General features: G+C 45.9%; 1 protein-coding gene across 3 annotated transcripts; it reads right to left on the bottom strand.

The window, feature by feature from the left end:
* Positions 1–38,852: 38,852 nt before the first annotated feature.
* Positions 38,853–105,017, bottom strand: LOC122930711 (interferon-induced GTP-binding protein Mx2-like). Of its 3 annotated transcripts, XM_044284273.1 has the most exons (17): positions 104,791–105,017; positions 90,275–90,424; positions 90,026–90,199; positions 89,167–89,204; positions 88,765–88,896; positions 88,175–88,370; positions 85,782–85,919; positions 85,005–85,159; positions 83,550–83,688; positions 82,718–82,916; positions 65,030–65,108; positions 62,106–62,228; positions 60,992–61,133; positions 60,449–60,607; positions 51,873–51,949; positions 48,751–48,999; positions 38,853–39,361 (listed from the first exon to the last, which is right to left on the bottom strand). In XM_044284273.1, exons 2-17 carry the CDS (start codon positions 90,414–90,416, stop codon positions 39,131–39,133), a joined length of 2,373 nt encoding a protein of 790 aa, XP_044140208.1. In that variant the 5' UTR covers positions 90,417–90,424; positions 104,791–105,017; the 3' UTR covers positions 38,853–39,130. The 3 variants fall into 3 exon arrangements, with proteins under 3 accessions (XP_044140208.1, XP_044140206.1, XP_044140209.1); XM_044284271.1 differs by having other exon boundaries at positions 90,026–90,424; XM_044284274.1 differs by lacking the exon at positions 88,765–88,896 and having other exon boundaries at positions 90,026–90,424; positions 104,791–105,011.
* Between the last annotated feature and the right edge of the window lie 11,106 nt (positions 105,018–116,123).

Raw genomic sequence — 116,123 nt, 5'->3', positions numbered from 1 at the left:
AAAACAGAAGTTACTCCATGTGCATTTCGTTTCCGTATGTCCGTATTTCCGTTCCGCAAATAAATAGAACATGTCCTATTATTGTCCACATCACGGACAAGGATAGTACTGTTCCGTGCCGCAAAAGAAACAGAATGCATACGGACGTCATCCGTATTTTCTGCGGATCAATTTTTTGCGGACCGCAAAATACATACTGTCGTGTGCATGAGGCCTTAGGCTGGGCAATTTTGCTAAACAAAACCCCTAAACCCCTCTAGATTACTTTCTATTTAAGGATGATTATCGATTTTTCTAAATTATTTTTTATTTAGTTTTTTTTGGTGATAACTTTTATTTGTAGTTTTTAGGGACACCATTTTGGCTTAATATAACTAATTGTTTAACTTTTATTAATTTAAAGGGGACCTGTCATATTGAACATGGTCTCTGAGATGCAGGCAGCAGGTTATAGAGCAGGAGGAGCTGAGCAGATTGATATAGTTCTACAGGAAAATAATCAGTAAAACCTGTAATTTATACATTTATATTCCTGCTCATTCAGGGCTTTGAAGTCCAGGAGGCGGTCCTATCAGTGACTGACAGCGGTCCCTCTATCAGGAGGAGATCCTATCCATGACTGACAGCCTTCCCTCTATGAGGAGGAGGTCCTATCAGTGACTGACAGCCTTCCCTCTATGAGGAGGCGATCCTATCAGTGATTGACAGCCTTCCCTCTATGAGGAGGAGGTCCTATCAGTGACTGACAGCCTTCCCTCTATGAGGAGGAGATCCTATCAGTGACTGACAGCCTTCCCTCTAAGAGAAGGCGGTCCTATCAGTGATTGACAGCCTTCCCTCTATGAGGAGGAGGTCCTATCAGTGATTGACAGCCTTCCCTCTATGAGGAGGAGATCCTATCAGTGACTAACAGCCTTCCCTCTATGAGGAGGAGATCCTATCAGTGACTGACAGTCTTCCCTCTATGAGGAGGAGGTCCTATCAGTGACTGACAGCCTTCCCCCTATGAGGAAGAGATCCTATCAGTGACTGACAGTCTTCCCTCTATGAGGAGGAGATCCTATCAGTGATTGACAGCCTTCCCTCTATGAGGAGGCGATCCTATCAGTGATTGACAGCCTTCCCTTTAAGAGGAGGAGGTCCTATCAGTGACTGACAGCCTTCCCTCTATGAGGAGGCGATCCTATCAGTGATTGACAGCTTTCCCTCTATGAGGAGGAGGTCCTATCAGTGACTGACAGCTGTCCCTCTATGAGGAGGCGATCCTATCAGTGACTGACAGCGGTCCCTCTATGAGGAGGTGGTCCTATCAGTTACTGACAGCTATCCCTCTATGAGGAGGAGATCCTATCAGTGACTGACAGCCTTCCCTCTATGAGGAGGAGATCCTATCAGTGACTGACAGCCTTCCCTCTATAAAGGAGGAGATCCTATCAGTGATTGACAGCTGTCCCTCTATGAGGAGGAGATCCTTTCAGTGACTGACAGATGTCCCTCTATGAGGAGGAGATCCTATCAGTGATTGACAGTGGTGTGCTTCCCCTTACTTATCGGAAAATCCGTATATCAAAAAAGAGGTATAGAGACAGCACATCCTTTTTGTGGAATTTATTCCACATGCAACGTTTCATGCTTGACAAATGCTCTATAGCCGAAACGTTGCATCTGGAATAAATTCCACAAAAAGGACGTGCTGTCTCCATACCTCTTTTTTGTTATACCGCTGTATTGCTGTCCTCAGAATAGCGTGGTGGGGCACAGGAACCAATGGTTCCTGGCCCCCACTGTTCACTCTCATAGACCACAGGTCACTAGGTGGTCACAATGCGGGCAACTCAGGCATCAGACCAGAAGATGCCTGTGGCCTACTTCTCAGACTGAAACAAGGAGCAAAAGTCAGGTAAGTATTTTGTTGTTGTTGTTTTTTTTCTCTTTTGGGGCAATACAGGGTCACTACAAGGGACATTATTACAACTGGGAAAACCACAGGAGGACATTTTAAGTACTGGTGCAATGCAAGGAGGCATTATAACTACTGGGGGCACTACAAGGGGACTATATAACTACTTAGGGCATTATAACTACTAGGTATACTACAGGGGGGAATTTTAAGTACTGGGACATTACAGGGGGCAATATAACTACTGGTGGCACTACAGAGAGGTGATGTAACTACTTGGGGCATTATAGATACTGGGACACTACAGGGGGCATTATAACTACTGGTGAAACTACAGGGGGCATTATAACTGCTGGGAACACCACAGTAGGGAAATTTTAAATACTGATGCAATGCAAGGAGGCATTATAACTACTGGGGGCACTACAAGGGGACCATATAACTACTTGGGGCATTATAACTACTGGGTATACTACAGGGGGGAATTTTAAGTACTGGGACAATACAGGGGGCATTATAACTACTGGTGGCACTGTTGATATAACTACTTGGGACATTATAGCTTCTGGGACACTACAGGGGGCATTATAACTACTGGGGGCACTACAGGGGGGCAAAATGGTGAGGTATTATAACTACTTGGGACACTACAGAGAGATGCTAAAACTATTGGGGTACTACAAGGTGGCATTATAAGTACTGGGGGCATTAATACTAGTAGGGACACAACAGGGGGACATTATAAGCTAGGTCCCAACTGCCTTGCATCCAGCAGGACAGTCCCGACCTTCAAGCTGTGTCCCGTTGTCCCGGGCAGTCTCTGGTGAGCTCTGTTCTCTCCTGTCACTGTGCATTGCAGCCGGTTATTTTCCTACCCGGCGAACTGAGCATGCTCAGTACAAGTGAAGTCCCCACCCACATGTAAAGTTCCCGCCCATTCTCCCCACCCATTATATTTTCCTACTGCTACTGTTCCCGATCTGCTGGATTCATTGTGTCTCCTGCAGTCACATTCAACAATTTAAAACCAGTAGGAACTTACATGTGACTGCAGGAGACACAATGAATCCAGCAGATCGGGAACAGTAGCAGTAGAAAAATATAATGGGTGGGGACTTCACTTGTACTGAGCATGCTCAGTTCAGGGGTAGGAAAATATCTGAGGTAGGAAAAAATCTCAGAACACCGGCATCAGCAGGTCAAGCTCAGCAAGTGAACAGATGTCTTCTGTACTAGGATAATAAGCTCCTGCTCTCCTCCACAGCAGTGACCTTGCATGTACTAGGCAGGGGTCGGCACTATGAGTGTCTGGAGACCATGACTAGGTATTGGGGGAGCGGACAGGGCCCAGCTTGGCTCAGGATCAGTGAAGGACCTGTGTGCGGTGTAGGTGCAGAGAGATGATGGAGTAGCAGTCACGGAACATGCAGAGGTCGGAGGAGGTCAGGCGGGTTGTGAGGGTGCCAGCCTCTCCTCCCTATAACACACCCTGTAAAATCAACATAATCGGCATCATGTCTCTGTTATATTCATTTATTCGTCACCGTATATTAGTGCAGAGACACTTTGGGAGTTAAATCTATGCAGTTATATAGTGACCCACTGCGATTGATAGTAACAGAGAAATGGCACTGATTTACTCATGTATTCATTTATTTATATTGACTTCACCATCGGTGAGATTGTACACTAGAAAAGTATACATACTTCCCAACCGTCCCCGATTCAGCGGGACAGTCTTGGATTTCCGTGGCTGTTCCGTGGTCCCAGAATGGCTGGGGCAGGTCTTGCTCTCAAGAGCGCTGAGGCGAGAGGTGATGATGATTCCTGGGTCCCTGTCCTCTAGTGCTCAGCAGGCACAATGGAATCGCTTTATAGCACCTGCTCTATATACCAAGGGAACTGGGCTAGGTGTTACTTTTTTTTTTTTATCTTATTAAAAATACAGGGGCCAGCACTACTGTGTGGGGGCACTAAAGAGGCATTCTTCTGTGTGGGGGAACTACGGGAGCATCACTACTGTGTAGGGTCATCAAGGTGGGATTATATTGCGTGGTGGCACTAAGGGCACAGGGTGGGATTGGAGCGTGTATAGATAGACATTGGGTACAGTTAGAGGCGTGGCTTAGTGGCAAAAACATTTGGGGCGGTGTGCTGCATGCGCCTCTAACAATGTCCCTCCCTGGGCTTTTTCAAAGTTGAGAGGTATGTATAAGTACTGGGGCACTACAGGGGGACATTATAAGTACTAAGGCAATATAAGAAAGCATTATAACTACTGTGGACACTACAGTGAGACATTAAAAGTACTGAGGCAATACCAGGGGCATTAATACCAGTAGCAGCACTACTGGGGACATTATAAGTACAGGGGCAGTATGAAGGGCATTATAACTACTGGGGGACAATACACTGGAGGCTCTACATGGAGGGGCCTTATTTCTAACTGGGCGCACTTTTGGGCCTTAGTACTACTAGGGGCACTTTAGGGGGCCTTATGACTACTGGGGCACTTTAGGGGACCTTATTAATACTGCACTATGGGGCATTATCACTACTGAGAGTTTTGTGGGGGCATTATTATTATTATTACTGGGCACGATATGGAGCACTATTACTAATGGGGCACTCTCAGGGAGCATCGTCACTGTAGGGGCACTATTACTAATCAGGTGACTCTGGGACATAATTCTAATTGGTGGGACTTTTGGAAGCACTGTTAGTATGTGGTGAACTATTTGTATGTTATTTCATCAGTATAGTGTTGGGGGTATTGAGGAGCACAGTGGGCACTATATTGGGGATAGCAGCAGGATGACACTTTTGGGGCACCAGGAGGGGGAGTATGATGGAAAAGTTAGGGAAATACGATGTCTGTGTGTCAAAATCTTGAGGGACGAGACATGCCTGAAAGAAATCATCATGGTGGTCTGCTCCCAATGGGGAAGATGAACGTTTACATAAGAGGAGGCTTCACTGGATCTAATAGGTACTGTGGGGGGTTAGCTCTTCTCCGGGGGTCATTCACACAAGTATCTTCGCCAGACACCATATTTAAGGCCCAAACATCGCTTTTATTTGGCACCTGAGCAAAACAAACATAACACAAAACAAACACCTGCCCGGCTGGGCTCTAACTAAACATATGGTAGAATCCCTGACTCACCTATATAGTGCTGTTCAGACACAGTGTCAGGTCCGGCTTTCTCAGCCAAGCGTATACCAGCCCCCCAGGCTGTGTAACACTGTCAGTCCAGGCTATGTCCTAGCCTCGTGGTTTCTCAGCCTAGCCCGGCTGGAACCACACACCCAGAGCCTCACCCGGCCTCTGTTTGCAACCATGCCCCTCGACTGACAGTCTGGGGTGGGCTTTTACTCCCCAGTAATGATCCTAGGTGATTACACCTGGGGATCCCTCATGCTAGAAAAACCTGCCCTGGAATGGGAATGGTGGATTGGCAGCTCCCTCTACCAACCTAGCTCCCAATCCAAGTAAAATCCAGCCCTTAAATACTAAACAAAATAGCTCCAGCACCTATGCCTTGCTGAAGCCAGCACCACTCTGGAACTTTACTTAATTATCTCACCCAGTTGAGGAACCTGGGTGAGATATACCCCTCTTCCGGGATCCTTAATTACTTTAGAGTTCACATCACCACAGTACTTAGTGGTATATTCTCCTGTATGTTTGGTAGTGCTGAATATTATTTGGTAGTCCATCTAAATATGCCAGTAGCACTGGGACAGGAAGGTGGTGGAGGTTGGATTGGGGTGGTCTCAAAAACATATTCACATTCACTACACAGTAAGTGGGCCTGTCTGTTTTAAAATGCCAGGGTTGAATTTCAGTCCCTGTTCAGCACTGTATTTGTTGTGGGATGTGGGGTACACAAGACTTACTAATTAATATTTACATTTATTTGGGGGGAAGAATGTTAACAATTCCTTAATCTTTTGCATTTTTCATCTTTTTACATTGATCATGGGGTGGCGTAAATAACATTATCTTTATTATACTGGTTTTGGTGACCCCAGCACAATACAGTAGATGTGTGCGGGGTTATAAAAAAATATATATATTTTTTTTTTACTTATATTTGTTTTTTTAATTCTCACTACAGGTTACAGCTTTTATAATGCACTGTGGTACCTTTGTGTTTACCATTGCAGCTGTGAGGGTTGAGACTCCATGTTGTGCCTTGTACAGCCATTTTATGTTATAAGCCTTAAAAACCTTTGTGTGTAGAATCTGTGAATTTTTCTGTGTGAGACTACCGTGACTTCAAGGTCGCTCCTAGCTAGTAGCCCCTCTAGTTTTGTACCTTAAAGTAATTTGTACAATTATTAAAAGGACAAGTCCATGACGGACACCCACATTTAAGATTAAGTGGATGCTTCAGGTGTATAGCCAAGAAATGCTTATTTCAGATTAAGAGTTATGATGTAAATGATTAATTATGTCTCCCACTTTGGAAATGATCCAGAAATTTGCCTTATAACCTCTGCTTTCTGTCAATAAAGTTTTGAGAAACTTGGTACATGGCATTGAGCGTGTGTATCAGTTATTCTCTCTGAATACTCATATAATTAACTAATTAGGAGTCCACCGCTCATCCACCATTGGGGATTTTGCCCCAACAGAAACTTGGCGCCCAAATTGGGGCACGACTAAGTCCTTCCTGCTGAGACCTCCAACACCTGGACATGCTGCACCAGGACAAACAAATGAAAATCAGCGCTGACATAAGAGCTTTTTCTTCCAAGTAGTCCATACTTCCCTGTCTGGCATTTGTCTTGTTCGAGGGTCCGGCAGAGTATAAGGCAACTTTACAGTCCTGCCTAATTTATGTTTAAGAATCTGTGACCCTGATAAAGGACTAGCAGATAAGCGCATGAGTGGTGGATGGATTCAAACCAGGATTTTAGCTGGGAATTGCTTGGGATTGTTCTGGGAGTAACTGTCTACGTATTTGTCATTGTTTATTGTGTGTGTAGAATCTGGCAGGAAGCTAGGGGAAGGGCCCAGAAGCCCAGAGAGGCTTTGGCTTTAACACAGTAGGTACACCTGGAAGGACAGGGTGGGGAAGCCACTGTGGGAGAAAATAGAAGTCTAAGATTCCCCCTAGTAAGCACAGATTCAAGAATAGACAATAAGTAATCAGAACAGTGTTCCCGAAGAGTATGAGACAGCTAAACAACTGATAGGAAAGACAGGTGGCAAAGATGCATTAAAGAAAGCTGACAAAGTGTTGGAAAAAGCAGGTAAGAAGCATGGAAACCTCAATTTAGAGGTTTGGGAATAGTTCAAGCACACCCACAATGGGTGGATTAAGGATCATGCATGTGAAGATGTAATAAGCATCTCGATTAAGGTAGCAAGAGAGATAGAAAACGAAGGTTGGAAGCCACAATTTTTCAGGGGAAAGTTGTACTTCAAACCCCCTGAAGAGGAAACTCTGCCACCGTATAATCCTCCAAGGGCGCATGCCTCTCCAACGGCCCCTGCGGGAATCAGAATCTAGATTGGACTGAAACCTGTAGAGCATGTGGTGTCCCTAGATACAGTACTGGATTATAACCAGTGCTATTGAGAACAGGGATGATACCACAGGTCCCTCAGGCACCCTCCGCCGATGAAGCTGGTGGTGGAGATGGCCAACAGGCAGCACTACCTCCTCAGGCTCCCCATTATTTTCAACAGCACCTTGTACAGTATGTTCCATGGAGTCCTAAGGACCAACTGGGACTGCTGTCAAGGATACCTGACCCACTGACGCGATCCATGCCCATATCCCGAATGTTACAACAGATACAGGCCACTTACAGAGCAACATGAGCAGACTTAAATGACTTTGTAGCCCTGAAGTTAGGGGAGGCACAGTATAACCCGGTTAAGAATACCCTAGAGGGCAACAGAGTGAAAAATTACCCAAATGTGGCCTGGAGGGATTGGGAGAAGACAGAACCGTCAGAGACAGAGTACTGTAGGACTTTTTACAGATTGGCCAGGACAAAGGAAGATGAGAGTTCACGGAGCCTGAAGGACATAGTGCAGGAGGCTACAGTTGTGTTCAAAATTATTCAACCCCCACTGAAATTGAGTGTTTTGGCCAGTTTGACATTGATTTTGATAATTTCAGTCATCTTGTTTACAATTAAATCAAAGAGGCACTTGTAAGTCAGACAAATATAACATAACATTTATAATGAAATAACCACAAATGTATTTTCTGTGCTCACATCATTATCAGTTTTATTCAACCCCCAAATGACATTCAACCTTAATACTTAGTACAACATCCTTTTCCCGTTATAACAGCTTTTAAACATGAAGCATAGCTTGACACAAGTGTCTTGCAGCGATCTACGGGTATCTTCGCCTATTCTTCATGGGCAAAAGCCTCCAGTTCAGTCACATTCTTAGGCTTGCGCACTGCAACTGCTTTCTTTAAGTCCCACCAGAGGTTCTCAATTGGATTTAAGTCTGGTGACTGCGATGGCCACTTCAAAATGTTCCAGCCTTTAATCTGCAACCATGCTCTAGTGGACTTGGAGGTATGCTTGGGATCATTGTCCTGTATAAAGGTCCAACGTCTCCCAAGCCTCAGGTTTGTGACGGACTGCATCACATTTTCATCCAATATCTCCTGGTACTGAAGAGAATTCATGGTACCTTGCACACGCTGAAGCTTCCCTGTACCTGTAGAAGCAAAACAGCCCCAAAGCATGATTGACCCCCCGCCATGCTTCACAGTAGGCAAGGTGTTCTTTTCTTCATAGGCCTTGTTCTTCCTCCTCCAAACATAGCATTGATCCATGGGCCCAAACAGTTCTAATTTTGTTTCATCAGTCCACATAACACTATCCCAAAACTTTTGTGGTTTGTCCACATGACTTTTGGCATACTGCAGTCGACTCTTCTTATTCTTTGGAGACAGCAAGGGGGTGCGCCTGGGAGTTCTGGCATGGAGGCCTTCATTACGCAGTGTGCACCTTATTGTCTGAGCTGAAACTTCAGTACCCACATCTGACAAATCTTTTTTCAGTTCCTCAGCAGTCACACAGGGACTTTTCTCCACTTTGCGCTTCAGGTAGCGCACAGCAGTCGAAGTCATCATCTTCTTTCTGCCACGACCAGGTAGCGTTTCAACAGTGCCCTTTGCCTTGAATTTGCGAATGATGCTTCCTATGGTGTCTCTTGGTATGTTTAACATCTTTGCAATCTTCTTATAGCCATTGCCCTTCCTGTGAAGAGAAATCGCCTCTTCTCTTGTCTTCCTGGACCATTCTCTTGACTTCACCATGTTTGTAAACACACCAGTAAATGTCCAGAAGGAGCTGAGTATCACACTCCTTTTAAATCTGCCTAATTGGTGCTTTTTATGCTTGATTGCTGCTCTTTGACATCCACAGGTGTTTTCAATACCTGATCAAAAACACTTGAATGAACCTCTGTTCTTAAGAGTGGTAGTCTTTAAGGGGTTGAATAATTGTGTCAATGAAGAAATCAAAAAAAACATTTAATACTGTATTACAAAAACAATTGATGTCATTTTAGTTGCATTTGGTTCTTTAAAAAGTCCTTGTAAGATTTCATTCTGAACACAATTACAAATGTACACTAAATTCCCTAAAACCCTTTACAGCATCGGGGGTTGAATAATTTTGAACACAACTGTAAAGAGGATGTAGTTGTCACGGACGGTGTACAGGAAACAAGACAAAGCAACATGCATATATGACTGAGTGGATCCAAAGCTAAGGAACCAAAAGGGAGACCCCTGCACAAGACCTGAGACTTTCCCTGGCTGCTCAGCCTATGCAAAGATCCGAAAGGTGGAAGGTTGCATATCCACGTACCTCGACTATATAACCCCTGAACACCCTACAATAGTGAGGGGACACGACCACTGGCTCCCTACACCAGACACGGAGGGAGTCAGGGTCACCTGGGATCCAGCAAACAGAAAATAACAGATAAATGTTCTGCACTTAACTTTGTAGCAGACTGGAAAACAAGATCAGCATGCACACACACTCCAGGAAGAAGTATAAGCCGCCCAGTAATGCACCATGGGGAGGAATTTAAAGGGAAGCAATCAGTCCAACTCCATGACAGCTGAGAGAGGCTAACGAGATGAGGAACTGAACAGCACAACAAAGAGAACTCAAGGAGGAGGTTCTGAAAGGCCTCTGTCAGAGCTTCTCAGCTGTCTGGTTGTGACAGTACCCCTCCCTCTACGAGTGGACTCCGGACACTCAGAGCCCACCTTCTCAGGATGGGACCTATGGAAAGCCCTGATGAGACGAGAGGCCTTAATGTCCGTCACTGGGACCCACATCCTCTCCTCAGGACCATAACCCTCCCAATGAACAAGGTACTGAAGAGAACCGCGGACAAGACGAGAATCCACAATCCTAGAGACCTGAAATTCAAGATTCCCATCAACCATAATCGGAGGAGGAGGCAAAGGCGAGGGTACAATGGGTTGAACATAAGGTTTCAGTAAGGACTTATGAAAAACATTATGGATCTTCCAAGTCTGAGGAAGATCAAGACGGTAGGCAACAGGATTGATGACAGACAGGATTTTGTAAGGCCCAATAAACCTAGGACCCAACTTCCAGGAGGGAACCTTCAATTTGATATTCTTGGTAGACAACCACACCAGATCACCAACATTCAGGTCCGGACCAAGCACACGTCTCTTATCTGCCACACGCTTATATCTCTCACTCATGCTCTTTAGATTATCCTGAATCTTTTGCCAAATAGATGACAAAGACGAGGAGAATCTGTCCTCATCGGGTAAACCAGAAGACCCCTCTCCCGAGAAAGTCCCAAACTGCGGATGAAACCCATATGCACCAAAAAATGGTGACTTATCAGAGGACTCCTGATGACGGTTATTTAAAGCAAACTCAGCAAGGGACAAAAAAGAACACCAATCCTCTTGATTCTCCGCCACAAAACAGCGCAGATATGTCTCCAGATTCTTATTGACGCGCTCTGTCTGGCCATTCGACTGCGGGTGGAAAGCAGAAGAGAATGACAACCGAACCCCCAAGCGAGAACAGAAAGCCTTCCAGAATCTGGAAACAAACTGTGTGCCCCTATCAGAGACTATGTCTGAAGGAATACCGTGCAATTTGACAATGTGATCAATAAATGCCTGCGCCAGCGTCTTAGCATTGGGTAAACCAGGAAAAGGGATGAAATGCACCATTTTGCTAAAACGGTCCACCACCACCAGAATCACAGTCTTCCCCGAGGAACGAGGCAGGTCCGTTATAAAGTCCATGGACAGATGTGTCCAAGGACGGGAAGGAATGGGTAAGGGAAGGAGAGGACCTGATGGCCGTGAATGAGGGACTTTAGCACGAGCGCAAGTCTCGCAGGCTGCCACAAAACCCTCAACCGACTTACGAAGCGCAGGCCACCAGAATCTCTAAGCGATGAGATCCAGTGTGGCTCTTGCCCCCGGGTGCCCAGCAAGGACCGTATCGTGGTGTTCCTTAAAAATCTTGTGTCTTAAAGCGAGAGGCACAAACAACCTCCCAGGAGGACAAAGATCAGGAGCCTCTGACTAGGCTGCCTGCACCTCTGCCTCCAATTCAGAAAAAAGAGCAGAGACCACCACACCTTCAGCCAAAATGGGACCCGGGTCTTCAAAATTCCCGCCTCCCGGAAAACAACGTGACAGGGCATCTGCCTTCACATTCTTAACTCCAGGGCGGAACGTGACAACAAAATTAAACCTAGAAAAGAACAAAGACCATCTGGCCTGTCTCGGGTTCAGACGCTTGGCTGACTCCAAGTAGGCCAGATTTTTATGGTCAGTAAATACGGTAATAGGGTGTCTGGCTCCCTCTAGCCAATGGCGCCATTCCTCAAAAGCCAACTTGATGGCCAACAATTCCCTATCTCCCACATCGTAATTTCTCTCCGCGGAGGAGAGTTTTTTCGAGAAAAAGGCACACGGTCGCTATTTGGCAGGAGAGGAACCCTGAGACAAGACCGCCCCCACACCCACCTCAGAAGCATCAACCTCAACTATGAAGGGTAAAGAAATATCAGGTTGCACCAAGATGGGAGCGGAAGCAAAACTCTCCTTGATATTAGAAAAAGCCTTACGCGCCTCTACTGACCAAGAAGAAAAATCTACCCCCTTTCTGGTCATATCAGTGAGTGGTTTAACAATAGAGGAATAATTCAAAATAAACTTCCTGTAATCATTGGCAAAGCCCAAAAACCGCATCAGTGCCTTCTGATTCTCAGGAAGCTCCCACTCAAGCACAGCGCGGACCTTCTCGGGGTCCATGCGAAAACCAGAAGCGGAGAGAAGAAACCCCAGAAATTGAATTTCTGGAACCGCAAACACACATTTTTCCAATTTCGCATTTAATAATTTATTCTCCCGCAGGATGAGCAAGACCTGACGTAAATGTTCCTTATGAGTTTTGAAATCAGGAGAAAAAATCAAAATGTCATCCAAATACACTAATACAAATTTTCCCATCAAATGATAAAAAATGCTGTTCACGAAATGCTGAAAAATGGCTGGGGCATTCATCAAACCAAAAGGCATAACCAAATTCTCAAAATGGCCCTCAGGGGTATTGAAGGCCGTCTTCCATTCGTCTCCTTCTCTGACCCTGACCAGATTGTATGCCCCTCTTAGATCTAATTTGGAAAAGACTTTAGCCCCAACAACCTGGTTAAACAGGTCCGGGATCAGAGGAAGCGGATAAGGGTCACGAATAGTGATACTGTTCAGCTCCCTGAAATCCAGACAAGGTCTTAAAGAACCATCTTTTTTCTTAACAAAGAAAAAACCAGCGGCAACAGGTGACTTCGAGGGTCGTATGTGTCCTTTTCTCAGACTCTCAGAGATATAAGCACGCATAGCGATCCTCTCAGGTTGGGAAAGATTGTATAAACGAGATTTAGGCAGTTTGGCGCCTGGGATGAGATTAATAGGGCAATCGTACTCCCTGTGCGGGGGCAAATCCTGAACTCCACTCTCAGAGAAGACATCCGAAAATTCAGAGAGAAAAGATGGTACAGTCTTAGTAGCAACCTCAGAAACAGATGTCGTGAGGCAATTCTCTCTGCAAAAGTCACTCCAACCATTTATTTGCCTCGCTTGCCAATCAATGGTGGGGTTATGTTTAGTGAGCCAGGGTAGCCCCAACACTAGAGGAGTAGGCAAACCGCTAAGGACGAAACATGACACATCCTCAACATGAGCATCACTCACAATTAAACGGATATTGTGAACTATGCCCTTTAATGATTTCTGAGAAAGTGGAGCGGAATCAATAGCAAAAACAGGAATATCCTTTCCCAAAGTGCGCACCTGGAAACCATGAGTTATCGCAAATTGATTATCAATGAGATTGACCGCTGCTCCACTATCCACAAAAATCTCACAAAAAATGTTCTTGCTCTCTAGCGCCACCAGGACAAAACGGGAACTACAAGCAAACCTTAAATTTCCGCCTCAACCCTGCCAATAGTAACAGACGGAACATTTTTAAAAGATTTTTTCCTGTTTGTTTCTTTATTACTCCCAGAAAACTGCCTGAATCTCCTAGAGGGACAAATATTTGCCAAATGATTTATACCTCCTGTGGGGGTTTGCTCTGGTAGGCAGATGGTAGCGGTGGCAGTATAGAGGCTCAGGAGACAGGCTTTGTGTCCAAACCGTGCTCTTTTATTCACTCCAGTGCATCACATCAAAACTGTGCAATTCAACACAACAGCAATGTCCATAAACCCCACCTCCCACAAAGGATCCCCAAACGCTGCAGGCGTCTTGGTGCCTGTTCACACAGTCTCTCACATCCGTGGTCAGTACTACACCTTGTCATGGGGTGGGTTTGTCCAAGTTCATGCAAGTTAGACAGGCCACGTGTCGGCCTGGACAAGGGATTGGCTCCGGCCACAGGATCCCTTCTTTTGGTCCTTCGCTGAGCCTGCAGCAATTGGGCAGTCCTTGGTAGACAAGCGGACTACAGCGCTCAGCCCGACCGAGCGATCAGCCTCCCATACAGCTTCCTGCAGTGAGACAGGAGACCACACTTCATCAGCAGCCCCACAGTCAGTGAGCATCAAACCTATATTCACAGCCCTGGGTGTAGCAGGCAGACCACACCCAGCAAGCATAGTGAAGGATTAACTCCTTCCCTACCCAACTAAGGCCAGAGATAACCAACCTGCCAGGATCAGTGTAGACTGACACCAACAACTGAAACCCGTCCACCCGTGGTGGTCCGTGGGGAACAGACACCCACCCTGCTCTTACTCCACCAGGGCCACGACCCCCGGTGGTACGTATCTTCCATCCACTACCACTCCAGACATTCTCTTACATATCCCCCCCTTTGTTCCCCCCTGAAGGCTTGACGACCCTGTTCAATCCTATCAGGGTGAACACACATATAGCAGTGTACCCGGGACAGGGCATCAGCGTTCCCTTGCAGACGACCTGCCCTGTGCTCAACCCTGAATTTAAAATTCTGGAGGGATAAGAACCATCTGGTGACCCGAGCGCTCCCCTCCTTAGCCTGGCTCATCCACCGGAGAGGGGAGTGGTCAGTCACCAAACGGAACCTTCTCCCCAACAGGTAATACCTGAGAGATTCAAGTGCCCACTTGATGGCGAGGCATTCTCTTTCTACCACGCTGTAACGGGTTTCCGCTGGGGTGAGCTTGCGGCTCAGGAAACCAACGGGGTGTTCTTCACCATTGATTTCCTGGGAGAGTACCGCCCCGAGGCCTACTCCAGAGGCGTCCGTCTGGACTATAAACTCCCGTCCGAAGTCGGGCGTCACCAGAACTGGGGACCCACATAGGGCCGACTTCAAACGGGAGAACGCCTCTTCCGCCTGCTCATCCCAGCGAACCATTACCGACTTCCTACCTTTCAGGAGTCCTGTCAACGGGGCAGCTATAGTGGCGAAATGTGGGATGAACCGCATATAATACCCTACCATCCCTAAAAATGACCGCAGTTGCCTGGTCGTAAGGGGTGTAGGCCAATTTCGGATCGCCTCAATCTTATTTATTTGGGGCTTAACGACTCCGCGTCCAATGACATAACCCAAATACCACGCTTCCTCCAGGCCCACTGAGCACTTTTTTGGGTTGGCGGTCAATCCTGCCTTCCTGAGCGAGTCTATCACTGCTTGAACCTTCGACAAGTGACTTTCCCAGTCCTGGCTAAATATGATTATATCATCTAAATATGCTGAGGCATACCGGAGATGTGGTCTGAGGACGATATCCATCAGCCGTTGAAACGTGGCTGGAGCACCGTGCAACCCAAAGGGCAACACTCTATAATGGAACAGCCCCTCCGGCGTGACAAAGGCGGTCTTCTCTTTTGCCGTCTCTGTTAAAGGTACCTGCCAGTACCCTTTTGTGAGATCTATCACCGAGAAATACCTGGCTTTACCCATTCGCTCTATTAACTCATCTACTCGCGGCATGGGATAGGCATCAAACTTTGAAATCTCGTTTAGTTTCCGGAAATCATTACAAAAACGTAACGATCCGTCGGGCTTTGGGATAAGAACGATCGGGCTAGCCCACTCGCTTCTAGACTCCTCAATGACCCCTAACTTCAGCATAAACTTTACTTCCTCTGAAATGGCTTGTCGCCGAGCCTCCGGTACCCGGTACGGTCGTAAACGGACCTTTTCCTGGGGCTCGGTGACAATGTCATGTTGGACGAGATTGGTACGTCCCGGAAGGTCAGAGAACACGTCTTTATTCCTGCTAATGAACGCCTTCACTTCTTGAGTCTGCTTAGTCGACAAACCGCTACCTATCTTTACTGCAGGGGTGTCCTCTGGTACCACTGTAGGGCCGGGGACGTTCTCTGCAGCCAAGACAAAGCGCGGGTCATCCCCAAGGAGACTTTCTCTATCTTTCCAGGCTTTAAGTAAATTAACGTGGTACACCTGCTCAGGCTTCCGCCTTCCTGGCTGGTATACCCTGTAATTCACGGGGCCTAACTTCTCTCTTATCTCATATGGTCCTTGCCACCTGGCCAGGAATTTGCTGTCTACGGTGGGCACTAGTACTAACACTCGGTCGCCCGGGTTAAACGTCCTTACCTGGGTGGCTCGGTTGTACACGCGGCTCTGGGCCAGCTGTGCCGCTTCCATATGTTCACGGACTATGGGCAGAACTGTTCCTATCCGGTCCTGCATCTTCTCAATGTGCTCGACTATGCTTTTGTGAGGGGTAGGCTGTTGCTCCCATGCCTCTTTAGCGATATCCAACAGGCCTCGGGGATGCCTACCATATAACAGCTCAAACGGTGAGAACCCCGTGGACGCCTGGGGCACTTCTCGCACCGCAAATAACACATAGGGCAGCAAGAGGTCCCAGTCCTTTCCATCTTTTGCCACCGCTCTCTTGAGCATGGACTTTAGGGTCTTATTAAAGCGTTCCACCAGCCCGTCAGTTTGGGGGTGATAGACGGAAGTACGCAAGTGCTTAATATTTAATATTTTGCAGAGCTCCCTCATCACTTTGGACATGAAAGGGGTCCCTTGGTCCGTCAATATCTCCTTTGGGATCCCCACCCGGGAGAACATCCCCATCAGCTCCTTGGCTATCAGCTTGGCTGACGTGTGGCGCAGGGGTATCGCCTCAGGGTAGCGAGTAGCGTAGTCTACTATAACCAGGATATGTTGGTGGCCTCTGGCTGACTTGTTAATGGGGCCTACCAGGTCCATTGCGACCCTTTCGAAAGGTACTTCAATAATGGGCATGGGCACCAGGGGACTACGATAATGAGGCTGGGGGCTGGTCTTCTGACACTCTGGACAGGACTGGCAAAACCTCCTGACTTCCTCATATATCCCCGGCCAATAGAAACGCTGCAGTATACGTTCCTGAGTTTTCTGGACCCCCAGATGTCCTCCTAACACATGAGTATGCGCTAGGTCTAATACCATGCGGCGGTATGGCTGGGGTACCACCAACTGTTCTATTACCTCTTGCCGGACTTTGTCGACCCGGTACAGTAGGTCCTGGTTACAGGCCAGGTGGGGAAATTCCGAGTCGGCTCCCGGGTGCTGAGCCACTCCATTGATGACAGTCACCCCTTCTCTGGCCCGTGACAATGTAGGATCCTGGAGCTGGGCGGTCCCGAATGTGTCTCGGGATACTTCTAGTTCTGGAACAGATGGGGCTGTCACCGGCTCACCAGCCAAACCTTCTAGGTACAAGCTATCGGGTTGACACTCTTCCTCCTTATTGGTGACCCCTACAGCTGGTAGCCCCTCTTCAGGATCAACGGGCACCGGCTCTGCACCCCGTCCCTCCCAGAGAGACCAAAACAGGGGACAATCCCTACCTAGGATGGCAGCATAAGGGATTTGTCGCCCCACCCCAACCACCTGCTGTATCTCCCTTCCGAGGGTAGACAAGGTCACACAGGTTGTAGGATATTCTCGCTGGTCCCCATGAATGCACACAATCCTGATGGTTTGCTTGCCTGGGCCGCGACTGGCCACCAGGGACTCGTGCACGAGGGTCACTAAGCTCCCCGAGTCTAGAAATGCCTTAACTGGGTGTCCATTAATAGAGATGGCACACAACGGAGGTGTATCAGTGGATAGCAGTGAAGCAGCAACATACACCGGCTGGCCGAAAAAGGAGGACCGGCGTGCGAACCCGCAGTCCATGGGCTCTGCCGCCCTCGGGCAGTTGGCAGCAATGTGTCCCAGGCCCTGACAGTGCCAACATCTAATCCCCGGGGCCTCTCGTCTCCCCAGGTTTGGCCTCCCAGGAGTGGAAATCACCTCCCCCCCCTTAAGCGGTTGAGCCCCCTTCTCAGGTCCCCTTTGTGGCAGGGAGAGTGAACGCGGCTTTTGCAGGAAGGCAGACTCTCGGACCAAGTCCTGGGTTGCCATGTATCTCTCGACTAGGCCAACAACTTGATCCAGGGTGCCTGGATCACCTTGTCCCACCCAGCGCTGTATTGCTCTTGGGAGGGTACGCACCAAACGATCCACCACCACACGTTCCACCATCTGAGAGGGGCTCAATGTCTCAGGCTGCAGCCATTTTTTTACGAGGTGTAACAGGTCATAGGCCTGGGACCGAGCAGGCCGGGACTCTGAGAAAGCCCACTGGTAGACTCGATGTGCACGCACATAGGTATTAACCCCAAGACGAGCCAACACCTCCCCCTTCAGCCTCTCATAGCTCTTGGCTTCCTCCTGACTGAGGTCGAAGTAGGCCTTTTGTGCGTCACCCACTAAAAATGGCGCCACTACTTCGGCCCACTGTTCTGCCGGTAACCTTTCCTGTTCCGCAGTGCGTTCGAAGACCATCAGGAACGCCTCGATATCATCCTCGGGGCCCATCTTTCTTAACGCTGAGCGTACCTTATCCCGGGCAGCAGGTAGGATTGCGGTCCCCCCCGGGACAGCTTGTTGTTGTAACACACGCATGGACTCCTGCATAGTCGCCAGTTGCTGGGCCAGTAGACTATTCAACTGCCGCTGGTCTCTCAGGGCTTCCTCATGTCTCCGAGTAGCCTCCTCATTACTTTGCACCAAGTGTCTAATAGCCTCCTCCATCTTATCTGGAGCCACAAAACTTGCTGGCTTAATATATGACATACAGTCCAAACAGCACAATTTTCAGCCTCACTGCCGTTTGCCCGCTGAAGCCACCAATTGTGGGGGTTTGCTCTGGTAGGCAGATGGTAGCGGTGGCAGTATAGAGGCTCAGGAGACAGGCTTTGTGTCCAAACCGTGCTCTTTTATTCACTCCAGTGCATCACATAAAAACTGTGCAATTCAACACAACAGCAATGTCCATAAACCCCACCTCCCACAAAGGATCCCCAAACGCTGCAGGCGTCTTGGTGCCTGTTCACACAGTCTCTCACATCCGTGGTCAGTACTACACCTTGTCATGGGGTGGGTTTGTCCAAGTTCATGCAAGTTAGACAGGCCACGTGTCGGCCTGGACAAGGGATTGGCTCCGGCCACAGGATCCCTTCTTTTGGTCCTTCGCTGAGCCTGCAGCAATTGGGCAGTCCTTGGTAGACAAGCGGACTACAGCGCTCAGCCCGACCGAGCGATCAGCCTCCCATACAGCTTCCTGCAGTGAGACAGGAGACCACACTTCATCAGCAGCCCCACAGTCAGTGAGCATCAAACCTATATTCACAGCCCTGGGTGTAGCAGGCAGACCACACCCAGCAAGCATAGTGAAGGATTAACTCCTTCCCTACCCAACTAAGGCCAGAGATAACCAACCTGCCAGGATCAGTGTAGACTGACACCAACAACTGAAACCCGTCCACCCGTGGTGGTCCGTGGGGAACAGACACCCACCCTGCTCTTACTCCACCAGGGCCACGACCCCCGGTGGTACGTATCTTCCATCCACTACCACTCCAGACATTCTCTTACACTCCACAACAAAAACAAACCCTCCCATGCGAGCTGAATCTTCTATTGTCAGAAGCAATCAACCCCAGCTGCATGGGCTCCTGCTCAGAAGGGGCTGACAGCGACTGAGACCCCTGCACACAGAATGGGACCGCTGCACTGTCCTGGGACTGAGTATGACAGGAAGGGGACATCTCTCCTCTCTCTCTAAGACGCCTGTCAATACGAACGGCCTGAGACATAGCAGAGTCCAAAGAAATAGGCCTCTCATGAAAGGCAAATGCATCTTTTAATCCCTCTGAAAGACCATGGCAAAATTGACTTCGGAGTGCAGCATCATTCCAACCAGTATCAACTGCCCATCTCCGAAATTCTGAGCAGTATATTTCTGCGGATTGTTTACCCTGGCATAATAGACTTAGTCTAGACTCAGCCAGAGCAATACGATCATCCACTGAACGGAGAGGCCGTGCCCCCTCCGGCAGCGAAAAGGTCCAGGACTGAGCGTTACCCCTGAGCAGCGATATAATGATCCCCACCCTCCGTTCCTCATCACCAGAGGAATGGGGAAGAAGGTGAAAATGGAGTTTGCAAGCCTCTCTAAAACGCACAAAATTCTCACTACCCCCGGAGAACGTATCCGGGAGCGAGATCTTATGCTCAGAACAAACTCCATGAACGCAAGCTGAACCGGTCACTTGAAGCTGAGAAAAAGTCTTACGGAGATCAGCTACCTCCAATGAAAGACCCTGGAAGCGTTCAGCCAAAAGTGAAACCGGATCCATGCTTGAGACGGTTTTGGCGGCTTATAATGTCACGGACGGTGTACAGGAAACAAGACAAAGCAACATGCATATATGACTGAGTGGATCCAAAGCTAAGGAACCAAAAGGGAGACCCCTGCACAAGACCTGAGACTTTCCCTGGCTGCTCAGCCTATGCAAAGATCCGAAAGGTTGCATATCCACGTACCTCGACTATATAACCCCTGAACACCCTACAATAGTGAGGGGACACGACCACCGGCTCCCTACACCAGACACGGAGGGAGTCAGGGTCACCTGGGATCCAGCAAACAGAAAATAACAGATAAATGTTCTGCACTTAACTTTGTAGCAGACTGGAAAACAAGATCAGCATGCACACACACTCCAGGAAGAAGTATAAGCCGCCCAGTAATGCACCATGGGGAGGAATTTAAAGGGAAGCAATCAGTCCAACTACATGACAGCTGAGAGAGGCTAACGAGATGAGGAACAGAACAGCACAACAAAGAGAACTCAAGGAGGAGGTTCTGAAAGGCCTCTGTCAGAGCTTCTCAGCTGTCTGGTTGTGACAGTAGTCTCCTTTGAATCAAGACTAAGAACTGTCCGGACTGACAGGGGGTGAGATGTCACGGGACAAATTGGAGAAAAACTTCTCACGTCTGCCTTCAAAGAAGGACTTAATTTAGGATTTTGGGTGTTACAGTGCCTTGTGAGCCAAACCCAAATCCTGGGATTGGACTGAGACAGACCATGGGGACCATACCAAGTGAAAGAGGGAGTAGAAAAGAGACAGTAGAGATGTATGCAGCTGGACTGTGGATGAATATAGGATGTGATTCAAATGGATAATTGACTGTGGAAACATGCTCAGTGTAGCGCAGAGGAAGTATTATGCCTTGCCTGTCCGTGTATCTGTGTGACCTGTTGCCTGGTGAATATGTCCCAGAACCCGTAGGAACTCTGTTTGCTGAGATAGAGAGCATATGGAGACGGAAAGCTGAGTATGAAGAGTGAGACAGGCGAGAATGCAGGGGCTGCTTGCTGCGGGGAGTGACGTCACGGCATTGGAATGTGTAATAGCGAGAACACTGTCAGCATTTTAAGAGAAAATAACAAGGCAATGTATGTAAGGTACTTAGTGTGAGTGTATGGAGCTCCAGAAAATGTGATTTGTTAATAAGTTCAAAGACTTGTGTGTGTGTTAATGTATGGGAAATATTTATTTGTCTGTGTGAGCAAAATCAGCTTTACTGATGGAATCATAAAAAAAAACCACAGGGAGGTGTGTGCTCTGGTTTTAGGTAAAAAAGGAGTGAAATTATTCTATTATGGATATTATTAAAAAAAAAATTAAAATTATGAACAGACATAGGGAAACTCAATATGTCTCCGGTTTCTGTGTATCTTAAGTCAGGATTGAAGCAGTAGCCCCTCCGTACCCCCCCTCCCCCTCAGTCATGCCCAGGAGAGAGCAGTGGCCAGTCAAATTGATGCTTTTCTCCAGCCTTGGGTATTCCAAAGCATGATAAGGAATTTAACATGTTCTGTTTAGAAATGCAGGGTCACAGTACTGCTGTGCTTACTCAGAAGCATGGTGAACGTCAACGCCCAGTGGCATAATTCTCAACTAGATTAGATCCTGTTGTTCGAGGTGCCCCCTCCTGTGTCAGGGCAGTCATGGCAGTGCAGGCAATGATTGAAAAAGCCTCAGAAGTAGTGTTGGACTACCCGGTGATTGTGCAAACTCCCCAAGACATACAGGGCATTCTCACACAGGTGCAACCAAAACATATTTCTGTGGCTAGACAACTCAGACTCCAATGTACCCTCCTCATGGCAGACAATATTTATTTCACAAGGTGTACTACTCTGAATCCTGCTACTTTGTTACTAATTACAGATCCAGAAATGGGGGAGGGTAGCACAGGTAGCCTCTTGTCTGATTTAGCTAAAAATGATCCTCATGATTGTACACAGTGGATGCAACAAGAAACTTCTGGATTTTCTCATGTGCATAAAAAGCCTCTTGATAACCCTGATGTTGAGTATTTTGTAGATGGAAGCAGGTTTATGGGCGAAGATGGCCGGTTCCACACTGGATATGCAGTGGTCACACAGCATGAGGTAGCCGTTGCTGAACCACTCCCTCCACACATGTCTGAGTGAGTTGAAGGCACTCACTCAGGTGTGTAAAATGGCAGAAGGGAAGAAGGTGAACATCTACACGGACTCCAGGTATGATTTTGGTATTGCACATGACTATGGACCCATATGGCAGGCTAGAGACTGTTTGACTTCTGCAGGTCAGCCCATTAAAAACAAAGACTCTGTGCTGTAACCAATGAACTCTTTACTGTTGCCAGAAGAAATTGCTATTGTGAAAGTAAAGGCTCACACAAGGTGTACCATGGCAGAGGTAAAAAGCGATGACAGAGCTGATAAGGCAGCCAAGCTAGCTGTGCTCCGGCTATTGAGTGCTGATGCCACCCTGGTAAGAGCCTTAAAACCTGTGAATATATCCAAAGACATTCTGATAAAATTGTCTGAGCAGGCCCCACCTGAAGAAAAAGAACTATGGACTAAACAAGGGGCTGGGCCAGATGACCAAGGACTATGGAGAAACAAAGACAGAATCTGCCCTCCACGCCCTCTGTACCCGGTTATGGCTCAGGAGGCCCATGGGCCTACACATCTGTCAAAGGATGCCATGGTAAGTGGTGTGGTAAATGAAGGGTGGATTGCTCCAGGGTTCTCTACAGTTGCAGCTGTTTTGTGCAAGGGTGTATGGTCTGTGCATTTAATAACTCCGGCCAAGTGGTGAAGACTCCAAGCAAGCACACCCCTAGGCCACTTTACCCGTTTCAGAGACTGCAGATAGACTACATACAACTACCAAAGGTAGAAGTGCATGAGTTTGTTCTTGTGTGGGTTGATCTCTTTTCAGGGTGGCCGGAAGCGTATCCCGTGTCTAAGGCAAATGCAAAGAACACCGCAAAGAAACTGGTCAGTGAACGGATATGCAGGTATGGTGTTCCTGAAGTTATTGAGTCAGACATAGGTTCCCACTTTACAGGTGAAGTGATGAGAGAGGTTATGCAAGCATTAGGGGTGACCCAAGCCTTCCATACAGCTTACTATTCCCAGCAGTGGCCGAGTTGAGCACCTGAATGGTACATTGAAACTGAAAATACAGAAGGCCATGCGGGAGACCCAGAGGCCCTGGACAGAGTGTTTGCCTCTAGCCTTATATTCCATGAGATCCACTCCAAACAAGAAGACAGGGTTATCCCCATTCGAGGTATTGTTTGGCAGTGCCCCAAGGCTAGGATTGTATTTTCCTCAACAGTTGCAGTTGATAGTATGGTCAGTTACATGAAGGCCCTTACTGAAAGGTTAGTTCACACTCATAAACAAGTGTTTGCTTCCATTCCAAACCCTGATTCAGTAGAGGGTACTCACATTCTTGAACCTGGAGATTGGATGGTGATAATGAGGCATGTGAGAAAAACCCTTGAGCCCAGATTTGATGGTCCCTTCGAAGTTTTTGCTGAAAACTGCAACCTCTGTAAAGGTGGAAGGAAAGCCTAACTGGATTCACGCCTCACATTGTAAGAAAGTGCCTAACCCTAAGGATAAGGATTCTTGTACTGCTAACCCTGGACCTGAACATTCACGCTCTTAATGGGAACCTGAAAAGTGACTGGGACAATGCCCTTATTAGGTATCATCAGGTTATGTTGAAAAACATGACAAATGCGGACAATTATAAAAACTGTTAGTCCTGTGAGTTCAAAGACTATGCCTTATCTGGCCATTCCGGTACCGTGGTCAGTATTAGTTAACATGAACTGCAAAGACTTCTTATCGATCAGGAGGTCAGGAGATGATAGCCTTAACCTTAAAGGGGTTCTGAACTTTGTTTAAACTGATTATCTATGCTCTGGATAGATCATCAGCATCTGACCGGTGGGGGTCCGACACCCGGGACACCCGCCGATCAGCTGTTTGAGAAGGCAGTGGCGCTCCAGCAGCGCCGCTGCCTTCTCACTGTTTACCGCTGGCCCAGTGACGTCACGACTAGTATCAACTAGCGTGGGCAGGGCTAAGCTCCATCCAAGTGAACAGAGCTTAGCCCTGCCCATGCTAGTTGATACTAGTCGTGACTTCACTCGGCCAGCGGTAAAAAGTGAGAAGGCTGCAGCGCTGCTGGAGCGCCGCTGCCTTCTCAAACAGCTGATCGGCGGGGATCCCGGGTGTCAGCCCCCCCCCCCCCCCGATCAGAAGCTGATGATCCATCCAGAGGATAGATCATCAGTTAAAACTAACTGCAGAACCCCTTTAATTCTACAGCAGGTCCCCTCCCTATCACAGGGTGGGTTGAGGCCCCTGGTGGCAAGCAATATTACTGCCCTAAAAAATAGAACTGTTTGAGTATGGGCATAGTAAAAGGGATAATACAGATTTTGTTGATTGTTGCACTCATTTACATTGTAATTAAGCTCACATTGATGTGCTTGAATAAAATGTGTAACAGGGATAAAAACAGGAGAGATTATGAGACATGTTGAGATGATTCCTCACGCAGATACAGATATGCAGAATCTGGGAAAACCAGCAGCAAGAGGAACGTTCAGCTGAAGTATGTGTATCTGTCACTCACGATGAGTGAATATCTAAAAATGGGGGAATTATGAGGGTTGAGACTCCGTGTTGTGCATTGTACAGCCATTTTATGTTATAAGCCTTAAAAACCTTTGTGTGTAGAATCTGTGAATTTCTCTGTGTGAGACTACAGTGACTTCAAGGTCGCTCCTAGTGTAGTGTCCCACTAGGTAGGGGTGGGCACTACACAAGGGTCAATTGGGTCACATGTTACTCCTACTCCCAGGGGACAGTGGCATTATGTTTAACTATGCATTTTAATGTATTTTCTATGTGTTTTGATATGTATTGTTCCCCTGTGATATGTATAGCAGGCCTATTAGGGTGTAGTGTAGCATCCCAGACACTAGAGGGAGATAGGGAGCCCCTAGTATAAATGTTCAGGCCCAGACAGGGAGGGGTTAGGTCATAGTCAGGAGTCTGTGGAGACAGAAGTGAGAAGGCACCAGCCAGAGATATGCTGAGGGCCTCCTCCTGACATGCAGCTAGATAGTCCAGGCTTCTAGTTGCCACCAGGAGGCTAGTGAAGGATTCCAGCCTGCCTGAAGTTTTCCTGAGTCCAGCTTAGCTCAGAAGAGTCACCCCAGTAGAAGAGATGTGCCTCCTGGGAGAAACCTGCAGTACCCTCAATCCAAGCAGAGCCAGTGTATCCAGCTAGACGCAAGTAAGCTGAAGGGTAGTGTTGAGCGCGAATATTCGAATTGCGAATTTTTTTCTCGAATATCGCAATATCGAGATTTCGCGAATATTTAGAATATCGTTCTATACGCGAAATCGAATATTCTTTTTATTTTTTTATTTTTTATTATTATATTTTTTTCTTTTCTACTTCCCTAAAGTTGTTCTTACCTGTCCTTTGGATTCCTGGCTTCCTGGCTGCTCCAGTCAGTGGCGTTTTCAACTTACTGCTATATTCCATATTAGCTAAATTACAATCTAATCTATATGTGTATTTTACGAAATTTCGCAATAGTCGAAATTGCGATGCGAGTAATATAACACAAAATAATCGCATGAAGATTTCAACTTAGCACTGCTATATTCCATATTCTAGCCTAGTGTGGAATATAGCAGTGCTAAGTTAGCACTGCTATATTCCATATTAGGCTAGAATATGGAATATAGCAGTGCTAAGTTGAAATCTTCATGCGATTATTTTGTGTTATATTACTCGCATCGCAATTTCGACTTTTGCAAATGTTCTTAATATTGCTCTAACTTCGTCTTTTAGAATATTCGTAAAAGTTAGAGCAATATTACGAAATTTCGTAAAATACACATAGATTGTATTTAAGCTAATATACTGCTATAGTAATATTTTTTAATAGTGTACATATTTTACAAAACTTAAGTTCAGAAGAGGCAAAAAAAAAATAGAGGAAAAAAAAGGGATTATAGCACTATATTAGCTAAATTACAATCTATGTGTGTATTTTACGAAATTTCGTAATATTGCTCTAACTTCTTCTTTTAGAATATTCGTAATATTCTAAGAGACGAAGTTAGAGCAATATTACGAAATTTCGTAAAATACACAAATTAGCCTAGCCATAGTCAATTAGCATAGGAACGTTGCCTTATACTATCAAGATAAATAATCGCAATACGCGAAAAATAAATCGCATATTATTCGCGATAATTGGAATAATTGCGAATATTCGATTTCGACAAATATAACACGAATATTCATTCGAATATTCGCGAAATATCGCGAAATCGAATATGGCACCTCCCGCTCATCACTACTGAAGGGCAGAAGGATTACAAATATAGAGCAAGGATAAATACGGGAATAAGATTATTTGCCAAGGATAAAAGCCAGCATTTGGGCGCCCGGGCCTTGGGAGAGAAAACCAGACAGGAGTTCTAGGAACAGTGTACACTAGGAGAAGGTACAGCCTGGTCTGAGTGTATATTATTATTGCCCTCCGAGTATCTTGAAAGATTATACCTGCCAGTATTGAAATTAGCCTGCTTGTGAAGCACTTGATGTAAGGGACTGTATTACCATCATATTGTACAAAGTTGGACTGTTCCAAGTAAAGCAAAGTTTGGTTCACTATACCATCTGTGTACCTCACTTATTACAACTAGAAATCGGTGTGCCACCGTTACAGGCACTGGCGTCACGATCCTTAAAGGGACCTTGCTCCAGGCACTTAAAACACCTGCAACATCCAGGGCACCTCATCCACCATCAGGCCTGGTCCCTACATACAGAGTGTGCCCCAGAGGAACTTTGTGTCAGCCTCTCCTTCACTGCCGCATGCCTGCCCAGGGTTCTCCTACAGAACAGTGAGTAACCCTCGATTGCCCAAAACCGTGACCTCACTTCGCAATACCCTGCAGGTCTGGCGTGCTGCATAAATTGGCGTCACGAACAGGATACGATCATTCCTGCGCCATTGTTGGAATATAAAAACTGTGTGCCATTATATGCCTATAAAGGGACTAAGCCCTAACTGTTTATTCAAAATTGCTGGATCAAAGAACTCTAATAATTGCGGTGTGAAGAACTGTATATTGCATGGACTGTTTCGCTGTTTATTCAGCCACCGCTTGCTGTCAGTGAATAGACAGCGTTATGCTTCAAAAGATGCGCACCCGTGAGTAGGCCTGCTTGGCCATAATACTGCGTCATTTTTGTTAAGGGACCCATATATCTGGATTTAACCCATTCAGGACAGGAGTCCTTTGTTTTGGTCCCATGTTGCCTGCTGCAAGTTTATCCACGGCTCAGTGGTAGTGGTGGGCCACTGAAATTACAAATTGCTACAGGGCCATATTGTTTACAGGACCTCCTGCCTGCTGTTTTAAAGAACTAAAGCCAAGTTGTGCTTATTTTTGTTTTGCACCTTTAACCCTTTTAACCCCCTTTTCAGGTTGATTAAGGGAAATTGCAGCACTTATTTTATATGCCATTTTAAATAATGTGGACTTTTATGTGCTGTGACTTTTATATGCAACTTATACTTCAAGGAAATGTGCCCAGAGATGACTCTAATGTATGTGGGCCTCTGAGATGCTGCTCTATATTTATGGCTCTTCAGGTATATATATCACTGGCTTTTACAAAGGAAACCTGGGTACGGACTCATTTTTATTCTTTGAGCCTCCAAGAACTTATTTGGTTCTGCATTTTCTATGGGACTACTGTGTTTTATTATGGACAATTGCAATTAAACTTTTATTATGGACTATCCTGGTATCCTTGATACGCTGCACCAGGTCAGCGCCCCCTGTTCCCTTGTATTATCATGAGAGAAGAGAACGACGCCCCTTTTCACCGGACTTGTTCCTTAGCCAGCGGAACTGCCTGATATATATATATATATATATATATATATATATTTGCAAATGTAGATGTATATTCCTGCTTTGAAATATTTTTCTCTTTCAGGTGCAGTCTCCAGCTCGGCAGGGCCCCTTTTATGTTGTGCTGAGGACGGGCAACGTTGTAGCATGGGGGTATGTAGTGTCCCACTAGGTAGGAGTGGGCACTACACAAGGGTCAATTGGGTCACGTGTTACTCCTACTCCTAAGGGACAGTGGCATTATATTTAACTATGCATTTTAATGTATTTTCTATGTGTTTTGATATGTATTGTTCCCCTGTGACATGTATAGCAGGCCTATTGGGGTGTAGTGTAGCATCCTAGACACTAGAGGGAGATAGGGAGCCCCTAGTATAAATGTTCAGGCCCAGACAGGAGTCTGTGGAGACAGAAGTGAGAAGGCACCAGCCAGAGATATGCTGAGGGCCTCCTCCTGACATGCAGCTAGACAGTCCAGGCTTCTAGTTGCCACCAGGAGGCTAGTGAAGGATTCCAGCCTGCCTGAAGTTTTCCTGAGTCCAGCTTAGCTCAGAAGAATCAACCCTGCAGGTCTGGCAAGCTGCACTAGCTAGTAGCCGCCCCAGTTTTGTACCTTAAAGGAATTTGTACAATTATTAAAAGGACAAGTCCGTGACGAACACCCACGTTTAAGATTAAGGGTACGCTTCAGGTGTATTGCCAAGAAATGCTTATTTCAGATTGTGAGTTATGATGTAAATGCTTAACCTCTTAAGGACACAGGGCGTACAGGCCAGGCGGAGCCAGGGAACCCCCATGCCAGGGACCTTGTGGCCCACACTAGTATGAGCCGCCCTGGGGCTCGTACTAGTTTTCCGGCCCACCAGATAAGTCCACCTGAGCCCCCTACCGGTTAACTTGCCTGGTGTACCCCAGAGGATTTTGAGCCCGTGATTCCTGACTTTGTTGGCCAACCAGGAATCCAGATTCCCACACTGAGCTTCACTGAATATGACTTTTTTAGTTTTTTTTTCAGTGACCACTTTGTGAATCTGGTGGTGGAGCAAATTAACTTGTTCGCCCAACAGTTCATTGCTCAACACCCGGGCTCCTTTTTGGCTAGGTCCAGTGGATGGACTCCGGTCAGTGCAGCCGAGATGAGGACGTTTTGGGGCCTCGTGCTGCATATGGGCCTAGTAAAAAAAAACTGTGTCATGCAGTACTGGAGTGGGGACATCCTCTACTAGACCCCACTCTACTGTATGGCCATGACACATTCCCGTTTTGAGGCCATTCGGAAATGCATGCATTATCCAGATAATGCAGCATATCCCCCCGAGGTGATCCTGCCTATGACCGCCTGTACAAAATCATCGATCACTTCGGGGCCAAATTTTTGAAGGCCTATGTACCTGGAAGGGAGGTCGCTGTTGATGAGTCTCTCATTGCTTTCAAGGGGAGACTCATTTTCAGACAGTATGTTCCCTCTAAGCGGGCGAGGTATGGCATGAAGCTGTACAAACTTTGTGAGAGTACTTCAGGGTATACTTACTAGTTTCGTGTGTACAAGGGGTGATATTACGGTATTGAACTCCCAGAATGTCCCCCCACTCTGGGTGTTAGCGGGAAACTTGTGTAGGACCTTATGCACCCACTGCTAGAAAAGGGTTACCACCTGTATGTGGATAACTTTAATACCAGTATCCCCTTGTTCCAGTCCCTCGCCGCCAGATCCACGTCCGCTTGTGGGACCGTGTGGAAAAATCAACGCGGCCTCCCTACCCACCCCCTCCAGGTACCTTTCCCCAGGGGTGAGACCCGTGCCCTTACCAGTGGAAACCTGCTGCTGGTCAGATATAATGACAAGAGGGATGTCCTTGTACTGTCCACAATTCATGGTAACGGCATCACCCCGGTCCCTGTGTGAGTTACCGCGGCAATGGTCCTGAAGCCCGATTGTATCGAGGACTACAATCGGTATATGGGAGGAGTTGATCTCTCTGATCAAGCCATATAACGCCATGCGCAAAACCTGGGCATGGTACAAAAAAGTTGCAGTCTACTTGGTACAGGTTGCCTTGTACAACTCTTTTGTGCTATCCCGCTGCGCTGGCAACACAGGGACATTCCTCCAGTTCTATGAGGCAGTCCTCAAGGACCTGATCTTTTCTGACCGGGAAAGAGCAGGTCGGAGTACCTCAGGAACTGGAGGCGCCCGGATCGTCCCTGGCCAACACTTCCCCTCCCCCCCCATACTGGAAAGAAGTGACGGTCCTAAAAATAGTGGAAAGTGTGTCACAGGAGGGGGATACGGAAGGACACCACCACTCACCCTGGGTTCAGACCTGAGCATTCGGGATGGAGCGCTCTGTATGCGCGATTGTACGGGCGTTTGCAATCGCGCATACAGAAACAAGCGAACGCCCATTGTCGCGCGTCCCCGCTGAAGTCTATGTACGGGAACGCGCGACAAGACGCCCCAAAGAAGCTCCTGTACTTCTTGGGGCGTCGGGCGTTTTACAGCGCGATCGTACGCGCTGTAAAACGCTCAGGTGAGAACCATTCCCATAGGGAATCATTGGTTCTTGCCTGTTGAGCGTTTTACAGCACTTAGGAACGTGCTGTAAAACGCTCAGGTCTGAACCCAGCCTGAGTGTGACACGTGCTCCGATCATCCGGGCCTCTGCATTGACGGTTGCTTCAGGGAGTACCACACTTCCATGGAGTGCTAAATTTATAATCCCCTTCCCCAATTTTAATTCTATTTGGCCACAGACAATCACCCAGAAAATAAACAAAAAACTATTGCTCTCAGACTTTGGAGACACTAAAACAATTTTATTTATTTTTTAATAATATTTTGTAAAACTAAAATAAATAAAAAAAGTATACATATTAGGCATCGCCGCATCCGTAGAAACCTGAACTATAAAAATACCACATGACCTAACCCCACAGATGAACACAGTCAAGAAAATAAAATAAAAACGGTGTAAAAAAAGCTATTTTCTTGTCACCTACATCACAAAAAGTGTAATAGCAAGCGATCAAAAAGTCATATGCACCCCCAAAATAGTGCTATTAAAACCATCCTCTCATCCCGCAAAAATTGAGCACCTACTTAAGACAATATGCTAAAAACTAAATAAAAACTGACTCCCAAACTATGGAGATACTAAAATGTATTTTTTTTTTGTTTAAAAAAGGATATTATAGTGTAAAACCTAAATAAATTTTAAAAAGTAGACATATTAGGTATTGCCGCGTCCGTAAGAATCTGCTCTATAAAAATAACACATGACCTAATCCCTCAAATGAACACAGTAAAAAAATATATAAAAACGGTGTCAAACCAGCAATTTTTGGCCAAATTTTCCATTTTAATCAATTTTTTCTGTAAACAAAGCAAGGGTTAACAGTCAAACAAATACTATATTTATTGCCCTGATACTGTAGTTTACAGAAACATCCCATATGTGGTAGTAAAATGCTGTATGGCCAAACGGCAGGGCGCACAAGGAAAGGAACACCATACGGTTTTTGGAAGGCAGATTTTGCTGGACTGTTTTTTTGACACCATGTCCCATTTGAAGCCCCCCGATGCACCCCTAGAGTACAAACTCCATAAAAGTGACCCCATATAAGAAACTAAACCCCTCAAGGTATTCAAAACTGATTTTACAAACTTTGTTAACCCTTTAGGTGTTCCACTAGAGTTATTGGCAAATGGAGATGAGATTTCAGAATTTAAATTTTTTGGCAAATTTTCCATTTGAATCCATTTTTTCCAGTAACAAAGCAAGGGTTAACAGCCAAACAAAACTCAATATTTATCGCCCTGATTCTGTAGTTTATAAAAATGCCCCATATGTGGTCGTAAACTACTGTTCGGGCACATGGCAGGGCGCAGAAGTAAAGGAACACCATATGGTTTCTGGAAGGCAGATTTTTTGTAACCTTGCCTCACAAAAATGTAATATAAAGCAACCAAAAATCATATGTACCCTAAAAATAGTCCCAACAAAACTGTCAACTTATCCTGTAGTTTCCAAAATGGGGTCACTTTTTTGGAGTTTCTACTCTAGGGGTGCATCAGGGGGGCTTCAAATGGGACATGGTGTAAATAGACCATTCCTTCAAAATCTGCCCTCCAAAAACCATATAGCATTCCTTTCCTTCTGCACCTTGCTGTGTGCCCATACAGTAGTTTACAACCACATATGGATTGTTTTTATAAACTACAGAATCAGGGCAATAAATATTGAGTTTTGTTTGGCTGTTAACCCTTGCTTTGTTACTGGAAAAAATGGATTCAAATTTGCCCAAAAATTGAAATTCTGAAATGTTATCTCCATTTGCCAATAACTCTTGTGGAACACCTAAAGGGTTAACAAAGTTAGTAAAAATCAGTTTTGAATACCTTGAGTGGTGTAGTTTCCAAAATGGAGTCACTTTTATGGAGTTTCTACTCTAGGGGTGCATCAGGGGGGCTTCAAATGGGACATGGTGTAAATAAACCAGTCCATCAAAATCTGCCTTCCAGGAACTATATGGTGTTCCTTTACTTTTGTGCCCTGCCGTGTGCCCGAACAGTAGTTTACGACCACATATGGGTGTTTTTATAAACTACAGAATCAGGGCAATAAATATTGAGTTTTGTTTGGCTGTTAACCCTTGCTTTGTTACTGGAAAAAATGGATTCAAATGGAAAATTTGCCAACAAATGTAAATTCTGAAACGTTATCTCCATTTGCCAATAACTCTTGTGGAACACCTAAAGGGTTAACAGAGTATGTAAAATCCGTTTTAAATACCTTGAGGGGTGTAGTTTCTAAAATTAGGTCATTTTTGGGTGGTTTCTATTATGTAAGCCTCACAAAGTGACTTCAGACCTGAACTGGTCCTTAAAAAGTGGGTTTTTGAAAATTTCAGAAAAATTTCAAGATTTGCTTCTAAACTTCTAAGCCTTGTAACGTCCCCAAAAAATAAAATAGCATTCCCAAAATGATCCAAACATGAAGTAGACATATAGGAAATGTAAATTAATAACTATTTTGGGAGGTATTACTATGTATTATAGAAATAGAGAAATTGAAACTTGGAAATTTGCAAATTTTTCCAAATATTTGGTAAATTTGTTTTTTTTTTATAAATAAAAATGATTTATTTTTTTACTCCATTTTACTAATGTCATAAAGTACAATATGTGACGAAAAAAACAATCTCAGAATGGCCTGGATAAGTAAAAGCATTTTAAAGTTATTCACACATAAAGTGACACTGGTCAGATTTGTAAAAAATGGCCTGGTCCTTAAGGGGTTAATTATGTCTCCCACTTTGGAAATGATCCAGAAATTTGCCTTATAATCTCTGCTTTCTTTCAATAAAGTTTAGAGAAACTTGGTACATGGCATTGAGAGTGTGTATCAGTTATTCTCTCTGAGTACTCATATACAGGTCCTTCTAAAAAAAATTTGCATGTTGTGATAAAGTTAATTATTTTCTGTAATTTACTGATAAACATTACACTTTCATATATTTTAGATTCATTACACACAATTGAAGTAGTTCAAGCCTTTTATTGTTTTAATATTGATGATTTTGGCATACAGCTCATGAAAACCCCAAATTCCTATCTCAAAAAATTAGCATATCATGAAAAGGTTCTCTAAACGAGCTATTAACCTAATCATCTGAATCAACTAATTAACTCTAAACACCTGCAAAATATTCCTGAGGCTTTTAAAAACTCCCAGCCTGGTTCATTACTCAAAACCGCAATCATGGGTAAGACTGCCGACCTGACTGCTGTCCAGAAGGCCATCATTGACACCTCAAGCAAGAGGGTAAGACACAGAAATAAATTTCTGAACGAATAGGCTGTTCCCAGAATGCTGTATCAAGGCACCTCAGTGGGAAGTCTGTGGGAAGGAAAAAGTGTGGCAGAAAACACTGCACAACGAGAAGAGGTGACCGGACCCTGAGGAAGATTGTGGAGAAGGACCGATTCCAGACCTTGGGGGACCTGCGGAAGCAGTGGACTGAGTCTGGAGTAGAAACATCCAGAGCCACCGTGTACAGGCGTGTGCAGGAAATGGGCTACAGGTGCCGCATTCCCCAGAAACAGCGGCAGAAGCGCCTGACCTGGGCTACAGAGAAGCAGCACTGGACTGTTGCTCAGTGGTCCAAAGTACTTTTTTTGGATGAAAGCAAATTTTGCATGTCATTCGGAAATCAAGGTGCCAGAGTCTGGGGAGAGGGAAATGCCAAAATGCCTGAAGTCCAGTGTCAAGTACCCACAGTCAGTGATGGTCTGGGGTGCCATGTCAGCTGCTGGTGTTGGTCCACTCTGTTTTATCAAGGGCAGGGTCAATGCAGCTAGCTATCAGGAGATTTTGGAGCACTTCATGCTTCCATCTGCTGAAAAGCTTTATGGAGATGAAGATGTCATTTTTCAGCACGACCTGGCACCTGCTCACAGCGCCAAAACCACTGGTAAATGGTTTACTGACCATGGTATTACTGGGCTCAATTCGCCTGCCAACTCTCCTGACCTGAACCCCATAGAGAATCTGTGGGATATTGGGAAGAGAAAGTTGAGAGACACAAGACCCAACACTCTGGATGAGCTTAAGGCCGCTATCGAAGCCTCCTGGGCCTCCATAACACCTCAGCAGCGCCACAGGCTGATTGCCTCCATGCCACGCCGCATTGAAGCAGTCATTTCTGCAAAAGGATTCCCGACCAAGTATTGAGTGCAGAACTGAACATAATTATTTGAAGGTTGACTTTTTTTGAATTAAAAACACTTTTCTTTTATTGGTCGGATGAAATATGCTAATTTTTTTAGATAGGAATTTTGGGTTTTCATGAGCTGTATGCCAAAATCATCAATATTAAAACAATAAAAGGCTTGAACTACTTCAGTTGTGTGTAATGAATCTAAAATATATGAAAGTCTAATGTTTATCAGTATATTACAGAAAATAATGAACTTTATCACAATATGCTAATTTTTTTAGAAGGACCTGTAATTAACTAATTAGGAGTCCCATGATTGTATTTGAGCTGATTGATATATAGTTTTGTGGGAATAGATTTAGTAAAACCTGTAAGTTATACATTTATATCTCTGCTTTTTCTACCCCCCTGTGAACAGCTATCTGTACAGGAGGGAGGGATTATCAGTGATTGATAGCATGGTGTGTATAAGTTTGCATATAGACACGTACAGTGACCATGCCGGGCCCCTTCAGAGAGTTCCTCAAACATGTATAATATGAGGCAAGTAAGGGGGGAAGGGGTTTGGTGCAGAGGCAAGGGTGGGGGGGGGGGCGCTCAGTGCGCACTTACACACCCGGCAGTTTCATGTCACTGCCGGGCTGTTGTTTCCATAGCGAAGCAGGGAGTGTTCTCTGTTCCCTGCTTCACTGTTCTTGTGAGCACTCCCCCTGCTGGCCACACATTGCGCTGCTGTCTGTGGGAGGAGCGATGAAGGATCGGGAATTTTGCAGACCGCACATCGCCGGCGCTAGTAGAATATGCCTATTCTTGTCCGCAATAGGGCATATTTTAATTTTTTCGGGAACGGAAATGCGGACCCAGATGTGCGGCCCTGATCCGGAAATGCAGACCCACACTTCTGGGTCCGCATTTCCGTTCCCGAAAAAATTAAAACATGCCCTATTGCGGACAAGAATAGGCATATTCTATTAGCGCCGGCGATGTGCGGTCCTCAAAATGCGGAACGCACATTGCCGGTGTCCGTGTTTTGCGGATCCGCAAAACACACACGGATGTGTGAATGGACCATTTTCCTGATGACGCACTCCCACACTCACATCGCACTGCTGGCTGTGCTGGAGGCCGATTCCCGGTCCTTCATCGCTCCTCCCACAGACAGCAGCGCAATGTGTGGCCAGCAGGGGGAGCGCTCACAAGAACAGTGAAGCAGGGAACAGAGAACACTCCCTTCTTTGCTATGGAAACAGCAGCCCGGCAGTGACATGAAACTGCCGGGTGTGTAAGTGCGCACCGAGCGCCCCCTCCACCCTTGCCTCTGCACCAACCCCCCCCCCCCTTCCCCATAGAAATAAATGGGTCTGCAATTCCGTTCCGCAAAATGCGGAATGGAATTGCAGATGTGTGAATGGAGCAAAAAAAGTAAGTGTGTGGTTTTTTTTTGTTTTTTTTTTATAACGCTGCAGACTGGGGGAAACAACTACTGTAAGGGGACTGTGGGCACATATCGGGCATAACTACTGTGAGGGGGTACATAATCTGGCATAACCACTGTGAGACGTCACACATCTGGGCATATCTACTGCGAGGCACATCATCTAGCATAACTACTGTGAAGAGGCACACGATCTGGTAGAACTGCTGTGAGGGGGCACATAATCTGACATAACTACTGTGAGGGGCAAATATCTGGGCATATCTACTGTGAGGGGCACATATCTGGGCATAACCACTGTGAGGGGGCACATATCTGGGCATATATACTGTGAGGGAGGCACATATCTGGGCATAACTACTGTGAGGAGGCACACAATCTGGAATAACTACCGTTAGGGGGCACATATCTGGGCATATCTACAGTCAGGGGCACATAATCTGGGGACTGAGAGGCATAAGGGCTGATATTGGGGGCTGATGAGAGGCATGGGGCTCTCATCTGAGGTCTGATTGGGGGTAATTGACACTGGGGTCTGAGCTGAGGTCTGATTTGAGGTCTTATTGGGGTCTTATTCACATTGGGGGTCTGATTGGGGCTGTCAGCTGAGGTCTGATTAACATTGGGGGTCTGATTGGTGGTCTGACTTGAGATGTAATGACATTTTTTTTTTCTTATTGTTCCCCTCTAAAACCTAGGTGCATCTTATAGGTCTCCTGAACTGCAGAGCGGTGCCCACTTCCAGCCCTGAGCCCAGCTGCCCAGAGCACTGATCCTGAGCCGCTGGAGTCTTCATAACTGTAAGTATTTACAGTAATTCACTGTAATCTATATTATACTGTATATATTACTTGTTTTATGTGAGTGCTGGGTTGTTGGAGAAGGTGTGGGGGAGTGGTAAAGAGAAATTTTGTACCAAGTGTAGGTGATGTGGGCGGCGTAATATGTAGGTGGGGCTGTGTGTGGGTGTGATTTTAGGGTAGACGGGACACAGGGGCCCCATAATCTCCTATTGCCCGGGGGCCCCATGAGTTGTCAGTCCGCCCCTGGCTGTCAGTCAATGGTAACACCTCCCTCCTGTACCAATTGTTGTTCGGGAAATAAAAAAAGCAAAGATATAAAGGTATAAATTACAGGTTCTACTGAACCTTTTTCCACAAACTATATATGGATCTGCTAAGCTCCTCCTGCTCTATAACATGGTGCTTTCAGATTACATTGCAAAACCAGTATATTTCCAACCCACCCCTTTTTTGTAACCCACTTCTATCTTTCTCCACTCTATCGGCCAACAGCAATCTCACTCCTTGGATTAAGGTTGGTGGGGACCTCCATCTCCCTCTGAGACCACATCTGAATGCCTATTGAAGCGATGTACAGAGGAGGTGGTCATGTACAAGTGTGGCCTCCTGCACTGAAGTCTACACCAATTATGGAAAAAGCTGAGCCAATGACTCTCTTAGACTTCACAGAGCCACAAAAATATGTCATCAACTCTTCATTGCTGGATAGGATAAATGGATGGCCATTTGGGAAAATGGAAGGTGGATGCCCTAGGTGGAGGCCTGTACATCATGTGTACTCCATATAATCAGGCCTTGCCTTGGACAGTCCCATTCTTCACAAAAAAAAGCCTTTTTCTTGCCCACCCTGATACAGTCTGAAGACCCATCTTACTCAATGGTCTGAAGGGGAATTGTCCCCAATACAGCATTCACACCACAGCTGCTAGAAGTATTCGATAGTGGACACCAACATTTCCTTTCAAGTAGAGTTCACAGCCTTTCAGATAACTTTAATGTCCCACCAGTAGACTAATGGAGTAGTGGGGACAACCTGCCTTTTCAGTTTGAGAATGGTTGATATAGCAGACCGGGGAGTGTTCTTGGAAGTAGTTCCAAATATTTTTGGTTGTTATATCTAAAAGTGCAAGTAAGGTCTTCAAAGGGATTTTCTCATCAAGATTACCCCATTCATTTGTTTAGAGCCAATGGGCTGTTTTAAAACCAACTTAACACAACCTTATATTGAAAGAATCATTTGAATGGACAACACGTAATACCATATTTCTCCTGGAGTGGCCACTGCAGAGGAAACGTTTCACTGGCAGCATATTTTCCAACTTGCTGGGACGGCTTAAAGGGACATTCCGGTTCTTACCAGTTATCCACAGGAGAGTGACAACTATTCGATCAGTGTGGAGGGTCTAACTGCTGGGACCCCCATGGATCATGAGAATGGGGACCCTGTACGGTCCCCTAAAATGAACTGATAGCCAGTATGAGCATGCGTACCACCGCTCCATTCTTCTCTTTGGGACTTGTAGAAATAGCTAGCGCTTGTACTAGGCTATCTCCGGCAGTCCCATAGAAATTAACGGAGCAGCAGTGTTCATGCTCGACCTGCTTATCCGTTGATTTCTGGTAGCCCCGACCATTGGAGGTCCCAGGAGTAGGACCCTCAGTGATCTAATAGGGGGATAACTTGTTACCACTAGGAATATCCCTTTAATTTAAAAAAGGGGTGTCATGGTCAGCCCACTTCTTGCATATGGCTTCTCACTTTACTGTTTCATCTGATCATAACTAGTGCTCGAGAGGTGTAAGAATTAGACAAGACTCATGCATGAAGAAGGTGGGGGAAACTTTTTTTAATTTCACAATACATACACACAAATATATATACTGCATGCCTGGGATAAACATATGCCGATCCTTAGAAAAAAACTAAAAAGGAAAGAGTATTTTGGCAGACAAGATTGACTTCTATGTAATAAATATACCAATGGCAATCGCCCACAAGAAGAAGCCCCTCACTCATAGTTCTTCTGACCTGGAGCGCCTCACTGATGGTTCTGCTCCTTCTGACAACACATAAATAATGTTGGGGTAAAGGGTTTAATGACTAACATGGAAATTTGGCTAATGTCTGTTGGGCCTCACGGAGGCGTTTGATCTGCTCTCTTAAACTCTTCCGCTCTTTGGACAGGTCGTCTTTCTCCACTAGTAACACATTGAGGCTATCTTTCTCCTGGAGTAGGAGCAGCATTTGGGCCTGCAGCTTGTCAGCAAACTCGTGGAGCATGTAGTGCAGGACGATCAGAGGGATCTGGTTTGACAAACGAGTGGTCGTGTTCTAGGGTCAAAAGAAACACAGAAAGCTGAATGTTAATGGACAGATCTACTCATACCATACGTGACTACTAAACAGAAGTACATAGGAAAAGACGTGATGTCATCAACACAACTGACGAATCTTTATATTACTGTACATAGGAGGCAGTATTATAGTAGTTATATTCTTGTACATAGGAGGCAGTATTATAGTAGTTATATTCTTGTACATAGGAGCAGTATTATAGTAGTTATATTCTTGTAAATAGGAGGCAGTATTATAGTAGTTATATTCTTGTACATAGGAGCAGTATTATAGTAGTTATATTCTTGTACATAGGAGGCAGTATTATAGTAGTTATATTCTTTTACATAGGAGGCAGTATTATAGTAGTTATATTCTTGTACATAGGAGCAGTATTATAGTAGTTATATTCTTGTACATAGGAGCAGGATTATAGTAGTTATATTCTTGTACATAGGAGCAGGATTATAGTAGTTATATTCTTGTACATAGGATCAGTATTATAGTAGTTATATTCTTGTACATAGGAGCAGTATTATAGTAGTTATATTCTTGTACATAGGAGCAGTATTATAGTAGTTATATTCTTGTACATAGGCAGTATATAGTAGTTATATTCTTGTACATAGGAGCAGTATTATAGTAGTTATATTCTTGTACATAGGAGCAGTATTATAGTAGTTATATTCTTGTACATAGGAGCAGTATTATAGTAGTTATATTCTTGTACATAGGAGCAGTATTATAGTAGTTATATTCTTGTACATAGGAGCAGTATTATAGTAGTTATATTCTTGTACATAGGAGCAGTATTATAGTAGTTATATTCTTGTACATAGGAGCAGTATTAGTAGTTATATTCTTGTACATAGGAGCAGTATTATAGTAGTTATATTCTTGTACATAGGAGCAGTATTATAGTAGTATATTTTGTACATAGGAGCAGTATTATAGTAGTTATATTCTTGTACATAGGAGCAGTATTATAGTAGTTATATTCTTGTACATAGGAGCAGTATTATAGTAGTATATTCTTGTACATAGGAGCAGTATTATAGTATTTATTCTTGTACATAGGAGCAGTATTATAGTAGTTATATTCTTGTACATAGGAGCAGTATTATAGTAGTTATATTCTTGTACATAGGAGCAGTATTATAGTAGTTATATTCTTGTACATAGGAGCAGTATTATAGTAGTTATATTCTTGTACATAGGAGCAGTATTATAGTAGTTATATTCTTGTACATAGGAGCAGTATTATAGTAGTTATATTCTTGTACATAGGAGCAGTATTATAGTAGTTATATTCTTGTACATAGGAGCAGTATTAGTAGTTATATTCTTGTACATAGGAGCAGTATTATAGTAGTTATATTCTTGTACATAGGAGCAGTATTATAGTAGTTTATTCTTGTACATAGGAGCAGTATTATAGTAGTTATATTCTTGTACATAGGAGCAGTATATAGTTATATTCTTGTACATAGGAGCAGTATTATAGTAGTTATATTCTTGTACATAGGAGCAGTATTATAGTAGTTATATTCTTGTACATCGGAGCAGTATGATAGCAGTTATATCCTTTGTACATAGGAGCAGTATTATAGTAGTTACTGTATATTATTGTACATAGGCGGGCAGTATTATAGAGTAGTTATGTTCTTGTACATAGGAGCAGTATATAGTAGTTATATTTGATTGTACATAGGAGCAGTATTATAGTAGTTACTGTATATTATGTACATAGGAGGCAGTATTATAGTATTTATGTTCTTGTACATCGGAGCCGTATTATAGTACGGTAGTTATATTCTTGTACTAGGAGCAGTATTATAGTAGTTATATTCTTGTACATAGGATCAGTATATAGTAGTTATATTCTTGTACATAGGAGCAGTATATAGTAGTTATATTCTTGTACATAGGAAGCAGTATTATAGTAGTTATATTCTTGTACATAGGAGGCAGTAATATAGTAGTTATGTTCTTGTACATAGGAGCAGTATTATAGTAGTTGTGTTCTTGTACATAGGAGCAGTATTATAGTAGTTATATTCTTGTACATAGGAGCAGTATTATAGTAGTTATATCCTTGTACATAGGAGCAGTATTATAGTAGTTACTGTATATTATTGTACATAGGAGGCAGTATTATAGTAGTTATGTTCTTGTACATAGGAGCAGTATTATAGTAGTTATATTCTTGTACATAGGAGCAGTATTATAGTAGTTACTGTATATTATTGTACATAGGAGGCAGTATTATAGTATTTATGTTCTTGTACATCGGAGCCGTATTATAGTACGGTAGTTATATTCTTGTACATAGGAGCAGTATTATAGTAGTTATATTCTTGTACATAGGAGCAGTATTATAGTAGTTATATTCTTGTACATAGAAGCAGTATTATAGTAGTTACTGTATATTATTGTACATAGGAGGCAGTATTATAATAGTTATATTCTTGTACATAGGAGCAGTATTATAGTAGTTACTGTATATTCTTGTACATAGGAGCAGTATTATAGTAGTTATATTCTTAACCAAATCTCTTTTTATTGGTCATGTCGCAAATAGTCACAGGTAGAGTGATACATGGTACATTTTTCAGCATAAAGGATATATTCTTATAAGCATAATATATGATGGATCATATTAATCATATAAAACATTATGCATAGCAAGATGTCAAGTGATGATATCATCTCCAACCAGACTGATATCCAGTATCATAATCAACAAAAGAAAAACTAGACAAAATTATTGAGAAAGGGAGGGTTGGGAGAAGAGGAGGGGATGCGGAAAAAGGGGGGGGGGGAGTTTCTGCTCTAGTTGTCAGGGTATCTAAAGTTCCTCCAGGGAAGCCACGTTTTGAAGTACTTCATGCGAGAGTGTGACTCCCAGTGGGCCAGCTCCTCAAACATATATAGCTGGTCTACTCTTTCCATCCATCCAGAGATGGTAGAAGAAAGGGTCTGTCTCCATAACAGGGGAATTTGTAATCGGGCAGCTGTAATGAGTATAGTTGGCAGATCTGACTTGGCCGGGGTGAGTGATGCATTAGGACACCAGAGTAGAATCAGTTTTTGATCCAGAACGATGGAGGTGGAGCAAATTCTGTTTAGTAAATGCTCCACCTGGCTCCAGAAAGGACGTATGTTCGTACAGTTCCACCAGATATGTAAGATAGAGACGACGCCCGCCCCGCACCTCCAGCAGACCTCCGGAATCTCCGGGTTGAGTTTATGAAGGAACTCAGGTGTTTTATACCAGCGAGTGAGCAATTTGTACGAGTTCTCCTGAATTTTAATACAACGGCTGAAGCCATGTGAGTGGGTCAATATGAAGGCTTTTTCTGGGTTTGACAGTTTAATGGATAGCTCTTTTTCCCAAGAACTCAGGAAATGTGGTTCGGAATGGGTAGACGATAGTAGTTCCTTATACATCATGGAGAAAGGTCTGCTGGAGGGCCGCGCGGACCTCAGCCTTCGCTCCAACCAAGTAGGCGAGGCAAAGTGAGAGGTCTGCAGTTGCAGGTGTTTTATGTCCCTTTTAAAGCTAAGGAGATATAGAAACGCCGCAGAGTTGACTCTAGGCAATTTAAGAACCCCATCCCAATCTAGTACCTCCTCTAGTGTCATCACATCTTGCAGGGTGTGTCTCTTGAGCAGGGCCCAGACTCCCGTGGCGTCCTGAACTGAGGGGTGAATAAAGGACTGTAATAGGTGTAATGGGAGCTCGGGACTGGGGAAAGTAAGTGTCCTGGAGTTATATAACATAGACCAGATGAGGAGTACCCCTCTCCAAAGCAGAGGTAATTTGGAGGCTGTGGGGGAACATGGGCGGATACCCCACATGATCAGTTTCTCACGGTTAGTAAATAATGTCTGTTCCAAATGGGAGCAAATATTCCCAGGGCGCTCTGAGAGAAGGTTCATGCCCCTACACATAAGATTGGCCTTGTAGTACGCATGTACATCAGGCAGCCCGAATCCCCCAAACCTCTTCTCCCTAGTCAGAATGGTGTAGGCCACTCTAGGGGACCGGCCTCTCCAAAGAAAGAGGGACATCATACGGCGGACCTCTATGAAAAACGACTGTGGGACCCAAATTGGTAATGTCTGTATAAGGTACAGGAACTTGGAGACTATGTATGTTTTTAAATAATTCTTCCTTCCTATCCAGGAGATAAATGGCATTTTCAGTTATTAAAGCTGTGTTTTGACAGATTGCAGTAAAGGAAGGTAGTTGGAGGAAAACAACTCTTTGGCGTCAGCCGTCACACGTATACCAAGGAATGGTATATATTTTGAGGCCCATTTTAAAGGGGTGGTGTCTTTAAGAAATTGCACTATGTTTGCAGGGCAGGATACATTAAAGGAAACCTGTCACCATGATTTAGCGCATAGAGCTGGGGACATGGGCTGCTAGATGGCCACTAGCACATCTGCAGTACCCAGGTCCCATAGCTCTCTGCGCTTTTATGGTGTTAAAATACCGTTTTTAGTGATATGCAAATTACCTCCTATGTGTCCTGTAGCCGGAGATGAGTCCAGCGGAAGGGAGCCCAGCACCGCCCCGCGTCCGCCGAATCTCCTCCTTGCCTGCTGACGTCATAGAGCTGCAGTGCCGAAATCTCGCGATGCGCGAGCTAGCGCATGCGTAGTTCGTTCCCTGTGCTGATTCCAGTACAGGGAATGAACATGATGCCGAGACTGCGCATGCGCTAGCTCGCGCATCGCGAGATTTCGGCAATGCAGCTCTATGACGTCAGCAGGCAAGGAGGAGATTCGGCGGACGCGGGGCGGTGCTGGGCTCCCTTCCGCTGGACTCATCTCCGGCTACAGGACACATAGGAGGTAATTTGCATATCACTAAAAACGGTATTTTAACACCATAAAAGCGCAGAGAGCTATGGGACCTGGGTACTGCAGATGTGCTAGTGGCCATCTAGCAGCCCATGTCCCCAGCTCTATGCGCTAAATCATGGTGACAGGTTCCCTTTAAGGGCCATGGACTTGGAATAGTTTATCTTAAAATTGGAAACAAAGCCAAAGTCTTCAAAAATAGTGAGTAGTTTGTGGAAAGATGCTTTAGGGTTCGAAGTCACCACCAGGAGATCATCCGCAAAGGCAGCCGTTAGATGCCTTTGGGAACCTACGGTAATGCCCTCAATCTCAGATGATTGGCGAATTTTGCTCAACAAGTTCTCCATTACCAGGACAAAAAGGGTCGGGGAGAGTGGGCATCCCTGGCGCGTGCCATTGGTGATGTCAAATGCTGGGGAGAGGGTCCCGTTGACTTTGACCCTGGCAGAGGGGGCTAGATACAGTGAGAAAACGGCCGCAATAAATTGTTCTGGTATTCCAAACTTCGACAACGTTTTGGACATAAAAGACCAACTCACCCTGTCGAAAGCTTTTTCTGCGTCAGTACTCAGTAATGCTACTGGCACTGAATTATTCTGTGCCCAAGACATCAGGTGCAATAGACGTATGGTGTTCTCACTGCCCCGTCTGCCAGGGACAAACCCAACTTGCTCGCCATAAATTATATCAGGGAGCACCAGTTGAAGGCGTTGGGCCAAGATCTTCGCCAACCACTTGACATCCACATTTAATAAGGAAATGGGGCGATAACTGCCGCATTCAAGGGGATCTTTATTTTCCTTGGTAAGGATGGTTACATGGGCCATTAAGGATTGTGGAGGTAGTGACCCTCCAGTTAGTAAATAGTTGCAGAGAGACTTAAAGTGCGGCAGCAGAGTTTCCTTGAAGGTCTTATAATATGAGATGTTCAGACCGTCGGGGCCGGGGCTCTTTCCCGAAGGTATTGAGGATAGTACTTTTAGTATCTCCGCGTCCGTGATTGGCTATCAGTTCTGGAGTTGCTTGATTCAGGGGCGGTAAATTGTATAGATTGGAGTAAAAGGTGCAAAACACCTTCGCTATGTCAGGTGTGGCTTTACGTTGTAAATGGCGGGGATAAAGGAATCTATCTGCTGTTGTTTACAAAGTGCTGTCATCAATTTATTCCCCCGGTCCCCGTGGGCATGAGCTTTAAATTTAGAGCGAAACAGCAATTTGGCGGAAGTAGCATTCAGAAGGTTTTTTAGGTCATTTCTGGCTTCGTACAGCTCTGCGGCCACCTGGGAGGTCTGGGATTGCTTGTGGGTGAGCTCAAGAGCCGTGATGCGGGACATTAACAGGTTCTGGGTATGAGAACGCTTCTTCTTGACATGAGAGCCAAGAGCAATCAGTTCGCCCTTTATCACGGCCTGGTGCGTCTCCCAGATGATGGGGATAGATGGAGGAGAGGAACCAGACGTGTTTATATAAAAAAACTCGGACAGTGAAGCTGATAGTCTAGAGACATTATGAGGGTCCTGGATAAGAGTGTCATTCAGTCGCCATGTCCAATCTTTCTTTGGGAGGCCGGTAAGTGAGAGAGTTAGGAAAATTGGGGCATGGTCTGAAAGTACAATACTCCCAATTTTAGCATTAGAGACTAATGGGGCATTGGCAGATGAGAGGAATAGGTAGTCAAGCCTGTTATATGAAGCCTTTGCATGAGAATAAAATGTGTAATCCCTTCCCGAGGGGTTCAATGTGCGCCAGACATCTAATACATCTAATTTTTTCAGAGAAACCTTAAGACGTCTCAGAAGCCTGTGCGTAATAGACAACCGGCCTGAGGAGGAGTCTAAAGATGGCTCCAGGGCCACATTAAAATCCCTAGAATAAGCATTCCCTCTTTAAAGGAGATCAACTGTCTAAGGGTCTGAATGAGCCAAGGGATCTGGCCCCTGTTGGGGGCGTATATATTCACCAGTGTAACAGAGGTGTCAGCAATAAGGCCTTTGATAAATAAAAAGCGCCACTCAGGATCTACGGAAGTCGCGCTATGTTTAAACGGAAGACTTTTCTGCACTGCAATACTGACCCCTTTGCTAGCTGATGAATGGGTACTATGATACCATTGGGTGAACCTCGTGGTTGGTAATTTTAGAATCTTTCCAGTTTTAAAATGTGTTTCTTGAAAGTAAGCATAGAAGTTTTATCTTTTTGAAAAAGTGATAATACCTGAGATCTTTTACATGGCTCGTTCAGACCCTGGACATTCAGTGAGGATACAACAAAGGTAGTCATGGTGACCAATCATAGAATGGAGAAAAGAGCATAAACCTCTGGAAGGATACATTCCTATAGCATATGACAAACTCCAACAGAGCAGATAGGGAGGACAAACGGGGAAAGGATAATCGGACAGATAAGGCAGGACAACAATAGGAAGGGAAGATAGAAGAGGAACAAATGAATGTTAGATGGCAACAAACATTCTAGAACACAATTGAAAAGTCCCATAAGACACCTGATGCATATAGAATCCTTTTTCATCGGGGGGGGGCTTCCATGGGACAACTGAGAGCCACTTAGAGGCTTTCAGAGGGGGGGTGAACATCACAATGTGAAGAACCGGTTTAACCCATGGTCTTGACCAACTGGGGTGGGATAACGGTGCAAATACAAAAGTCCGAACCAGGACAATACAACGGAGACTTGTGAGGGCAGCAGCAGCACTCTTTCATTTAGCAAGGTCCCCACAAACCTCAGGGGTTTTAAAGCTCAGTACATAAACATCTCCATTCATGTATGTAATAAGATTTTGGAGAAATAGGCACAAAGTCAGTAGCCTGAGGCACAGATACAACTACTGTGCATTATAAGGGAGAGAATCCCTGTTGAGGCAGCAAAGTTCATGATTTGAATCCACATCCTTCAGGTGTTATGCCGGTCTTTTTTGGCTCTTTCGGCTTTTCCTGTGGATACATCAAGCCAGGCATCCACTCTTGGTGGGGCAGGTAAGGGGTCCCCCTGATCTGCGGGGATCCAAGAGGGATTTCCCAGATGGATTTCAAGTCCGCCGGCGTGCGAACCGTGAATTGCAGGCCATTTTTCAAGATGGCTAGGCCAAAGGGGTACAGCCACCTAAATGGAGTAGCAGATGATTTCAAAGCGTCCAGTAATGGATGGAGAATACGCCGCTTTGCTAATGTAGTGGGCGCCAAATCCTGGAAGAACAGGAGAGGGGAATCTTCGTACCTCAGATAGTCAGCTTCTCTGCTGGTTCTCAAGAGGTCGGCCATGTCCACGAAACTAAGAAGACCACAAATCACATCACGCGGCGGGTCTGAGGGCTTTGGCTTCGGTCGCAATACGCGATGGATGCGCTCCACAACCACTGCGGCTGCCCTGTCTTGGCCTAGTAGCTGAGAGAAGATTTCAGCCGCCACCTTGGGTCTCTGCTGCGATGGATTCAGGTAGGCCTCTAATCCGCAGGTTTCGGCACCTACTCCGATTCTCCTGATCCTCTATTCGGAGGAGGGCATCATTGATCAGGTCCCGATGAGCTTGTAGGGCCTGGCAGGTTTTCCCTTCGTGCTGAAGGATGGCATCTTGGGAATTTTCAAGCGCAATTACTCTATGGCCTAAACCACGGAGATCGTCCTTAATGTCCTCCAGATCCCTCTTCAGAGGGGCTAAAGCGGTGTCCAGAAGTTCTTCGAGGACCTCTTTAGATAAATTTGAGCGGCTCCGAGGGAGTCTGCATTCCGAGGCCTCCGATGCGCTTCCAGAAGGATCTTCAGCGTCTGACGGTTGTGGTGCGCGCGGCGCCAACTTGGAGACTTCAATGGGGCGTGATTTCGCCTGCCTTTTAAGGTACTACTCCATATCTGGTTGTTTGGAGCGGGCAGGTGTCAGCTCCAGATGATCCTTAGTTTGATCCTTGCCAGTTTCCCCCATTGGTGAGCGATTTGATAGCTTATAAAGGGGTTAAATCACCAGTGTGAGTGAGGAGCTCAGGAAGCTGCTACCATTCAGCTTCACGGTCAGGCTCCGCCCCCTAGTAGTTATATTCTTGTACATAGGATCAGTATTATAGTAGTTATATTCTTGTACATAGGAGCAGTATTATAGTAGTTATATTCTTGTACATAGGAGCTGTATTATAGTAGTTATATTCCAGTACATAGATGCAGTATTATAGTAGTTATATTCTTGTACATAGGATCAGTATTATAGTAGTTATATTCTTGTACATAGGAGCAGTAATATAGTAGTTATATTCTTGTACATAGGAGCAGTATTATAGCAGTTATATTCTTGTACATAGGAGGCAGTATTATAGTAGTTATATTATTGTACATAGGAGTAATATTATAGTAGTTATATTCTTGTACATAGGAGGCAGTATTATAGTAATTATATTCTTGTACATAGGAGGCAGTATTATAGTAATTATATTCTCTTACATTTCTAACAAAATATAATCTTTTTTTAGGCTTTTATTTTATTTACGTAAACCTTTATCTCTAACTAACCTTGAAATACGCCTGGATGTGTTGAGACATTTCCTGAACAGACAGCTGTATCTGTGTTGCGGATTCTATTGGCAATGCGACTTTTCCAAAGCCAGGAAAGGCAGGAGAAAGTCCTTCTTCTCGGATTTCCTTCAAAGATCCTCCGTAAATGGTGTCCTGGCAGTATATGATCTGTTCCATCTTGAACTGTGTGCGGATTCCTTTCTCAGCCTCCTTTTGTTGTTTACTACAAATCTCTTCTAGCTTTCCCTTGAGAAGTTAGAGAAAAAGACCATTATAGTAATAGCCACTGTGCAGAAGGCCCCTAGAGGTTGCTTCTCCACAGGTACAGGCTTTGGTTAAGGGTACTTTCACACTAGCGTTGTTGGAATCAGGCAGGCAGTTCCGTTGCTGGAACTGCCTGCCAGATCCGGAAATCCGTATGCAAACGGATATCTTTTTTTTAAGGATACGGATCTGTTAGATTTATTCATTGAAACACCGGATCCGTCTTTCCGGTATCATCCGGAATAACGGATCCGGTATTTAATTTTGTCAAAGCTAGAAACAACTGCGCATGCGCAGACCGGAAAACCGACAATAATACATTTCAATGGAAATTAATGCCTGATCCGGCAAGTGCTGTAGTGTTCCGGAATTCTGTCCGGAAAAAATACCGCAGCAAGCTATAGTATACAGTATGCAGTAGTATAGTATATATAGATGTGTATAGCAGTACATTATAGTATACAGCAGTGGTGCCCAACTATTTTTCGTCTGAGGGCCGCACTAGACTTGGTATAAATTTCGCGGGCCGGAACCAGGTAGCTTTGCCAGAAATAAATGCAAACGCTGTGAGGGGGCACGTGTGAGCATTACTACTGTGAAGAGGGCACATATCTGGCATAACTACTGTGAGGGGGTACATGTCAGAGCATAACTACTGTGAGGAGGGCACATATCAGGGCATAACTACTGTGAGGGGGCACATATCTGGGCATAACTACTGTGAGGGGGGCATGTGCGAGCATTACATCTGTGAAGAGGGCACATATCTTGGCATTATTACTGTGAGGGGGCACATATCTGGGCATAACTACTGTGAGGAGGGCACATATCAGGGCATAACTACTGTGAAGAGGGCACATATCAGGGCATAACTACTGTTTGGGGGCACGAGTGAACATTACTACTGTGAAGAGGGCACATATCTTGGCATTATTACTGTGAGTGGGGCACATATCTGGGCATAACTACTGTGAGGTGGCATGTGTGAGCATTACTACTGTGAAGAGGGCACATATCTTGGCATTACTACTGTGAGGGGGCATGTGATGTATACATGTGTGTAATGTATGTAGTGCAGTATGTAATTATCACACACTGCACTACATACATTACACACACGTATACATCACATACTGCGCTGTCACCTTCTTCTGCAGGTCTACCTTGATGTCTGGTCTTTAGGTTTCGGTCAGATCCTCCACCGCCATGCTTGCGCCGTGTGCCCGACACCACCAGGAGCTGGCCCCTCCTCCTTTCATCTCTCGCCGGCTTATCCTACAGCAGGGCGCTCTATCGCTCCAGTGCCCGCCCAATCTTACCAATCAGGGGCGTAGCTAGAAATGACTGGGCCCCATAGCAAAAAAAATGATGGCCCCCCCCCTCCCGGATCTCCCACCCCCACATACCTATCGGACCTCCCACCCCTTCCAGAGCTCCCACCCTAACATCCCCACACCCCTCCCTAGATCCCCCTTAGTGTTATCCACAGATCCCCCCCCTTAGTGTTATCCATAGATCCCCCCCTTAGTGTCATCCACAGATCCCCCCCTCAGTGTCATCCACAGATCCCCCCCTTAGTGTCATCCAAAGATCCCCCCCCTCAGTGTCATCCACAGATATCCCCCCTCAGTGTCATCCACAGATCCCCCCAGTGTCATCAACAGATATCCCCCCAGTGTCATCAACAGATATCCCCCCCTCAGTGTCATCCACAGATATCCCCCCCTCAGTGTCATCCACAGATCCCCCCCCCCCAGTGTCATCCACAGATCCCCCCCCCCAGTGTCATCCACAGATATCCCCCCCCTCAGTGTCATCCACAGATATCTCCCCCTCAGCGTCATCCATGGTAGAGGCCAGGAAGACGGTGCATGCGCACTTCGATGCCTCTGCCAGTTTTCTCTGCGAGATTACGGCGCTTCTCTTCAATTTCACAGAGGCAAGTGCAGTGAATAAATTAGCTAGGAGGCGGCGCTGGGCGGGGAGATTGCATGCACAGGCAGCATCGCTTTGCTACCTGTGCCTTTCGCAGCGCATCCTGCGCTGATAAAGTCCGGTCACTGCGCGGGCCGCATGACATGGCTTAGGTTGGGCATCACTGGTATACAGTATATAGCAGTATAATATATAGAGATGTGTATAGCAGTATATTATAGTATACAGTATATAGCAGTATAATATATAGAGATGTGTATAGCAGTATATTATAGTATACAGTATATAGCAGTATAATATATAGAGATGTGTATAACAGTACATTATAGTATACAGTATATAGCTGTATATTATATAGAGATGTGTATAACAGTACATTATAGTATAGAGGATGTAGCAGTATAGTAAATAGAGATGTGTATATCAGTATATTATAGCATACAGTATGTAGTGTAGTATACAGAGATGTGTATAACAAATTTTTGGGCCGGTTGGTTATTAAAATGGAGCATAAAAGGTAAGAATTTGCAGTCCATCCCTGAGACCTAGTGCCAGATTAGCAGGTTATTCCACCTGCATCCTACATGGAACAATTTTTTTCTGGACCAAGAGGATTGCTTGACCAACATAGTAACATAGTACATAAGGCCGAAAAAAGACATTTGTCCATCCAGTTCGGCCTGTCATCCTGCAAGTTGATCCAGAGGAAGGCAAAAAAAAACCTGTGAGGTAGAAGCCAATTTTCCTCACTTTAGGGGAATAAAAAATTCCTTCCCGACTCCAATCAGGCATCAGAATAACTCCCTGAATCAACGATCTCTCTCTAGTATCTATTATGCTCCGAGTGTCAGATTAATGAAATTCGCACTGTATAAATTCACATAATTCTAAAAATATTAAAACAAAAATACTATGCCTACCTTTGCACTTCTGTAAAGATTTGGATATTGGGTGAAATGCTTCAGCGCCGTATTATTGAAAGTAGATCTGATGAGTTCTATAAGATAAGAAATGCACGGTCGGTACCTTATACTTGCAACAGTCGCTTAGGTTCTATTATCGCTAATAAAAGCTCAGTGCTCTGTAGTAGGTTCCAATGGATATCTGCATTGTAATATTCAGTTGTCATAGGTAGATGGCTTTACAGACCAGAGGACACAGTATAAAAGAACTAACTAACTGTGAAGGAGGGAGACATGCAAGAATACTGTGCAGTCCCCTCTGCAGACAAGTGTTCCAGAAAGGCTTTAGATGTGAGACCTAGTGTGTTTTTGGCATCCGTATGTTCATTATGTAAAATATAGAGCATGTCCTGTACTTGGCCTCCAAATGCGGTTCACAGACCGATTAAAGTCAAATGGTCAGAAAAAAAAGGATGCGACACAGACTTCATTTTGTACAAGCATCCAGGCATAAGGTGTAACACTTCTGTTTTCCTATGCAATGCAACCACAGGGCGGCCCCCTAACGGCAGGCAAACTCTCTGCACCTTTTCTGAATAGGTTGCTGTACTTACAGTACACCTCCTCGAAAATTTTGGGTATCCGCATTTGTGGACTGCAAAATACGTACAGCTGTATGAATGTACCCTTACTGTGTATTTCTGTAATTGCTGATTTGAGATAACAAGCCGTATCCACCATCAACTCCCCTGGGGGAGGAGCAGGCTAGAGACAGTATAGTTTAGTCCAGCGTGAATAAGCAGAACAGTCTAGATCAGGCATCCTCAAACTGCGGCCCTCCAGCTGTTGCAAAACTACAACTCCCAGCATGCCCAAACAGCCTACAGGTATCGTGGGAGTTGTAGTTTTACAACAGCTGGAGGCCCGCAGTTTGAGGATGCCCGGTCTAGATGCTCATGGGAGCAGACCTAGCTGATGCATGCTCTGGATTGAATCAGCCAGAAAGCTTCAGAATAAGCAGAGAGAAGCAGAGAAAAGGAGGAGAGATATACTTTAGGAGTATGCCAGATGGAAAAAGGATGTAACGCTTGTAGATAGATACAGACATAGACAGTGAGCCCTGATCTTGAACCCAACCCAATTTCCCTACCTACTTGCAGTACGAGTCCTAGGTAGCAAGACCACAACTGGTTGACGATCCCTACGCTACTAAGATACAGAGACAGACAGTCAGCAAAAGAGAAAACAAAGGGATAGTCATACAAAAATGGGTCTGAACCAGTCGGACAATGCAGTACAATATGAGAGACCTAGTGTAGTCAAAAAACAAGCCGATATCAGAACCAGACAGGATGCACAGTTCAAATCATGTGAGACAAAGAGTGGTCAAAAGACAAGCATTGCATGCTGTTGCTAAGGTCTCATACCAGGGCGGCGTGCCTGCGCGGTGCATCTCTTCTGGCACGTTCTAGCTGAATCTGCAGATCTCAGCGCTGGAGCCCGGACAGCGCAAGATTTTGCACTAGATCTTCAATTAAGATGGCGGCGGTCAGCTCTTCACGATCAAATGGATGAGGGTAAGTATGATTTAATTAAATTTTTTTCATTTTACACTATAATATTGGTATCGATCAACGATAAATGCTTGAGAAAGACTGCAAGGAGCAGTTGAAACGTTGCACAGGGGAAATAAAGTGGGTCGTTTTTTCTGACACCCTGGAGTGCTGCCTCTTCTTTGAAGTCTCTACAACCATATTTGACCAAATTGCCTAAGGTCAGAGGATTTTGCACCCGACTACATCTACAAGTGCTGCTGCTCTTTCTTTGTATTGTGTGTGTATATATATATATATATATATATATATATACATATACACAAGTACAGACCAAAAGTTTGGACACACCTTCTCATTCAAAGAGTTTTCTTTTTTTTCATGACTATGAAAATTGTAGATTCACACTGAAGGCATCAAAACTATGAATTAACACATGTGGAATTATATACATAACAAAAAAGTGTGAAACAACTGAAAATATGTCATATTCTAGGTTCTTCAAAGTAGCCACCTTTTGCTTTGATTACTGCTTTGCACACTCTTGGCATTCTCTTGATGAGCTTCAAGAGGTAGTCACCTGAAATGGTTTTCACTTCACAGGTGTGCCCTGTCAGGTTTAATAAGTGGGATTTCTTGCCTTATAAATGGGGTTGGGACCATCAGTTGCGTTGTGGAGAAGTCAGGTGGATACACAGCTGATAGTCCTACTGAATAGACTGTTAGAATTTGTATTATGGCAAGAAAAAAGCAGCTAAATAAAGAAAAACGAGTGGCCATCATTACTTTAAGAAATGAAGGTCAGTCAGTCCGAAAAATTGGGAAAACTTTGAAAGTGTCCCCAAGTGCAGTCACAAAAACCATCAAGCACTACAAAGAAACTGTCTCACATGCGGACCGCCCCAGGAAAGGAAGACCAAGAGTCACCTCTGCTGCGGAGGATAAGTTCATCCGAGTCACCAGCCTCAGAAATCGCAGGTTAACAGCAGCTCAGATTAGAGACCAGGTCAATGCCACAGAGTTCTAGCAGCAGACACATCTCTAGAACAACTGTTAAGAGGAGACTGTGTGAATCAGGCCTTCATGGTAGAATATCTGCTAGGAAACCACTGCTAAGGACAGGCAACACGCAGAAGAGACTTGTTTGGGCTAAAGAACACAAGGAATGGACATTAGACCAGTGGAAATCTGTGCTTTCGTCTGATGAGTCCAAATTTGAGATCTTTGGTTCCAACCACCATGTCTTTGTGCGACGCAGAAAAAGGTGAACGGATGGACTCTACATGCCTGGTTCCTACCGTGAAGCATGGAGGAGGAGGTGTGATGGTGTGGGGGTGCTTTGCTGGTGACACTGTTGGGGATTTATTCAAAATTGAAGGCATACTGAACCAGCATGGCTACCACAGCATCTTGCAGCGGCATGCTATTCCACCCGGTTTACGTTTAGTTGGACCATCATTTATTTTTCAACAGGACAATGACCCCAAACACACCTCCAGGCTGTGTAAGGGCTATTTGACCATGAAGGAGAGTGATGGGGTGCTGCGCCAGATGACCTGACCTCCACAGTCACCGGACCTGAACCCAATCGAGATGGTTTGGGGTGAGCTGGACCGCAGAGTGAAGGCAAAAGGGCCAACAAGTGCTAAGCATCGCTGGGAACTCCTTCAAGACTGTTGGAAGACCATTTCAGGTGACTACCTCTTGAAGCTCATCAAGAGAATGCCAAGAGTGTGCAAAGCAGTAATCAAAGCAAAAGGTGGCTACTTTGAAGAACCTAGAATATGACATATTTTCAGTTGCTTCACACTTTTTTGATAAGTATATAATTCCACATGTGTTAATTCATAGTTTTGATGCCTTCAGTGTAAATCTACAACTTTCATACTCATGAAAATAAAGAAAACTCTTTGAATGAGAAGGTGTGTCCAAACTTTTGGTCTGTACTGTATATACATAAAAAAGTAGGGCAGCACTCCTTTGCCAACTGTAAAATGGGTGCCAGTGGTAACCCCTCGATTCTGGGTAGTAGACAAGTCGCAAAAATCCACAGCACTCCTTAAAAGTGAAAAATGTGCTATTTATTCACACATGTCATACAGCTATATATCTTTATAGGTATGTGTGTGTGTATGTACATATTAGGCCAAGTTCACACCACTTCAGGTATTTGTGAAGGTATTGCCATCATTTATAATGAGCCAAAACCAGGTACAAGTCAAAAGCACAGAACCGGTGCAGATCTTTCCATTACACCTTATCTCTGAGTAGGCTTCACTACTTTTTGATTGAAGGGCCCACACGAAATCCAGTGCGCTGTGACTTATGACGTCACCATGCCGGCTGACGTGGTGACAACATCATGGGCCGCACAAGATTTTGCACTGGATCTGCAATCAAGATGGAAACAGTCTCTTCATGTTAAGGTAAGTATGAGTTTATAATTTTTAAATTTTTTCACCTTAGTATTAATGTCAGATTTCGCAAGTCAGTGATGAACGCGGCATCTAAGGGGTACAATGACGTGGGGGGGGGGGGCGGCGCAATTACCGCTCCCTGTCATTGCACCCACTACTTACAAAGAAATGTGCTCCTTAACAAAGTAATTTTTTTACAAAATTCGGCTAAACAGCAGAATCTAATTTTCCAATACTTTGCTTATCTCAAGTATACATATATATTTGTAAATCTAGTTTCTAGTTAGATGTGAGACGGCTCGCTCACTGTAACCATGGCTTGGTACCTCTGTCTGGTTTGAATCACCCTTTCAAAATCGGCATCGAACTACTAAAAATGGAGACCGGCACTCATACACTGGGGGTCACGTGAGAAATTGAGTAAAATGTAGTTTTAATAACTTGATCAAATATAAAATACAGCGTAAGGCCTCACACGACAGTATTTTTTTGCGGTTCGCAAAAAGGGGTTCCATTGTTCCGTGATCCGTCTCCGTTTTTGTTTCCGTGTGTCTTCCTTTATTTTTGGAGGATCTCCAGACATGAAGGAAAGTTAAAAAAAATATAAGTCAAGTTTGCCATGCAAATGATAGGAAAAAAACGGACGCGGAGGTGCGGACGCGGATGACAATCTTGTGTTCTTCCGCGTTTTTTCACGGACCCATTGACTTGAATGGGTCTGCAAACCGTTTTCCGTGAAAAAAATAGGACAGGTTATATTTTTTGGACGGACTGAAACCACGGATCACGGACGCGGATGACAAACGGTGCATTAGCCGAGTTTTCAACAGACCCATTGAAAGTCAATGGGTCCGCAGAAAATCACGAAAAACGGAACAACGGACACGGAATGAGACAACGGTCGTGTGCATGAGGCCTTAATAGAAGAACAAAAAACTGTAATAAAATTGAAATAATTAAGTGGATAAAATCAGGCATAAGTATATGGACTCATGCACACGACCGTTGTGTGCACCCGTGGCCGTTGTTCCGTTTTCCGTGATTTTCTGCGGACCCATTGACTTTCAAAAAAACTCTGAAAATGCACCGTTTGTCATCCGCCTCCGTGTATCCTGTCCGTCAAAAAAATATGACCTGTCCTATTTTTTTGACGTACAAAGGTTCACGGACCCATTCAAGTCAATGGGTCCGTGAAAAAACACGGATGCACACAAGATTGGCATCCGTGTCCGTGATCCGTGTCCGTAGGCTACTTTCATACAGACGGATCCGAAGATCCGTCTGCATAAAAGCTTTTTCAGAGCTGAGTTTTCACTTCGTGAAAACTCTGATCCGACAGTATATTCTTCTAGTTAGAATATACTACGAACTGTGTACATGACTGCCCCATGCTGCCTGGCAGCACCCGATCTCTTACAGGGGGCTGTGATCCGCACAACTAACCCCTCAGGTGCCGCACCTGAAGGGGTTAATTGTGCGTATCATAGCCCCATGTAAGAGATCAGGGGCTGCCAGGCAGCAGGGGGAAGACCCCCCTCCCTCCCCAGTTTCAATTTAATTGGTGGCCAGTGCGGCCCCCCCGGCCCCCCTCCCTCTATTGTATTAATATCATTGGTGGCCAGTGTGCGCCCCCCCGGTCCCCCCTCCCTCCCTCTATTGTATTATCATTGGTGGCCAGTGTGCGGATCCCCCCGGCCCCCCCTCCCTCCCTCTATTGTATTAATATCATTGGTGGCCAGTGTGCGGCCTCCCCTTCCGCCCCCCCCCCGATCATTGGTGGCAGCGGAAAGTTCCGATCGGAGTCCCAGTTTAATCGCTGGGGCTCCGATCGGCAACCATGGCAACCAGGATGCTACTGCAGTCCTGGTTGCCATGGTTACTTAGGAATATTAGCAGCACCATACTTACCTGCTGCGCTGTCTGTGACCGGCCGGGAGCTCCTCCTACTGGTAAGTGACAGATCATTAAGCAATGCGCCGCACAGACCTGTCACTTACCAGTAGGAGGAGCTCCCGGCCGGTCACAGACAGCGCAGCAGGTAAGTATGATGCTTCTAATATTGCTAAGTAACCATGGCAACCAGGACTGCAATAGTGTCCTGGTTGCCATGGTTACCGATCGGAGCCCCAGCAGTTAAACTGGGACTCCGATCGGAACTCTCCGCTGCCACCAATGATCGGGGGGGGGGGGGAGAGGGGAGGCCGCACACTCGCCACCAATGATATTAATACAATAGAGGGAGGGAGGGGGGAGGACACTGGCCACCAATGATAATACAATAGAGGGAGGGGGGCCGGGGGGGGCGCTCACTGGCCACCAATGATAATACAATAGAGGGAGGGAGTGGGGGCCAGGCGGGGCTGGAGGGGCCGCACTGGCCACCAATGATATTCAAACTGGGGAGGGAGGTCTGCCCCCTGCTGCCTGGCAGCCCCTGATCTCTTACAGGGGGCTATGATACGCACAATTAACCCTTCAGGGGTTAATTGTGCGGATCACAGCCCCCTGTAAGAGATCGGGTGCTGCCAGGCAGCAGGGGGCAGTCATGTACACAGTTCGTAGTATATTCTAACTTGAAGCGTCCCCATCACCATGGGAACGCCTCTGTGTTAGAATATACTGTCGGATATAAGTTTTCACGATGTAACTCAAATCCGATGGTATATTCTAACATAGAGGCGTTCCCATGGTGATGGGGACGCTTCAAGTTAAAATATACCATCGGATTGTAGAAAACTCTGATCCGATGGTATAATAGGGACTCCTGACTTTACATTGAAAGTCAATGGGGGACGGATCCGTTTGCAATTGCACCATATAGTGTCAACGTCAAACGGATCCGTCCCCATTGACTTGCATTGTAAGTCAGGACGGATCCGTTTGGCTCCACACGGCCAGGAGGACACCAAAACAACTTTTTCCTTCATGTCCGTGGATCCTCCAAAAATCAAGGAAGACCCACGGAAGGAAAAACGGACACGGATCATTGTTTGTACTCACTGGTTGGTAGCGCTCATTTTGTGGCGACCCACGTGTTAGAGCGCTTACCTGAATACAGAGTGGGTCAGTTACATATGGCTAATAGGCAGTTCTCAGTGTCTCGCTAGCAGGATAGGTCAATGAGGTAGATCGAATGTCCTCAGAGTGCCGAATGGGCGGTTGCCTTGCTCCGTCAGATGCCGCGGGTAGAATTACTTCAATATGCTGTAAATCTCGCTTGCGTTCTCTGCTCTGTTTACCTGCTCACCTCGGTAATTGTAGCAGTGAACAGTGTAATTACAAGTATGGCGTCCCCATTCACTTGTATGGGACGGCTCTAATATTCACTTGAACAGACAGAGCAGTCCCATAGAAATGAATGGGGGCGACAAACTTGTAATTACACCGCTCACTACTCTTCAAACAGCTAATCGGCTGGGGGTGCCGGATGCAATGAGCAATCAATACAGGTGGAAGCGCTCATAGCTAGAGGGCAGTAGTCCTTTCACTTACTGACCGCTCAGCTTCTCACGCTCCTCCATGCCAGATGCCCCTGTGAAAGGACATGCCCCCTGAGCTGCCAAGATGAAGATAATCTAGCAGAGCAATTGGAGCAGTAAGGCCTCTTTTACACGGGCGTCGCGTGTGAGGGCCGGAAAATCGCACAATATAGAGCATGCTGCGATTTTCACTCAACGCACAAGTGATGCGTGAAAATCACCGCTCATGTGCACAGCCCCATAGAAATGAATGGGTCAGGATTCAGTGCAGGTGCAATGCGTTCACCTCACGCATTGCACCCGCACGGAAAACTCGCCCGTGTGAAAGGGGCCTAAATGTGAAGATCTTTGGATCCATGTGAGGTACAGAGCTGGTTCTAGCTTTGTTATATGATGTCTAATTTTCATTTTTTACATCAATCATGGCAGAACCCCTATAACTCCACAGGCTTCACAGGCTTTCCGTCACACACTTCTTTCTCCTAAGCCCAGCCTCTTGAGTCGCTGCACCTGAAACAAAGCAGCAGCTTCACCGCGCACAGACATACATGGGACACCAAACATTGCATGCTTGTAAGGACTCACCTCTGCCCCGTCTCTGATGACCTGTTGTTAGGGGATCATTAAGAGATCAGCTGGACAAAGAGGCTGCAACGCCATTTCCTCGGCCATGTGATGTCACGTTCATTGGTCACATGGCCTAGGCACAGCTCAGCCCCGTTCAAGTGACTGAGACGCGATACAAAGCATAGCCATTATCAGCGGTGTGCTTGGTAACCTGTGAGGAGCCCTGTGGTTTCCACAAACAGCTGATCGTAGAGGTGTCGGGAGTCCAACCCCCCTAATCTCACACTGATGACCTTTCTTGAGGATAGGACTATCATATCATCAGGACTCTCTTGGCATCCAAGACACCTCATTTAATAATGCCAACTATTCTATATCCTATAGCTACATCTATGTTCAGGCCGATGAGTGTAGAGGCTCTTGTGCCATCACTCTACCTAGAATCTGGCTGTACACCCTACACATAATCCTGTCTTCAAACGGACTGCACAGATCGCTTTCCAGAGACAAAATCTAATCACTATTTACCTGCTGCCATAATCCTTTATATGCTGCACTTTTGTCGGATTGTTTCCTACCTGTGATTTCGTTCAGCTTGTCAATGGCCGGCTCCTCGAATGTCTGGATTTGATTTCTTGCTATGTTTTCAAATGTTTTGTAGTTGACGAATCCTGTAAGTTCTCGCCCACGATGTTGGTTCTCGTAAAGAGTAATGTCAGCTCTTATTTCCCGAGGGACTGAAAGGTAAAGGATCGGTTATCAAATTTCTGAAAGATCCAGACTTTACATATATATGACTGCCTACAGTGTCCGTTCAGTTCTGGCTCATTAAAGATGGTCCACCACTTGAGATTCCCCTCTGTGTGGCAGATAAGCCACCAAATGACTAGATGGCCACCAAACATGGATGGATTCAGGATGGTGGGAGTCCTTAGGGAAAAATTTATTTGAGGCCCTCAACCCACCCTTAGGACACAGACCCAACATTGAAACTTTGCCCTTTGAAGTAAATGTGCTGAGAACAGTTATCACTGCCCTTCCTCCATGCATTAAAAGAATGGGTGTAGGGTATGTTTGTATACACATACATCACCTTGCTTTTGTTTGTAATGTGCACCTACATTTATCAGCTGATTGCTTAAGGGCCATTTCCCATTTGCAGAATTTCTTTCGGATGTTGGTGAACAGTTTCAGCTTTTTAGCTGTAGCCTCTTCTTCTCCTTGTGTGACTTGAGTGATTCCCTCAACAAAATGTCTGATTCTCTGTCAAGACAATAAGGATGAAATAAAGTTAAACAGTTCAGCAATGAGAACTGGAGTATATCAGACATAGGTGACACGTGATGACCATACACTGATCAGCTATGACATTAATATTATGTACTCTGACCCATTGAGACCTGGACTCCACAAGACCCCTGAGGTGTCCTGTAGTATCTGGTACCATGACACTGGCAGCAGATCCTGTAAGTCGCTCGATGCAGCTTCCATAGATTTAACTTGTTTTTCCAGCACATCCCACAGATGACAATCAGACTAAGATCTGCAAATTTGGAGGCCAAGTCATCAACTTTATCTTTTTGTCATTCCTGGACAATTTTTCCAGTGTGACTGGGGCATCATTCTGCTGAAGGCAGCCACTGCCATTAGAGGGCACTGCTGCTATAAAGTGGGGTACTTGTCTGTACAATGCTTAGGTAGGTAGTATGGATCACATCCACATGATGTCAGGACCCAAATTTTCCCAGTAGAACATTACTCAGACCTCCACTCTGCCTCCGCCAGCTTGTCTTCTTCCCATAGTACACCCTGCTCATTCTCCTTCCCTGGTAAGTGATGCATACGCACTCAGCCATCTACATGATGTAAACTGTGACTCATCAGAACAGGCCATTGCTAACATGCCCAGTGATCTTTGGCTACCATGACCCTGTTGCTGGTTCACTTATTGACCTTCCTTGGACCATTTTGGTAGGTACTAACCACTAAATACTGGGAGCAACCAAGACTTTCCGTTTTGAAGACACTCTGACCCAGTTGTCTAGACATCGCCATTTGGCCCTTGTCAGAGTTGCTCAGATCCTTACGCTTCAGTTCTGCTTCTGACACACTTCAAGAATGGAATGTTCCCTCGCAGCCCAATATTCCCAACCCTTGACAGGCGCCATTGTGGCCAGATGTTATGGCTGATCAGTGTAGTCAATGGAAGTTTATGAACCTCACTCACACACTTACATCTATGAGAAATAATAGCTTGTCTGACTCAGTCTCCGGGATGCCTGCACCAATTATCTTCACTCTCTTCTGTGCCTCATGAAGTTTTTGCTTGATTTGACCCTCCAGGTTAGGTATTGTTCTCTAAAATGTAAAAAGAAATGAATAAATATAACACAATACCCATCATCCTCACTGTGCCAACTATCTTTATATTGCTAAGAATGCCATCACTAACCTTTAAACCACCCTATTATTCTAGGGGTTAGTACGTTATTTATCTGGTGGTCTGTGGACAGGGATGGGATAAATGTGAATATCCATGGTGCTTTAGAGCAGTGGTTCTCAACCTGCAGTGCACGGACCCCAAGGGGCATGGGCCGCAGGGTGAAAGGGTACGAAGGACTGCCCTAGCATCCAGCAATGTTATTCAGAAGGTCCACAGCCGACCAGGCGATACAAACGCCAGACAGCAAGGTATTCGCTCGTTTATGGCAATAGAGACTTTGCTGCTGTGAAAAGCGAATATTCTCCTTGCCTCCCCTGCGGGTCGCTGCATTATGACAATATCATCATCATCAACCACCTGAGCTGGGTTGCAAGCAGCACATAGGTAGTATTTAAGTTTGTTATTCTCCTTTGGCACCTTAAGGCAGCATGCTATTGGGCAACTATAGGGGGAGGTCATTATAATAACCAGGGGGCACTTTGGGGAAATTAGTGCTACAGATGGCTACAGAGGTTTTTTTTTCTATTGAGATACATTATGGGGGCTTTATTACTACAGGGGCACTTTGGTGGGCGACTGGGTGTCATTACTACTGGGGGCACTTTAGGGAGCATTAATGCTACTGGGGGCACCAGAAGGGGCATATTTACTACTGTGGGTTTAACTATTGGAGCTGTGGGGTCTTTAATATTATTGGGGGCATTATGGTGGGCTTTATAACTACTGAATGACACTGTGATGGGCTTTATTACCACTGGGGGCACTATGTTGGGCTTTATTACTACTGGGTACTATGATGGGCTTCATTACAACTGGTAGCACTGTAGGGGGTATTAGTACTAATAGGGCACTACATGCAAGCATTATCACTTATGGGTGCATTATTATGGTCTTTATTACTACTATGGGAAGCATTATTACTACTATGTGGGGATTATTGCTTCTTGGGTATAATGGAGGAAATTATTACTACTAAGGGCACCTTGGAAGTGAATTATTACTATTGGTGGGATTTTTGGGAGCATTATTACTGTGAGGACACTCTGGCACAGTACCAGCTTTGCACAATTATTCTTGGGGGCACTATGTTTTCTGCACTTTTGCTGTCAGGGGCACTATTTGCTGCACTCACATATTTTTGAAGGTACTATCTGTGTGGTACTAGTGTTTTCAACATCTGTTTCTGCAGTATAGTATTGGGGAGCACAGTCGGCACAGTACCTCTCAGTGGCAAGATGGAATGTTGAGAAGATTGAAGGATGATGGAAAAGTAGAAACCTAAGTTGACTGTGTGACAAACTCGAGATGAGGCTAAAAGTAATCATCATGGTGGTCTGGAATGAATGGAGAAGATGAGAAAAGAGAACATCTATATCAGAGGAGACGTCACTGGATATAATAAGTATGTGGTGCTGTATTCGCCTTTATTTTTGGTAGTGCAGAATCTTATTTAAATAGTAATAGTCATCCAACACGGGTCCTAATTTGGCGTCTGTTATTTTGACAAGAAGATTAGTGCTGCACGCTTTGCCATTCTCTCCGTTAAAGGGGTTCTCCGGGAATTAAAAAAAAGAAAATACCTAAATATTAATATATTATAAATATATTCCCAAATACCTTCCATCAGTTATAAGATCTTCAGCTGAATCTCTGTGGGAATTAAGTTCGTAAGGAGACATGAAGTACAGAGAGGACGGACAGGACTGTGGTGATGGAGACTGCATACAAGAGCTGCTGCTCATCACCCATACCTTCTCTCTGTACTTCATATCTTCTCATGAACTCAAATCCCACAGAGATTCAGCTGAAGATCTTATCAGCTGTATTCAGGATCATAATCCCTGACAAGCAGAACAGAGAGGAGGATGAGGCAGCTCTTTAGCTCAGTGTTGTGAGAAAACTTGTCCTGCTGTGTGATTAGGACAGGTTCTGCGTGTATTAATAGGACGGCAGCCATTTTAATTCCACTGATTATTGCTCCCCAGACAAAACGAGCCATTATAACTAATGAAAGGTATTTGGAAATATATTTATTGTAAAGTCAGATTTAAGTATTTTCATTTTCTTAATTCCCAAAGAACGCCTTTAATCTAAAGGAACTGTTGACAGAGGCTTAGAACAGGGCCTATGACCAGGGCATGAGAATATCCTTATTTAGTTAACATTTATTAGTTTACACTTCTTTGGGGATACTCGGTTCAAACTTCTTGCCACTAGGGGGTACTTGGCGTGAAAAGGTTAAAAAGCAGTGTTCTAGACTGTTTATGGGTTAATATTTCTGGTGGTCTATGGTATATTAGGGGTTATCACTATTATCTGCAATGGTCTCGGACGGTAAAATGTCCAGATATTTTAATCTTATTTCATCTTACTGTCCTGGATTTTATGATTAATTCATAATATATCTTTATAGGGGGTCAATGCTCCATTTTCGAATTGCTCACTTCTTTCCAAATAAACTAGATTCTGACTGCATAAATCCATATCTGTAAGGAGCGCCCGCCGCCTCCAATAATCTTATCATATAACAAATGGGTGGTTGCTTCCCTCAAACGAGTAGAGGTTTGAGGAAAATAGTTACCTATGTTTTTGTGGTGCCCCAACTAATTTTTCTGGTGCCAAGTGGCCACCAATAGAGAGATTTAATTGACAGATCTCTGGGTATCTCCATAAATTACCTCCATCTGTTAGACATCTTAAAAAAAGGTTGACTTACAGAAATATGATCCACAAGTTCAACAGTAAGTTTTTCTGCCAACAAGGAAATTGTTGCACGTCCCTCTTCCATCAGAACCCTAAAAAATATGATCTCCATTAAAGCTGTTTTACATCTTCTACAAGTATAATAAGAATGCACCAATTTCTCCGGACCGCCTAACGCACGGATGCGTCCAGAAGGTGGTTGATCTATTCCTCCTGGATGCATCTGTGCATCATCTCGCAAGAGGCGAGATTTCCTGTGAACGCGCGCACACAGGCGCGCGCGCTCACAGGAACGGAAGGTAAGCGAGTGGATCTCCAGCCTGCCAGCGGCGATCGCTCGCTGGCAGGCTGGTGATGTGATTTTTTTAACCCCTAACAGGTATATTAGACGCTGTTTTGATAACAGCGTCTAATATACCTGCTACCTGGTCCTCTGGTGGTCCCTTTTGTTTGGATCGACCACCAGAGGACACAGGCAGCTCTGTTCTGTAAAGTACCACAAAACACTACACTCTACACTTATTAACCCTTTATGAACCACTGATCACCCCTGATCACCCCATATAGACTCCCTGATCACCCCCCTGTCATTGATCACCCCCCTGTAAGGCTCCATTCAGACGTCCGTATGATTTTTACGGATCCACTGATACATGGATCGGATCCGCAAAACACATGCGGACGTCTGAATGGAGCCTTACAGGGGGGTGATCAATGACAAGGGGGTGATCACGCATATAGACTTCCTGATCACTTCCCTGTCATTGATCACCCCCCTGTCATTGATCACCCCCCTGTAAGGCTCCATTCAGACATCCATATGATTTTTACGGATCTACTGATACATGGATCGGATCCGCAAAACACATGCGGACGTCTGAATGGAGCCTTACAGGGGGGTGATCAATGACGGAGGTGATCAGGGAGTCTATATGGGTGATCAACCCTCTGTCATTGATCACCCCCCTGTAAGGCTCCATTCAGAGGTCCGCATGTGTTTTGCGGATCCGATCCATGTATCAGTGGATCCGTAAAAATCATACGGACGTCTGAATGGAGCCTTACAGGGGGGTCATCAATGACAGGGGGGTGATCAATGACAGGGAAGTGATCAGGAAGTCTATATGCGTGATCACCCCCTTGTCATTGATCACCCCCCTGTAAGGCTCCATTCAGAGGTCCGCATGTGTTTTGCGGATCCGATCCATTTATCCGTGGATCCGTAAAAAATCATACGGACATCTGAATGGAGCATTACAGGGGGGTGATCAATGACAGGGGGGTTATCACCCCATATAGACTCCCTGATCACCCCCCTGTCATTGATTACCCCCCTGTAAGGCTCCATTCAGACATTTTTTGGGCCCAAGTTAGCGGAAATTTTTTGTTTGTTTTTTCTTACAAAGTCTCATATTCCACTAACTTGTGTCAAAAAATAAAATCTCACATGAACACACCATACCCCTCACGGAATCCAAATGCGTAACATTTTTTAGACATTTATATTCCAGACTTCGTCTCACGCTTTAGGGCCCTAAAATGCCAGGGCAGTGTAAATACCCCACATGTGACCCCATTTCGGAAAGAAGACACCCCAAGGTATTCCGTGAGGGGCATATTGAGTCCATGAAAGATTGAAATTTTTGTCCCAAGTTAGCGGAAAGGGAGATTTTGTGAGAAAATACAAAAAAAAACAATTTCCGCTAACTTGTGCCAAAAAAAAATTTATTATAGGAACTTGCCATGCCCCACACGGAATACCTTGGGGTGTCTTCTTTCCAAAATGGGGTCACATGTGGGGTATTTATACTGCCCTGGCATGTTAGGGGCCCGAAAGCGTGAGAAGAAGTCTGGGATCCAAATGTCTAAAAATGCCCTCCTAAAAGGAATTTGGGCACCTTTGCGCATCTAGGCTGCAAAAAAGTGTCACACATGTGGTATCGCCGTACTCAGGAGAAGTTGGGGAATGTGTTTTGGGGTGTCATTTTACATATACCCATGCTGGGTGAGAGAAATATCTTGGTCAAATGCCAACTTTGTATAAAAAAATGGGAAAAGTTGTCTTTTGCCAAGATATTTCTCTCACCCAGCATGGGTATATGTAAAATGACACCCCAAAACACATTCCCCAACTTCTCCTGAGTACGGCGATACCACATGTGTGACATTTTATTGCAGCCTAGGTGGGCAAAGGGGCACATATTCCAAAGAGCACCTTTCCGATTTCGCAGGCCATTTTTTACACATTTTGATTGCAAAGTACTTCTCACACATTAGGGCCCCTAAATTGCCAGGGCAGTATAACTACGCCACAAGTGACCCCATTTTGGAAAGAAGACACCCCAAGGTATTCCGTGAGGGGCATGGCGAGTTCCTAGAATTTTTTATTTTTTGTCGCAAGTTAGTGGAATATGACACTTTGTAAGAAAAAAAAAAAAATCATCATTTTCCGCTAACTTGTGACAAAAAATAAAAAGTTCTATGAACTCACTATGCCCATCAGCGAATACCTTGGGGTGTCTACTTTCAGAAATGTGGTCATTTGTGGGGTTTTTCTACTGTCTGGCCATTGTAGAACCTCAGGAAACATGACAGGTGCTCAGAAAGTCAGAGCTGCTTTAAAAAGCGGAAATTCACATTTTTGTACCATAGTTTGTAAACGCTATAACTTTTACCCAAACCATTTTTGTTTTGCCCAAACATTTTTTTTTAATCAAAGACATGTAGAACAATAAATTTAGCGAAAAATTTATATATGGATGTCGTTTTTTTTGCAAAATTTTACAGCTGAAAGTGAAAAATGTCATTTTTTTGCTAAAAAATCGTTAAATTTCGATTAATAACAAAAAAAGTAAAAATGTCAGCAGTAGGGATGAGCGAACTCGAACTGTATAGTTCGGGTTCGTACCGAATTTTGGGGTGTCCGTGACACGGACCCGAACCCGGACATTTTCGTAAAAGTCCGGGTTCGGGTTCGGTGTTCGTCGCTTTCTTCGCGCTTTTGTGACGCTTTCTTGGCGCTTTTTGAAAGGCTGCAAAGCAGCCAATCAACAAGCGTCATACTACTTGCCCCAAGAGGCCATCACAGCCATGCCTACTATTGGCATGGCTGTGATTGGCCAGAGCACCATGTGACCCAGCCTCTATTTAAGCTGGAGTCACATAGCGCCGCCCGTCACTCTGCTCTGATTAGCGTAGGGAGAGGTTGCGGCTGCGACAGTAGGGCGAGATTAGGCAGATTAACTCCTCCAAAGGACTTGATTAACTGATCGATCTGCAGCTGTGGACCATTGAGCTGCTGATCCTCAATTGCTCACTGTTTTTAGGCTGCACAGACCGTTTGTCAGTCTCATTTTTCTGGGGTGATCGGCGGCCATTTTGTGTCTTGTGGTGCGCCAGCACAAGCTGCGACCAAGTGCATTTAACCCTCAATGGTGTGGTTGTTTTTTGGCTAAAGCCTACATCAGGGTGAAGCTGTCACACCAAGTGCATTTAACCAGCAATAGTCTGTTCATTTTTTGGCCATATACAAAATCAGGGGCAAGCTGCGCCTGTCACCAAGTGCATTTAACCCTCAATGGTGTGGTTGTTTTTTGGCTAAAGCCTACATCAGGGTGAAGCTGTCACACCAAGTGCATTTAACCAGCAATAGTCTGTTCATTTTTTGGCCATATACAAAATCAGGGGCAAGCTGCGCCTGTCACCAAGTGCATTTAACCCTCAATGGTGTGGTTGTTTTTTGGCTAAAGCCTACATCAGGGTGAAGCTGTCACACCAAGTGCATTTAACCAGCAATAGTCTGTTCATTTTTTGGCCATATACAAAATCAGGGGCAAGCTGCGCCTGTCACCAAGTGCATTTAACCCTCAATGGTGTGGTTGTTTTTTGGCTAAAGCCTACATCAGGGTGAAGCTGTCACACCAAGTGCATTTAACCAGCAATAGTCTGTTCATTTTTTGGCCATATCCCAGTCTAATTCTGTCACTAAATCCATACCGGTCACCCAGCGCCTAAATACTAGGCCTCAAATTTATATCCAGCTAAATCTGTCCCTAGTGCTGTAGCTGGGCGAGTTATTTAGTGTCCGTTCAAGCACATTTCTTGTTCTGGGTTGAAATACAATTCCCAATTTAGCAATTTCATAATTTAGTGGTTCCTGCTATATCAGAGCTATTTGAAATCTATCCCAAAAAGGGTATATAATATTGAAGGTGCACATAGGGTCATTCAGAATAACTTCACACACACCCGCTACTGTGTATTTCCAAGTCTAATTCTGTCACTAAACCCATACCTGTCACCCAGCGCCTAAATACTAGGCCTCAAATTTAAATCCCTCTAAATCTCTCGTTACCGTTGTCCTGTTGTAGCTGGGAAAGTTATTTAGTGCCCGTCAAAGCACATTTTTTGTTCTGGGTTGAAGTACAATTCCCAATTTAGCAATTTCATAATTTAGTGGTTCCTGCTATATCAGAGCTATTTGAAATCTATCCCAAAAAGGGTATATAATATTGAAGGTGCACATAGGGTCATTCAGAATAACTTCACACACACCCGCTACTGTGTATTTCCAAGTCTAATTCTGTCACTAAATCCATACCGGTGACCCAGCGCCTAAATACTAGGCCTCAAATTTAATTCCCTCTAAATCTCTCGTTACCCACCGCTGTACTGTTGTTGCTGGGCAAGATATTTAGTGTCCGTCAAAGCACATTTTTTGTTCTGGGTTGAAGTACAATTCCCAATTTAGCAATTTCATAATTTAGTGGTTTCTGCTATATCAGAGCTATTTGAAATCTATCCCTAAAAGGGTATATAATATTGAAGGTGCACATAGGGTCATTCAGAATAACTTCACACACACCCGCTACTGTGTATTTCCAAGTCTAATTCTGTCACTAAACCCATACCTGTCACCCAGCGCCTAAATACTAGGCCTCAAATTTAAATCCCTCTAAATCTCTCGTTACCGTTGTCCTGTTGTAGCTGGGAAAGTTATTTAGTGCCCGTCAAAGCACATTTTTTGTTCTGGGTTGAAGTACAATTCCCAATTTAGCAATTTCATAATTTAGTGGTTTCTGCTATATCAGAGCTATTTGAAATCTATCCCTAAAAGGGTATATAATATTGAAGGTGCACATAGGGTCATTCAGAATAACTTCACACACACCCGCTACTGTGTATTTCCAAGTCTAATTCTGTCACTAAACCCATACCTGTCACCCAGCGCCTAAATACTAGGCCTCAAATTTAAATCCCTCTAAATCTCTCGTTACCCACCGCTGTCCTGTTGTTGCTGGGCAAGATATTTAGTGTCCGTCAAAGCACATTTTTTGTTCTGGGTTGAAGTACAATTCCCAATTTAGCAATTTCATAATTTAGTGGTTTCTGCTATATCAGAGCTATTTGAAATCTATCCATAAAGGGTATATAATATTGAAGGTGCACATAGGGTCATTCAGAATAACTTCACACACACCCGCTACTGTGTATTTCCAAGTCTAATTCTGTCACTAAACCCATACCTGTCACCCAGCGCCTAAATACTAGGCCTCAAATTTAAATCCCTCTAAATCTCTCGTTACCGTTGTCCTGTTGTAGCTGGGAAAGTTATTTAGTGCCCGTCAAAGCACATTTTTTGTTCTGGGTTGAAGTACAATTCCCAATTTAGCAATTTCATAATTTAGTGGTTCCTGCTATATCAGAGCTATTTGAAATCTATCCCAAAAAGGGTATATAATATTGAAGGTGCACATAGGGTCATTCAGAATAACTTCACACACACCCGCTACTGTGTATTTCCAAGTCTAATTCTGTCACTAAACCCATACCTGTCACCCAGCGCCTAAATACTAGGCCTCAAATTTAAATCCCTCTAAATCTCTCGTTACCGTTGTCCTGTTGTAGCTGGGAAAGTTATTTAGTGCCCGTCAAAGCACATTTTTTGTTCTGGGTTGAAGTACAATTCCCAATTTAGCAATTTCATAATTTAGTGGTTTCTGCTATATCAGAGCTATTTGAAATCTATCCCTAAAAGGGTATATAATATTGAAGGTGCACATAGGGTCATTCAGAATAACTTCACACACACCCGCTACTGTGTATTTCCAAGTCTAATTCTGTCACTAAACCCATACCTGTCACCCAGCGCCTAAATACTAGGCCTCAAATTTAAATCCCTCTAAATCTCTCGTTACCGTTGTCCTGTTGTAGCTGGGAAAGTTATTTAGTGCCCGTCAAAGCACATTTTTTGTTCTGGGTTGAAGTACAATTCCCAATTTAGCAATTTCATAATTTAGTGGTTCCTGCTATATCAGAGCTATTTGAAATCTATCCCAAAAGGGTATATAATATTGAAGGTGCACATAGGGTCATTCAGAATAACTTCACACACACCCGCTACTGTGTATTTCCAAGTCTAATTCTGTCACTAAACCCATACCTGTCACCCAGCGCCTAAATACTAGGCCTCAAATTTAAATCCCTCTAAATCTCTCGTTACCGTTGTCCTGTTGTAGCTGGGAAAGTTATTTAGTGCCCGTCAAAGCACATTTTTTGTTCTGGGTTGAAGTACAATTCCCAATTTAGCAATTTCATAATTTAGTGGTTCCTGCTATATCAGAGCTATTTGAAATCTATCCCAAAAAGGGTATATAATATTGAAGGTGCACATAGGGTCATTCAGAATAACTTCACACACACCCGCTACTGTGTATTTCCAAGTCTAATTCTGTCACTAAATCCATACCTGTGACCCAGCGCCTAAATACTAGGCCTCAAATTTAATTCCCTCTAAATCTCTCGTTACCCACCGCTGTACTGTTGTTGCTGGGCAAGATATTTAGTGTCCGTCAAAGCACATTTTTTGTTCTGGGTTGAAGTACAATTCCCAATTTAGCAATTTCATAATTTAGTGGTTTCTGCTATATCAGAGCTATTTGAAATCTATCCCTAAAAGGGTATATAATATTGAAGGTGCACATAGGGTCATTCAGAATAACTTCACACACACCCGCTACTGTGTATTTCCAAGTCTAATTCTGTCACTAAACCCATACCTGTCACCCAGCGCCTAAATACTAGGCCTCAAATTTAAATCCCTCTAAATCTCTCGTTACCGTTGTCCTGTTGTAGCTGGGAAAGTTATTTAGTGCCCGTCAAAGCACATTTTTTGTTCTGGGTTGAAGTACAATTCCCAATTTAGCAATTTCATAATTTAGTGGTTTCTGCTATATCAGAGCTATTTGAAATCTATCCCTAAAAGGGTATATAATATTGAAGGTGCACATAGGGTCATTCAGAATAACTTCACACACACCCGCTACTGTGTATTTCCAAGTCTAATTCTGTCACTAAACCCATACCTGTCACCCAGCGCCTAAATACTAGGCCTCAAATTTAAATCCCTCTAAATCTCTCGTTACCGTTGTCCTGTTGTAGCTGGGAAAGTTATTTAGTGCCCGTCAAAGCACATTTTTTGTTCTGGGTTGAAGTACAATTCCCAATTTAGCAATTTCATAATTTAGTGGTTTCTGCTATATCAGAGCTATTTGAAATCTATCCCTAAAAGGGTATATAATATTGAAGGTGCACATAGGGTCATTCAGAATAACTTCACACACACCCGCTACTGTGTATTTCCAAGTCTAATTCTGTCACTAAACCCATACCTGTCACCCAGCGCCTAAATACTAGGCCTCAAATTTAAATCCCTCTAAATCTCTCGTTACCGTTGTCCTGTTGTAGCTGGGAAAGTTATTTAGTGCCCGTCAAAGCACATTTTTTGTTCTGGGTTGAAGTACAATTCCCAATTTAGCAATTTCATAATTTAGTGGTTTCTGCTATATCAGAGCTATTTGAAATCTATCCCTAAAAGGGTATATAATATTGAAGGTGCACATAGGGTCATTCAGAATAACTTCACACACACCCGCTACTGTGTATTTCCAAGTCTAATTCTGTCACTAAACCCATACCTGTCACCCAGCGCCTAAATACTAGGCCTCAAATTTAAATCCCTCTAAATCTCTCGTTACCGTTGTCCTGTTGTAGCTGGGAAAGTTATTTAGTGCCCGTCAAAGCACATTTTTTGTTCTGGGTTGAAGTACAATTCCCAATTTAGCAATTTCATAATTTAGTGGTTCCTGCTATATCAGAGCTATTTGAAATCTATCCCAAAAGGGTATATAATATTGAAGGTGCACATAGGGTCATTCAGAATAACTTCACACACACCCGCTACTGTGTATTTCCAAGTCTAATTCTGTCACTAAACCCATACCTGTCACCCAGCGCCTAAATACTAGGCCTCAAATTTAAATCCCTCTAAATCTCTCGTTACCGTTGTCCTGTTGTAGCTGGGAAAGTTATTTAGTGCCCGTCAAAGCACATTTTTTGTTCTGGGTTGAAGTACAATTCCCAATTTAGCAATTTCATAATTTAGTGGTTCCTGCTATATCAGAGCTATTTGAAATCTATCCCAAAAAGGGTATATAATATTGAAGGTGCACATAGGGTCATTCAGAATAACTTCACACACACCCGCTACTGTGTATTTCCAAGTCTAATTCTGTCACTAAACCCATACCTGTCACCCAGCGCCTAAATACTAGGCCTCAAATTTAAATCCCTCTAAATCTCTCGTTACCGTTGTCCTGTTGTAGCTGGGAAAGTTATTTAGTGCCCGTCAAAGCACATTTTTTGTTCTGGGTTGAAGTACAATTCCCAATTTAGCAATTTCATAATTTAGTGGTTTCTGCTATATCAGAGCTATTTGAAATCTATCCCTAAAAGGGTATATAATATTGAAGGTGCACATAGGGTCATTCAGAATAACTTCACACACACCCGCTACTGTGTATTTCCAAGTCTAATTCTGTCACTAAACCCATACCTGTCACCCAGCGCCTAAATACTAGGCCTCAAATTTAAATCCCTCTAAATCTCTCGTTACCGTTGTCCTGTTGTAGCTGGGAAAGTTATTTAGTGCCCGTCAAAGCACATTTTTGTTCTGGGTTGAAGTACAATTCCCAATTTAGCAATTTCATAATTTAGTGGTTCCTGCTATATCAGAGCTATTTGAAATCTATCCCAAAAAGGGTATATAATATTGAAGGTGCACATAGGGTCATTCAGAATAACTTCACACACACCCGCTACTGTGTATTTCCAAGTCTAATTCTGTCACTAAATCCATACCGGTGACCCAGCGCCTAAATACTAGGCCTCAAATTTAATTCCCTCTAAATCTCTCGTTACCCACCGCTGTACTGTTGTTGCTGGGCAAGATATTTAGTGTCCGTCAAAGCACATTTTTTGTTCTGGGTTGAAGTACAATTCCCAATTTAGCAATTTCATAATTTAGTGGTTTCTGCTATATCAGAGCTATTTGAAATCTATCCCTAAAAGGGTATATAATATTGAAGGTGCACATAGGGTCATTCAGAATAACTTCACACACACCCGCTACTGTGTATTTCCAAGTCTAATTCTGTCACTAAACCCATACCTGTCACCCAGCGCCTAAATACTAGGCCTCAAATTTAAATCCCTCTAAATCTCTCGTTACCGTTGTCCTGTTGTAGCTGGGAAAGTTATTTAGTGCCCGTCAAAGCACATTTTTTGTTCTGGGTTGAAGTACAATTCCCAATTTAGCAATTTCATAATTTAGTGGTTTCTGCTATATCAGAGCTATTTGAAATCTATCCATAAAAGGGTATATAATATTGAAGGTGCACATAGGGTCATTCAGAATAACTTCACACACACCCGCTACTGTGTATTTCCAAGTCTAATTCTGTCACTAAACCCATACCTGTCACCCAGCGCCTAAATACTAGGCCTCAAATTTAAATCCCTCTAAATCTCTCGTTACCGTTGTCCTGTTGTAGCTGGGAAAGTTATTTAGTGCCCGTCAAAGCACATTTTTTGTTCTGGGTTGAAGTACAATTCCCAATTTAGCAATTTCATAATTTAGTGGTTCCTGCTATATCAGAGCTATTTGAAATCTATCCCAAAAAGGTATATAATATTGAAGGTGCACATAGGGTCATTCAGAATAACTTCACACACACCCGCTACTGTGTATTTCCAAGTCTAATTCTGTCACTAAACCCATACCTGTCACCCAGCGCCTAAATACTAGGCCTCAAATTTAAATCCCTCTAAATCTCTCGTTACCGTTGTCCTGTTGTAGCTGGGAAAGTTATTTAGTGCCCGTCAAAGCACATTTTTTGTTCTGGGTTGAAGTACAATTCCCAATTTAGCAATTTCATAATTTAGTGGTTCCTGCTATATCAGAGCTATTTGAAATCTATCCCAAAAAGGGTATATAATATTGAAGGTGCACATAGGGTCATTCAGAATAACTTCACACACACCCGCTACTGTGTATTTCCAAGTCTAATTCTGTCACTAAACCCATACCTGTCACCCAGCGCCTAAATACTAGGCCTCAAATTTAAATCCCTCTAAATCTCTCGTTAACCGTTGTCCTGTTGTAGCTGGGAAAGTTATTTAGTGCCCGTCAAAGCACATTTTTTGTTCTGGGTTGAAGTACAATTCCCAATTTAGCAATTTCATAATTTAGTGGTTTCTGCTATATCAGAGCTATTTGAAATCTATCCCAAAAAGGGTATATAATATTCAAGGTGCACATTGGGTCATTCAGAATAACTTCACACACACGCTTCTGTGCATTTCCAAGTCTAATTCTGTCACTAAATCCATACCGGTCACCCAGCGCCTAAATACTAGGCCTCAAATTTATATCCCGCTGAATTTGAATACAATACATTGGGCCAAATAATATATTTGTTGTTGTGGTGAACCATAACAATGAGAAAAACATCTAGTAAGGGACGCGGACGTGGACATGGTCGTGGTGGTGTTAGTGGACCCTCTGGTGCTGGGAGAGGACGTGGCCGTTCTGCCACATCCACACGTCCTAGTGTACCAACTACCTCAGGTCCCAGTAGCCGCCAGAATTTACAGCGATATATGGTGGGGCCCAATGCCGTTCTAAGGATGGTAAGGCCTGAGCAGGTACAGGCATTAGTCAATTGGGTGGCCGACAGTGGATCCAGCACGTTCACATTATCTCCCACCCAGTCTTCTGCAGAAAGCGCACAGATGGCGCCTAAAAACCAACCCCATCAGTCTGTCACATCACCCCCATGCATACCAGGGAAACTGTCTCAGCCTCAAGTTATGCAGCAGTCTCTTATGCTGTTTGAAGACTCCGCTGGCAGGGTTTCCCAAGGGCATCCACCTAGCCCTTCCCCAGCGGTGAAAGACATAGAATGCACTGACGCACAACCACTTATGTTTCCTGATGATGAGGACATGGGAATACCACCTCAGCATGTCTCTGATGATGACGAAACACAGGTGCCAACTGCTGCGTCTTTCTGCAGTGTGCAGACTGAACAGGAGGTCAGGGATCAAGACTGGGTGGAAGACGATGCAGGGGACGATGAGGTCCTAGACCCCACATGGAATGAAGGTCGTGCCACTGACTTTCACAGTTCGGAGGAAGAGGCAGTGGTGAGACCGAGCCAACAGCGTAGCAAAAGAGGGAGCAGTGGGCAAAAGCAGAACACCCGCCGCCAAGAGACTCCGCCTGCTACTGACCGCCGCCATCTGGGACCGAGCACCCCAAAGGCAGCTTCAAGGAGTTCCCTGGCATGGCACTTCTTCAAACAATGTGCTGACGACAAGACCCGAGTGGTTTGCACGCTGTGCCATCAGAGCCTGAAGCGAGGCATTAACGTTCTGAACCTGAGCACAACCTGCATGACCAGGCACCTGCATGCAAAGCATGAACTGCAGTGGAGGAAACACCTTAAAACCAAGGAAGTCACTCAGGCTCCCCCTGCTACCTCTTCTGCTGCTGCCGCCTCGGCCTATTCTGCTGCTGCCGCCTCGGCCTCTTCCTCCGCCTCTGGAGGAACGTTGGCACCTGCCGCCCAGCAAACAGGGGATGTACCACCAACACCACCACCACCACCTCCGTCACCAAGCGTCTCAACCATGTCACACGCCAGCGTTCAGCTCTCCATCTCACAAACATTTGATAGAAAGCGTAAATTCCCACCTAGCCACCCTCGATCCCTGGCCCTGAATGCCAGCATTTCTAAACTACTGGCCTATGAAATGCTGTCATTTAGGCTGGTGGACACAGACAGCTTCAAACAGCTCATGTCGCTTGCTGTCCCACAGTATGTTGTTCCCAGCCGCCACTACTTCTCCAAGAGAGCCGTGCCTTCCCTGCACAACCAAGTATCCGATAAAATCAAGTGTGCACTGCGCAACGCCATCTGTAGCAAGGTCCACCTAACCACAGATACGTGGACCAGTAAGCACGGCCAGGGACGCTATATCTCCCTAACTGCACACTGGGTAAATGTAGTGGCAGCTGGGCCCCAGGCGGAGAGCTGTTTGGCGCACGTCCTGCCGCCGCCAAGGATCGCAGGGCAACATTCTTTGCCTCCTGTTGCCACCTCCTCCTTCTCGGCTTCCTCCTCCTCTTCTTCCACCTGCTCATCCAGTCAGCCACACACCTTCACCACCAACTTCAGCACAGCCCGGGGTAAACGTCAGCAGGCCATTCTGAAACTCATATGTTTGGGGGACAGGCCCCACACCGCACAGGAGTTGTGGCGGGGTATTGAACAACAGACCGACGAGTGGTTGCTGCCGGTGAGCCTCAAGCCCGGCCTGGTGGTGTGTGATAATGGGCGAAATCTCGTTGCAGCTCTGGGACTAGCCGGTTTGACGCACATCCCTTGCTTGGCGCATGTGCTGAATTTGGTGGTGCAGAAGTTCATTCACAACTACCCCGACATGTCAGAGCTGCTGCATAAAGTGCGGGCCGTCTGTTCGCGCTTCCGGCGTTCACATCCTGCCGCTGCTCGCCTGTCTGCGCTACAGCGTAACTTCGGCCTTCCCGCTCACCGCCTCATATGCGACGTGCCCACCAGGTGGAACTCCACCTTGCACATGCTGGACAGACTGTGCGAGCAGCAGCAGGCCATAGTGGAGTTTCAGCTGCAGCACGCACGGGTCAGTCGCACTACAGAACAGCACCACTTCACCACCAATGACTGGGCCTCCATGCGAGACCTGTGTGCCCTGTTGCGCTGTTTCGAGTACTCCACCAACATGGCCAGTGGCGATGACACCGTTATCAGCGTTACAATACCACTTCTATGTCTCCTTGAGAAAACACTTAGGGCGATGATGGAACAGGAGGTGGCCCAGGAGGAGGAGGAGGAGGATGAGGAAGAGGGGTCATTTTTAGCACTTTCAGGCCAGTCTCTTCGAAGTGACTCAGAGGGAGGTTTTTGCAACAGCAGAGGCCAGGTACAAATGTGGCCAGCCAGGGCCCACTACTGGAGGACGAGGAGGACGAGGATGAGGAGGAGGTGGAGGAGGATGAGGATGAAGCATGGTCACAGCGGGGTGGCACCCAACGCAGCTCGGGTCCATCACTGGTGCGTGGCTGGGGGGAAAGGCAGGACGATGACGATACGCCTCCCACAGAGGACAGCTTGTCCTTATCCCTGGGCAGCCTGGCACACATGAGCGACTACATGCTGCAGTGCCTGCGCAACGACAGCAGAGTTGCCCACATTTTAACCTGTGCGGACTACTGGGTTGCCACCCTGCTGGATCCACGCTACAAAGACAATGTGCCCACCTTACTTCCTGCACTGGAGCGTGATAGGAAGATGCGCGAGTACAAGCGCACGTTGGTAGACGCGCTACTGAGAGCATTCCCAAATGTCACAGGGGAACAAGTGGAAGCCCAAGGCCAAGGCAGAGGAGGAGCAAGAGGTCGCCAAGGCAGCTGTGTCACGGCCAGCTCCTCTGAGGGCAGGGTTAGCATGGCAGAGATGTGGAAAACTTTTGTCAACACGCCACAGCTAACTGCACCACCACCTGATACGCAACGTGTTAGCAGGAGGCAACATTTCACTAACATGGTGGAACAGTACGTGTGCACACCCCTCCACGTACTGACTGATGGTTCGGCCCCATTCAACTTCTGGGTCTCTAAATTGTCCACGTGGCCAGAGCTAGCCTTTTATGCCTTGGAGGTGCTGGCCTGCCCGGCAGCCAGCGTTTTGTCTGAACGTGTATTCAGCACGGCAGGGGGCGTCATTACAGACAAACGCAGCCGCCTGTCTACAGCCAATGTGGACAAGCTGACGTTCATAAAAATGAACCAGGCATGGATCCCACAGGACCTGTCCGTCCCTTGTCCAGATTAGACATTAACTACCTCCCCATAACCATATATTATTGGACTCCAGGGCACTTCCTCATTCAATCCTATTTTTATTTTCATTTTACCATTATATTGCGATGCTACCCAAAGTTGAATGAACCTCTCCTCTGCCTGTGTGCTAGGCCTAAATATATGCCAATGGACTGTTGCAGTGGTGGCTGACATGAAGCCTGATTCTCTGCTATGACATGCAGACTAATTCTCTGCTGACATGAAGCCAGATTGTCTGTTACGGGACCTTTCTCCTCTGCCTGGGTTCTGGGCCTAAATTTATGAAAATTGACTCTTACAGTGGTGGGTGACGTGAAGCCTGATTCTCTGCTATGATATGAAGACTGATTCTCTGCTGTCATGAAGCCAGATTGTCTGTTACGGGACCTCTCTGCTCTGCCTGTGTGCTAGGCCTAAATATATGCCAATGGACTGTTGCAGTGGTGGGTGACGTGAAGCCTGATTCTCTGCTATGATATGAAGACTGATTCTCTGCTGACATGAAGCCAGATTGTCTGTTACGGGACCTCCCTCCTCTGCCTGGGTGCTGGGCCTAAATATATGCCAATGGACTGTTGCAGTGGTGGCTGACGTGAAGCCTCATTCTCTGCTATGACATGCAGACTGATTCTCTGCTGTCATGAAGCCAGATTGTCTGTTACGGGACCTCTCTGCTCTGCCTGTGTGCTAGGCCTAAATATATGCCAATGGACTGTTGCAGTGGTGGGTGACGTGAAGCCTGATTCTCTGCTATGATATGAAGACTGATTCTCTGCTGACATGAAGCCAGATTGTCTGTTACGGGACCTTTCTCCTCTGCCTGGGTTCTGGGCCTAAATTTATGAAAATTGACTCTTACAGTGGTGGGTGACGTGAAGCCTGATTCTCTGCTATGATATGAAGACTGATTCTCTGCTGACATGAAGCCAGATTGTCTGTTACGGGACCTTTCTCCTCTGCCTGGGTTCTGGGCCTAAATTTATGAAAATTGACTCTTACAGTGGTGGGTGACGTGAAGCCTGATTCTCTGCTATGATATGAAGACTGATTCTCTGCTGACATGAAGCCAGATTGTCTGTTACGGGACCTTTCTCCTCTGCCTGGGTTCTGGGCCTAAATTTTGAAAATTGACTCTTACAGTGGTGGGTGACGTGAAGCCTGATTCTCTGCTATGACATGCAGACTAATTCTCTGCTGACATGAAGACAGATTCTCTGTTACGGGACCTCCCTCCTCTGCCTGGGTGCTGGGCCTAAATATATGCCAATGGACTGTTGCAGTGGTGGCTGACGTGAAGCCTCATTCTCTGCTATGACATGCAGACTAATTCTCTGCTGACATGAAGACAGATTCTCTGTTACGGGACCTCCCTCCTCTGCCTGGGTGCTGGGCCTAAATATATGCCAATGGACTGTTGCAGTGGTGGCTGACGTGAAGCCTCATTCTCTGCTATGACATGCAGACTGATTCTCTGCTGTCATGAAGCCAGATTGTCTGTTACGGGACCTCTCTGCTCTGCCTGTGTGCTAGGCCTAAATATATGCCAATGGACTGTTGCAGTGGTGGGTGACGTGAAGCCTGATTCTCTGCTATGATATGAAGACTGATTCTCTGCTGACATGAAGCCAGATTGTCTGTTACGGGACCTTTCTCCTCTGCCTGGGTTCTGGGCCTAAATTTATGAAAATTGACTCTTACAGTGGTGGGTGACGTGAAGCCTGATTCTCTGCTATGATATGAAGACTGATTCTCTGCTGACATGAAGCCAGATTGTCTGTTACGGGACCTTTCTCCTCTGCCTGGGTTCTGGGCCTAAATTTATGAAAATTGACTCTTACAGTGGTGGGTGACGTGAAGCCTGATTCTCTGCTATGATATGAAGACTGATTCTCTGCTGACATGAAGCCAGATTGTCTGTTACGGGACCTTTCTCCTCTGCCTGGGTTCTGGGCCTAAATTTAAGAAAATTGACTCTTACAGTGGTGGGTGACGTGAAGCCTGATTCTCTGCTATGATATGAAGACTGATTCTCTGCTGACATGAAGCCAGATTCTCTGTTACGGGACCTCCCTCCTCTGCCTGGGTGCTTGGCCTAAATATATGCCAATGGACTGTTGCAGTGGTGGCTGACGTGAAGCCTCATTCTCTGCTATGACATGCAGACTGATTCTCTGCTGACATGAAGCCAGATTCTCTGTTACGGGACCTCTCTCCTCTGCCTGTGTGTGTGCTGGGCCTAAATATATGCCAATGGACTGTTGCAGTGGTGGCTGACGTGAAGCCTCATTCTCTGCTATGACATGCAGACTAATTCTCTGCTGACATGAAGACAGATTCTCTGTTACGGGACCTCCCTCCTCTGCCTGGGTGCTGGGCCTAAATATATGCCAATGGACTGTTGCAGTGGTGGCTGACGTGAAGCCTCATTCTCTGCTATGACATGCAGACTAATTCTCTGCTGACATGAAGACAGATTCTCTGTTACGGGACCTCCCTCCTCTGCCTGGGTGCTGGGCCTAAATATATGCCAATGGACTGTTGCAGTGGTGGCTGACGTGAAGCCTCATTCTCTGCTATGACATGCAGACTGATTCTCTGCTGACATGAAGCTAGATTCTCTGTTACGGGACCTCTCTCCTCTGCCTGTGTGTGTGCTGGGCCTAAATATATGCCAATGGACTGTTGCAGTGGTGGCTGACGTGAAGCCTCATTCTCTGCTATGACATGCAGACTAATTCTCTGCTGACATGAAGACAGATTCTCTGTTACGGGACCTCTCTCCTCTGCCTGGGTGCCGGGGCCTAAATATCTGAGAATGGACTGTTCCAGTGGTGGGTGACGGGAAGCCAGATTCTCTGCTATGGAACCTCTCTCCAATTGATTTTGGTTAATTTTTATTTATTTAATTTTTATTTTAATTCATTTCCCTATCCACATTTGTTTGCAGGGGATTTACCTACATGTTGCTGCCTTTTGCAGCCCTCTAGCTCTTTCCTGGGCTGTTTTACAGCCTTTTTAGTGCCGAAAAGTTCGGGTCCCCATTGACTTCAATGGGGTTCGGGTTCGGGACGAAGTTCGGATCGGGTTCGGATCCCGAACCCGAACATTTCCGGGATGTTCGGCCGAACTTCTCGAACCCGAACATCCAGGTGTTCGCTCAACTCTAGTCAGCAGCAATAAAATACCACCAAATGAAAGCTCTATTAGTGAGAAGAAAAGGAGGTAAAATTCATTTGGGTGGTAAGTTGCATGACCGAGCAATAAACGGTGAAAGTAGTGTAGTGCAGAAGTGTAAAAAGTGGCCTGGTCATTAAGGGGTTTTTAGCTAGCGGGGTTAAAGTGGTTAATACCTTCCTCTCTTTTGATCCCCTAACAGAGCCTGGCCCCCAGTCTTTTGAAAATAATTTAATTGCATTTTACCCGAAATGTTCATGGTTCTTGAAGAAAGCTTTCTCATTTTGTAAGGCGGTCTCCAGAGAGGTTTTGCTGTAGATCTCCATCTGCCCCCGACACTTGACGATCATGTAGCCTTTCTTAAGAGGGTACACCAGGTTTCGGACAACGCTGACGACATCTTGTTCAGATCCTTTGTCAACTAAATCTGGCTTCGTCAGGATCCCTGTGAAAGAAATTTGGTTTGGTAATCAAGTCGTCTATATAATAATTTACAGGGCTGAGAAAAGTGAAGAAATCACCATCCATATCAATGTCTACATCCAAGCAGGCTTGATGCCTTCAAACGCCAGGGTCCTGGGTTCAAATTCTACCCAAAAACATCTAAATGAAGTTTTTATGATCTTGACTTTGCATGGGTTTCCTCACATACTCTAAAAACACACTGCTTTGATTAGAATCTGCCGATATTGAAACAATAGGGTGTTTGTTGTGCACATGTACTGTTAGCTAGTACTTTCTGGAATGTGGCCTGGAACCTGAAGTTAGAATTTTTAGGAAGCAGTAGAAGCAAAAAATTGGCAGTGCAAAGAAAGTTAAAAGTTTGGAGTCCTGGAAGACCGATCTTGAAGTTCACACTGAAAGGTAGCTGCAGGCTTCTTCAACACCATCTCTGTTTTTCATGGCCAAGTACCAAAATGTCAATATTGTTTTTTGCCTTGGAGAGTCTCATCTTGTAGGTATTTTGTTGAGCCTCTTAGTTTTTCTTATCCTTTTGCTTAATACTAAGGTAGCTCATTATTGTCCAAATCTGCGTATACATAATAAGAGCTCTACTACTTATAACAGTCATTGTTACCTAGTGTCCTCTCTCCCTTAGGATCAACTGCCCGAGCCATTTCTAGAGCTTCAGTGGTGGCAATATCCATGTTACTGGGAACCACAGCCAAATTGATGGTCTCCTGCTTTTTTATGTACTTCGTGATCATATTCTTGATCTGTGAAATTGTAAAGTGTATAAATTATTAGATTTTTATCATGAGAGATGGGTGAAACATGAAGAGATCAAATCCACTCAAGGCAACAACATTTTAGGTCACAGGAGAGACCTATAAAGTGGGGTTTCTTGACTGGTTCCCCATTAAAATAAAAGAACCATAGTTCTAATTCAGTTCAAACACTTCAAATTTACTTTCTCTTCTTCAAATATAGTGGATGGTTACAATGTTCAGATGAGACACAATCTCAGCAGTTACAGTACACACTTGGTGGCGCCGTTACCTTACGTTACAGAATGTAAACTAAGGGCTCAGTCACACGAATGTGTGTGCCCCATGCTCGCAGTTTGGGGTCCCCAGCTTAGAGAAACAGTGGAACTACTCGCCTAAAGGGAATTATACACAAACACCAGATAACTATATGCATTGCCTTTCCCCAGGCCCCATATCAGGTCTGCTGGCCTCCAGGCTGCCTTTAGCTCCACAATAGGCTAGCCACTACATCCGCCAGTCCATTACCACTTCTCCTGATGACCAAGCTTGCACAGGCTTAAAGTGCTTCACAACTCACCAGATGGGCAAGTCTCAGGCCTAACTATCTCATAGGCCAAAGCCCAATACCATTAGACACTATCCATGCCAAACCTTTTACCTCCTCCTAACTTACTCCTCCGAATAGGGTGGTTGTGCAGCACACCAGCATCACAACACACCTAGTCTGCTTTAGACTTATTCTGGACATATGCTGATGTCAATGCCTCACCCTGTAGCTGACAGCTATAATTATCTATGGCCAGCTGCAGCAAGACACTGGCCACAGGCTTCAGAGGTCTTGTGCTATATACCATTGAGTCCAGTGGTTGGCTGCAGTGGTCAAGTCCAACATATAGGCACATCCTTGCTGCTGACAAAACATTACATCATGGTGGTGGGGAGGATAGGAGAGTATGTTATTTTTATTATCCTAATAGCTTTCCTGCTTTAAAAAGTTACTTGGACAACCCCTATCAATGATAATATTAAGGCTGACAGATGTATACAGCTCCCACTGAAATCAATACTATCTGTATGTAAGTAGCTCCCCTAGTGGTGTGGAAGCTTGCTGCATTTATCTCATGGAGAAGCAGAGGAAAGATTTTCCAGGGGGACCTGTTATAAAACATGGAATAAGTATCCAGTTCACAAAGACTGCTATAAATTGGGAGGAAGAAATGAGAAGCTTATGAACATCATGGACGTCACTCTGCCCCATGTGTCTTTACCTCTATTCGTTGGTCTTGATATGCAGTATACAATATATAGGATATTCAGCTTACCTGTTGTCCTATATCTGGAGGTTGGTTGGGTAAAGCAACTCGTGTTATTCCTGGAAGATCGAGCAATGTCAGGTCTGGGACATTTGGAGACTCTACTTCAAGGGTGATGAGTTCTTCACTGACTCCATTACCAGCACCAGCAATGTGATCTTGGGCTAGAAGATAATATGATCTTGGTAAGACATCAAAGGTAGATGACATCAAATATTTTCTTTATAGCTACAGGGGTACTGACTCTCATTGAAGAGACTGTATATGAGCAGTGTATGGAGGCTTATTGACAGGCAATGCTCCATGGGAAAATATATGGAAATTAGCTCATATAGCCCAAACCAGACATCCATCTGCAGAGAGCTGTTTCAGGATTCCTAACCCTTATTATCAGTAATGGTACCATTTAGCTGAAGGAGATGTCTTAGACACAGCTGGAGGGAGGTACATATAAGTAATATAATGTTGATCATGATAGTAGCCACGTGGTTTGCTACCCAACTAGACACAAGGGTCAGTCTGCACTGCTGATATAGGATTCCGTTTATATTGAGTCAAAGATGTATGTTTGACCTGTAGCTTCTAGGTTCTAATGAAAAATCAGTTACAGGGCCCACACTGGCCATGTACCATTTTTAATACTGATGTCTTCCGAATGGCCTTCAACTCCTCTGATGCCATGGTCCAGTTGTGATTGTTCCCTGCACCCTCAATGTCTACCTCTCAGGCTGAAGTCTATCAGATAATGATATGGACATTTCATGGCTGCTGCTGGACCATCGTTACCTTTCCGAACTTCTTTCTCCACCTCCCCTGGTGATTTCACTACCACTTCCTGCTCTAGATAGCTTATTTTGCCTTTCCATGGGGAATTCTTCTTGGATTTTTTCAATTTTAGGACCAGGGGGCATCTTGTCACAATACCTATAGGAAAGATCAGAAATGATTATATCAATAGTAGCCAATACATTTTATATAAGATTATTCCTATATATTATATGAAAATGCATGATTTTTATCTAAAAACTATGCTCCTCTATTACATAACGCATGGTAAGTTTATTATGGTGATCTTGTGTTCACCATTTTAAATTTTTTGTTGCAGATTGCTACCATCTCCTGGTCAGTGGTACTCCCCATTCCAGCGCTGCATTCCTGCTGGTGGTAGCGGCCCGGTCAACTGTTACATCAGGTGGCTATTCAACCAAATTCTCCATCCTCAACCTCTCCAGTACAAGGTATAAACAGTCCCATATTGCAACACACCTCAGGTGCCACATGAGGTTTGCTAAATGACATCCCACCCAGTGGACTATTTGAGGTGAAGCTTGCCTGGCGATCATAGTACTGTATTTACCTACCTGGCTTTTGTAAGTTTGCAATTGTGTACTGTACTCTACTGATATCAACACTTGACCTTAGCTTCATTCCTGACCTCGAATCTATCTAGTATGGCAGAGATCTCTTCTGGCACTGTCATGTTCCACTGGTCCTCAACTCTGGGTAGTCCCTGACTACACTTCTGAATGATTCATGGCTTGACGCCTCCTGCCTGCCTTTATGTTGCTAAACTTCGTTTAGTTCCTGACCCTGACATTCCCTGCATCGAAGTCCAGATCCCCAGTTTAAGGGGTAAATACCAGGGAATCCCTTAGACTCCACACCTTGGATTAGCCAGCTTTGAGGATCCACTGATACCACTTTCTCTGGTGGTTAAACCATAACAGTGCTTGTATACTGGAGGTCCACAGAAAGTTTCTCCTGTGCCCCACATTTGAAATGGATGCTTAGATGGTGGAGAATAGGAGTCAATAGGATCAGACTGGGGAAAAAAAACAACCAGTCCAATTAATTTTTGTGAACGGCCCTTATAGCTGCTTCTCACTGCAGGCGAAGTCTTGTAAACTCTGCCTGAGGATGTTTGTACAGACTTACCTACATGACCCTATGTCTACGGTCAGTCTTCCGGGTTGGGTGGACTAGGTTCAAGCAGAGAAGGGAAAAATGATTCCCTAATCGAAGCCTCAAAAATGTGGCGTTGTCCTTTTAGGCTCTACTTACTATTAAAGTCAGTGACAGTTTGCAACAAAATGTGCAACTTTTCCATTTCCATGATGCTCTTGTCAATTTTTCAAAAAGTGATCAAGGCATTCCACTACGTTAATGTAACCCTATAGACACACTAAGCATAAACAAGAGCTTTTCTGCCTTTAAGCTCCCCATAGAGACATAGCTAGGGATCTTTTTTGGATCCATGCTGTCTGCATTGCATTGGCAGCCCTGCAGGACCACCCCCTTGTACAGCGTGGCTGTACATTACAGCAGTTCTCCTGGTTATTATGTGGGCACCATGGCAGTGCTCGGTCAATCACCTTGATACAATAGTTATGCAACTATCTGAAGCATATACAATGCCAATTTTCCCAGGACAATCCCAGGTAATGGGCCACAAAAGGGGCAAATCCTGCTGCCTAAGATCCCCACCCCAAAATGTACATTTTTACCATGGAAATGTTGGCAAGTATACCTGAGGCCCCTGATGTCCTATTTTTGTTAAGGTGCCTTCTTCACATGAGGGTGGCCTTATTGGCACACACACTTTCTTCCTGTCCCATCTGTATTTAAAGTACAGCAGGAGGTATGTGCTTTATGGCAGTTGCAATGAATGGGAGTCAATTGAAGGAAAGGTGTCCACGAAGTGATGGAGTACAGCCTCATCCAACAGAGACCAGGGAGTGGTGAGAGAGTTGTATACAGACCCTGAGACTATAATCAGATCAAGTTTTTATCCTCTAGTTAATGTATATGCCAGGAAATGCTTGCAATGTATATGTTAAATGGATGCCTCCAATGGATACCATAGAGTAGCAGCCATCATCTTTGCAATCCCATTGGGAGAAAAAAGGAATTGAACATGGTATATGTTTATTACTGGGTACTCTTGCATAGTATACTATTGTATTCCCCATTTCTTGTAATATACTGACAAATACTGACCCAACAGAGCCCATATGGAATCTTGGCTGCCGTTGGGCTAATGTAGCCCTATAGACATGCTAAGCATGAATATTAAGAGCTTTTCCATCTCCCCTTTAAAGCTACGTTCCTGTTCCATGAATGTTCGACCGATATAGATATATGTTTATGAACAAGCCACATCAAAATGACTAGGTTCTCACCACTGCCCCTGGGAAGATTGACCCCAGACAGAGCCTCCAGAACCGAACTTTTCCCAGAACTCTGATCCCCAATCACAGCGATCGCCGGTAATCCCAGATCCTTCTCCACGCCCAATGACCTCAACGAGTCAATGAGATCAATACATGGACGGATCTTGTACTCATACTGTTGTCCTAGGACATTGTCTGGTTGTACCTTTAATGAAAAATAAATGGAAAAGGAAATGAACTGAGATTAATTTGTGAAATTCACTGGTGTTACATTCTTATTTGAGACCCACAAACTTTCTGACAAATTCATTGCACACTTTTTGTGTTCCACCTTTCAAGGTGTTGTCAGAATCTCCCAACATCTGAATTCCTATTCACAAGATGTATAATACCCAACCCCTGATCTGTCCAGGAACACCCACAAAACCAACTCTGGGGGATATTTCCACATGTCTCACCTTTTAGGTTACAGGTTGTAAAGGGAGTGTTAGCTTCAGGACTCCCAAATGCAGAGCCAAAAACAGTGTGTGGAGAAGTCTTCCTCAGTGACAGCCATAGGTGTCTATCACATGCCCTTAATATACCATCCAACCACATACCTTCTTCTTATGTGTCTGCCATCTGCTCATCACAACCCATGTGGGATGATCATGTCCTACGGACTTGCCTCTAGACTTGAGTAGCCGTTTATAACCTTTCCTTCGGCCGGGGCAAAGATTCAGGTTGCTGGCCTAGCAATAAATACTCTGGTCAGGTCAGAATGACCTGTTGTTGTCCTACCCCCTGCACGTGCCCCATCCAGCCCCTACACTTAGTTACTGAGTGATGGTGGCACCAGCACCAATTGTGTAACCACAACTTTTTGTCCAAGCCTTTGGAACAATCTTACCGAGACACTTTAGAAGACATGCAACTATAAATTCGGCACAACCACAATAAAACTGAAAAGTTATGTTGAGAGTATTTATTATTATATATAATGAAGGAACATAGGTACTTACTGTTGTGCCTTGAAAGACAAATGACTCAGTGGAGGAACCTAGTAAAGCACATAAAGTTCAAAATCCATTAAAATGTATAACATAAGCAAAGAACATATTAAAGGGATTCTGTCATGAGATTTGAGGCCTATAACCTAAACAAGTGGCCAGGTCCCTACTAATACCCTGAATCTGAAACTGACCTTATTAAATGTGCCTGTGGCTCTATTAGCATATAAAACTGTTTTTTATAACCTGTCATTCACCTACCTAATGTGCCCAAGGGGACGTCGCTTCATACAGGGTGCCCGGCTGCAGCCATCTCCGTCTGGTGCCCAGCGCCGCCTTCCCACTAGAAGTCCCCGCCCTCCCACTAGAAGTCACCGCCCTCCCTTTCAATAGAGCCGCCTTCCTCACCTCAGCGCCGCCTCCCTCACCTCAGCACCGCCTCCGAAATCGTCCGCTCCCTCAGCCAGATCCCGTGCGGCTGTGAGAGGATGGCTGCAATAGGGCGGTCAAGGCAGGTTTGAGCGAAGTGCGCCGGACGGCGCATGCGCACTTCGCTCAACGAGGCCGCTGCCAGGAGTACGCACGGGCGCATCAGGTTATACCTAGTGCGCACGCGCGGGATCTGGCTGAGGAGAGCGGACGATTTCGGAGGCGGCACTGAGGTGAGGGACGTCCCCTTGGGCACATTAGGTAGGTGAATGACAGGTTATAAAAACCTGTTTTATATGCTAATAGAGCCACAGGCGCATTTAATAAGGTCAGTTTCGGATTCAGGGTATTAGTAGGGACCTGGCCATATGTTTAGGTTATAGGCCTCAAATCTCATGACAGAATCCCGTTAAATAGGGATAACCTACAAAAAGATATGTACCTCCATTAGCTATTGGCTCCTGTGAGGTTGTCTCAGTAGCTGGTGGTAAGTTCTCTGATGTAGTAGATATCAGGGCTGAAAGGCTTTGGTTTTGGCCTGAAGATGGTATTGAAAATGTTGCTGGTTGAATGATGCTTTTTGACTTCTGTGGTGAAGTTGTAAGTTGAAAAAGGGGTGTTGTGCTGGAAGCCGATGAATTCTGAACCGGCACATTTGACTTCTGCGGTGAAGTTGTAAATTGAAAAAGGGGTGTTGTGCTGGAGGCCGATGAAGGTTGAACCTGCCCATTTGACTGTGATGGAGGCATATATTGAAAAGTAGGCGTTGTGGATGCACCAAAGGAATTTGATGTACCAAACGAAAATCCAGATGCTTGGCCATTAGACTGCATTTTGATGCCTAAAGAAAACCACATAAATATCGTAAATATTATGGTGCGAGAACGGTTCACGAAAAAAAGAAAAATAAATCAACCTCTATAATTGGTAAATAGAATGGTGGACACCAGCTCAAGTTGACAACATGTCTCTCCATTATGTTTTGTCTGGATCTCTACCCCCATTCAAGGTAGTAATTATGTAAATGTATATGCAGAAGGAGATTTGACTCCATTTGGAGTCAGGCTGGGCCTCCAAAATAATGGTTCCCAAAGGTCTAATAGAAGACAACTCTATTTGAAGATGACTTTGGATCCGATCACTTGCCACTAGGGTCTATTTCCTATGAGATGAGTCTCATATAACATATTACTCTGATGGCTAATCCCCGGCACTCCAACTGTGGTAAAACTACGACTCCCAAGATGCACACTTGCTTGGCTGTTCTCAGAACTCCATAAAAATAAAGGAGCATGCTGGGAGTCGTAGTTTCACCACAGCAGTCCCGGAGGTTAGCTACTGACCTATTAGATCTTATTGAGGAGTCCTTTGTGTGCAAATAATAAGTGGACGCGCGTAACGATGCTTCAGTGCTTGGCTTCACCTACATAACAGTACCTTTCCTATGTACTCATGGTGCTCAGATACCCCCAGGACATGAGTAAAGCACAGTTTACGAGTAGACAAGTACTTTCTTATTCACTGACAGCAAGCAGAAATCTTGAAATCGGCACAGATATCAAACTCAACGTGCAAAAAAATGTAAAATGCCTGTAATTGGGTTGTCCGCTTGTCCCTGCCAGACCTATGTCTGATCACGAGGCTGCTGCAGGCAATCGGTGACCCGGGCAAGTGCAGGGGGCCGACAGCTCCTGCGGGGGCCCTCAGTACAGCTGATTAAAATTGTGAAGCAGGGCCGTGGCGTGCTAAGGGGGGGGGGGTCTGCCCCTGGTGCCGGCTCTCAGGGGGTGCCAGAGTCCAGAAGCAATGAGTGCTTTCATCAATACAGATGGAAGCACTCATTGCTGGAGCGCAGGGAGCTGGGTCCTGTCACTCACCGTTCAGCTCCCGCGCTCCTCCCCTCCTTCACGCCGGCGGCGCTCTAAATGGTGAAGCAGGAAGACTTCTCCCCGCTCCACCATTCAGCATGCAGGCACAGATCGCGCTGCCAGCCTGTGTGGGCGGAGCCTGCAGCCCGGAAATCTGCATAAGCTCTGCCCACACAGATCTGTGACTACAGGGAAGAGAGGACTGTGAGCTTTAGGAACGGGACAAGGTAAGTAGTTACTGTGTTTTTTTAATACAGAGCGGGCACAGAGGGCTTTATTACTATGGAGGGGGCACAGAGAACTTAATTACTATGGAGGGGGCACAGAGGTCTTTATTACTATGGAGGGGGCACAGAGGGCTTTATTACTACAGAGAGGGCACAGAGGGCTTTATTACTACAAAGGGGGCACAGAGGGCTTTATTACTATAGAGGGGGCACAGATGGCATTTCTACTATGGAGGGGGCACAGATGGCATTTCTACTATGGAGGGGGCACAGATGTCTTTATTACTATGGAGGGGCACAGAGGGCTTTATTACTATGGAGGGGGCACAGAGGGCATTTCTACCATGGAGGGGGTACAGAGGACTTTATTACTATGGACGCGGCTGTGGGGATTCACTCTGGTAGGCAGAGTAAGCGGACGCAGGACAGAGGCAAAAAAAACAGTTTGTAAAACAAAACTTTAGTGTTTATTCACACACAAGACAAAAACTAAGCAACATTTTTCAGTCTTAGTGTTCATTCACACAAAGGAAAGTCCAAAGAACAAAACAATCACCTTGTTAGCAGGTTTTTCCAGCGGTCCACAACACTATTTAGGAGGCCTGTTTCCCCGCATGCGGCTCTCAGCCCTCTAGCACGGCACCATGCCTCAGATCCCAAAACATAGACAACAGGACAGCTAGGTGTTGTCAAAACCCTGGCAGGCGCTTAAAATCCAGTCCAGTGTTTGACCCCACCTGGCTGCAAATCAGCCCAGCAGCACACACTGAAAGGAAAATACCTGTCCTCCCAGACCATACCCTTCACTGTGTCACATACCCCCCCCCCCCCCCATTGTTCAACCCTGACGGGGTGAACACTCGCCAGACAATGTACCCAGGACAGGCCATCCGCGTTTCCCTGTAACCTGCCTTCCCTGTGTTCCACTGTAAATTTAAAGTTCTGTAGGGACAGGAATCATCGGGTGACCAGGGCATTTCTGTCTTTGGCCTGGCTCATCCAGGGGAGTGGTCGGTCACCAAGCGGAATTTTCTCCCAAACAAATAATAGCGGAGAGACTCGAGCACCCACTTGATAGCCAGCCACTCTCTCTTCACTATACTGTACCTGGTCTCGGCTGGGGTGAGCTTATGGCAGAGGAAGACAATGGGATGCTCCTCCCCGTTGACTTCCTGGGAGAGTACAGCACCGAGGCCCACCTCGGAGGCATCCGTCTGTACTATAAATTCCCGCTTGAAGTTGGGCGTCACCAAAACCAGTGACCCACACAGGGCCGACTTCAAAGCGGAGAACACCTCTTCCGCCTGATCATCCCAGCGAACCATCACGGACTTATGTCCCTTCAAAAGTCCTGTCAATGGTGCGGCTATCGTAGCAAAGTGGTGGACGAACCTCATGTAATAGCCCACCATCCCCAGGAACGACTTTACTTGCCTAGACGTGACAGGTCGGGGCCAATTTCCGTATGGCATCTATTTTGTTTACTTGGGGTTTGATGACTCCGTGCCCAATTACATACCCAAGGTATTTAGTCTCTTCTAACCCTATCGCGCACTATTTTGGGTTTGCGGTCAAGCCAGCCTTCCTAAGGGAGTCCACCACAGCCTGTACCTTAGGTCGGTACTGTGGAAAACGATATTGTCCAGGTACGCTGAAGCATACTGATGATGTGGATGGAGTACAATGTCCATTAGCCTTTGAAACGTGGCGGGAGCACCATATAGACCAAAGGGTAATACCTTATACTGATAAAGCCCCTCTAGTGTGATAAAAGCCGTTTTCTCCTTGGCTGCCTCTGTCAAGGGTTCCTACCAGTACCCTTTGGTAAAAGTCCAAAACAGAGAAATACTGGGCTTGACCTAACTTCTCAATAAGCTCATCCACTCGGGGCATGGGATATGCGTCAAACTTGGAAACCTTATTAAGTTTGCGAAAGTCGTAACAGAATCGTAACGTCCCATCCGGCTTGGGTATAAAGACTGTCGGACTGGCTTATTCACTTTTTGACTCCTTGATGACGTCTAGTCACAGCATTAGCTGCATTTCCTCCGGGATGGCTTGTCGCCGACCCTCATGTACCCGGTATGGCTTTAACCGAGAACACATCCTTGTTCCAACTAATAAACTCCCAGGCCACCTGAGCCTGTTTAGAGGGGAGGTTGTCAGAATTTTTTTCTGTGGCAACTGCTTCCCTTGCATCAGACAGAGGGGCCGGAACTTCTTCCGCTAGAAAAACCCTTCTGAGGGCTGTCATCAGTACAGTCCTCCCTATCTTTCCAAGGTTTTAGTAAATTCACATGGTAAACCTGCTCCGGCTTTCGCCGCCCTGGCTGGTGTACCTTGTAATTTACCTCTCCAACTTTCTCGAGTACCTCGTAGGGCCCCTGCCACCTAGCCAGGAACTTACTGTCCAAATTCGGTAGCAGAACCAAAACCCAATCACCTGGGTTAAAATTCCAAACCCGAGCCTGGCAATTATAGAATCTACTCTGGGCTCGCTGAGCTGCCTCCATATGTTTCTTAACCAGCAGCAACACTGTCTCCATCCACTCTAGCATCTGAATGACATACTCAATCACACTTTTATGCGGTGTGGGTTGTTGTTCCCACGCCTCTTTGGCTATGTCTAACAGACCACGCGGATGTCGGCCATACAGCAGTTCGAAGGGCGAGAACCCAGAGGCCTGGGGAACCTCTCGCACTGCGAACATGAGATAGGGCAGTAGAAGATCCCAGTCCCTCCCATCTTTAGTTAGTAAATGGTTGGATCACACTCTGAGTGGGGAAATTTGTGTGTGTCAGGAGACGGTTCCCAGGCCGAGTTGCAATATAGAGAAAGACTCCTGAAATCCACTTGTTTGATTTAAGTGCAGTACTTTATTGCATAGGCTGTTTTCCTTGTGTGCTGGTACTTCAGTGTGGACTGCTATGGTCCGTAGTTTGGGGGCTCTGTGGCCTAGAGAGCGCTTGTGGGATGTAGGCAGTTGCCCTGTGTTGCTGCATCTCCTGTTGAACCACAAAACTGGGGAACATATCCTCGGACCCCGGTTGTTGCGGCTCACCCTCAACTACTACCACATTTTCCCAGGCCCGAGATAGAGTCGGGTCCTTGTGCTGTGCTGTACCAAAATTGTCTCCAGAGACGTTGAGGTCTGCCAACTCCGGAACCGGAGGCAAAGATGTCTCCCACCATTACATTCAGTGAGGTTGCCTCCCCCCCTTCCACCACAGTGGCGGCCACCCCTACAGCTGGCCCTTCGGCCTGTGGTTCCCAGGGTTCCGGTTTCCCCCCAGAGCAAGGCCATGCTATTGGGGCTACTCCTGCCCCATGAGTTTCCGTGACTCTCGCCTCAGGCCACAGTGACGGGAAGTCTCTCCAAATTATTAGTTCATAATGTAACTTTGTGGTGACGGCCACCTCCACAGTCCACCTGCCGGCCACCGTGGATAGAAACACTAGGGCGGTGGAATAGTCCTCTAAGTCTCCATGGATGCACACAACGCTGACTTTTCGGCCAGTATACTCAGCGGGCCACACCAGGGCAGCTCTTACCAGGGACACCAGGCTCCCTGAGTCCAGCAGCGCCACTGCCAGGGTATCTTCCACTTGCACCTGGCACAAGTAACTATTGTCTATTGTCTCAGGGGTACCAGTTGCACACAGTCTCCTGGCATACAATGAGGGGCGGCAGTCATAGTTAGTGTCCATGGGTCCCCCCGATGGGGAAAGTCAGCCCTTAGGTGACCCGGCTCTTAACACCGCCAACAGACCATCGAAGCTGGGTCTGTAGGGAGTATATCCCGAGCGGGTTTTGCTGGCCTTAGCTGCCAGGTCGAAGGTGGAGATTTCCGGGGTTTAACTGGCCCCCCTTCCCAAAAGAACCCCCCTGTAGATTTCTGGAGGCCTTATAGCGCTCCACCAGGCCGACCATCTCTAGGGCACTACCAGGGGACACCTGGCCAATCCAATGCTGGAGAGGGTACGGCAACGCACTCCAGAACACATCAGCCATCAGACGGTCCAGCATAGCAGTGGGACTCAGTACGTCAGGCTGCAGCCATTTTTGCAACCGGTGTAGCAGATCATAATACTGCGGTCTGGAGGGTTCATGTCACGGCCATGGCTATGACCGTGACTCCTTAACCGCATGCGGTTGCCTACGGTTTAGTTTGGGTGTTCAACCACAGGTGAGGGCCGCTGGTGTGTGGCCTCACTTGTGGTTGCCGCGGGCAACTAGTTGTGTTGTGTATGTGTCAGCAGAGTAGCCTGAGCGGTGCTAGGCAGCTTGCTGCAGTGGCATGCGGTTACACCTGACTACCTCTATGTTAGGTGTGTGTGTATGGTGTGCACTGTGTTTTATGTTATTGTGTGCACTTTCCCTTTAAGTGGTGTTTTCCCTTCCCTGGTGGTGGAAGGGTTAACTCCCTTTCTGTGTATGTGAGGCACTGGGTGTGTCTGTGTGGGTGTGGCCACTTAGGCCTATAAAGCCTCTGGCCCAGATTCAAGAAGCACTTGCGCGGGAACAAGTGTGATTTGCGCCGCGCAAGTACTGATTTGCTCCTATGCAAATTTGCGGCTGATTCTGTAAACCAGTTAAGCCTGAAATGCGGCCATTTCCCCGCGCACGCAGCCTAGCTGTTCCTGCGCAATTTTCGTGCAATTTTGCGCGGGGTGTAAGTTGCGCCTTCATGGAATTCCCTCAGCGAATATGCAAATTAGGTACTGCCGATGATTCAGAAACATGCGCGTGTGATGCGCATCTTGCGCTGGAAGCGTGCAAGCTTTTTTCCCTGGGCAAACTTGCTCCTGTTAAAAGCAGGGGCAAGTTAGCAAAAGATGGCCAAATGTCTCATATCATTTAATTTCTTCTGGATGTCATCCCAGGTACGCACTTCATTACCCAGGGCATTGATGTCCAGGGCAATGGCTTCATATATAGCCCTCCTTTGGGCAATGGTGGTGTTTGCCCGCTGGGCACCATATAGGACTTCCTTATGCTGCTGGAGTGCAGCAATCAGGATGTCCATCTCTGCAGCCACAAAGTTGGCCTTCCTTATTTTGGTCCCTTTGGGAGGTGCCATGTCTTGCAAAAGGGCTGAATTTCCTTGCTATGGGGGGGGTAGGAAAAAGCAGGATGAAATTCAGCAAAGAACCTGCGCAAGTCTGCTCCTATTTATTTGCTCAGTGCAAGCAGCTGAGCAGGATTTGCCCTGAAATTATGCTAGCAAACCTCTGCTGAGCCGAAAATTCCTCATTTACATAGGGGCACACCCACTTTGACTTGCACGGCCTTGCGCCCTCAGCTTTGCCTTAAACAGGAGCAAATTAAATGAACAAACGATTCCTGAATCAGGTGGCAATTTGGCAAAATTGCTCCAGCGCAGAGAAATTCAGCTGAGCGGCTCAGGTGTAAGTAATGGGCAAATCTACCTGAATCTGGGCCTCTGTGTTTGGCATGGCTCAGTGGGTTGCTTCAGCCATGCTTAGCTGGAGCAGCCTCCTGTGAATACCATCTGCCAGTGAGGGCCACCCTTGTGGTCATAAATGTAAAACTATCTGTGACTCTTAAGTTTATGTCAAGTATATGTGTGATGTCTATTTGATGTTTTTCTGGTTTTTCTGTGCAGCTATGGATCTGGGTCCCTGTGTGTGGATGCGTTGTGATCTTCAGCTTGCCAGCAAAGGGATCCAGTCAGCAAGGCTGTGGCAGGTAGGTGGAACTGGTTCAGTTCACCTGCCATATCCATAGATCTGTTTGTGTTTCCCCTTTTCCCTGCAGCTTGGCCAGTGAGACCCCTGTTCCTCCGTGTCCAGAAGGAACAGGCCGTCTTACCCTGACTCCTAGTCCAGGGACCGGTCGGAAGGTGAGTTAGGGATCCGAGGTTCCTGAGCATGGGTTCTCCTACCTTAAAGGTCGGCCCATGCAGCTAGGAGTTAGGGTCAGATTAGGGATGCGATTTGGAGGTGACCTGCTCCCTAAGTCTGTCATCCTGGCCAAGCAGGGGTTAACATCATCTGGCATCGTACGGCTGAGGATTTTCCCCATCCTCAGCCGTGACAGTTCAGCTGGGTTAAATTCCCACTGATGCACCTGCTGGGCCTGGACCAATACATTTACCCACAGTCTTGCCAGAATTTCACCCTTTACGGTCGGGTAGTCGGCCGCTTGATCATCTGGTAGATCGAAAAACACCTGCTGGGGTCCAGAGGCCAGGGACGGAACAAAGACCTCAGCCCATTGGTCTCGGGGTAACTTCTCCCTCACAGCCACCTTTTAGAATACCGCCAGATAGGTCTCGACGTGGTCCGAGGGGATCATCTTAGGGATTGCCGCACGGACAGCTTTCCGGGCATCGTGGACATTCTGGGTCACTCCTGCTGCTTGTAATGCCATCACATGTTGCAATATCAGCTGGTTGGTTTCCTGCTGCTGCTTGTTAGCCTCCCGCTGTTGCAAGTTAGCCTTCATGAGGGCTTTCACTACCACCTCCATTTTGTCAGGGGACACGGGTCGTAACCTTGCCGGCTTGATATAGGACATACACCCGTGCCCGAAAAAAAACTAAAACTTTTCAGCCTTCAGGCCAGCCTCAATGCGTATGCCTACTCCAAGCCACCAATTGTAGGGATTCGCTCTGGTAGGCAGGGTAAGCGGACGCAGAGCAGAGGCAAAAAACTGTTTGTAAAACAAAACTTCTGTGTTTATTCACACACAAGGCAAAAACAAAGCAAAATTTTTCAGTCTTCAGTGTTCGTTCACATAAAGGAAAGTCCAAAGAACAAAACAATCACCTTGTTAGCAGGTTTTTCCAGAACAAAAGAATCACCTTGTTGGCGGTACAATCTCTATTGATCCACAACAGGCTTTAGGAGGCCTGTTTCCCCAGCCTGCGGCTCTCAGCCCCCTAGCACGGCACCATGCCTCAGATCCCAAAACAGAGACACTTTGCTGCTGAGCCCAGCTGTGTTTTAAGGACAGCTAGCTGTTGTCGAAACCCGGACCGGCACTTAAAATCCAGTCCAGTGTTTGACCCCACCTGGCTGCAAATCAGCCCAGCAGCACACACTGGGAGGAAAATACCTGTCCACCCTGACCATACCCTTCACTGTGTCACAGGGCACAGAGGTCTTTATTACTATGGAAGAGGCACAGAAAGCATTTCTACTAGGGAGGGGGAACAGAGGGCATTACTAACGTGAAGAGGGAACAATGGGCATTTCTACTATGGAGGGAGTACAGAGCCAGAGGGCATTACTACAATGAAGGGGGCACAGTGGGCATTATTACTGTGAAGGGGGCACAATGGGTATTTCTACAATGGAAGGGGCACAGAGGGCATTACTACTATTAAGGGGGCACAATGGGCATTATTACTGTGAAGGGGGCACAATGGGAATTATTACTGTGAAGGGGGCACAGAGGGCATTATTACTGTGAAGGGGCACAATGGGCATTATTACTGTGAAGGGGGCACAATGGGTATTATTACTATTAAGGTGGCACAATGGGCATTATTACTGTGAAGGGGGCACAATGGGCATTATTACTGTGAAGGGGGCACAATGGGCATTATTACTGTGAAGGGGGCACAATGGGCATTATTACTGTGAAGGGGCACAATGGGCATTATTACTGTGAAGGGGCACAATGGGCATTATTACTGTGAAGGGGGCACAATGGGTATTATTACTATTAAGGTGGCACAATGGGCGTTATTACTGTGAAGGGGGCACAATGGGCATTATTACTGTGAAGAGGCACAGAGGGCATTACTACAGTTAAGGGGCACAATGGGCATTATTACTGTGAAGGGGGCACAATGGGTATTATTACTATGAAGGGGGCACAGTGGGAATTATTACTATAAAGGGGGCACAATGAGGATTATTACCATAAAGGGGACACAATTACTATGAAGGGGCACAATGAGGCTTATTACTGTGAAGGGGGCACAGATAGGGCATTACAACTGTGAAAGGGGCACAGAGGGCATAACTACTGTGAGAGGGCACAATATGGGCATAACTACTGCGAGGGGGCACACCTGTACAAAACTACTGTGAAGGTTGTACAATGAGGGCAATACTACTGTGAGGGGGTAAAAAAATTTTTTTTTAAGTATAGGGGAATGGGGTGCCAGAGAAAGGACCCGCCCCTGGTGCCAAACACTGTAGGCACGCCACTGTAGCAGGGAACTATTTGCTCCCCGCTCTACCATTGAGCCGCCTGCGCTCCACAGCAGCAGCACAATGTCCTCACACATCATCCTGCTGATCTGTGTAGGAGGAGGAGCGGGGCAGGCTGGGAATCAACCTCTGCTCCTCCTACACAGCAGTGCCATGTGTCACAGTATCCTGCTGCTGACGATGGGGAGCGCAGATAATGAGAGGAGCCAGGTGACTGAGGAGAGGAGGATTTATTGTTAGTTTTTTAACTTCATGTGAAGGGGGCACATCTGGGCATAACCACTGTGAAGTGGGCACTGGGCACATATCTTGGCATATCTACTGTGAAGGGGGCACACATCTTGGCATATCAACTGTGAGGGGGGCACAGAGTTGTGTTACTACACGCCTCTACCCCGCTACTGTCTTCTAAGAGCCTTTACACTGTCATCTGATGTAATTTATATTATGTCTTCACAACTGTGCATCTAAAACCATGTTAAATGTAGATGTCCAGCAGGTGGCAGCAATGCATTGGTAAGGTACTAGTTACAGTTCAGTATATCTAGGCTGGAATATATTATTCCAGCTTAGCTCCCCCTCTGTGGAGGTGTGGACTGTTCCCACATCCTGCAGTATGGGAGGGGCAGGAAGTTAGAGTTAGTGTGCCAGCCACCCCTGTTGGGGAAGGTTGTGTGATAGCCTTCAGAAGTCCCCCGGTATAGGGAAGAAAGCAAGGATCTTGTCTCGGCTGAGACATTGATCACCTTCCCAGCCTGAGAACCTTCAGCCTCAGCTGGATGAAGAAAGCAGACAACCTCCAGAGTTCCAGGACGAAAGCATTCCCTGAGAAACCATCTGAGAGTAAGTCCAGAGACCTAGGAGAAGCCATATCCTCTTCAGCTAGTCTGTTCCCATACAGCAAAGTTACAGAGAAGTGCAGAAGATTAATCCCTGCCATAGGTACAGAGCTACCAAGCAGACAAATTATCCTGCAAGCTCACATTTAAAGTGCAGAAGTATTTATTCCTGCCAACCATTGCCAAAACCTGCTGGGACCAATGACCAAAGCTGCATACTGCTTGGATACAAGTTATCTTCAGTAAAGAAACGTTTGAACTTCACCTAAAGGTCTGGACATCATTATTGATGCTAAATTCCTCTATTACTCCTACTATCACTACACTTAAATTTATTGCAAGTGAGCCAGGAGCCAGGAGTCCAGCTGTACCCAGGTAGGAGACACCGTTGGCACCATTATCACCACCCTACAGAGACATAATAGGCCATTACACCACTCTGGCATTCCTAATCTGGGATGTGCGTTATAACACCTTGGAAGGGCCCTGGGGTAGTACCCTGCGCATGCTGCAATTGGCGTCACAAACAAACTATAGACTATTAACCATCCGTATCCTGGCCCACTGCATAAGTGGCGTCAGCGTTACCCCATATCCTGCTCATTGCACACATATTTGGGGATATCTACTGTGAGGGGGGCACATATCTTGGCATATCTACTGTGAAGGGGCACTGTGAGTAGACCTGAGGGACTGAAACACTAGGTAGAAAATAAAAGTAGGCACATAAGGACTGATTCCCATATATCCGCTTTGTAGCATGCTCTGTGTAAGGGATTTAATCTATAATACAGGTACATGCAGTTTCATTGCTGTGAGCGCCGTGCAAAATGCCACAAGGGGGCCACTGAGACTTTATCGCCTAAGGGCCCACATGAACCTGGAGCTGGCTCTGGATGTGATGCTGACCAAGAAGGATTTTTGGTGCCGCATGGAAAATGCAATCCCCCCTGTGTCATGCAGCAATGGACACAGTGATTTGCACAGTGGAATTTGGCGCAAACTCAACACCAAAAAGCCGCCAGCGACAGTGCAGGTTCCACCTCCCATTCTTTACAATGGGAGGCAGCAATGCTATGAATGTGCCCATGGTGTAGAACATGTCCATAACCCGCAGCCTCCAACTGAAATCTATGGGAGCTGGAGTCTTCACTGCCGCCCAACGACTTTGGAGTAGACAGTTTTATGGTCTCTCCCAATGTTTATCCCCCTCGGGGCTCCATGACACGTAAATTTAGGTCTGACATATTTTTTTTGCATGTCACATGCAGTTTTTTAATGGCATTGTTTTTTTTTTAACCCGTGTGAACTGCGCTCTTTTTTCAAGCATTTTTGTTTCCCTGTAGAGAAGGGGAGGAAAACCACCTGAAAAAAAAACTGCCATTGCTACAACTTGCTGTTTAAAAAAAATAAAAATGAATATAGACTCAAAAAACCCATACCCCAATTTATATAATCACTGCAGCAAAAAAAAAAACGCTTGTGTATCCGGCGTTCCACAGTTCTCACTGACTTTTAGCTAACATCTGGCATTCGTAACCAATACTGCAATTGGTATAATTTGGGGCATGTAAACCCCGACCCTTGAATGCCACAGCAGGAGCGCCCACTTGGATGTGGTTTACATATACCCTGTCCATTGTGGGTGCCGGACAGCCAAACGTGCAGGGACTATAGAGACAGTCCCTGGAAATTCAGGACTATTGGCATCTGGAGTTGGCGTTTTTCCTACAAAAAAACTAATCAAAAACACGTGTCACACAAAGTATGATGCCCCCTAAGTGTGCCACACACAGTACTGTCCCTGTATGTGCCGTACACACAGTATGATGCCTGCGTAAGTGCCCTCCAAAACAGTATAATGCCCTCTTAATGGCACTGAACACAGTATGATGCCCCCCTAAGTGTGCCCCACATAGTATGATGCCCCCTAAGTGTGCCCCACAAAATATGATGTCCTTGTAAGTGCCCTCCAAGCAGTATGATGCCCACTTAATGGCACTGAACACAGTATGATGCCCCCTTAAGTGTGCCCCACATAGTATGATGCCCCCTAAGTGTGCCCCACAAAATATGATGTCCCTGTAAGTGCCCTCCAAACAGTATGATGCCCACTTAAGTGCACCAAACACAGTATGATGCCTCCCCCCCTAAGTGTGCCCCCCCCCCCCCCATGTTAAAGCTGGTCTTAAGCAGACCTCCAAGTTCTCCCCTGGTGCTCCGAATCAAGGTACCCCCAAGGGGTTAATATCCACGCGTGGCTGAGAGACTAGATGCTGACACATAGCTGGTCAAGGCAATGTCTTTTTTTATTACAAAAGAGATAAGAAGAAAGGCGAGAACTCCCGGAGTCTGCGCAGTGCATGTGAACTAATGTAAACACCCGTGGGGGAGCGCCATGTTATATTGGCGTCTTACTAACATCGATACTACATACGTCCTACAGTATGTGACACTGCAAGGAGGTGCTTTTCTATAGGCAGTGAATAAAGTGTGTGTATCCAGCTAAGCATTCTTCTCCAGTCTATACATCATTCTGAGGGAGAAGTGAGGGGCCTCTTGCAGCTTCACTCCCCCTCCGTTCTCGCTTCAGTGTTGAACAAATAGACAGCTTGAAGCAAAGGGGAGCGGGAGGCAGAGGAGGAGATAAGGAACAAGCAGCTTAGGACAACCTCCTAAGAAAATCAATCTAGTTACATATAAGAAAGATATTCCCACATCTCTATCACCCACAAAGTATGATGCCCCCCTAAGTGCGCCCCACAGAGTATGATGCCCCCCTAAGTGCTCCCAACACAGTATGATGCCCCCTAAGTGCTCCCAATACAGTATGATGCCCCCCTAAGTGCGCCCCACAAAGTATGATGCCTCCCTAAGTGCGCCCCACACTGTATGATGCCTCCCTAAGTGCGCCCCACACTATGATGCTCCCCTAAGTGTGCCCCACACAGTATGATGCCCCCCTAAATGAGCGCCACACACTATGATGCCCCCCGAAGTGCTCCCAACACAGTATGATGCCTCCCTAAGTGCGCCCCACACAGTATGATGCCCACCTTAGTGCGCTCTACACAGCATGATGGCCCCCTAAGTGCACCACACAAGGTATGATGCCCCCTAAGTGCGCCCCACACAGTATGATGCCCACCTAAGTGCACCCCACACAGTATGATGCCCCGCTAAGTGTGTCCCACACAGTATAATGCCCCCCTAAGTGCTCCCAATACAGTATGATGCCCACCTAAGTGTGCCCCACAGAGTTTGGTTACCCCCTAAGTGTGCTCTACACAGTATGATGCCCACCTAGTGCACTCTACACAGCATGATGGCCCCCTAAGTGCACCCCACACAGTATGATGCCCCCTTAAGTGCACCCCACATAGTATGATGCCCCCCTAAGTGCACCCCACACAGTATGATGCACCCTAAGTGTGCTCTACACAGTATGATGCCCGCTAAGTGTGCCACACAATATGATGCCCCCTAAATGCGCTCCACCCAGTATGATGCCCCAAAGTGCACTCCACAGACTATGCCCGCTTAGTGCCTCCAAAGTGAGCACTCACCTAGCCCACTAACTCTTTAACTCTCAGTGCAGTCTATCCGTAGCTTGGCAGACAATGGGGTTATGGGTTTAATGGTGGACCAGGAGAGCAAAACAGCGGTCAAAATTAGAGGGCATACAACTGCTCAGCAATTACATTGCATGGGGTGGGGGATGATCGAGAGGCAGAAGCAGGCCCTCCCTCTACTTAACTGTCAAACTGCCACAGTTGCTACTGACTGTGGCAATTGAGGGGTTAATATGCCAGAATCTACGGTACCACAAATCCTGTCCACAGCTGCGTATAGAGTAAGCTCCTGAGCCCACCACTTACATCCTCCCCGCACATGTGACATCACAAAGCACTAAGGGTTAATAGCTCGACAAAAATAAACCAATTAAGTCTCTCTAATAAATCAAACTTAGAAATTCATTAGCTCAGGAGCATGACCTCTGACAGACGGCTGAGATTGGGGTGGCAGTGGCCCCTATAGGGCCCTGGTGCTACTGCACTAATGGTTATCCTGGTGCAGGTACTTACCGGTGTGAACGGCTGGATGTCCTCTCGGAGACTGGAGACGGGCTGTGTTTCTGATGCTCTTATACTGTATGCTCTTCTTTCTCCGAGTAGATTCCGTTCTGAAGAAATGAAACTGAAACTGACTGAGCACTCCTTAACCCCTTCGCTGCCTCGTCGGTGTCCTGACTGCATTTATTTATTTACAATTTGGGCAGAGTTATCAACATAAATGTCGGGACACTTTGGCTTTCACGAGGGGTGCTTTATCAGGATGTGGACTTTTTATGGGTGAGGGGTGGAGTAGAAAGTGGAGGAACAACATCTCAAGACAGAAGTGTTAGACTTAACGATGCACCAAATTTATTAAACATCTTGTGTCATTTGATAAATTAGGTGTAAATTGCGGCAATACAGACTCCTGCAAAACTGACATTAACGATGTCCCTCATGATAAATCCCCCTCATAGTTTTAAAAAGCTGGGATAATATTTATAAAGACCAGAGCTCAAAATTATTTGAAACTCCAAAATTCAGACCCCAGAACATACCCCAGATCAGACCATATAATTTAGACCATACATCATGAAAGGATTTGGACCTTTCTGGACCTCTACGACAACCTTGGTTTGAGACACTGACGTCAGGAGAGATGTTTCTCGGTTGGCAATAACAGACACACACATCACTGAGAAACACTCTAACTTTATTATGCTATCGCTTGGCCTCATATAGGCAGCAGAAAAGTTTGCACAACAACAGCGTTAAACCAATCATAAATGATAAACATTGACGCCCACACAGATACCACTGGAACATCCCTTTTATGGGTATGTAATACGTCACATATAACAATGTACGCAGTTGTGCCAAATGACCCTGAGTGAATTAGAACATTTGTTCTAATTCTGGGAGATTCCCAGAATCTGTCCTAAGACAGATAAGTGAACCTAACTTACAGCGGGGGGGATGTGAAGTGCGTAGGTGAGATAATATGGTTCTTACCCTTGCCCTTTTCCCTGTATACCGCCAGATATTTTCTATATCCTTCAGGAGAGTTGTCTTCAGGATTAGGCAGCAGAGTTTCATAAAATGACATATTTGATACTCCTTTCATTATCAGTTTCCGTACATGGTATGATACATGTTGCAACTATTGCTATTACTAGGACCTTTCACCAGAATCAAACTTCTAAAGTAACTATACAGGCATGTAGAGCGGCGCCCAGGGACCCCCCTGCACTTACTGTTATACCTGGGCGCTGCTCCGTTCTCCCGGTATAGGCTCTGGTATCTTCATAGTTAGGCTCCACCCAGGGGAACCTGCCGGCGCCTCCTTCTCCCAAACTGTAGCGCTGGCCAATCACAGCGCTCAGCTCATAGCCTGAGAGGCTTTTTTCTCTCTCAGGCTATGAGCTGAGCGCTGTGATTGGCCAGCGCTACAGTTTGGGAGAATGAGACGCCGGCAGGTTCCCCTGGGTGGAGCCTAACTATGAAGATACCAGAGCCTATACCGGGAGAACGGAGCGGCGCCCATGGATAACAGTAAGTGCAGGGAGATTCCTGGGCGCCGCTCTACATGCCTGTATAGTTACTTTAGAAGTTTAATTCTGGTGAAAGGTCCTCTTTAAGGCTGCCGGGCAGCCTGTATTTGTGGGAGGGGCTGAGGCCACGCCCCTTGGCCTTATAACCCCATCAAGTACAACAGTCGGGACGTGCAGCCAGGTACTTCCGGGTTACGTACGCATGCCTTCGTTTTCCGGCTGAGGTAAGTAGTTTCAGGCGGCTGTCCTGGCCTGGATACTGGTGCGGCCACAGGTAAGATGAGGATTCCAGTGCCGGATTCGGTGCCAGCGGCGGTGGCGGCGGCTCTCCCTGCCCATCATAGGTCTTACCATGTCGGAGGCAGGGGGAGCGGAGGGGGTCCGCAGCATGTCGGGATCCTGGGGCGGGCCAGATGGCTCAGGGCCGCCCACGTCGATCACGGGCGCAGTATGCAGCGTTCGGCCGCCGTGTTGCCGGTTGCTAGGCACACACGGCGGCTCCGCCCCCTCTCCACGTCGCTTCGGCAATGGGGAGCCTGCGGCAATCATGTGCATTGTTCGGCGGGCGGCCGGTTGCTAGGCTCACGCGGCGGCTCCGCCCCCTCACGTCCTGACCTAAGCAACGGTACCCACGGGTGCCTGTGGGTTAAAATAAAAAAATAATAATTTGCTGATATATGCATGATATGTTCAAATCAGTATTTATCCCGCCTATACATATGTACTGAGTTTTAATACAACGTCATATTTCAGTGGCTATGTTCGGGTCACATAGCTGACGCTTCACGCCGTTTCAAGGACATCCTTTACTAAACAGTAGGTGGTATGTCTGGACTTTTTATACGTCATGTTACATGTTATTTTCACAGTGGTGTTTAATGCCTTGCCGGGCTCACAGGAATCCTTGCATGGCACCAGGTTGTCATTCTCGCCAATCTTGGTGTCCGTCTGCTTGAAGCGTTCAGGCAATGTTACGTCTGCCTCACCGGTGGCATGTTGTCCTGCCTGGAATGTCCAGGTTGTCATACTCGTCCATCTTGTTGCACGTCTGCTTGAAGCAGTCAGGCTATGTTACGTCTGCCGCCCCGGTGGCATGTTGTCCTGCCTGGAACGTCCAGGTTGTCATACTCGTCAATCTTGTCACACGTCTGCTTGAAGCGGCATGTTTTGTCACGGCTGCCGCCCGTGATGGCATGTCATCCTTCCAGGATCATCCTGGTTGTCCTATTCGTCAGTCCTCGTCGCTTGTCCGCCTGAAACGGTCAGGCCCCATGTTTTTCGTCTGCCCATGGTGGCGGGTTGTCCGGCCTGGTACCTCCAGGTCTGTAAATTTCCAGTGCATTAAGGTGTTCATTCATTATTCTTTGTTTATACAGCAGCAATGCTAGGGGGATTCAATTCCTTCGGCCTTCCTAAACAAGGCCTCTACCACCGTCGGTGAGTCCGGTCCTCTATTACAGTACCTGTTCCATTCCTGTCCACTTCCATAACCAGGTGAGTATCAGCACTGGTCCTCAGGGCTCCGGCCACAGTCAGATAGTCGGTTCCCCTTTTTCCCCTGGCAGTTGTCGGGTTTGGGCACCGGGGTGTCCACAGTACGCATGGTCTCCTCACAAGTAACTAAGGTTTTGTCCTCAGGTGGTGGCCCAGGTCGTAGGATCAGTCGGCGTGGTCATCGCCTCGTCCATCTCCGGGTCCCAGGTGTCCGGTCTGGCTGGCCATGGATCCCTCAGAAATTTGACAATTCCAAAGCTGATCGCGGAATTGAATAGAAGGGGCATCAGCCACCCGGCATCGGCCAGGAAAGCAGAACTATATAGGCTGCTGATTTCCAACCCGGGTCCTTCCAGCGATCAAGCTTCATTACCAACCATACAGTCTTCTTTGGCTCAGTTGCACGCCACAATGGGAAATCTGGCAGACATCCAGAACAGGGTCATGGAGCTCGAGTCCAGGGCCTCCGCCGTCTTGCAGCCAGTGGCTCCTGTGGCAACTCTGCCATGGCCTCTGGCAGAGTCCCCAGGTATGTCCTCTACTCCTCCGGCCATTGTCCCAGCTCATTTTGTGGCGGAGAATATAAGGAAAGATATACTGGCTGGCAAGGAAGTCATCCTTGCGTCTATTCTCATAGCGTTACACAATGCGAACGGGAACAAAACGATTGATTGCGGGGAGGTGTCAGTAGTGCTGAAGTCTAAAGATGCACGCCTGAATCGCAAGCTTTCCATACCCGAATTTGTACTCGCCTTCAGTCTGTTTAGGGACGTCATCTGCTCGGCACCGCCAAATAGGAGGGAAGAGCTGGACGCCTATCTCTATCAGGTCACCGATTTAGGCCACAAGTATGGGGGCTCGGCTTTTTACAATTATCATCGTTCCTTCGCGGCCAAAGCCGCAGCCTCCCTAGCACAGTTTCAGTTCATGACCATTTGGGCTATGCTAGACATGGAGCTTTTCTGCAGACATTTTGCAGGTCTTCGAGCCCCCACTTGTGGATCTTGCCAATCCATCTTTCATGCTACAGAATGGTGCCCCAACAAAGCGGTCTCCCATCCAGATAGAGCCCTTCCGGGAACGTCAGGGGTCCCCAGGGGCCCGGCCCTCATGGACAAGTTTGGTAGGCCTATTGTGTATCTGGGCAAAAGTCAGATATGCAATAACTTTAACTTCGGTCACTGCATGTTCAGTGGGTGCAGAGCCCTCCATGTTTGCACGGTCTGCTTCCGTGCTCACTCCAGGTCCACCTGCCCAAAAAAGTCCTCTAAGCAGGCGTGACTGACCAACATTAACGTTGACCTCCTGGGGCCGCTCCTGCAAGGTCATCTCGATCAACAGTTTGTTGCACATCTGCTTACGGGTCTGTCACAGGGGTTCCACACGGGGTTGGTGGCCCTCCCGCATTCCAACTGGGAATGTGAGAACCTCCTCTCTGCCAGACAGGATCCTGAGGCGGTGCAAGCTGCGAGTGCAAAACATTGTAATGCGTTTTGCACTCGCGTGAGAAAAATCACGCATGTTTGGTACCCAAACCCGAACTTCTTCACAGAAGTTCGGGCTTGGGATTGTATGTTCTGAAGATTGTATTATTTTCCCTTATCACATGGTTATTACATGGTTTTATAAAATAAAAAATTAACTCACCTTCTCCTCTTGATCGCGTAGTTCCCGGTCTCTTCTTTACTTCTTGAATGATGAGCTGTGGGCTAAATGAGATGTGGTGACGTCAGATCACATGCTCCAATCACATGGTCCATCACCGTGGTGATGGAGCATGTGATCTGATGTCACCACAGGTCCTTTAGCCCACAGCTCATCATTAAAGAAGTAAAGAAGAGACCGGGAACTACGCGATCAAGAGGAGAAGGTGAGTTAATTATTATTATTTTTTAACCCCTCCAGCACTATTATACTATGCATTCTGTATTCATATTATACTATGCATCACAGAAGTTCAGGCTTAGGATCGATGTTCTGTAAATTGTATTATTTTCCCTAAATACAGAATGCATAGTAAAATTGCGCTGGAAGGATTAAAAAAATAATAATAATAATTAAACTCACCTTAATCGACTTGCGTAGCCCGGCATCTCCTTCTGGCTCCTTTGCTGAACAGGACCTGGGGTAAGCATTAAATACATGTCACGAGGGTGTCAAGAGCCACGTCTGACTCCGTTATACCCGGGGTCAGGAAGTCGCAGCGGGTGGCTGCGCGCTCTATGTCTAAAGATCACGTTGTTTCTTAGTGATTGTTTTCTGTGTTTGCCTTGCAATCCTTTTTGTCTCACTCAGGGATCCGTAGCTTCTCCTCCTCAGCTGTTTCTTGTCTGCCACTCCCAACCTCCTTATATTCTCCTCTCACACTTCTCTAGTTGCCAGTTATAGAGCTTCCTGCCTGGACATCTATACTGACCCACTGGAGCTGTGAATCCTGGTTGTTGTTCCAGAGTGCTACCCTCCGGATCCCTGTTGGGCTTTTTGTTGTCTCCTGTTGTCGCCCACCTGGGATTATATGTTTAGTCTGTATTGTCTGTCCTCCCCTTGGTGTTTTCCTTTAGAGCTAGTGGTGCGGACTAGTGTTCCCACCGCCCTGTTCACTATCTAGGGCTCATCTTAGGGAAAGCCAGGGTTTTAGGCACGTGATCGGCGTACGGGTGAGGAACCCGTCTAGGGACGTCAGGGCAGCCAGGTGCCAGCCGCAAGGTGAGTCAGGGGTTACCACCTTCCCTCTCACTTGGGCAGGGCCTTCCTCTTTCCCTCCCTCTGTGTCACGTATGTGATAGTCACGCCGATCGTGATATTATAACTGGCCCTTATTTTTTGAGAAAAAAAATAAAAATAAAAAAATATATATATATTTTTTTTTCTCTCTGCTTAGAATCCAATATGGATCCTATTGCTGCTTTGGCAAAACAGCTTCAAGGCCTGTCTTTGGAGGTGGCAGGATTGAAGGCGTCTGTCCTCCAACAACAGCAGCAAATGCAGCAGACCGCAATCCCAGCGGTTGCTATGGGTAACCAGGTTGTTACAGAACCCAAGGTTGCTCTTCCTGACAGATTTTCTGGGGGAAGGGACAAATTTGTGACGTTCCGTGAGGCCTGCAAATTATATTTTAAGCTGCGCCCTTACTCCTCAGGTAATGAAGAACAGCGGGTGGGGATTGTTATTTCCCTGCTTCAGGGGGACCCGCAATCCTGGGCGTTCTCGTTACCCCCTGGTTCCCAGGCTCTCCGGTCAGTGGAGGGATTTTTTGGGGCTTTGGGTCTCATATATGATGACCCTGACCGAGTCGCCCTGGCTGAGTCGAAGTTACGGAGACTCCTACAGGGAGATCGGCCAGCAGAGGAATATTGCTCAGAGTTCCGTAGGTGGGCTACGGATACTCAGTGGAACGACCCGGCTCTCAGGAGTCAGTTCTGCTCTAGGTTATCTGAAAGGGTTAAGGATGCGCTGGCGCTGTATGAGACCCCCCTTTCCCTTGATGCTGTTATGTCCCTCTCTATCAGAAAAGATAGACGTCTTAGGGAGAGATCGAAAATTCCTGAGCAATCGGTAACCTCTCCCAAGCAGCAGTTAGTCTGTACTGACTTAGATGAGCCTATGCAGCTAGGAGGAACTTCTCGTCAGCTCCGTCCTCCTGAGGTTCGCCGTAGGTGGGGGGCTTGTTTTTTCTGTGGGGGGAGGGGTCATTTCATTAATGTCTGTCCCTCCTTTCTCAAAAACAAAAGACCGTCGGAAAACTACTAACCCCAGGCTGTGCGGAGGATGTCAGCCGGGGGGTATACGTTTCCTCCATACGAACATCTCAATTTGTGCTGCCAGCGGTTATTGTTTTTGGTGTTAAGACGGAGTCTATTTCTTTTTTTCTAGACAGTGGAGCAGGGGTAAATTTGATAGATGCCCATTTTGCCCGCACTATGGGTTTGTCTCTCTGTACGCTGCAGAGACCTATTCCCATATTCGCTATTGATTCTGCTCCTCTGTCTCAGAGAAACCTCACTCACATTGTCCATAACTTACACCTTCGGGTAGGGGACCACCATAATGAGTGTCTTTCATGTTACGTTCTGGAGGGCCTTCCCTCTCCTGTGGTATTGGGTCTTCCCTGGTTGGTAGCGCACAATCCAGTGGTGGATTGGCAGGCCAGGGAGATATTGGAGTGGAGTGAGCATTGCAGAGAGAATTGCTTAAATAACAATTGCTTAATCGCCTCCATAGCTTCCCTACCTACATTTATTTCGGACTTTGAGGACGTTTTTTCTGAAAAGGGTTGTCAGAAGCTACCACCTCATCGTCCTTATGATTGCCCGGTTAACCTGATTCCCGGTGCAAAATTACCCAAGTCCAGGTTGTATAATCTTTCGGGTCCCGAGAGACAAGCCATGAAAGATTATATCTCCGAGAGTCTGGCTAAGGGACACATCAGACCCTCTTCTTCACCCGTGGCTACAGGGTTTTTCTTTGTTAAAAAGAAAGATGGGGGCCTGCGTCCTTGCCTAGATTTCCGTGAGCTAAACCGGATAACCATCCGAGACCCATACCCTCTTCCTCTCATTCCTGACCTTTTTAATCAGATTGCGGGTGCTAAGTGGTTCTCCAAACTTGATCTTAGGGCGGCCTACAATCTGATTCGTATCAAGGAAGGGGATGAGTGGAAGACAGCTTTTAACACCCCTGAGAGGCATTATGAAAATTTAGTCATGCCTTTCGGTCTGACCAATGCCCCTGCTGTCTTCCAACATTTCGTTAATGATATTTTTAGTCATCTCATCTGCAGGTTTGTAGTCATATACCTAGATGATATCTTAATTTATTCGGCTGATCTGAAAACACATGAAGTACATGTCAGGCAAGTACTGCAGGTCCTACGGACGAATAAATTATATGCGAAAATTGAAAAATGTGTCTTCGCCGTTCAGGAAATACAGTTCCTGGGATATCTATTATCTGCTTCAGGTTTCCGTATGGATCCTAGGAAGGTCCAGGCAATTTTAGATTGGGATCTTCCTGAGAACCTTAAAGCTCTACAACGGTTTTTGGGTTTCGCAAATTTCTATAGAAAGTTCATTAAAAATTATTCAGTGATCGTTAAACCCCTTACTGACATGACTAGGAAGGGGACTGATTTTTCTAAATGGTCTGACGCCGCTAAAATTGCATTTTCCTCTCTAAAAGAGAGATTTACCTCGGCACCTGTTCTAATTCAACCTGATGTCTCCCAGCCTTTTATTGTTGAAGTAGATGCGTCAGAGGTGGGAGTGGGGGCTGTATTGTCTCAGGGTCCGTCTCCTGGCAAATGGCGTCCTTGCGCTTTCTTTTCCAAAAAGTTATCTACAGCAGAAAAGAACTATGATATTGGAAATAGGGAACTGTTGGCGATTAAACTGGCGTTTGAAGATTGGCGTCACTTCTTAGAGGGAGCAATCCACCCCGTCACGGTGATTACGGATCACAAAAACCTTCTGTACCTAGAATCGGCTAAGCGTCTCACCCCTAGACAAGCTAGGTGGTCGCTATTCTTAACCAGATTTAACTTTGTAATCACCTATCGTCCTGGGGCAAAAAATACCAAGGCAGACGCATTCTCTCGTAGTTTCCCTGGAGGGGGTAATGTTAGTGATCCGGTACCTATTTTACAAAGAGGAGTGGTTGTCTCTGCTGTACACTCTGTTCTAGAGGGAAAGGTGTTAGAGGCCCAGGGGGAGGCCCCGGCCTCTTGCCCCTCAGAGAAATTGTTTGTACCGTTAAACCTGCGTCTTGAACTATTAAAGGAACATCATAATTCGGCACTTGCTGGGCACCCGGGTAGTAAAGCAACCTTGGAGCTATTGTCTCGTCGTTTTTGGTGGCCAAGGTTGCGTCAGGATGTAATGGATTTCGTGTCTACTTGTTCTACTTGTGCACGCGCGAAAGTCTCTCATACACGTCCAGCAGGGTCTTTATTGCCACTTTTCATCCCCAATAGGCCATGGACACATCTATCAATGGATTTCATCACTGACTTACCTTTGTCTGTGGGTAAAACAGTTATCTTGGTAGTAGTAGACAGGTTTAGCAAAATGTTACACTTTATTGCGCTACCCGCACTTCCTAATGCTAAGACTCTTGCTCAGGTGTTTATCAGTGAAATCGTGAAGCTTCACGGGGTCCCTTCCGATGTGGTTTCGGATCGGGGAACCCAGTTTATTTCTAAGTTTTGGAAAGCTTTTTGTTCCCGTTTGGGGGTACACTTGTCCTTTTCCTCAGCTTTCCATCCTCAGTCGAATGGACAGACTGAGCGTACCAACCAAAACCTAGAAACATATTTAAGGTGTTTTGTGTCTGAAAACCAAGAGGTGTGGTCATCATATTTACCGTTAGCCGAGTTTGCCATAAATAATCGCTGTCAGGAATCCACTGGCAAGTCACCATTTCTTGGTGCATACGGTTTTCATCCCCAATTTTGTACTTTCAAAGAGGGGGGGTCTTCTGGGGTTCCCGAAGAGGAACGGTTTTCTTCATCTCTTTCATCGGTATGGCAGAAGGTGCAAGCTAACTTGAAAAATATGAGTGGTAAATATAAATGCATGCATGGCCGATAAGAAACGGTCGCCAGGTCCGGACCTAGGAGGGAATGACTATGTGTGGTTGTCTACTAGGAATATTAAGTTGAAGGTTCCCTCTTGGAAACTGGGTCCTAGGTTCATTGGTCCTTATAAAATAGTAGCCGTCATTAACCCTGTGGCTTTTCGCCTGGAGCTACCTCAGACTTTTAAGATCCATAACGTCTTCCATAAGTCATTACTCAAGAAGGTATGTTCCACCTCTAGAACCATCACCGCTGCCACCTCCTCCTGTTATTGTGGATGGTAATCTGGAGTTTCAAATATCCAGAATTGTTGATTCTCGTCGGGTCCGCCGCTCTCTTCAGTATCTGGTGCATTGGAGGGGTTACGGTCCCGAGGAAAGAATGTGGGTTCCAGCATCAGAGGTAAACGCCAACAGGTTAATTCAGGCTTTCCATGCCTCTCATCCTGAGAGACCTGGTCCTGAGTGTCCGGAGGCCCCTCGTGAAAGGGGGGGTACTGTCACGAGGGTGTCAAGAGCCACGTCTGACTCCGTTATACCCGGGGTCAGGAAATCGCAGCGGGTGGCTGCGCGCTCTATGTCTAAAGATCACGTTGTTTCTTAGTGATTGTTTTCTGTGTTTGCCTTGCAATCCTTTTTGTCTCACTCAGGGATCCGTAGCTTCTCCTCCTCAGCTGTTTCTTGTCTGCCACTCCCAACCTCCTTATATTCTCCTCTCACACTTCTCTAGTTGCCAGTTATAGAGCTTCCTGCCTGGACATCTATACTGACCCACTGGAGCTGTGAATCCTGGTTGTTGTTCCAGAGTGCTACCCTCCGGATCCCTGTTGGGCTTTTTGTTGTCTCCTGTTGTCGCCCACCTGGGATTATATGTTTAGTCTGTATTGTCTGTCCTCCCCTTGGTGTTTTCCTTTAGAGCTAGTGGTGCGGACTAGTGTTCCCACCGCCCTGTTCACTATCTAGGGCTCATCTTAGGGAAAGCCAGGGTTTTAGGCACGTGATCGGCGTACGGGTGAGGAACCCGTCTAGGGACGTCAGGGCAGCCAGGTGCCAGCCGCAAGGTGAGTCAGGGGTCACCACCTTCCCTCTCACTTGGGCAGGGCCTTCCTCTTTCCCTCCCTCTGTGTCACGTATGTGATAGTCACGCCGATCGTGATAATACATGAACAGGACCTGTGATTACGTCACTCCGGTCATCACATGATCCATCACATGATCTTTTACCATGGTGATGGATCATGTGATGACTGTGACGTCACCAAAGGTCCTTGTTACTGCACAAAGCTCAGATGAAGACAGAAGGAGATGCCGGCTACGCGAGCAAGTGGATTAAGGTGAGTTAAATATATATATTTTTTTTAACCCTTCCAGCGCAATTTTACTATGCTTTCTGTATTCAGAATGCTATTATTTCCCCTTATAACCATGTTATAAGGGAAAATAATAATGATCGGGTCTCCATCCCGATCGTCTCCTAGCAACCATGCGTGAAAATCGCACCGCATCCGCACTTGCTTGCGGATGCTTGCGATTTTCACGCAACCCCATTCACTTCTATGGGGCATGCGTTGCGTGGATTATCGCACCGCAACACACAAAGAGGAGCATGCTGCGATTTTCACGCAACGCATAAGTGATGCGTGAAAATCACCGCTCATGTGAACAGCCCCATAGAAATGAATGGGTCGGTATTCAGTGCGGGTGCAATGCGTTCAACTCACGCATCGCATCCGCGCGGAATACTCGCCC

This window comes from Bufo gargarizans, chromosome 3, assembly GCF_014858855.1.
Source record: "Bufo gargarizans isolate SCDJY-AF-19 chromosome 3, ASM1485885v1, whole genome shotgun sequence".
Taxonomy (NCBI): Eukaryota; Metazoa; Chordata; class Amphibia; order Anura; family Bufonidae; genus Bufo; species Bufo gargarizans.
The sequence above is the reverse complement of the archived record's forward strand: the minus strand, read 5'-3'. Positions and strand labels throughout refer to the sequence as shown.

What these genes read in the sequence shown, in the direction of transcription:
- LOC122930711 (XM_044284271.1), bottom strand. Translation starts at nt 90,416, where the DNA reads ATGCAGTCTAATGGCCAAGCATCTGGATTTTCGTTTGGTACATCAAAT. An exon ending in TAAGGGAGAGAGGACACTAG is followed by an intron (nt 82,917 to 83,549) that starts GTAACAATGACT and finishes TTTCTTTCACAG; the next exon opens with GGATCCTGACGAAGCCAGAT. An exon ending in AGCTATTATTTCTCATAGAT is followed by an intron (nt 61,134 to 62,105) that starts GTAAGTGTGTGA and finishes TTGTCTTGACAG; the next exon opens with AGAATCAGACATTTTGTTGA.